We start from the raw sequence: 144,179 nt of genomic DNA on the forward strand, positions 1-144,179 counted from the left end.
ATTAGATTATTAATAGTGAAGCATCAGTGTGTCTGCAGCTTGTTACTGTTGGAGCTGCTGCAGGTTTGAACTACTATATGTGTAGAAAAGGCCCCAAAGTTCATACATGTTCACACTATGTTACGTTTATTTCACATATTCTGTGTCATTGGGGTCTTTAAGGGGCAGGGCATTGCCCATGTGAAACGAGCATGATGAGTGATGTCATATGATGGTATGCTGCGTGATAGAGGAGTGAGTGATGCATGAGAGAGCAGTTAGGAGAGTCAGCTCGTCAGACGTGGTTGTGCGTGCATGTAAAGTAAGTATTGTTTGAGTGATATATGTGATGTTGTGTCTAGTTAATGTTAGTGTCAGGTTCATTTTCTGTGTTTATTTCTTGATTCGAACGCTGTGCCTTCGTTAAGTTCTGGTTGTAACTGGAAGAAGTGTATTTTCGCCGTCTGATGTTGTAGCGTCAAGTTGCTGCTGCGCTGAGCGCATCCGCGGTACTTCCGGTTACACAATAGAGTCTGTCTATGTATATATATTGAGGATATATTATTTTGAAGGCCAAAGAGGAAGTAGTTTGTTAATATATGCCGAATACGGCAGTATGTGTGTTCGAAGATGATTGTGGATAAGTTTATAGATATAGAGCTTTAGTTCACATTTCTGTTTCTATTGTTTGTGTATTTAGGTATAAACCATTAAGATGTGCTTATTATTATTATTTCTTGTAGAAAAACCACAACCACAACTAAAGTTCCAGTGAGTAAAGTCAACGGCGTCTCTGCGCTTTTTATTCATTACTCTGAAGAAACCAGGCCTTAAGCGGTGTTCTGGCCGACACTCCCTGTGTGAATCCGGTGATAACACAGAACCAGTGCAGAATCCAAGTCGGTTTAGGAAACCTCCCTTACATTAATGGTCCTTCGAGCCGGATACTGGATTGACAGCAGTGATGGAATCACATCCAGAGTATGAGGCTTTAGGTGCGCGCCCTAGACGACGCATACAACCTCCTACACGGTATGCAGATTATGAGGTGGATTATCCAGGCTTATGGCAACCAGAGACATAGGATGGAAGTAGAGGCTACATACGAAGAGGAACAGGCCAAGAAGACCTCCCTCACCCCTCCTTATGATTCTCTGATGAGAAGTGGCCTCCTGTGGCGGGATGCTTCCTCCCGAAGCTATGGTGCTGAGGGTCAGGAGTTCAGACAGGAGAACCAGCTAGCCTCCCCGTGGCCTACACAGAGAGAATCCAAGGTACAGTTCCAGGAGCACTCTACTCCTCTACCTGAAGCGCTGCACCACCAACCTTATTATGCAGAGAATAAGGTAGAATTGGATGACATACATCATGAGCGGCAACTCCTTCAGCAGACACAGCGTCGCATGTCATCGGACCTGGTTGAGCTTAGAGCTCTGCGAGAGGATATGAGGCAACTGGTGGATGCTGTCAGGAACATGCAGAGCCCTGCTTCTATTCCTGCTACCAAGCCAGAGCCACAAGCGATGCAGTCACCATCATCCACCCAAACTCAGCTGACAGCGACGATGATGATGACTGGCCGGCTCCACCCCCATGGCCACACCCACCAGAGGGAGTACGGCAACCAGATGACCCACCTGTGTTGTATCATCCTGGTCGGCTTAAATACGAGCTCCTATGTACCGAAGGAGGCAAGCCACAGGTGAGCCAGCCATGGGTTCAATATCCATGGCCAGAGCCTCCGCCTGCTATGAGACCATCAGTTGAGACTCCTCACCCATCGACTCCATGGTTTTAGACCTGTTCAGTCTTCGCTGCCACTGCACAGATTTCCTACCTCCATGCCAAAGGGTTATGACGTAGTGGTGGCCACAGGAACGAGCCTGTGGGCAACCCAGTGCCCCCACCACAGGCTAGTAGAACCTTTCAGGGCAACACTTCACTCAGCTTGGACTCAAGTTACCATGGACCGCGACCTACCATCTGTACTTTCTCCCACCGTGACCCAAGTGAGTTGCCCGCTGAAGATCTCATTGGAGAATCTTTTACCTCGAGAGGCAAATGAGTTATTTAAGTATCAAGTGCTGGTTGATCACTTGCAGCTGAGGAAGCCAGGCTGATAGCAGACGCCTACCTGAATTCCCCAACACCCTACTCAGACACTATGGCTGCCCTCAATGATAAGTTTGGTCAACCACACCCAGATAGCACTGAAGCGGATTGGCAGCTGTGATGGATGCTCAAGATGTTAGGAGAGGAGACATCGCTGCGTTCGAGAGATTTTCACTCCAGATACAATCACTGGTGGGATGCTGAGACTTTAGGTCCGAAGGAGAAGTGGAGTTGCAATGTGGCTCCCATGTTGCTCGCCTTCTGAGCAAGTTACCCCCAGAGCAGAGAGCAGAGTTCCGCCGTTCCATGTTCTATCGGGGCACACGCAATTACACCCTGCTGACCTGTCGGAATGGTTACAATACGAATTCCTGGTGTCAGGACTCGGAGGGACAGTTAGCCATGAGAGGAATGAAAGAGAGGTCGGTATCCAGACCCGATGGCGACCACCCAAGGTCCAAAGCGCCATAATCCTCCATTGGTGCTAAGGATTGAGGTCAAGAAGCCGGAGGTTCCTGTCTCACCAGCCTATAAAGGGTCTAAGAGCCACACCATTCTGTGCATTCTGTAGCAGTGCAGAGCACCACCTCAGCCAGTGCACAGCAATATCCAGGTTAACAAAGGATCAGGTGTCAGAATGGATAAAGACTAACAAGCGGTGTTGGCGTTGTGCGAGGTCACACCAGGCTGCTCAGTGTAACTTAAGGAAAGACCTGTGCTCTTTGCCAAGGTAAACATCTCCGGGTGCTACATGATGTGAATGTGAGGCCTCTAAAGCAGTCACCGTCTACGGCGTTGCCAAGAAAGTCATGGCACAACCGAAGTACTGTACCTCGACCGACCGACCGAAGGTAGTCGTGTCCTCCTAAAGGTCGTCAAGGTGCGCCTTCATCATGGAGACCGAACAGTCAACACTTATGCTGTCCTGGATGATGGTCAGAAAGAACTATGCTCACTGCCAGATGCTGCACACCAGCTGGGGTGCAAGGGATCCCCGAAGACTTATCTCTGCGCACAATTAGACAGGACGTGCAGTCACTTCAGGGAGCCTCGGTGTCATCACTATAGCTGCACCTTCCAACCCAAAGACCAAGTTCAGGATCACTGGTGCATTTACCACTGCCCGCATTGGACTAGCAAGCCATGCATACTGTCGTTCAGTATAGCCTTCTTTAACCCTTGCCTCAGGTTAAATCAGGACCAGCTCTCCGTTTAAAGGTTAGATTCTATCTGCCTATTAGTATTCCACCTAACAGGTTTCAGCAGAATAATTAAGCTGGTGTCGAGGAATACTCGCCTAGGTCCTAACTGTCTTCTTCCAAACGTCTTACCCCTCTTACTCCAATAAATACTCCCTTACTAAGCAGCCCACCTAAGTAGTAGAATTGATTTATTGACCACGTTTGTTAACGACAGCTTCCCTTAAAACTGTGGCACTTGTGATATTCTAGGTTCGTTTTAGAGGTTTGGATAACTAACCTCAGGGGGTAATGTTTAAATAACTAGTTGGATTAAAGAACCTTTAAAGAACCATTAGATTTTAATGCACACAATCAACTTAACTTTTACCACTATGCAGAATAGGTGAATCATAATCATTTCATTAGACTTCTCTTTAAATGCAATATAGCGTTTTATTAAGCAATTATTAGCAGGGGCACAGCATTATTCATGATTAAACAATTTAATTATTTCTGATTATTTCTAACTTAACTAAATTAAACTAAGCTGAGCGTACCTGAGAATCTTCTCTAATTAGTAAATTTAGGAGAGAGAGCGGACAGCCAGGCCTTAGCTGCCACGCCCGGTCTTCACCTGCATCTAGTTGAACTCCTCTGTGGACCAGCAGACTCGGTACGAAGTCTTCTTTGTGGGCAGAGGGTGTTCTTCATAGGCAGGGGAGTGGAGAGGTCCCGATAGCCAATCGTTGGTCTGGCAGTTATCTTTAGTAGCAGCTGGAACACAAGTGCGGCGTCTCAGCTGTCTTCTCAGTCGGATGGTGGTGGTGGAAAGCCCCCGTCTCATCAGGCTGTGGTGGGTCACTGGGTCCTCCAGCCCCTGGAGTGGAGCAGCCCTCTGCTGCTGCCTCCTGCGCCTCTCTGGATGCTATGGGTGCTTGCCTCTCTTCATCTCTTTGGACAACTGCAGACCTCTCAGGACTCTCTGTCTGGCAGAGTGTGGTCTTCGCTTGTTGAACAAAGTCAGACAAAGACTTTGCCTCCAACGATGTTCTCAGCGAACTCTGGAGCCTAAGTCCCGCGTTGTCTTCACGTCTCTTGGGCAAAAGGGTCCGGTGTCGACTCTTCAGAACTTTGGCGATGCTCCCCGGCAGCTCCGGCGAGCAGCATCTCTCCCCTCCGGGGGAGAACTCCGAATTCAGTGTCTGTGTCTCTGGGTTTTATACCCTAGCTCGGCTTCAGCTCAGCACATACACATTTTCACACACAATTCTAACTAATAGGTACGCCCAGGTAATTAATTCATAGGTTTAAGACACAACCTTCTTCCTATCACGCATACATCATTCTTTCCATCTTTTCTGTTAACACATCCACTTGTTACACACACTTCAGTTGTCATGACAATGTAGGCCTGAGCCCATCCTGTCATCCTGTGGAAACTCCAAGTTCCTCATTTCTGAGGAGACTTCTGCTTTTCCCATCCTGTCTGCATACAGCTCAGAACAGCACAGATTACTTCCATTCAAAACTCACTTAGTTACACTGAATCACTTCTTTAAATCATTTTTCTTAGCATGATCAAATAACTTATTTTAAATCATTCTCTTCTATAGCAATCATCATTTCCAGAATATATATCAGCCTATTAAAATCATTCTTGCATCAAGCATAAGCATAATCATGTGGTTAACTTATATAGTTTCTCATTTTAACTTTTCATTGGTTTGCTTAAAGCTTTTATTTAGGTGGTGGTTGCTCCTGGGATCTCAAATAACTAGGCCCCACTTGACAATACCCCATGGAACAGCTCCGAAGGCATTACAAACACCTCATCGGCCTTCCCATACCGACCCTGACTAATGTGAAGCCCCTGCTTCTCATCGGGAGTGATCACCCCCACCTCATCACCCCCATAGAACCTGTCAGGTTAGGACCCCCAGGAGGACCAGCTGCGGTACACACCAGATTAGGCTGGACTCTGCAGGGACCAGAAGTGCAGTCGGCCATATCTCCCAACCATCGCAGTGCCTATTGACCACAGTAGCACCTCAAGTGAGTGAGCTCATGAAGCATGTGGAGAAACTGTGGTTAGTTGATACAGTTCCATTCCGCAGTGAGAAGCTAGTTACCCGCTCAAAGCAGGATACATACGCTATCAGGACTCTTGAGACCAAAACTGTCAGGGTAGAGGTTGACGGTGTTCACCGTTACACCACCCCTCTGCTCCGTCGTCAGGGAATGCCACTCCTTCAGGCTACACCAATGGCTGTCATGCCCAGCTTACGTAGTGTAGAAAGGCGACTGGCTAGAGACCCTGCACAAGCTGAAGCCTACAGATCGGAGATGGAGAAACTGATCGAGGCAGGTTCTGTAATCAAGTGTGGTCCAGAAATAACGGCTAAAGGAAATGATGAGGCATGGTACATCCCTCATCATATCGTGAGTCATAATGGCAAGCCGAGGATAGTATTCAACTGTTCCTTTCAGCATCAGGGCCACAACCTGAACGATTACCTACTGCCTGGGCCAAATTTGGGAGCCACACTTCTGGGAGTTCTGCTGCGTTTCAGGGAGCATGCTGTCGCAATCAGTGCAGACATCAAAGGCATGTTCCATCAAGTTCGTCTTCTCCCAGAGGACCGTGCACTGCTCAGATTTGTTTGGCGTGATGTCAGCAAAGAAGAGTTCCCTGCAGTGTATGAGTGGCAGGTGCTGCCATTTGGAACAACATGTAGCCCCTGTTGTGCTACCTTCGCTCTGCAGCGGCACGTTACTGAAAACAGTCAGCCAAATGAAGATGTGAGGATCTCAATCGAGAAATGCTTCTACGTTGACAATTGGCTTCAGAGTGTTCCCACCCGTGCTATGGCAAGACACCTTGTTGACAAATTAAGAGCCCTGTTAGCATCTGCAGGATTTGAACTACGCCAGTGGGCCAGCAGTGAGCCAGAGGTCATAAGCCACCTGCCTGAAGAGAGTCGATCTGCCAGTGTGGAGTTGTGGATGGCTCACAACAAGACAGATGTCCCAGAATCCACCCTGGGACTAAGCTGGCACTTCCATACGGATGTCCTTGGCTACAAGCATCGGCATGTGGATTACGGTGTCCCAACAATGCGGAACATCTATAAAGTACTGGCGAGTCAGTACGACCCTTTGGGATTCATCTTGCCCTACACCACTCGGGCCAAGGTGCTTGTCAGGCACCTTTGGGATGCACAGCGGGGCTGGGATGACCCCTCACTTCCCCAGGATCTCCTAGACCAATGGAGGATGTGGGAGGAAGAGCTACAGGTCCTTTCACAAGTCACACTGCCACGGCCATACCTGCCAAAGGAGGTAGACATTTCTGGCTCCGAAGAGAGGTGCATATCTTCTGTGATGCTTCTGAGGAGGCATATGGCTCGGTGGCATACCTTCGTTCCACTGACAGGCATGGTGTCGTGCACCTGTCATTCCTGATGGCTCGATCCAGAGTCTCTCCTAAGCGACTTCACTCCATGCCCAGATTAGAACTGTGTGCTGCACTTACGGGCGCACAGCTCGCCCAGGTCCTGGAGAAGGAACTCACCATCACCATTGACCAAATAATTCTGTGGTCTGATTCCACAACGGTGCTGACCTGGCTGAAGTCCGAATCCTGCCGCTTTAAAGTTTTTGTTGGCTCCCGTGTGTCAGAGATACGGGAGTTGACCGACAGACATACGTGGAGATATGTTGACTCTATGAGAAATCCCGCAGACGATGTGACGCGTGGGAAAAGGCTGAAAGAGCTTGCAGAGCCAAACAGGTGGAGTCAGGGACCACCATTTCTTCGGCTGAGTCCAGACCAGTGGCCTCAGACCGCTACTACGGAACAGCCTACAGACACATCAGAGATGCGCAAGTCCACCTTCTGTGGTGTTGCCGCTGGTGTTCCAACCCAGCCCCCCACTGACCTGAGCCAGTACAACTCCTGGAAGGAACTACTAGCAGCAACTGTGCAGGAGTTGCACGGGGCGGCTAACAGGAGCGACCACCCTACTGCTGAGGACTACCGTCAGGCAGAGAGGTTGGTCTTACATAGGTCTCAGATGGACAGTTTCCAGCAGGAGTACAACCTACTCAAGGCTGGTAAATCAGTCCCTAGAAGCAGTCGACTTCTGACCCTGTCTCCTGAGCTAGATGGAAGTGGAGACCTCATCCGAGTAGGAGGACGGCTTCGGCGTGCCACAGACCTGGAGGTCGCAGTGCTCCACCCCATCATTCTGGACCCAGGTCATCCAGTGACTAGGCTCCTAATCCAAGACTTCGACAGCCAGCTATGCCACCCTGGTCCAGAGCGTGTGTTTGCAGAGCTCCGGAGATCTTACTGGATTCTGAGGGGGCGTGAAGCTGTCCGGCGTTATCAAACCAGCTGTGCAGACTGTAAGCGTTGGAGAGCCAGACCTAAAGTACCAAAGATGGCAGACCTACCTGAGGCCCGTTTGCGCCTGTTCAAACCTGCCTTCTATTCTACAGGGATGGACTGCTTTGGGCCATTTGAGGTTAAGGTGGGAAGACGCTCGGAGAAAAGATGGGGAATCATATTCAAGTGCCTCACCACCAGAGCTGTACACCTAGACCTTCTTACCTCCATTGATTCCGATGCCTTTCTCATGGCTCTCCGCCGGTTCATCGCTCGTCGAGGAACACCTGCTGAATTGTTCTCTGACCAGGGGACAAATTTCATAGGAGGAGAGCGAGAACTCCGGGAGACCTTCCGAGGAATGTCGCCGGACCTTCAACAGCTCCTAACCAAACATAAGATCGCCTTCCACTTCAACCCCCAGCAGCCCCCACTTTGGAGGAGTGTGGGAGAGAGAGATCCGCTCTGCGAAGAGAGCCCTGTACGCCACAGTGGGTTCCCAACCTGTACCAGAAGAAGTGCTCTCCACTGTACTTACTGAAGTAGAAGGGATCCTCAACAGTAAACCCCTGGGTTATGTGTCTTCAGATGCCAGCGACCCCGATCCAGTTACCCCAAACATCCTTCTGATGGGGCGGCCTGATGGTTCACTCCCTCAGGTAGTCTACCCTGAGAGTGAGCTTCTTAGTCGCCGACGCTGGAAGCACTCCCGGGTTTTGGCTGATCACTTCTGGGCTCGTTTTATTCGGTTGTATGTACCAAGTCTACAAGCTCGCCAGAAGTGGCACGATACAGCTGCTGACATCAAAAAGGACTCTGTGGTGATGATCACTGACCCACACCTCCCCGAGGCCTTTGGCCCATTGGGAAGGTCGTCAATGTTCATCGCAGCGCTGATGGACACATTAGGTCAGCTGACGTGGAGGTTAAGTCAAGACTTTATACCCGACCAGTTGCTAGGCTGGTAGTCCTTCCTGCGCTCCCCTCTGGGGGATGAGGACAATTCTACACCTGTATCAGCTACTCAACCGTAGAACTTTGTGACCTACATTAATGTGCAAATGTATAAGATACATTCGGGGGCGGCTGTAGAAAAGGCCCCAAAGTTCATACATGTTCACACTATGTTACGTTTATTTCACATATTCTGTGTCATTGGGGTCTTTAAGGGGCAGGGCATTGCCCATGTGAAACGAGCATGATGAGTGATGTCATATGATGGTATGCTGCGTGATAGAGGAGTGAGTGATGCATGAGAGAGCAGTTAGGAGAGTCAGCTCGTCAGACGTGGTTGTGCGTGCATGTAAAGTAAGTATTGTTTGAGTGATATATGTGATGTTGTGTCTAGTTAATGTTAGTGTCAGGTTCATTTTCTGTGTTTATTTCTTGATTCGAACGCTGTGCCTTCGTTAAGTTCTGGTTGTAACTGGAAGAAGTGTATTTTCGCCGTCTGATGTTGTAGCGTCAAGTTGCTGCTGCGCTGAGCGCATCCGCGGTACTTCCGGTTACACAATAAGAGTCTGTCTATGTATATATATTGAGGATATATTATTTTGAAGGCCAAAGAGAAGTAGTGTGTTAATAATATATGGCCCGAATACCGGCAGCCTATTGTGTGTTGCGAAGAATGTGGACTAGCAAGTCCTTATAGACTTATGAAGGGAGCTTATGGTCACATTCTGTTTCTATTGGTTGTGTTGTATTTAGGGTATAGTAAACCATTTAAGATGTGCTTATTATCTATTATTTCTTGTAGGAAAAACCACAACCACAACCTAAATTCCAGTTGAGTAAAAGTCGAACGGCGTCTCTGGCGCTTTTACTCATACTCTGAAGAAGGAACCAGGCCTTAAGCGGTGGTATTCTGGCCGGGACACTCCCCCCTGTGTGATGAATCCGGGTCGAATAACCACAGAACCAGTGTGCAGAATCCAAGTCGGTTTAACGGAAACCACTCCTTACAATTATGTCTATTCTATATACTGGAGACTGGGCTACAAATGGACTAAGAGTTCTTGATATATTAATCTGTGTCCATTTTTACTTTAATCTTTGATTTTTGATGAAATATTCAATCATTTTTTATTGAACTTAACCACATGAGAAGCTTATAAAGTCAGCGCATTTGAAATGTGAGCCTGAATTCACAAGTTTTGTACTTTAAACAATTCTTTAACCGGTGTTGTATTTTGAAAGCTTGTATATTATCTATTGTGTAAAATCTTCACTCAGAAAGCTGCAAAATAAACACGGTGGAGTTGAAAGTAGAACATTACCTCAGAAATGTGATGAAGGAGAAGTATAAGCAGCATAAAATGGAAATACTCAAGTAGAATACACAGGAATTGTACACTTCTGTTTCAATAAAGCTCTACTTTGTAAGATTTTTGTTATAAGACAGTGTTGGAGGAATCAGTTTGGCAAAAGTTTGACTTTACTACATGTGCTGAGCACTGAAGTGCAAACTGCAAAGTGAAATGTAGCAGGAGAGCCGAGGGGTGAACAAAATACCTGCCTGACATGCACGAGGTATGTTTAAGTTCGGACATCTGAGGCTACACAGCCCTGAATTCTTCACGGAAAAGCACTAAAATACCTTTATTTTTTCTCTTTTTTTAACAAAACAAGAATAAGATTAACTAAGAATAATGAAAGGGAAGCACAATGTCAAATTTTCTATTAATTTATTCTGAAATACCTTGAAAAATGTACAATTATCAGGTTAAAATGTAAGATTTCTAGCCTAGATTTTCCAAGTTCCATAAAAGCCAGTAAGTTCTCCTGTCGAGATGAAGTGTTCATGTCAGTTGTGGAGGAGGAGGAAGAAGAACAATCCAAAAACTGCTGTGTGGATGAAACGGCTACCTGAGCATGCCGACAACAGATCCGTTTCCATGACAACAGAGCAACCTCCACCCACTGATGGGAGACTGTGTGATGCTGCTGGAGAGTCAGAAAAATGATGCTGCGAGTTTCAGGACATTCAGACAGAGAATTTGGCCTTGATTTGTGCAGGATAAAAGCGTATTGTTGTGATCTTGTGGTCAATTGTAACCTCTAGTTTGCCCCAAAAACAGGCCTCTAAATTTTGAAAATGCATTCCTGTTTTTGTCTTAACAGAAATATAGTACAGATATATTCAGGTTTTAAATTGTTCATAAAAAGTTAAATGTGAAAAAAAGCTTTTGGTTTTAGTCCAATTTCGCATTCAACTCTGGGTCCGAAAACAATCACAACAAACAAATACAAAACATTTAGTTGTAGAGGTGTATAAACAAAACACCTCATACGCCTCTCGATCACTATTTCATCTCAGGTTTACACCTTCATGAGAGATGCAACAGTTTGGGTAACAGAAAATTAATGCATGACTGTTTTCATCTTTGCTCTATAGGTTAAGCCATATTTTTAAATTAGTTGTAAGATCTGAAAATTGCATTGCTCCTAGTTGAAGCTGTATTACTCTTTATTGTCTTGACAGTCAATAACTGGAATATATTTGCATTTTGACTGTTCAATGCTAACAGTGTTGCTGAACCTGTATGAGCAAAAACATCTTTATGTGTGAGACAGAAGCAGATTTGTTATGATCTTGAGTCAAATATGCGCCCTCTGGTTTGCACAAAAGGTACTACATTTTTTAGGCGTATGCAGAATAAATCGCTTTTTCATTTCAGATTTTACAAATTCATCAGATTAGAACTGAAGTCATTATTCAATTTGGCCGATATAAAAATTAAAGTGCAACTATTCTGATGTGTGGTTTATAGTTGAAGTGAGTCTCCACGCTAGTTTAAGCAGCTGAAATTTCAACAATACCACCTTGTAGATACGTCCTGAAGAAATAAAACTATGAAGCAAGATGTGTGGAATTGTGCAGCAAACAAACAGTTGTGAAATAACTCTAATATGTTTTGTATTTAGATTCCTGAGTAGCCACCCTTTGCTGTGCAATCTCATGGCCGTCTCTCAGTGAGCTTCATGATCTAGTAACCTGAAAGTGTTCACTTCGTAGGTGTGCATCCATCTCTCAACATCTCTCTATCAGCATGTCCTCCACTGACGGCAGACCAGCTGGTTTCAGCACTTCTAGGTTGGGTTATCTGTCTTCCATGAGATGTTCATTATGGCTTGAAGGCGTCTCATCATGTATTGACCGCAACAGAAATAGTCATGAAGCTTAAAGAAAACCATTAAATGAGGGCGTCCAAACCTTTTTTGGAAAAAAACTTTTGGGTAAGTGAATGTGCATCAATGTGGCAACATTCAAACTTACATTTACTGGTTTTCAATTTACAATAATTGAACCATGTCACTTGTTTTTCCATAGGTTAATCTACTGCATTACTATTGAATATGTTTAGATTGCAACATCCCTACTGTAATTTTAAAATACAATACTTAAAAAATTGCAAATCTTGCTCAGAAATGCCTGGAAAAAAATTCAGATCCAATCGCACTAATGATCGTCAAAATGGACAGTGGGGTCATTTCAAATATCTGCTCGGATCATCTCTGATTTACTGGAATTTTTTATAGCATACAATGTGGATATTTCTAAAGATATTTGTAAAGTTTTAGCTTGATATGTGACACACTTCATACTAAACACTAACAGTTTTTTTTCTGTTGTTGGAGAATTTCATGACAGCTTCAAATTTCTCTCATATTTCAGAGAAAGTTTAATCTATTCGTCCAATATTACAGATTCAAAAATGATGAAATGATGAGAAATAACAGGGAAAGTTTCAGGCTTTTATCTTTAGTTCTTGAGATATTGTCATTCAAACACTTGAACTAGACTTAAACTTCAATGTGTGAAAATAAACCATGCTGAAAGTGGGTCAACGGGCAATTTTATAGAAGAATATCTCAGAAAGTACCATGTATGTGGAGCTAAGATGCCATTTTAAAATATCAATGCAATGACAATAAGGGAAATCTTCTATTCTTCGTCTGTTGCAGCTGTGTTTGGAGTGATGCATGGGAGTTTCAGTGTTTCAGTAACTACATTAAGCCTGGTTTATCTTCCTTGTGCTGCCTCCGTGTTGCAGCTCGCAGGCCTTGCAGCAGGATGTCTGCATTGTGAGTTTACTCCGGCCGTCAGAAGTCAGAAGGGGGAACATCCCGCCCTGCTCTCTGCACAGGCGTGTTCTCGGGCAGCCATGTGTTGCTCAACTTCCTGGAGGATGGAGGCGTGACGTCGCTGCAGCCCGCAGACAGGCCCGGACGGCGGCGAGAGGAGGCAGGAGGACGGACGCTGCCGCAGAGCCCACCGCCACCGCCGAGACGCACGCAGGCATCCAGCGGGGCAACGAGCACCGGCGGTCGGCCATAATGCGGCATCATCGCCCGCTGACCCCGGAGCTGATGTGACTGTTTCACCCCCTCCTTCACCCCCGGAGCAGGGAGGGAGCCAGCAGCGCCTCTTCCCCGCCGGTGTCGCCCCGTCCTCGGTGCCGTCTGGAGAGCGCAGGCCGGTGGAGGGAGGGTGGAGGCTGGCAGGGCGGGTGGACATGTCCTCGCTAACCGTGGAGGAGGACCAGAGATGGGTACCGACGCACGTCCAGGTGACGGTGCTGAGAGGAAGGGGCTTACGGGGCAAGGGCAAGCACGGCACCAGCGACGTGTACACCATCATCCAGCTGGGGAAGGAGAAATACTCGACCTGCGTGGCGGAGAAGACCACCGAGCCCGAGTGGAGGGAGGAGTGCTCCTTCGAGCTGCAGCCCGGCGTGCTGGAGAGGACGGCCGGCAGGAGCGCGTACCCGGCCGCCTGCAACGAGCTCGTCCTCACCGTGATGCACCGGGCGCTCATGGGCTGGACGTGTTCCTCGGACAGGCGGTGATCCAGCTGGACAAAGTGTTTCACGAGAGCAGATGCTTGAAAAACGAGTAAGTACGAGTGTGTGTGTGTTTTTCGGCATGCGGAGGGCGGAAAGCTGCGTGTGTTTTCTGTCTTCGTTTGTGCTCCAGACCTGCTCGTAGTTGCAGCACAGTTTTGTTGTGAGACATGAAGCCAGCTGTCAGATCCGTGCTGCTGCATCAGGGCCCTGCAGACACACCCTCCCTCCTCCAAACTAACTCTGGGCACATCTTCCACATCAACACCGAGGCCAAACAACTTCCAGAAAACCCGACAAGCTCTCCTGGAAGCACTCATGTGTCGTTAAAACCCAAATAATGTAAACAAATGCATGAAAAATGGGTTAAAACCAACAGAAACCTGCATTCAGCTCATCCAGCTGTGCAAAAACATACACAAAAAGCTTCATGTGCATGAGCAAACTTCTGAAACTAATGCAGTTCTGCAAAAAAGCAATATTTTTCCATGAAATGTATATAGTATTGAAAAAATACATTTTATTGTTTGTTAGTGCCATTGACATACAATATCTCTTCTTTTAGGGAATATTTGTTAAGATAAACAGCAAAATATGCTTAAAAAATAGGGGACATACATGGAAAAAGCTTCATCTGCATGTGCAAAGTTGTGAAACTTACGCTACTTTCCTCTATAATGCAGTGAAGCAGATATATAAAAAACATTTTTATTATTTATTTGACCTTTATTTTGCCACTAACATGCCACCGAGACACAATATCTCTTCTGTTAAAGAGTCCTGGTGAAGATACAAAGTAAAATATGCTAAAAAAAAATAGGAAGTATACATGTAAAAAGCTTCATGGGCATGTGCAAACTTGTGAAACTAATGCAGCTATGCAAAAGAACAACATTGTCCTATAAAATATAGTGAAGCAGAGATGTAGAATATTGGAAAAGTGCATTTTTATTGGTCATTTGTCCTTTATTTCGCCATGGAGATGCGATATCTCTTCTTTCAGGGAATCTTGGTCAATAAAATGTGATAACAAACAGGAACTTATGCTTAAAAAGCTTCATCTGTATCTGCAAACTTGTAAAACTAAAGTAATTATACAAAAAGAGCAACATTCTCCTCTTAAATTTAGTGAAGCAGAAGTGTAAAATATTGGAAAAAACACATTTTGTTGTTTATTTGTCCTTTATTTTGCTTTATTTTGCCACGAGTGTCCCATTAAGGTACAATATATCTTCTGTTGGGGAGTTCTGGTTAAGATAAACAGTAAAATATGATAAAATAGGGAACATACATGTAAAATGCTTCATCTACATCTTTATAATATCAGAAAACTTGTAGAAATGATGCATTTATGCAAATAGGACTTTCTTTATGAAATGTAGTGAAATCTGAGTCTAAAATATTGTAAAAATACAGTTTTATTAGTCATTTGACATTTATTTTGCCATGAAGGTAGAATATCTCTTCTGTAAGGGAGTCCTGGTTACGTAAAATATGCTAAAAAACAGGGAACTTAGATGTAAAAACTTCATCTGCATCTTTATAGCATCAACAAACTTGCAAAACTGATGCATTTATGCAGAAACAGCAATATTTTCCTATGAAATGTAGTGAAACAGAAGTGAAAAAATATGAAAAAAATCCTTTTTATTGTTGTTTTGTCCTTTATTTTGCCATAAATATTCCATTTGACATTCAGTATCCCTTCTAATAATGAGAAAATAGTAAACATACGTCAAAAGCTTCATGTGCATCTACAAACTTGTGAAACTAATGCAAATATGCAACAAGAGCGATACTTTCTGATGAAACACAGTCACACAGCAGTATAAAATGTTGAAAAGATGCATTTTTATTGTTTACTAGTCCTTTATTTTGTCCCACTGAGATGCAGTATCTCTTCTTTTAGAGAGTCCTGGTGAAGATTAACAGCAAAATATGCTAAAAACCAGGAAATATAGCACCACAAAACACATATATACAGCCACAAACCTTCACCTCGTCGTCTGTTTACATCAGGTGCTACTAAAATGTTGTCTGACCACAGCCGAGGCCTGACGTAGAGCAGGAGGAGGGGGATTAATGGCTGTCCCAAATCCAGGGATTAACCAGCAGCTTCACGATCCCCCAAAAGCTTCAAGGTATTTTTAGCATAACATGTTGTTTTACTAAACCCACCCACTGGAATACAGAAGTTTGGTGGTAAACAAGTCTCCAGAGGAAATTCCACCCTCCTCATCGTGATCATATGTGGTGTTTGTCTGTCTGGACTTTTCTTATCCAAAAGATGTTAATGAACTGAGGAAGCTAAAAAAAAATCAGAGAACAGTCCAGAAGTTTCTAGGATCATAAAATAAAGAATCTGGCCTGTTTAAAAATAAGAACAATTTGAATTTGAACTTATAAAAATAAGAAAAATGTAGAATTTGACCTGTTAATAAAAGAAAGAAATATATAGAATTTATCACTTTCAAAAAAAGAAGAAAAATAATAAAAACTGACTTGTTAAAATGAGATTTTTTTTAAAAATCTGATATGTTAAAAGTAGGAAAAATGTATAGAATTTAACCTGTTAAAAATAAGAAAAATATGTAGAATTTAACCTATAAGAATTATTAAAAATATGTAGAATTTAACCTGTTAAAAATAAGAAAAATATGTAGAATTTAACCTACTGTATAAGAATTATTAAAAATATGTAGAATTTAACCTGTTAAAAATCAGAAAATATGTAGAATTTAACCTATAAGAATTATTAAAAAATATGTAGAATTTAACCTGTTAAAAATAAGAAAATATGAAGAATTTAACCTATAAGAATTATTAAAAAATATGTAGAATTTAACCTGTTAAAAATCAGAAAAATATGTAGAATTTAACCTATAAGAATTATTAAAAAATATGTAGAATTTAACCTGTTAAAAATAAGAAAAATATGTAGAATTTAACCTATAAGAATTATTAAAAATATGTAGAATTTAACCTGTTAAAAATCAGAAAAATATGTAGAATTTAACCTATAAGAATTATTAAAAATATGTAGAATTTAACCTGTTAAAAATCAGAAAAATATGTAGAATTTAACCTATAAGAATTATTAAAAATATGTAGAATTTAACCTGTTAAAAATAAGAAAATATGTAGAATTTAACCTATAAGAATTATTAAAAAATATGTAGAATTTAACCTGTTAAAAATCAGAAAAAAATGTAGAATTTAACCTATAAGAATTATTAAAAAATATGTAGAATTTAACCTGTTAAAAATAAGAAAAATATGTAGAATTTAACCTATAAGAATTATTAAAAATATGTAGAATTTAACCTGTTAAAAATCAGAAAAATATGTAGAATTTAACCTATAAGAATTATTAAAAATATGTAGAATTTAACCTGTTAAAAAATCAGAAAAATATGTAGAATTTAACCTATAAAATTATCAAAAATATGTAGAATTTAACCTGTTAAAAAAAAGAAGAAGAAATATGAATATAAAAACCCTTCTGAAAGTGGGTCAACAGGCACTTTTTTTTTTAGAAGAAAGTGCTTTATATATGGAGCTAAAATGTCACAGATACCATTTTAAATATGCTTGTTCTGATAACAAGCCAATCCAAGGTGGTCAAACAGAAGGATCCTGATGATTTGAGGTGGAATAACGGACTAAAATCTGTCCAGCATTTATCAGAACTGGAAGCAGTTTAACAGAAGCGACCATCATCCGATTTAACCACGTCTCTGCCCAGACAGACCCGTAAACATGAGACGAAAGGGGAACCAGCCTCCTCCTCCCGTCGGCCCGGTTGGTCACTTGAAGGTTAGAGGCGGCTGTGATGTGTCAGCAGTTTGGCTGCTGTGGTACATTCAGTGTCTCCATGTGGTATTCGGTGAATCTGGGCTGGTCAATAGCAACACTTAGAACGCTCAACAACCTCTAAATAACGCACAGAAAGCATCCCGAGCTGCACGAAGAACATTCTGGAGAACTCTAGCCAGGAGAATCTACTGCTTTGGAGGAGTCTTGGTGCAAAATTAATGCTGATATTTACTTTTTTTTCCGTCTCTCAGTGCTTCTCTGCTGTAGTCTTGTCATTCCCAGTACGGATATAAATCTCTAAAATATCGACTGAAATACAGCCGGGTCACAGATTAAAGGAAAATCCTGAGCTTTGACCCTCCATGAGGAGACCTGCTCCTCTCTTATGCTGTCGGAGGCATTTTTCTGGCCCGGTTTGGGTCCACTTGTCCCCCTAAGAGGGAAAAGTTACTGCAGATCAATACAAAGTGGTTCTGAGCGATCACCTCTATCCTCCGATGGAACATTTATATCCTGATGTGAGGGGCTCTTCCTGGATGAAAATATCTCCATCCACAGGGCGTGAGGGGTCACTGAATGGTTTGATAACAATGAACATTATATAAATTAAACGCTGTAGCTTTCACAGCTATTAGATCTCAACCCAACTGAACAGCTGAGGGAGGTTTTCTACCAACATGTTACACATAAATAATCATTAAAACACCAAATTAGGGAATATATTTTACAAGAACTGAGTTTGTCCATCCAGGAGAGTTCCAGAAACTCGGGAAAAGCTAAATTAAAGCTGTTCTGGTGTCACACAGTGACTCATTAACCTACTAAGACACTTTATATTGGTTTTTCCTTTAATATGTCACCTGTCTGTGCATATTTTAATTTCATTTGGTGAATACTATTTTTGCTTGGGACTGTTTACAATGGAGGAATTTTTTGAAAGTACAAAAAATGTAGAATTTGACCTAGAAAAAAAAACAAAAAACATGTATAATTTTATCTATCAAAGATAGGGGACAAATGTAGAATTGGACTTTTTTAAAAATATGAAAAATATGCTCTTGACATGTTAAAAATGAGAAAAAATTCTTAAAAAAATAAGAGGAATTCATCAAATTTGGCCTGTTAAATAAAAGAATAGTATAGGATTCGAGCTGTTAAATGTAAGAAAAATGCAGAATTTGACCTATTAACAAAACAAGAAAAATGTCAAATTTGACATGTTAAATATAAGAAAAATCTATAGAATTGGACCTGTTAAAAATGAGGAACATATATAGAATGTGACCTTTTTTGAAAATAGAAAAAACTTATACAATTTTACCTATTAAAAGTAAGAAAATCTATAGAATTGGACCTGTTAAAAATAAGAAGAATATAGGATTTGAGTTGTTTAACTTAAGAAAAAAAATTAATTTAATCTGTTGACAAAATGAGGAAAATGTAAAATGTGACATGCTAAGAATAAGAAAAATCTATAGAAACGGAGATGTTAAAAATCAGAAAAACATATAGAATTTCTCCTTTTTAAAGTAGAAAAAAATATAGAATTTGACCTATTAAAAGAAAAAAGTTCATAGAATTTGACCTGTTTTAAGAAAAAGTAATATATTTAAATTTTGACATCTTAAAATTAGGAAAAATTTATAGAATTGGGCATACCAAAAAATGTAGAATTTGACTTTTTGGGGGGAAAAAAGAAATATAAAGGATCAGACTGAAAACCTCAGATTCTCTAGAATCTGACCAAAGCAGAAATGCTTTCCTCACCAACATATTCACGGTTAAATTCATCAATAAAGTTTTAAACAGTTTTAAAATAAAATTAACTGTAATATGAACAGAATATCACGAGAAGCAGTGCAGTCATGATGCAGTCAAAATGTTTCCAGTAGCCTCAGTAAGTTTCATTTTCTTAACAGTAAACTGATCAAACACTCCAGACAGTGCGTTTTGGTCTCAGTATTAACCAATAAACTCCTAATACCTTATAATTTAACTTAGCTAACTGAGTATTAGCTGGCAAAGCTCTGATTTGTAGTGCAAGCTGAGAAGAGTCAGAAAGTTTGGGAAGTGGATTTTTCCAAAGCCAAAATTTCCATTTAAAATGTGCTGCAACAGATCATCTGAGTCTGTTGCACCAAAGCCATCTGGTATATTGACTTTCACTTTTTAAGATAATTTCTATTCTGTTTGTCCATTTCGACGTTAAATAGTGTTGCTTTAATGCATTAGTTTGCTGCATATTTATGCCTTTTACCCCAAATTTCTACTAAACTACAAATGCATCAGTGTTTAGAGTTGACTTTTAAGCAACACGCTTAACTTTCTTTAATATAGTATAAAATTAACTGTTAATTGGGGCGTCTAGTGGGTGGGACTGCTAGCTGCAAGTCATTCTTCTGCTCTCTTTCCCCACATTTCTTGTCTCTCTGCACTGCTACTATATAATAAAGACTTAAAAAAATGAACTACTAGCTAACTAATTAAAGACTCATTTAAAATATGCCAAACAATATGACTAATACGAAACTATTTAAGCAGATTATTTTTAATCCAAACTTGTTATATCATGTTGCTGACATGCAAAATTCTGCTATCCATAGCACTGACTGAATTTGAACTCAAGTTAGAAGCAAAAAACAGATTTACAGTCTAAGAAACTGAATTTTGATTGATTTTAATTTGAAAGTTCTTCCTTAACCATTGACAAAACATTTGGACTCCACTACAAATAGGTTATTGGGCCTGGAATTGAATTTGTTTTCATAATTTTATCATTCATGTTGCAAATTTGCACATATTTTCCATGTGATGATAATGATGCATGGCATGCATTTGACAAGTAATCATTATTAAATGTATTGATGTGACTTTCAGCCATTTTGCACAGCTGTAAAGTCAAATGTTGAGGCAACACAGCACTTATTTGGCTTTTTCATATGTGAAAAATGGACGATTATGTCACATTTTTACATGAAACATGACCAGAAAGTCTTTTAGTTTGACAGTATGACTTCTCTTTCGTGTGATGTGTGGGTGTGGGGCTTTCCCCAGCAGCCTCCTTTAAACTAAACCTGTGTGACTTGTGATTCCTTGCGGGCATTGTGATGCAGTAATAATGGGTTCTTGGGGTTCGTCTTTTGTTTAAGTTGAGCTTCATTTGCATTGTGATAAAAACGTAGAAGAAGAGATGAATGGTGGCGGTAAAATCTGATAATAAAGACAAAGAATAAATGCAATCATTAAGCTACTCAGGTGGAAAGAAGCTCAGTAACTCAACAAAACAAAGTTAAATTCAGTGTATACGCAGATTAATGTGTAATATTTCATGTCAAAACACACAAAAAATGTTGTCAATGTGCTTTTTCTGGATGATAAAAATGTTAGAATTCTTTCTGCAGAGGTTAAGGACTGAGGTGTGTGGGCCACAGCTCTGCCAAGACTCCTTCACTTTCCTAATTCTAATATTTATAAAGGCCTTTAGAGGAGCTGCAGGCTTCACAGTGATCTACAGCTCCAGGTTCACATGCTTCATTCCCCCTTTCTTCTGCACTTCAGGCTCGTTTTATTCTCTCCGGGATTCATCATTTTTCCACACAGTGTACTTCTGAATCAGCATGTTCCAGTCACAGCCGCTGGAAATGAGGAATGAGTTTTAAATTTGGATGTCGTTACTTCGGAGTTAATTCTGCACACGAGTCGGATCTGACCTCTTTTTTTTTTTACAGAGAAGGTCTTTTATTAGCCTTTTCATAACCAAAAACATGAGCAAAAGTGTCGGGAATTAATTAAACCGTTTGTTAATCTGCAACCTTTGGCACGTCTGATATAATACTTTAGCTGCAGAGGTCATGTTCAAAAGCTGCTCTGTTCGCTTCTCTATAGTTTTAGATTCCAAAAACACCAGTGTCATTACCTGAGTTTAGTTATTTTTTTGCCAAACACACTTGTTAGTCCTCATCCTGAAACAATTTTCTGAGACAACCATAAGCAGAAACACACTGAAAACAAAATAACAACAAAAAATCTTTACTTCTACTAATGAACCTTACTTTCTCAGTAATAATACCAGAAATAATTATCTATGATTGTGCTTTACAAGGCCGTTCTTCCTCCAAGTGCTTGCTCAAAGGGAATTTTTGCATTTGTTTGGTTTCTCTCTATAATATTGTACGGCCTTAACTAGGGCAGAACAATTAATCACTTTCAAATGCAATTAGCAAATCAAAAAAGCTGCAATTTGGGAGGTATATTTATACAGTGTACAGTTTGATACAGACATTTCAGTGTGACTTAAGGCTTCTTTATTATTATTATTATTTCATTATTTACATTGAATGCAGGCTGACCATTGACCATTGCTACTATATTTCTAACTTAAAGGTTCTGTAGTATTTTACTCTCTTTTGATATCACTTAAAAAATGAAAAAAATAATGAATATGTATTAGAAGCAATTTATATCTTTAAGTCTTTGGCTTTCCAAATAGAATGGTTAATATTTTGATAGTGTTACATTTTAAATCTATTACACAATCAATATTATAAATTATAAATATTTCATATCAGTGCAATAGTTTAAACTCTTTTAAAACATATAATCTATGAACCAGATGGGGGGATATGCGAAAATCAGAATTTCCCCTCGTGGGATTAATAAGGGATAAAAAAAAAAAAACATTACAAAGTCAGCTGGTGACACTGTTTTCAACCAAGTCATGAATGTTAGCTTAAGTAGCTAGCTAGCTGCATCTGCTCATATCTGCTAGTGATAGCTAATATCTTATTTTTCGATAGGGAAACAATTACGGTCAGTGTTTGTTGTTTTAATTGGACTATATTAAAAAAAACAATGACTTTCCTTCACATTGCTGTGCCATGTTACCACATTATTCGTACTATTATTAGCTGGTGAGACTGCTGAATTGTAACCTGTTGTTAGCTTTAGCCTCCTGTTTTATAGCTTGTTATCATGTATGTAGTGATCAAGCACAGATATTTATTTGTTATTTTTTTAATAAATCAGCTAGAAACATTAAAAAGTCAGCTGATTTCAATCAACTCATGAAGGTTAGCTACAGTAGCTAGCTAGCTGCACCCAGTACTATCTGCTAGCAACAGCTAATTGGTGTGAAAGTACTGTATTTCTCTACTGGAAAACCACATTGTCTGAATTATCATCAGCAGGTGAGGATGTTGACTTTTAGTCTGTTGTTAGCTTTAACCTTCTGGGTTTTTTTTTTAGCTCATTATCAAGTATGCAGCCACCAAGTGCATTCATTTGTTTGAAATTATTTTCAAGAAAATTAGCTGGAAATATTAAAAAGTGAGATGGTTTGAACCAACTTATGAAGCTTAGGTACGGGGGGGTTGCTAGCCTGTTGTTAGCTTTAGCCTCTTGTCTTGTTGCTCGTTATAATGTTTGTAGACACCAAGGGCATACATTTGTTTGAATTTTTTTTCAAACAAATCGGCTACGACCATTTTCAGGTCATGTAGCTAGCTAGCGACAGCTACTATTATCTGCTAACCATAGCTAACTGTCTTCAAAGTAGATCAAAATTGAGCGGTGGGTAACTTTATTTTAATAACAGTTCAGATGTATAAAATGGCCTTAAATTTGCGAGAGGGTACACAATTTTATGACTGTAAATGACTTGATACTGGGACATTTAGATTTCCTGTTACACATTGTGATGTTTGTAGTGGCTTGACTTTAGCTTGTTCTTAGCTTTAGCCTTTTGTCTTATAGCTTATTGTCATGTTTGTAGTCATAAAATGCACAAGTTTGTTTACATTTTTTTTCATAAAACTACCTAGCTGGAAACAATAAAAATAACAACAAACATTAACATATGTCACCTGTTTTCAACCAGCATAGGGTTAGCTTAGGTATCTAGCTAGCTGCGGCAACTAAAATCTTCTAGAAGTAGCTGACTTGCATCACAGTAGTTAGTTAGCTGACAAAACTGAATGGTTGTCATGGCTAAATGTATTATACTAACTGTTAAAATATTTAAAATGGCATTAAATAAGTTGAAAGGTTCAAAATGATGAGTTTGGAACTTGAAATGACTTGATATTGCGATATTTTGACTCTCTACGATACATATTGTGATGTTTTTGGTGGCTTTGTGGTGCTGATTTAAAGTTTGTTAGAGGCAAGTTGATGTGTAGCTTCATGTTTTTGGTCCATGTCATTCTTTCTGAAGCTGAAATATTTCCACAAAATGGATACTGCATTTGTTTTTGAAACCAAATCATACTTTTCAGTGTTTTTCTCCTGTGCTTAACTAGTTTTGCTGTGCACATGTGAAGTCTTTACAAACTCCACATCTTTGGAATAGAGTTAAAAAGGGAATCAAAAATACTTCAATTATCCTTAAATGATGTTCTCTCGGACAGTAGATTACTTAAAACACAGAGGTTAGCACTTAGACTTAACTTAGGACTCTTCTGATCATGGTTCATAGCTAAGACTTGAGCCCTCAGTATAATCCTAAAGTTCTTGGATTACGAACAATATTGATAATTGGCTAATCATTAAGTAGGATTTGTTGCTTTTGTGTCTTTTTATACTCCTGTAAATTGAAAAAAAGAGTGGCTTTTGGACCAAATTAGTTGTGTGGATTGTCTTATATACCCAAAAATACTGTCTCTGACTGTTATTCTTGAATATTCTAGGGCACATTTTAGCTTCACAAATTAGCATTAAGGGAAGTAACACAGCCATAAACACGGCCAATTATATCTTATCTTATTCAACAATTTTATCATTACGCGAGGCACAGCTGCAATTAAAGTGATGTATTTGCATGCTGGTGTAGGGCAGATTACTGGAAAGGTGGGCGTTTGGTGAATTCCCCAGCCCGGTTTTGTGAGGAGGAAGCTTCTGCAACACCTCCAGTCCAGCCTACGCAGCGGGCAGCCCATGTTGATAACACAAAATTAACTTTGCTTTTATTGCTGAATGTCGAATGTGTCTTGCACGTTTCTTCCCTAGAGGATAATATTAAATTTCAGCAGTTTTCTTGGTGCAGATACGGGAGTCTTTACTGTACAGGTCCGGCTGTAGATTAGATATATTCGTTTTGTTATTTTTCTCATCCCTCGTCGTGTTTTGTTTATGTAGGAAGCAAACCTGTGATGTTGTTTCAGGCCTGAGAACTGAACCTCCATCTGCTGAGTGAAGCAGAAAGACTGTGTGTGTGTGTGTGTGTGTGTGTGTGTGTGTGTGTGTGTGTGTGTGTGTGTGTGTGTGTGTGTGTGTGTGTGTGTGTGTGTGTGTGTGTGATGTACATCCAGAAAAATCCTCTGCTAAGAGCCGGCAGACTCTCAGAAGCTGCAGCTTGGAGAAGGAGAGAATATACTCTAATGGACATTATAGTTTACGTAACAGAGTGACCTGACAAGCCATCCTGGATGACATAAAGGCAGCTTGGCTTTTTGAAAACGTCCTCTGTGGAGATGCATCAGATTAAGCATCACATAGGAAGCAGGATATGCAGCAGCAGCTGCAGCAGGCCGTATTTAACTCGTGGTTGTGTTCCCGAGTCATGCAGAGGCTGAGTTGTTGCATCACAAATCTCTCATCGTCCATCTGGCTTTATTGTAGAAATCCAGAGAGGTAGATTTGTTTGTGAAACTAGGTCACTGTGACACAGGAGCATAAACTGTCTTGTTTTTTGCTCTTTTTGCACTCCGAGCAGCATATTTAAGTGCATGTGAAAGTAGCAAGAGTGTGCCTGCAAACTACTTAAAACCTAAAATATCCTGTTTTTAATTCTTAATTTATCCCCAAAGCCTCTTAAAACTGTCATTATCAAATGAGTTATCAATAGAAGCTGGGGATATGTTGTGCGGCTGCATTCATCTCTTAGTTTTTAATGTTTATTTTTAATCTCCAGGCCCCTTATTTGTCACTTTCATGCAAAATGAAACTCAGTGGGACTTCTTATTGATTTATTTGACATTAAATCACATTAACAACTCACTTATAAGCCTATAAATTATGCTGACAACAAATCCCTTCCGTTTTTCGTGTGTCTACATATCAGCTCATGAAATATCCGAAAGTTTGCTGCACATTTGGGCTTTTATATTAATGGAAATTGTAAATATTGTGAGTTTTGGACTCATCGTTTGGCTCAAAAAGGTACTCCAAGAAGTCACCTGTAGGAATCTGGGAAATTGTTAAATGATTAAGAAATATTTTGTAACATTCTTCATCTGTTAATTTTTTTTGTTTGCTTTTAGCCACAAAATTATTATTCATTTTGAAAACTCTTATTTCTCAGTTTGCTATACAGCTGAGAAAACACAAAAATATAGGACCTTTCATTACTGACTTTAAATTACAACAATAACCGCTTTTATAAGCAGGTAAATTATGCTCACAACAAATGCATTCAGTTTTTTGTGCATCTGCACACCAGCTCACAAATTATTTGAACATTTTCTGCTTATTTGGGCTTTTATATCGCTGTAAATACTAAATATTGTGAGTTTTGGACTCAAAAAAAGTATTTTTAGAGGTAACGTAGAAGAGTCTGAGAACTGATTAAATGATTAATGAAGAATGAAATAGTTGTTACCCTCCTGTAAACATTGCATTTATTACTTATTTTTAATACTATCTTTTATTCACAGAATTAAACAAACTCCTTATTTCTAAGTTTCAAACATAATGAAACATTCACAGCCTACATATAAGCCTGTAGCTTATTTAGGTTTTTATTTTCTTATAAATTGTAAATATTGGGAGTTTTGGGCTTGTCTTATGGGATAATAAATCAGAATTGTGAAATAATTAATCAGTATTGACAGTTACAAAATTAGAATTTATAATCGTCTCCACAATTTCTTACCTTCAAACATGTTGAAACTTAGTGAGAAATAGACGTCCTTGTTGTCTTTGTCGATACAGAGGAAAAATAAATGACCTTTAATTAATACAAGTGACTTTAAATCACATTAACAACACATATATAACCTTAAAAATCAGCTTCTGCATCCACATATGAACCTCCAATCCTTTAGATTTTTCATGAGGTGAATAAATCCTAAAGTGAAACTGGTAGAATAATATCACTGGTTCTGCTGTGAGTCTAATGAATAATAATTTTAAATGTTGGGTTGTTCGCTCTCTTAAGTCAATATCGGCACAGAAACTAAGCGTACCGTGTTATCTTATTTGTGCAGAGATGTACTTAAGTAAAAGGCCACAGCTTTCAAATCTCTCCACGTGCATTCCAGTCCTGACTTTTGTCTCATTTAATCTTATTTGCTATGATTCATTCATTAAATATTTGATCTAGCTTCCTGCAGGAATCCCACTTATTTAGCGCTGCTTGTTGTACGTTCATCTCCAACAGGCGGAACGCTCGACCTTGGGAGCTTTTCTGCTCATTTAGACACGCCAAGTTAGCAGGAATTTGTAATGCAGAAATTGTCCTTGAACTTCTCATAAGATGGCCTTGCTTATGTAACAGCAGCTCAGTCCATTTGGAAGCTGATTACTCTGTATTATTTGTTGCCGCCTCTGGAAGCGAACGGAAGAAAGTTGCCTTGTCCACCTGCGTTTGTGCACTGTAATCTCTTTTTTGTTTTTGTTTTTTTTTTACTGCTTTTTAACCACTTTTAGCTGCATATTCTTACTCCGCAGTCTGAATTACAACTACAGGTATTTGTGTCGTTCTTCTTCAAATTAGAAGCTCGTCTTAGCTTTTATTTGTCACTCTGTTGTCTTACATGGCATTAGCACGTCTTCATGTGTGTTTTAGACCTTTTTAAAGCTAATAAAAACTCGATTAACTAGCTTTTTACGTACAAGAGCTGTAGTATCTGTCATCTATTTATCTCTGATCCCTTAAATGCGGATTTAAAACACAATGCTCGGCCGTGAGAAAGTGTGACGAGGGAAGTCGGTGGTGGGCTTCGAGCTCATCGCATCCAGATGTGGAATGTGGTCTCGGTCTCGCGGCCTTGTCTTCTTCTGCTTCTGCTGATGAGGCAGGAATCTAGGCCACATTACCACCGTTACCCACAATGCTCCTGGAGGGTCTGCCGGCCTTGAAAAGGCTGTTATGGGAAACGTCCACTCGGTTACTCAAACCAAGCAGCATCATTCGCTTCTGTCTGCACGTCAGTGAGAAAGTCTGCTGTCACTGTTGAGGAAGTCTTTGCTGATCATCGTCCACTGTTTAAAGGCATTATGGAGGATGTTTTTTTGTTTAATTTGTCTGATTCACATAAAATGAATATACTGACCTTTAGTGGACTTGTATGTATGGTCTCTAAAAGAATAAAAAATAGAAAAAAATAACTGTGGACATGGCAGGACCTGAAAAACATCAGCCAATCAACGCGCTCGGACCGAGGCGTTTGGTTTGCTCCCTTTCCTGTCAATCAAACATCTTCCGGCTCAGGCCTAGTTACGTAGATTACGTATGCCTTGGACTTACGTGTTTTCTGTATGTGTTGCTTTGGTATAGCTTCGTAGTTAGCTGGTGACTTGTTTTGCTCATCGTTTTTTACATAATGGCAGATAAAGATCCAGGGGGACCCAGCCGTAAAAGACAACTTCACGAGTGCTACGCAAGTTTCTGGAGGGGGGCGTTTCTTCGTAAATGTTACGAGGGGGGTGAGGGAGAGGTTGTATGTGCGCTTTCTATGCTGGTTTGTGAATGGAGGTGTCATCTTAATGCATAGATACAAATGTGAACAATGATATAGTGATTATTATGACAGTTATTTTGATTTTACCACCATTTATGATGATTTCAGTGTGAATTTTTTTTTAAATTTCTTTTCCACTAAAAAAAAAAAAAAAACTACATGCAACTGTAAAAATCTGAATCAGAAGTACTTTATTGGTCCCTGAGGGGAAATTACTCATGTTACAGTTGCTTCTGTTGAAAGTTGTAAAAATACAAACAGTACAAAATAAGTAAACTACTCTTGTTTAGAAGAGAATTAGTGATTTGCTGTTGTGTTTCTCCTAAATAGTTCCACCAGTATTAAAACTAACACCAGAACCAACCATTCCTAGATAAGTAGGGCTGCAACTAATGACTATTTTCTTTTGGTTACTAATCTTTCCACTATTTTCTCCATTGATTTCATCAGAAAATGGTACAAAAATGGCAATTAAATGTTCTTAGATTTGTTGTTTTTGTCTACAACCCCAAAAATATTTATATATCCTTGGGTTCACTGTCATAAAGGAGTGAAGAAAGCAGTAAATATAAAGATTTGAGAGGCGGGAATCGGAGAAATTTCACTTTATTCTTAAAAATATACTTCAGCTGGTTTAAAAAAATTATGAAATGTTGTCTGGTGCATTATGTGTTAATGCATAGTTAGTACATTTTATCCAGTGCTTGCAATACAATTCCTGCAAATTCCCCATTCGCCTCAGCTGCTCCTTGTGTTTGATAGCAGGTGTTAGCATACTAGCATGCTAAACTAACATAACAAATGCAGAAAACATTTTATTTCCTGAAACTGTAGCATGAGCACAGCCTCCCGAAGTTGCTAGCTTGCTGTTAGCCCTGTTCCCAAATGACATATATTGGTAGGTAGTGATAAAGTTCTCTTCCGGTGCTTTTGTTGTCTGAAGTTTCAGTGCAAGAAGCTCTCTCAGCCCCTGGAGACTCCGAGTCTGATGTAGTGGTGTAAGCTGAAATGCCAACATATTTGCTGAATAAAGTGTGCTGCTATATGCACACAGCTCCCGCGCCCTTGGCACTGGTTTCATTTCACTCTTCTGTCTGGCCCTGATACCGCCGAGGCTCTCAAAACCCCACAGAGAATGACGACACGCAGGATAAAATAGACCGATAGCCTACTTGTGTCATAATTTCAGCTCTGTTCTGCCTGGCAGGGTGGTTTCTGGGGACTGACGTATGCTTTTTGGGCTGAAGTCTGCAGTAAGACGGCAGCTTCAGGAGGAGAAAACCTGCTCTTCGGTGGATCAGGCTGAGGAGGAGATGAGGTGATGGTGTCACGCTGGGATGGGTGGAGTGTTGTGATTTCCTGTTTTGGCGAGATGGGGAAGCAGATATGCAGTTATGCTCTGCAGCTCTGGAATGGGATTGTTTATGGCAATAAAAGTGAGCGCAGACTCCCACAGATTCCAATAAACAGGCAGGACGTTTGGGTTTACTGCTCGCTCTGGTGCATCGGATGCTTCGAAACCAAAAAAATGCTTCACCGGATCAGCGTGGCCTTGCTGAACTGTTCAGTTTGTGTGTGGGATGATGCTTTTGGGAAACTGGGTCCTCTTCGGTAACAAGCTGTGCTCTGCCTGAGTACGTGGGCTCCCAAATGTGGGCTGCTGCTTTTGTCGGTGTTGCAGTTTCTGTATTTAGGCCTCTTGTCTGTTTACTTACGTTCTCATCTGTTATTGTCAGACTTGGTCATGCGTCACATGACCCACCAGCACAGGTGCATGTACAGAGATAGGACTTTAACTTCTTTGCATCTTCTTTTGAAAGCAGAAGATGCTTTGCGTATTGTAAGAATAGCTTTTGTAAATACTTTTAGTCAGCAGAAGCCATTTTTTTCTAGCTCGGTATTTTTGTATGCACGGCTGCATCATAAATCCAGTCAGCCTCAGTCAGATAAATGCCAAAATCTGACAATATAAATGCAGATAAATCATAATTTTGCAATGTTTTTTTTCCCTTGAGCTGCTCAAAAATGATTTTTAAATAGTGGTAGTAGCAATTAAGATGTAATTTTTAACAAAATTGTGTTGTACTGATATAATTTTATAATTTAATCTGAATTATTGCTTGTCAAAGCGACATAACAGCAGCATATATGTATGCTAACAACACTAGGGTGTCATATTTAGTTAATAAGCTGAATATCTGATGCCCACTGTGTAGTAAGGATTTTCGCTTGTAGGCCTCCTCCCTGCTCCGTGTTTGGAATGTGAACCCCACCTCGGCTACAGGGAGTTGGCTGACGTGTCAGGAGGAGGACTGATACTATTGTTGGAGCATCGATGTGAAACTCGAGTCCATACCTAGCAGGCACTTGAGGTAGCAGCGCTGCTTTACAATGTTAGTGGCAGCAGAAAGAAAAATCTGTGTTGCTTGGATGCCTCCGAAAAAGAAATGGAAGAAATAAAAGACAGGCTTGGAGCTGAGGAATTTACTCTGTTTATATGTAGCTTGATAATCCGCTAACAGGATTTGATTTAATTAAATGCTCCGATGTTTATACCAAATCTGGATTAGAATAATTCACCCTATGTCAAGTTGATTTTCATGCTAATCCAAAGACATAATACTACAGTTTTTAGACTGTATGCTCCTGCCTCAGGGGAGTGTCACTCCTTCCTACATGTCTTTTAATGCATGTCATAGATATCTGGATTAGTTGGTGAAAACAACATGCTCTTGTTTCTGTTGTTGCCTGTTTTTGTGAGATGTTTGTTGTCCCTCTCTTCAGGCTCCACCTGCTTGTTAGCTCTCAGAGTTGTACTGGAGTTTGTTTGGTAATCGTTTTCGTTCGTCTTGGGTGTTACCGTGTTTTCAGAGCCGGACTTGAGGTCAGCGGCAGGATGGTGATGATTGCATAAGAGGCTGCGCAGTGAATTATGTGACTTCTCCTCTGCAGCCTGCAATTACTCCAGTGTTTTTGCTGGAGCAGGGAACTTTCCTGTCTCTGTGCCTCTGTAATCAAACAGCGTGATAGTTTAAACCTAACGGGACCTGGAATAATGTCTGGGTTTGTGTGATTGGAACGCTGTTTTATTTTATCAGGCAGCCTGTCCTGTTCTCTAGTCGCCAGTAAATTAAACTTTTCTCTCAGGCCACAGTTAAAAAGATTGTTTCAGTGTTTTATTTCATTTACACATATTAAAGTTGGTTTGATATTTTATTCATGCTGGCAGCTGGGGCTGAACAATTAGTCTAAATATGATCAAAATCACAGTATGAGCAATTGCAATGTCAAATCCCACAATGCAATTTATTGATAAAGGTAAAACAAAAAAAAATATCATTATAAATTAACTATTGTGGTTATACAGTGATGCCCTGGCCCATAAATCATCTCCACACATCATTGTTTGGTACAGACTGCAGCAAAAATACCATATAATTTAAATACTTTTCTCAGCAGCTACTGGCACAGTATATCCAAAATGTCTCTTCCATTTTTCTAGGTTTATATCACACCAATCAACTTGCAGTTTCAGACTAAGGCTAACATGATGTAGCATGGCACTATCAAAATATTAGTATGTGTGTTATGATGTAATGTTTAGCGAATAGGCTATGTGTTTGATGCTTTGATGTGTTTTTGTGTCAACATTATAATATTAGCACATGTGTTTGCTAGCAAATGCTAATTTGCTTGTAATGTTTACATTTTAACATGCTAATGTTTAGCCTTGGCAGGAATTCATTTGTAAATTTTATTAAAATCATACTGTACTAACCTGATATTATAATGCTCTTGTTGTAAATGTGCATTTAAAAAAAACAAAAAGAACATTGCAGCATAGTGACATCAGAATGTTAGCATGCGTGTATGCTAACAGTTGCTGATCTGGAACATGAATATGTAACGTTGAGCTCGTAGTAAATTTCAACAAAATAATGATCATTTTAGTTTTACATTCTTATCATGTTATCAATCAAAATTTTTGCTTTCACAATGAAAAAAAGGCCAGTATAATAAATTTGTGCTAATTTTAAGCATTAGCGAATTGCTAATTTTGCAACTTCAGCTTATACAGTTAGCTAATACGCTAACCATTCTTAACTTATGAAATACATTTTTGCAAAATCATGTAACAATCATGTAGAAATATAATATTAGCATGTTATTATTCTAAATTTGGCAAATTTTTATGGCCGATGCAAATATACAACTCATACTTTAAACATCAATATGCTTATTTGATGTGGATTTTGAATACATTCACAATATTATAATATACTAAATATTGGTCTAAAAAATATGTCTATTTTGATATCATTACAAAATAGGATGCTAGCATGCTAACTGCTAACATATAACATTCACATTAGCAGGCTTTTTTGTTCAGATTTTAATCCCTGCTGTTCTTGCAAACGTTTACACCCCAAAACCGTATTATTTTGTTTTTAAAAATATAGGTAGTGTTATACACAATATTAATTTCCTGCATCAGTTTTTTAAAAGACAGCCCCACACAACATACGAGCTAAACGCTTTCATTTGAACCTTGGCATGTGTGATTTTCCTGCCCTGTGGCGTTTTTGCCTCGTCATACCGTAGGTTTATACAGTAAAAGGAAGAGATCTCGTGGGGGGGGAATAGAAAGCCGTCTGGTTTCTCAGATAGCTCAAGCGCGGGGTTCCTCTCCTCAGATCATATATGCATAAGTAGGTTTGCTCTAGTCTTTGTTTTCTTTCACGTAGCTTCTTTCGGAGCTTTCATGTCTCGGCTTTGATGTTTACACCTCCGTTCTTCTTTCCAGAGCGTGACATTTAGGTTTTCTAGTTGACTCGACACAAAACGACACTGTAGTCGTTGATGAAGAAGCATCTGGGTTTCCCTTCAGTGTTTATAGCATCCCGTTTTTATTTAGAGTTCTGCAGTAATGCTGAATTTCACAACCACACAGTGTGATTACATGTAATTTCACTTAATTTAGCTAAATGCAGTTCATTTTGTTTCTTCATTTTAATTTTCAGGAATGATTTGTGCGTGGATTTGCACATTTAGTGACAGTTACTGGGGTGTAATTGTGGTCGTTTAGGTCGTCTAGAGGATTTATGGAATCTGGTTTTTACTGCAAATGGAGGCAGCTCATTCTTACATGCAGAGTCTGGATATTTCACTTACAGTCATCTGAAACTCGCACTGCGTTCATATTAAATTTGGGCAGTGTCAGATGTGAACCATGCATTGTGGTCGAGGCGGTGTGAGGTGAAAATAACCCAGCAGCTCAGGAAGTGAAAAATCTAAAAGCGTATATTGGTTTCAAGTCTATTTCTTTGTCTTCCTCATTGCACTGAGGATCTTTCATTTGCAGCAGAAACACATGCTAAGCGGTGGAATTTTTCTCAGTCATATCTTCCTTTAAAAAAAAAAAACTCCCAGATGAGACTTTCCCATGAGTCACGGTGCGGTGGGTTTCTAAGAACTGCACCTCTCTGCCTGTCAGTGGGGCAGATTTCCTTTCTGCCACATGCATGTAGGGCACTTGCAGATAAATCAGACATGAACATTGTTTCTCTGCATTGTTCTTGCTTACCGGGGTCTGGTGGTAAAAACAAGGGGCCTCCCAAAGGCATTGTGGGACGTCTGGCCACACACAGCTGTGAGGTCTTATAGTAGGACACTGAAGCACACTGTCACCCCTGTGTGAGGACAGATTAGCCCCATTCATCACAACAATGCCGTCATTCACAATACTGCATGAGCGCACGTGTTGCTGCACGAATTTATGATTTATTATGAAATTATTATCATGTGTCAGAGCGCATTTGAGATGCTTTTTTATTGTAGTTGAGGGGAAAATGCTGCACCATAGTTGTTAAATTGATCTAAAAGTGACAAGACTTTAATTTATTGTGTTTTGTTGGCACTTGTAAGAGCGCAGTGATTGGAGATTTCTTGACAAAATGCAACTTGGAAATTTTAATTGACCTCTAGTTAAATGGTTTTATTTCTTTAGACTATTTTTGATCAAAGAATGAGACATTTTCTTATGTATTTGGTGATCTTTGATGGGATTTTTGGTGATAATCAATGGAAAAGTATTGGACATGTATGAGACATTAAGGCTGCTGCAAGTTGAGTTTATTTTTCAGCAATATCTTCAAAGTTCTGCATCATTTGTAACAAACGGTTATTCTTTAATTGGATTTTGCATAAAGATCACAAAACTTTCTCATATTTTTTGTTTATCTTTAAATTCTTCTGTCTAGTGACAGTTTTTGGCATATAGAAAGCTATGGCTTATCAATATTTCTTCATTTATATTATAATTATGTGCTTTTGGGAACAGACTGAGTACAAGTTATTTAGGGTCTAATAAAATTCAACTAATGTTAATTTTAGTTCACAATCAAACTGTTGCTCTGTTATATTTGATTAAGTTAATAATAACTTATAAAAATGTCATCAAAGTAAGAGAAATGTGCATCACAGAGGCAAAACCTGCAACTTAAAAGTGCTTGATGTGTTTGAGCAAGAGTTAACGTCCATATATTTTTATTTATAATGATTTAAAACAGAGAAAAGCTGCAAATTCTCACTTTTGAGAAGCTGAAACTTACAACTGTTGAGCTTTTTGTTTGATATGGACTTAAATGACTGAGTTTTTTCATAATTGTCACAAACATAAGACAAGATAAGATCAACTTTATTCATCCCGGAGTACTCTTAACAAAGCTCAGTCAAATATATATTATATATACACAATTACAGAGAGGTTACTAATTAGATAGAAATCAAAAAACAAGAATACAAAGTACAAAACGCAAAATGTCTTAAGGTGTGAAGTGTCTAAGTGGATGCCAAGAAATAGTCTCTTTAATTAAAAAAACAGTACAAAATGTAAACTAAATAACAACAAACACACAGATACTAGAAAGTGAATTGAAAGTAAACTGAAGTATTGCTCTTGACATCATGATATTGATAGTGAGACTGTAGTACCTGATAAAATTATTGATTAGATGGCCAATAATTCACCCCTAAATGATGCTCCGTGTGTCTGTTACTCTTTTGTAAATGGAGTTTTGTGTGTTGCAGGTGGTACAGACTCAACTCTAAGACGGGGAAGAAGGAGAAGGAACGAGGAGACATCCAGGTCAGCGTCCAGTTCACCAGAAACAACCTGACGGCCAGCATGTACGACCTGGTCATGAAGGACAAGGGAGCCTCCACCTTCAGCAAGCTAAAGGAGCGCATGAGGGGCAAGAGGAGGTCCAGCGATGAGGACTCCTCGTCGGCCATCCTGCCCGGAGGGTACGGGTCTCTGTACCGGATGCGCCAAAGACTGCCGAGCGACGGAGGCGGCGAGGAGGATTACGAGGACGACGAGGGCGGAGAGGCCCGGCGCAGCAAGATGAGGACCTTCTTCCTGAGGGGGAAGTTGAGGAAATCGTCCGACACTCGCTCCAGCACGTCTTTAGGCTCGGAGAGCAGCGAGTCTTCGTCCAGAGGAGGAAGCCTCAGTCCCACAGCTGGTATCAGTGTGGTGGTCTCTGACCTGTCCAACTCCCCCAGTAACAGCAGCAACCTGACTGCAGATAACAGCCCAGGTGAGAGTCAGGGACTGTATGGGTTTTATAGGGCCGATACTGATTATTGGTGCTCAAGAAAGGCTAATAACCGATATTTGGAGCTGATAAAATGTAATGTTTTAACAGCATGTGACAGCAGAGAACCTGTCATTCATAACTGGCTTCTTCATTAGTAAGTAACTGAATATGTAAAATAGAAATAGCAGTTATTAAATTTGGACTTCCTCGACTGAGATTGGTCAGTTTGTCTCCTGCTGTTCGTCTCTATTTTCTTAATATTTCAGTGTTTTATCATTATTATTGTCCACCAAGGGTCAGATCTTTATTAATTAGTATTTTCCAGGCTCTGTTTCAGTTTAATATGTGGCTGCCTACTAACTTAGCCGCTAGCTGTTAGAATTAAGGATTGACTGATATGTTTTTTTTTAGGGTCGATACTCATACCAATTACTGATTATCAAGAAAGGCCGATAATCGATATCTGGAACCGATATACATTAAATGCAATGTTTTAACAGCATGTGATAGCTGATAACCTATCATTTATAACTAGGTTTCTCCATTAAGTGTGACTATAAATGAATATGAAAAATAGAAATAGGAGAGATTAAATTAGGACTCTTTCGACTGAGATTGATTAGTTTGTTTTCTAGTGTTCTTCTCTGTTTTCTTCGTCTTTCACTGTTTTGTCACTTTTATTTCCCACTAAGGTTCAGATCTTAAAGCTTCATGAATTATTGTTCTCCAGATTCTGTTTCAGTTTAATCTGGGGCTGCCTTCTAACTTAGCTGCTAGCTGTTAGCATAGCTTTAGCCGCTGTGAGAGAAGCTAACTTCCTGGCTTGTGTTTCTTGTTCAGTTTTTGCAGTGTCTGACATTTCTAATATCAGAGAGTGATGACAGACAGAGAGAGGAGGCTGCATTACACATAATCAGTTAATAAAAATACCAGTACTGATAATCGGAAAAATGCCAAATATCGGCCATGATAATCAGCCAGGCCGATAGTCGGTCTTTCCCTGTGAGAGTGACTCAAACACCTACACTTGTTCTCAGTTTCACAGCTCTCTGTTATCTTTATCTTCACAGTGGAAACTCACAGGTTCAGGTTTCCCTCTTGTGGGACAAACCTGCAATCTCTTAAATAGGGAAATTCCTGTCAAAAACAGTCAATCTGCCGATGTTTTCTTGATTTATTAATTAATAATTGGTCTACACAATGTAAAAAATCATGCCATATGCCACCTCCTAGAGTTCAAGGTGAGGCGTTAATTTATGCTCCTGTCACTTTTTTAGTCACTTTGAGCTCATTTTTCTCTGTAATATAAAATTCTGCATCTCTGTGGTAACAGAACAATCATGACAAGAAGTAGAGAGAACTATCACAGATCTACTGTGAAGTGTAGCGCAGTAATGATGCCAAAAATGACTAAACAACAAAAATTTTAATTAAATTCTACAAATATTTATTACCCAAAAATTGAAAGAAACCTGGAATCGACATGTACAACATCTTTCAAAGTTCCCTCAGCTCTTGCTAACACTGGAAAAATGATGGTGGGTCTACATAGTAAAGATATTTTACATTTTCAATTTATTTCCATGCTTATCTCCACTCTGTTCTGTGTAAACACTGCCTGCAGTTCAGCCAAGAAGTTCCTGATTTTTTGTTAAGTGAGTGTTGGTCACAGCTGAGTTACTAAAGGCTTCATGGTTGCTTTAAAAGGAGCAGAATGTTTATTTTTTAAATTTTTTACCAAATCTGGCGAGTGCAAATGGTGTATTTTTTTGTCAGTATCATGATTTTAAGCTTAGATTTAATTTTCTGACAGAAAGGCAAGATTGAAAAGTAGTTTAAGGACCACTGTAAGCTTTAAAGTCTGTCGATTCTGTCTGGTTTTGCTGCTACTGGCTTCAATAAATGGTTTAATTTAGCTAATTTCTTAAAAAATAAAAAGCCTTTAAACCCCACTGGCAGGTATGTGGGTTCAGAGAGTTGAAGATTATTGAAGATTTAGTTTGTTAGCAGAGCTTAGACACGGAAATATAGTGTGTACTAACACTTTATCCAACAGTTCTGTGAGGAAAACCTAATTTCACCCTTAAAGGAATAGTTGAAGATTTGTGGAAACATCCTTAATGGGTTATTTTTTCTGTCATTAATTAATTGAAGTTGACATGTTAAAGTCCCAGCCCTACTTTTAATACAAAATGTAGCTATAATCAGCACAAATGATGCAGATTTTCTGTGTTTTATAGTAAACTCATTAAATCTCCTGGTAAAAAAGACGCTGATAAAGCGCCTGTGAAGAATGAACGAACTGTTAGTGAGAATCGTACTCATGGATGGTTCCACAGCTTCACATTCGTACAGACTTCATGGAGACATTTGCTCCCCTGAGAGCCATCTGCAGTGTTAAATCACCTGACTGGAGAGCAGGATTAAAGAGAGAAGCATCGAGCAACAGTTCTCATTATCCTAGAACAGATTCAGCAGTCAGAGAGCTAAATTACTCCATTTCCATTCATTCCTACACCCGTGTCTGCAGCAGACGCCCATCAGTCACAACATTGTCAGTCGAAGCCATTACCGGCTTTTATCACCTGATTCAGCTGCCTGCAAATTTAATTTAGTCAAGTTAGGTTTTTTTTCTGTTTTTTCATTTTCTGTTCTGCCTCTTGTTTTTTCAGAGCACACAGCCAACACGTCGCCCAAGTCGTCGTCTCTCAAATGTGAGTTCGGTGATGAGGCCGGTGAGATCACCATCGCAGTGCCTCTGCCCACTGTTTGCGTTAACGGAAGCCATGCTTACGACGTCCAGCCACTGGACCCGGGCTCAGGAAAACCCTCGAGTTCTTTAGGCTTGGGACTGTTGCAGAAGTCTTTGCCTCTGTCCATGTCTCTGCAGAACCTCAACCCCCGGACCTCCTCGGACCTCCACGGAGGCCCGGCAGGAGACGGCCGCCGCTGGTCCTTCGACAAACCCGGCGAGGAGGAGAAAGCTGCCATAGCGGCGGCGCTGGAGAAAAGCGGGCCGATGGTGGTGGAAGAAGACGGCGGGGAAGCGGCTCCGACCGAAGCCGCCTCGTCCTCGTCTGCTTCGTCGGAGCCGGAGGTTCAGGGGAAAAAGCAGAGGAGGAACTTGTTCTCCCACGGCAGGAACGACTCCGCCGGGAAAGCTCAGCCCAAGGATGAGTCTGAACAGGCCTCCTCAGCCACCGAGGAGAAACACAAGGGATGGTTCGGATCAAAAGACTCGCACGGCAAACTCAGGTGAGGAGACCAATCACACATCGTTTGAATCCAATTTGAATGGAGAAGGTCAAACATGAGCGGGAGCCTGCTGAGAGTTTGTGTGTTTGGATTCCCCGCATCATCAGTCACACACTGAGGCGTCTAATTGCATCCGACCCGCACACTTTTGTTTTGTTTTGGCACAAATAATGGCGTGAAAGAATGCTTTTGAAGTGCAGGTTATGACTGCATGGTGTTGGAAACAAAAGGCCAATTGTGATGTTTAGTTTAGAGTTTATCTTTTCTACCCTTTAATTTGAATGTTTAGTTGATATTAAGACACATCAATGGAGACAAAACACAACAAAAAGTCTTATAATTTGACTTAAAAGTAAAATAACTGAGGAGCAAAAAGCGATACAGTTTTGATATTTAGTTTGGATGTCATCTTTTCCACCCATGTGATTTGGGGAGATAAATGTAGACAAAATACTGCAAGAATTACTACAAGTTTACTTTGTCCATTGTTATCTACCTTCAACATAAAAAATGGAATGATAATCTGTGAAAATTATGCAGACTTACTATTCAGATTTGTGATTCAGATAACTTGATAAACTTTGTTTGGAAATAAATAATCATTCTAGAATGATTGTGGAGATTTTAAGGGAGTGAATCTGTATAGAAAATGAAAAAAAAAAGTTTAAAAGGGCTGAAAAAGGCATTTGAAACCATTCTCATATTGCATAATAAAGACAAAGGCACTCAGAATAGTGCTTTGCTTGGATGGAGGTCAGATTTGGCTTTGCGGTGCTGATTTAAATGGACAAACAAATGAGCTGTGTTGCCTTGTGTGGCGGCAACAATCGCAAAACACTGTCAACAAACCGTTTCTGTAGCTGAAATATTTCCACACGGCTCATTTTGGAACCAAATCGCTTATTTTACTGTAAACATGTGGATCCTGCATGTTGACAAACTCCATGTCTCATGTAAAAAGTAAAGAAAAAAACTCCAAGAACCACTGCGGGCCGCATGTTTGACACCTCTGCTTTAGAGGGCAGCATCTTCATTACATAACACCAGGATTCTCCAATAAAACTGAAATCGTAGCAGCTTTAAATCAGGAGTAAACGCTTTAAACTCACCTGTTTACCAGAGGGTTAAATTCCAGCGTGGTTGTTTAGCTCCTGTCTACCAGCATCTCATCCAGAAGTTGCCTCCAGCTCTGCTCTCGTCCCTCCTGGTCTCAGTCTCTGGTTACAGCAGGTATCTGCAATGCAGATGGAGGAGGGGAGCCGCTGGTGTGAGATCAGCTCCATCAAACCTGAAGCCTCGTGCACGTTGTAATACGCTACGACTTTAACGTCGAGCTGTTCTCTTCCAGGTTGTGTGTTTGTCACTGTTTGTGTGTGTGAGAGAGAAGAAAGCTCTGTCTAATTTTATTTCCACTTCTAACACGAGCACACGGTTAAGTAGGTAATTTATTTTGGAGGTGTCACCTGCTGCACTTTACTTCCTCCTGCACTGCTCCCTGTGGTGAATTTATATTAACCCTACTGTTGTCTTCATTTACGGGCACCAAAAAATATTGTTTCCTTGTCTGAAAAAAATCTAAAAATTCAGCAAAAAATTGCCCAAACTTAACCTTCGGGAAGAAAATTCCAATAATTCCTTAAAAGTTTCTCTTGAAAGTTGTATTTTAAAAAAATCCCTCAAATTTGGCAAGAAAATTCTTGTAAATATTTTCAAAAAATGAGTAAAAATCTTCCAAAAAAATCAACACAGTCAACACTATGGAAATTATGTTCTGTACTTTCTAAGCTTTTCTGAAATCGATCAACTCCTTCTATGGGTTCATCTGATCCTTGATTGATTCTGATTCTTGTCTGAAAAAATTTTTAAAAAATCTGCGAAAAAATTGCCCAAATTTATAAAAAAAAAATTTGCAAAATCTTCAGGAAGAAAATTCCCAAAATTCCTTCAAAGTTTCCCTTCCCCTATTTAAAAAAATCTCCAAATTTGGCGAGAAATAAAAATTAAAACAATCTAAAAATTGCAAATATTTTCAATAAATGACTAAAAATCTCCCCAAAAATTCCTAAAAATATCTAAAGTGATTCCATATATATCAGTAAAACGTGTAATATTTTCTTTAAGACCGTTCACAAAAAAATCAACCAAAATCCAGCGAAATTTGCTGGATTTTGGTTGATTTTTTTTGTGTGAATGTTCTTAAACATTTTTAAAATGTATTTTTTTCCCCATCAAAAAATGTACAAATATTTCCCAAAAATGTTGAAAATGTGGACATCGGAAGTTTCACTGTGAAACATTTTTTCCACATTTTCAAACTTTAAAACGGATCAATTTTGATCCACAGGACGACACGAGGGTTAAACTCACGTCTCCGAAAAAATCCCTTAAACAACAACTTTTAATTTTTATTTTTTAAGCAATTTACTGAATCATTGCTGAAATAAAAACAGAAGTCAGGGTCATTATATTTTCATCCACGGAGCGTAAACAAAGTATTGTCCTGATAAGCAGCTGCTGATTGAAGCGAGGTCAGCTGTTCTGTTCCATAGTACAAACAATGCCTTTGTGCCAGCGCTGTAACTGTACATTTCCACGGCCCACACGCTCCCACATGTGCCAAGTTGGCAGCGGTAGCACCAAGTAATCACTACAACCAGCTGCATCAACTTTTCTCGCAAAATATTACACTGTGGGCCAGCGAAAACGCACAGTGGAGTTCTAGATGCACAGGATGACGAACGTGAGGATGTTCCATGCTCTGTTTTCAGTCAGTTCAAGGCCTTGTCTACACTGATATAAAATGAATTCCTCTACGTTTGGGCGTCTAATCCTCATACAAATGGAGTGCAGATTTTTCAAAACTTTAGGTTATGTTTATTTATGTGGAGGAGTAAAATGGAGCGTTAAAATGCCTTTGTTTATTTATGTTTTATTAAAAGACTGTTAATACAGGTAATATCTGGTAAAATCACAGAAAAAAATAGACCAAAACTGTGAATAATCCACATGTTTTCACAAATAGTAATTTTACAATATGTGACTGTAAAATACCTCATTAAACTCAGCTTAAAATGTAATTATGTTACAGATATTTGCAGTTATTTGTCACAGGAATGTTAGGCTTTGAAAGTGTTTTCTTTGGGGATTTTTATTATTTACAATGCACAAGTGACCAAAAATTCTGTCACGACAACTTTTTGAGTGTTTAGGTACAATGAAAGAGCATTAATAAGAATATGAATCAGCTATGCTAACCAACAAGTCAGGGTTAAAGAAAATAGCATTGCAAGAAATAAAAGAAACCTATTTTATAGAAGCATTCTGTATGTTTCTGCACAGTGGATAGGTGGTTAGCACTTTCGCCTTGCAGTTAGAAGATCCACGGTTCACGCCCTGGCCTTCCTGGGGTCTTTCTGTAAGGAGTTTGCATGTTCTCCCGATACATGTGTGGGTTTTCTGCAGGTACTCAGGCTTCCTCCCACAGTTCAAAAACACACTGAGGTTAATTGTTACTCTAAATTGTCCATAAGTGTGAATGCGAGTGTGATTGTGTGTCTCAATGTGGAGCCCTGTGATCGACTCCAGCCCCCTAATGAGGATTAAGTGGTGTATAGATGATGGATGGGATTTTGTGTGTTTGAGTTGTGATTTAAGACTGAAAACCCTTCTGCAGGCTTTGATAACGTGTGTGAACAATCCTAATCGTGAGGACTGTGTCCTTCCTTTCACAGCCCGGTGGTGTCACCTTCACTAGAGCCCAGCACTGACCCCCACCCACCTCCACCTCCACCCAGTCACCTCCCCTCGGGTTCCTCCTCTCTGCACCACACTAACCCCTTCTGCCCCTCACAGACCTCTCCGCCTCCCATCTCCCCCTGCAACCCTTTCTTCTCTCTCCTGCAGCACAACCCTTTCTTTGAAGACACGCTAACCACTCAGCAGCTAAACCCTCCGCTGCCTCCTCTGCCCTTTCTTTCCAGTTCCCGGCCCCCCATAGCTCGGCTCTTTCCCGCAGAGGACTCTATCGCTGACTCAAACAGCCAAGCCATGGCCAAAGTTTGGGAGCGACCCCTTCCTCCAGCTCCCATGGAGGCCAAGAAACCTCTAGTCAAGAAGTCTTCCAACCCTTTTATGTCTGTGGAAGTGAATTCAGAGTGGGACGAGTCCTTTGAAGCGTTTGCAGCTGGCAGGCTGCAGTCTCCCGAGGATCTCACCACAGACTGCAAAACAGAGCAGAACACAGCCAGTGACCATCGGCTGGAACGCTGCAATAATAAAGGAGCATTTCTACCCAGAACGGATCAAAACGCCAATGTGAATGGGGCGCTACATCACCAGGACTGGATGAGGGATTTCTTCGAAGCGCATAAAACCACCAGCCAGATGAAGAACGCACATCACTTCGACGCTTTCCCACAATTCCTCGAAACAATCCCAGAGCACAGAAGCTTTGAGACGACTTCAGATACTTCCACGAACTCTTTAGCTTGCACTGAAACTAAACAAGACTCTACTAATGATTGCACTAACACGCATCAAACTCAGCCGTCCGTACAACCAAACAGCACCTCTCCGGATCCCAGCTCCTCGGGTCTCGGCAGCTCGGCGGAAGAAGATTTCCTCTCCTGTGTTTCGTCTCATTCTGACAAATTCTCTGCATCCTCTTCCTCTGAGGAAGCTGAAAGCAACATCCTGGGCTTTGAGAAATCCTGTGAGTCAGCCGCGAGGAGAAATGAAAGGCCCTGGGAGTGTGAGGACGACACTGCTGACAGGTCGAATGATCTGACTTTAGTTGATGACGCTCAGAAAACTGCCGATCTGAGCGGTTCGGAGGGAGCTTTGGCACCACGATCCACAGAGATTTCACATCCACCGCCTGATGAGACGAGAACTGAAGCTGCAGATACTCAGACACTAAACATTTCAAGCGTTTTGCACCCCGATCTCTCGCCAGAACTCCCAGAAACTCAACCAAATTCCGATGAAAGCAGAGAAAAAAGCCTGAACGATCAATTTCCTTCTACACCACCACCATCATTACACATCACAGCCTCCTCCCCTGGTGTCAAGCAGCAGCTGGATTCACCACTTTCCAACAATTTCCTCAACATCAGTCTAATCCTGAACACTTCTGGCCTAGACGGCACTCTGATTTCCGACCAGAGCTCCAGCAGCTTCCTCCAAAGCCTGTACGTCAGCGCCGACTCTCAAGGTTACCAAACCTGCCAGTCTCGACCGGCCTCCGCAGAACCCAACGAGACGCTTCACACCACGAACTCGACGCTCTGTGGCGAGTTGAGCGTGATCAGAGCAGCTAGCGGTGTCGCTTCGGGCCTTTTAGATTCCACAGATGCGGCATGTAGTGGAGAAAACAACCAAAGTGAGACCCATGTGGGTGAAGGAGGTGCAACAAACCAACATGGGGTCTTATCTGAAGCGAAATCCCCTCAGGAGCTAAACGCTACGCGACATCGGTCCCACTCTGAAGGCTCGCTCGCACCTGCTTTCAGTGAACTCCTAACATCTTTTGGTAGCGATCCAGGTGCAATACAAGAGCCGTCCTCCTCCGACTTCCCCTCTCTGACCTCCTCTGCTCCTTCTTTAACTCCTCAAAGCTCCCCTGTAGCGCTTTCTGTCCTCCCTCCCTTTGCTTCAGCGAGGTCGCCGCCGCTTCCTCAAGCCGCCGAGCCAATGCCGCAGGAGGCCGAGCAGCAGGCAGCCAATCAGCAGCACAGGTGAGGTTGCTCGGTGGGAAAAAGGTTGGAAAAAGGAAAGCGCAGAACAGTTTCTATCCTGTCGCCTCTTCGGTCTTCCTCCTGCTGCTCCAGCTTCCGCCTGCTTCTGTTTTTGGGGGGTTTTCTGTGAAAACACGATGCTAGCCGGCGCTAACAGGACTCTGCTGCAGGTGTCTTGTCGTTGTCCTGGCTGTGGGAAACTAAACCTCCGGCCAATTAGCAGTTATTATTTTGCCCCTGATTCCTACCACACACACCCACACACACATATATATACACACACACACACACACACACACACACACACCCTCCTCCCACCCTACAAACACCCCCCCCCCCCCCCCCCCCCCCACACACACAACCGTTTGCCAAGAATCTCAACCAGAAATGTGGTTTTTCTACGAGACAGGAAAGGTGTTGTTTTGTCACTGAGGGCATTTCCTTTTCACCTCGGGGTATTAACACATTTTAAACATGTTTGATCGCACCAATGCATGCAATTAGGTCTCTTACGGGGGTTTAAGATCACTTCAATTTTCACCAGTGTTTCTTCTAATGAGGGTTCTTACACCTGCATAACCTCCTCTGGTCTTAAAGGGAAGACATGTTTCATGTCTGGTGTCGTGCTGGAGGTCCACAGGACAGTTTCTTACTGTGAACCTAAGACACGGATACGAGCGACTGCAGTGAGTCTTATGAGATTTCCTTGTAAATGTAGGTCACTGACACAGGAAATTCTGTTTCCTGTGTAATGTCGAGCCGTCGTCTCAGATGAAACTTCAATTATTAGCTAACTGACTCGCTAATTTGATTAAATAGATAAACAGTGGCACCATTCAGCCCAGCTCTGTGAAAAACATATCTTTTTTAGATGTTGCATCTCTAATCAAACCAAACTACAGTTGTGTTGTTTATGATTTTCAGAATAAAAGTTCAATTGTAGCTTTTTTGACTCTTTCATTTCAGGAATGTTTAGGCCAGGAGGGAAATAATCCACTTCTTCCACCTGGAAAATGCTTCAGTTCCAGGTGGTCATATATGCAGGGATAGCACCTGGTGACACCTGAGCAGGTTCAGGGACCATTAAATATGGTCAAAAACTCATAAAACCCCTGTCTAAGTCACAAATCAAATACCTAAAATCTTAGGATTTTAGGTATTTGATGTATGTATTCACATTAACTACAATAAGTTCTTAGTGTCACCTACAACCACCAGCTGTGTTTGACTGCCCCTACTTTTCTTGTGCTACTTTTTAAATAAAAATTTTTAATTTTATATGAAACCCAGACAGAATTGACCAAAATGTACTTTCCTGAAATATGATTGGCTGTTATATGGCCTCAAATGTCCAAAAAACTGACGGACCTCCAGTTTGGCAACCAGACTTTTCACCTTTTACGACTTTAAACTCTTCTGTGTGAACCCTAACAGCTGAACAGGTGTTGTATGAAGTGTAATAACTGACTGTGTGTGCTGTGTGTACCTGTTGTTGTCGTCCGTCCAGCCCCCACCTAGTGAAGCCCCTGACCACTGCCATGCCGGCTGAGGAGAAGCGGTCAGTGCTGGCCACCGGCCTGGAGAAGCTCAAATCCACCATCAATCCTGGGAGGAGCAGCCAGATCAGCGAGCATGAGACAGAGAGGAAGAAGGTATGTTTTAATAGTACCATGTAGTACTGCAAATACTGGTAGAGCTCCTGTTAGCTTGTTTCAAGTCATGAATACACCTTAAAGACAAAGAAAATGAGATAAATGTTCTTCATTAATTCCAGAATCATCTTCCTGAAATCAAATCTGACTCAAATCTATTCACATAAAATACCACATTATGAGGTTTTTTTTTTAAATAAAGATCTGAAACATACAATTGGTTGCTGCTTTTATTACCTGCTATAAGTAATTTGAATTTACTTTTTAAATACCTTTTCACTTATTCCCTCATTGCTCCCCATTTATTGTAACTTAGATATATTATTTACTGATGGCACACAATAATGATGATAGCTTTAGTCATGAGTTTAGATGAGATATGATACACCTTTATTAATCCCGAAGGAAAATCTTGTGCCAGGAATTGATAAAGTCTCATCTCTTCTCATCTTCTCTCACGCCATCTTCTCTTTTCTCATCTCAGCTTCTCTCATCTCGTCATCTCATCTTCTTTCAACATCTATCATCTCACCTTCTTTCAGCTTCTCTCATCTCATCATCTCATCTTCTCTCATTTCATATTCTCTCATCTTCTCTAATCTCATCTTCTCTCTTCTCATTTTCTCTCATCTTCTCTCATCTCATAGAATCTTCTCTCATCCAATCTCATCTTCTCTCATGTCATTTTCTCCCATCTTCTCTCATCTGATCTTCTCAGATCTCATGTCATGTGATCTCATCTTTCGTTGTTTATCATCTCATCTGTTCTCATGTCATCTTCTGTCATCTCATCACAGCAATGAGGGAATAACTAAAAATGTAATTAAAAGTAAATTATAATTACTAATAATAGCAGATATGAACAGCAGTTCATTGTATTTTTCTGATCTTTAGAAAGCATGCCTTCATAATGTGTTGCTTTTAATTTGTGTTAATATATTGTAGTTGGGTTTGATTTCAGGCAAATGATTCTGGAATTGCTGCACGTAATTAAAAAGTGATGAGATGAATTTGTTGACTAAATGACTTTAATTGATTATGAAACTAATAATTAGCTGCAGCCTTACGGAGCATTCACTCCACTTCTGCCCAGTTCATGTGTATTTACTGTCTTTTGCATTAAATTTAAATGCATTGAAAGGAGTTGTTGTTGTTTTTTTTAAATGTATTTTTTGCTTTTGTTTGTTTGTTTCCCTTCAGTCCCTGACAGAAGGAGCGGGTTCGTACTACCACCTGACCCACAGCGAGCTGGTGGCCTTGCTGGTGCAGCGCGAGGCCGAGCTGGAGAGGCAGAAGGCCGAGTTTGAGCGTCAGAAACTGTTGCTGGCCAAGCGTGAGGTGGAGCTGAAGAGGCTGAAGCCGCAGGTCAAAGATCTGGAGGACTACATTGACACGCTGCTGGTGCGCATCATGGAGCAGAAGCCCACCCTCCTGCAAGTCCGCTCCAAGTTCAAGTGACGACGTCGGGGGGTTCCAAGGGTTTGCAGTTCAGTCCGCATCTGTTCACTCTTAACCTCCACAACAGCTCTTTAGTCTTTTCACTGCTATGCTGTCCTTTTTGATACAAATATTTAGGCACTGAGAGATGTCGAGGCGACGTTTTTTCTGGCCGGCATGCTTTACTGTACTGAAACACGTCGAGAAAAAAAAAAAAAAAAAAAGGTTCGGTCAAAGTGGGTTTTGAATGTAGCGCGTCCTCAGGTTGTTTTCAGGTTCACAAAGCCAGGTGGCGTCTTCACGGCCCGGATGCTTCCATTTTTTGGGATCCTGGTTGTAGAAACATTGGTTCCTCCTTTTCACCTCACCTGTCACTTCTTCCACCGTCTCACAAAAGAGAGGAAACTGTAGAGCTTCAATCCAGAATGCCGTATGTCCAACAACACTTCTGCAAAAGTGTTGAGGAAAGCTGATAGTCTGAGGAGCCACTCTGGTGATTATGCATGTTTAAGTCCATGAGCTAAAACTGTCAGATCAATTTTGGGTCATTTTCACAGCATACAGACAGGTTTTAGATTGATTTCACTCTTTCAAGGCGACCATAGGTTCTGCTCAAGACAAAAATCTTCCACAGTGACCGTTTTGTTGCCTTTTTTATGTCACTTTATTACTTTAAGATTAATAGATTAATCATAGACTGGAAACCTGTCCTGGATGTACTGCGCTTTTCACCTAATGTCAGCTGGGATGTTCTCCAGCTGCCCACAACCCTCTACAGAATGAGGCTGCTGATGGACAGAGATGAATCGCAAGTCTATAAAATGTCAGAAAGTAGTGATAAAAGTCGCAGTTTTCTTTAGTGACATCCTCAAGCTTCCCATTTGTCTAATTACCAGTTCAAACCCCAAAGGATATAGAATCTTACATACATGACAAAGAAAGGAAAGCAGCAAATCCTTATATTTGAGAAGCTGCAAATGTCAAATGTTTGGCATTTGTGCTTGAAAACAACAGATTTTCAATCCTTTTAATTTCCTGCCAGTTGCCTAATTGATAAGCTGACCAATTTTTGGCTGTACTATGTTGCCTTTGGCATTTAAAGCACAGAAGATCCTTGAAAATAGGCTTGCATAATTGGATCTATTACAAAAATGGTTTGTATTTCTCTAAACCAGTAAAAGTTGTCTTGGGTGGTGCCCCTGGAAAACAGTCATATAGAGGAACTCTTTTGGTGAAACATTTGAATTCAGTGGTGTGATTAATGCGATTAAAATTGTTAATTTGTTGGGGAAAAAAACAAGCAAATTATGTGATGATCCAAATCTTCAAAGTTACCATTTTCAATCTGTTGGTCGCTGCTTGGAGGTTTCAAAAATACTCACTAATTTACAATCATTTTATGTGATCCTAAGCCCAGGATGCAGTGATGGTGCCCCTCCCTGCACAATAAGGACTGAGGGAATTGTTTTGGTTGAACATTGGCATGCAGGGAGACAAGTACTCTCATTAAAATAGCTAATTCGCTGAAAAAGCCAAGCTGTCTTGCATTACTTGATGATCCAAATCTTCTATAAAGCTTGTCATTTTAAGCATGCAGGCTGGTACATGGGTTTTAAAAACGCTGATCAATCCCAGATGTCTTGGGTGAAGCTAAGCCCAGGATGCGGTGATGGTACCTCTGCAAAATGACGGCTAAAACTGCTAAGTTGCTGAAAAACCCAAGCGCTCGTGCATTATTTGATGATCCAAATCATTTTTGCTGCTCAGAGGTTTTTGAGAGGGATTTTGAAAACTGTGGCATGCTAACAACAGAATACGAGCAGAAAAATGTGTAAATGGGCAACAGAAAGTGTAAATCTGGTGAGTCAGACTGCCCTCAAAATGAAGTCCGCTGTATTACACAATAGTAACACATCACTGCTATCATAACAAGGGCAACAAAACGTGTCCTGCAAAAGATTTAAAGGCTTGACTGAGGTGATCCACAAACTAGAATTTAAAGTAAAATCTTTGAACGTGTTTCGGAAAATTCATATCAAGCAAATACAAATGTGCTAATTCACTGGTGTGCTTCTGTAACTTTTTCCACATGATATACACGTTGCATTTTGGATTGACGCCCTACAGATGTTCCCTGATGATAAAAACCGAGTGCTCTGACTAGTTTTCGAACCTACAAAACCAAAATGAGCTGTGTGAGAGTCCAGCTTGGTCACATGCACAACACTGGGAACCGATCGTAGCTTCCGAATGTTCAAAAGTGTTCTTAGCCAGCAAGTGAATGGTTTTTACTTTTTCGAACGCACGATGAGTGCTGTTTAACCTTTCGCTCGTTCCTTCCTTCTTTCCTTTCTTTCCGTTCGACGGGGCATGTCTTGAAACTTACCCATGATGCTCAGCCACATAAGCTAACTCGGTTGTCGTCGGGGTCACGGTGTTATCAGGTGAAGACAGTATCACTCAGTATCCAGTCAGTATCAAGATCAGCCATCGCAGCTCCTCTGATCTCATGCTTCTTGCCTTCCCACATGTGCGTTATCGTTGAGAAGATGCCTGCGACATGCTGGTACTCGACTTCCCTCCTTTCGGTGTCACATCTCGCTTCTACACGAGCACGCATATCGCTTCTACTTCTACCGCTTTCAGGTGTTACAAAGGGATATATACCGCGTTTTACAGCATATATGCCGTGTTGAAATGCCAAACGCTGCCTTATTTTTGTTCCGTTCATCGAGAATCTCGCACTTCATTTTACTTGTTGGGGCAGGTTTTGAAAAAAAAAAAAAAGAAGAAAAGCCATCTGTTCACCGAAGGTTTTTCCCTTTTTTTGTTTTTTTTTATCTTCTAAAGCTTTGTTATGATATTGTTTAAGTCACTGCACAAAAATTAATTGTATGCATACCAATAGAAACTGAGTAGTTACAGTGATTTCCTGTGAAATGCCAAAAAAATAAAAAACTTACAAAAAAATGCAATAAAAATTTTAAAAAAAACACAAAGCCTTGAAACTTAATCTATGGAGCAGATCGATACACCATAAAGTATTCTGATATGATGCCACTTTTAACAGCATTTGTGGATGTTCTTGCACTACTTACTCGTCAGAAGAAAACTCTTACTGTACCCGTCTGTCTGATCTCGGTATAGTTAGATGTACTTTACACCGTACTGCACTTTCTAATCGCTCTGTGATTCAAGCACTCGGCCTACTTTTGACACCACAACGATGATTAGCCAGTGAGCTCAACGCATACAAAACGCATCTAAAAAGCATCTCGTCATCTCAGTTCTGCTGTGCGATCGCAATATCAAGTGCGTAGATGACTGTAGAGACATTTTTAAATGTGATTCGGCACTTCCCGGAGTGCAAGAAATAAACATCCTCGTTCATGTCTTCCATTTTACAAGGTTTCTTATTTAAGTTTCAACTGATTGTATTTTGTCCTCGACTGTGTAGCTGGTGGAATGTGCTTAAGGTAGTATGTGAGATTGGAAAGTTTACAATCCGTGATGCAATTCTGTTTCACAAATTTTGTATATTTAATAAAGAATATTTTGTGTTTCTTGCTCACCGTATGTTTGGTGGTGGTTCTTTCTTTGTTTGCAGCAAGATTCCATGTTTGCATTCAGAGTTGGATGGTTAAAGAATAACTTTGCTTTCTTATTTCTTGCACTAAACATTCAGGTTAAACCAAATTAGTTGATGGTTTTCTTCTGCTACTTTCTTATTCTGCTGCTTAAAGTTGTTTGCTGCATTTTTACAGTACACAAAGGGATGCAAAAGGATTAAATCAGCTACTTTTCAGCAGCTCTTTATTACTTTCTAAGCCAGATCCAGTTCTGCTGAAAATGTGAAATTACACAGAAATTTAAAAAATGCATTTGCACCAACATTCAAAAGTTTGTACTTCTGATTAATGTTATCTTCATTAAAAAATGATTTTCTTGACACAGACACACGTAGTTGGTGTTTATGTCCATTATAATCCGTTAACTGCAATGAATCTGATATTTTATCTGCTGTTTCTACTTTATTAATGTTAAAAACTGTCATTTATGCTGCTGTGTTGCTTATTTTTATTACAAACTACTCCTGACTTTAATTTAAATCCACCACTAGAGGGCTATGTTATCCTCTGTAAACTCAAACACCCTTCAATGCCGCCGGCAAAACCTTTATAATTTAGAAAATAGATTGAAATGATGTCAGTTGTTCTCCTATCTGAGGCATCTCTTTCACTTGAGCTTCCCTTTTAAAACAATAAAGTCAAAGCACGTCCTCATGGGAAATGTAGTCACCTTTTACGAGCCACTTCCTGTAAGAGAAAAAGCTGGCCGAGAAAACTACATTACCCATAATGCAATACGACCGGTGACAGCTGAATGTTGACCAGAAGGCTTTGTTGCTGCAGCAGATGTTTGTGAAAGCAGGAGTTCAGTGACCGCAGAGAAGGGGCAGACGAGTTTTAGTGAAACTTATCGGCCGCAGCATGTCTGAATACCCGAGTTTCCAGTCCGGCACGTCTCGGTTCGACCAGGTATTTTCATTTTTAACTCAAAACAAAGTCTGCAACATAAACTACAACTTCACGTGGGAACTTCAGACAGCTGTAGACACGCCAGATGGACGCCTTTCAGTATCTGCACATACATGTTTGCATTTTAGCCCCATTTAAGATAGCAAGAGGTGCTTTTTGGAGGCAGTTTGCCAGCTAAACAAGCAACTTCCCGCTAGCTTGTTAGCATATTAGTAACATATTAGCATTAGTGGTAAGTCGTAGTGACCCTTAGAAAAGCAAAGAAAAAACAATATACTCATTTTTAATAGGGCTGGCCCGAATAGTGGTTTCTGGCCTCCGAATGGCGGGGGGCGGGGCGGATATTCGGGTCCAGCTCTAATTTTTAAAGCTTTGCAAGTTTGATAAATGGCATTTTCTCCATTTTAAAATTTCCTGGTTAACAATATTATGATTTTAAAAATTAGAAGTTAATGCACGAAGTTTAAACGGAGCGCGTGAGGAAAAGTCTCCTAACGCTTGCTTTTTTAAAAACAAAATACAATAAAAACTATCTTTAAAAAATTAAATAGTACAGGTGATAAATGTTAGCAGCTCAAAAATAAAAAAGACGTCGATGTTATGACAAAATGACAAGTTGGCTGATCAATAGTATTGATTGGTTGGGCATTCCTCAGGCGTAGCTAGCTAACCCGATAGCTAATTTGGCTAGCAGCTAACAATTTGTAGCTAGGACCTTGCTATAGAGCTGAAAAATTTACAATAATAAGTAAAAATTTACAGTTAAATGTTCTATTTGGATACTTATATATTATTTTAATTGATCCGTTTCAATAAAGACTAGGACATAGAAGGTTTAATTTGAATTTAACCAGTTTTGCTCGTGTTTTGCGGTATACTGCTAATAGTTTTAGCACAACAATGAAAAACTCGCTGAAATAAATCAATCACATTAAGGCAAACTATTTTTATGTAGCCTATTTAGAAACAACCAGAGTTGACCAAAGTGTTCTCTACAAATATGCAGCAAAAAAATCTGTACATGAAGTCAAATATAAAAATATCATACATAACAGAATATAAATGTATAGACAATATAAAACTACTAAAATCAATTCGTAAAACAAAATAAAATTGTCTGAAATGCTCTAACAGACAAAAGAAGATAGCAGTTTGTAAGCTTAATTGCTGAAATAAAGCAAATATGAAATATTAGGACTATTAAGAGCAGCCAAAAGAGATTGAATACATGCACATCTGGAGATTTGTCTTTAAAATGTCAGTGGAGAAGGAACATTTGACTAAGACAGGAAGGCTATTCCAATAGATAAGTTGTAAATAATGATCTTGCCTATGTTTAATTTGTAATCCTGATCATGAATAGGATCCTCAAAGCATGTACTTGGGAATTTATTAGCAGAAATGATCTTATCTTCGATTTAAATTGCCTTTCTCAGAGTTTACTATACAGTATGCAATGCTAAACTGTTGGACCCATTTAATAAAGTAGCTAATGGTAAATACAGTAATAATAGATACGTTGCATGATTGAAATGTTGGAGACACATACCTTGTTATTGTGTAACATAAGCAGTGTTTACATGTATAGTTTCTGTTTCTTTTTCGAATTATCATGACTGAATTTATTCTTCTGAGTGGAATTTAGATGTATTCATAGCGTAGACATGGAAGCTCAAAATATATCCAGGAAGGATATGACCAGGAACGAAAGCACTAACATCAGACTGCAAATCTCATACTTAAGACGAAGTGAAGAAGCTTCCAGCACACGAGGCAGAGTGCTAAGGTTAGTCCCCGGTCTTCCACTGTTCACCAGGGTCACCTCACACTAGTCAAGTTGGTCTGGCACTCGTAAATAATTGAATTTAACAGATTTAAAAAGCTATTCCCTCTAACCATGTTTTTACCAACATTCCATATGCTCAGGAAGTCACAAGGTGCAGCACTGAGTCAGATACCAGATTTTCATCCAAATTAGCAGTTTGTGTAATTAAACTGGAGTTCTGGAGGCACGGGGAGCTTTCAAGGCTGCGTGGTGCGTTTCTGCATCTCCTAAATGATTCCTTATGCTCAGTTATGAATAAATGATCAAAAAGGTATTTCTAGCGCAGTAATTATTGGAATTAATTGCGGTGTGGTGCGAGTGGATTCGGGTCCCTAAAAGATGCAGATACGAAACAGTTTGTGAGAGGCATTAATGAGGAGCCTCCACCTGGTGTGTTAGAACAGCTGGCGAGCTGAAACGTTGCTGTTTACTGGGTGACAGCTGGAATCTCTCTTCTTGTCTGCTTAAAGAAGCAATCCAGAATCTGATTTGACTGCTTACATTTGAAGAAATGACATTTAGTTCACCTGTGGAGTTGGTGGAAAGTTTGATTTTTTTTCTAATTTGTTCAATACTCCAGTGATTACATGTTGAAAAGCATAGAAGAGCACAAGAAGCTTTTAAAGTTTAATTTCTAGATGTCGCTGTTAATGATGTTTTAATGTAAGATAATTCTTCTTTAGTACTGGAAGTGGTCATGTTAACAAAATTGTATGCAATTTTATTCAGTTAGTGAGGGTTTAATGTGTTTTTTCTTCTTTTAGAACACGTTTTTTGGTCGGTTCAGGCACTTCTTGGATGTGATTGACCCCAGAACACTCTTCGTGACAGAGGTACAGAAACTTTTCGATGTATTACATGGATGGTCTTATCATTTTTCTTAATAAGTGAGTGAATACAGTTACTTATTCACTAATACCATCCACATTAACTCTCCTGATCTTATACTACCAATACTACAGGACTTTATAATCTGTGTATCATTGAAGATATGCTGCCCTTTGACCCACAATGAGGAAAACAATAAAAAGAAAACAATGAGGGAAAGAAATGGGAGGAACTTCAGGATGGATGGCAGTCAGTTTTGGTGTCTTGTTAATAGAATGGACAGAAATAGCTATACAACCAACTACAGAATTACCTAAATCTATGCGTAAATCCCTGTTTTGTGCACGAATAAAATGTAGAATATCGCAGCTTTTAGTGTTGCAGAGCTACAGAGATGCAATTGCAGTGATAACAGGCTGAACAATTTGCAAAAAATAAGCCAAACTTAATGTTGTCATTATTTTGCCAGATAATGTGATAAGTTGCGATTTTAGTGGTAGTGATAATTTTTACATTTCTGCCCTACTTAAACAGATGCAAAGATGATGATGTAGAAGACTTCATATCATGTCTGAGGATATAATTTAGAGGGCGGAGCATCTCTGTAACACCACAGTGCTTCAATTCAAATGTTTTTTTTGTGTGTGACAAATTTAAATTTTATTTTTAAAAAAATCTGCAACTACTGTAATTTGGATGTTGTACTTGAACATATTGTGATTTCGGTAATAATAAAAGTGTATGAAGGAAAGAATTTGCATTACTGAAAAGAAGCTGAACAACCAGATCTCGATTGGAAAACCGATGAACTACACGTATAGACAGAGGAAGAGAGAATCAGTGCTACGAATGCTCGGTTCAAATCCAGCAAGCACTAGATCCAGATTAGTGTTTGTAGACCCAGGCCAGACTCACAGTAATAAAGCACTAGCATGAGCCGAAACCAACAGATAAAAAATTTGCAGAAAATTAAAAAAATTATAGATTTTGAGAGGCAATGACGGCTCCTGAGATAACTGCAAAGTTTTAAATGTTTACTTCCTTCACTAAGGTGGGAGCTGAAGATAAGGTATGTTTTCAGTGCTGTGATTTTTTTTTTTTTGGCCTAACTGCAAGACAGTGCAAAAACTACTTGGGCCAATTTTGCAAAGCTTGATGGAGAGCCGGAACTAAGAGAGGAGCCCATTAAATTTTGGTGCAGATGTCTAAAAATGCCAGATAAGGTACTGACCATGTGTTACGTTGATTTTTCTGTGACAGTGAGATTATAAACTATCGTTCAAAAGTTTAGGGTCACTTAAAAATGTCTTTGTTTTTACAAGGACATTTTTTTTTACCATTACATGAAGCAGACATCTAGTGTAGACATTGTTGATGTGGTAAATGACTATTCTAGCTGGAAACGGCTGATTTTTAATGGAATATCTCCATAGGGGTACAGAGGAACATTTCCAGCAACCATCACTCCTGTGTTCTAATGCTACATTGTGTTAGCTAATGGTGTTGAAAGACTCATTGATGATTAGAAAACCCTTGTAGCAATTATGTTAGCACATGAATAAAAGTGGGAGTTGCCTGAGTGACCGCAAACTTGTGAATGGTAGTGTACTCGCAGAGTTAAAGGGATCTAAATTCAACTTTCCTCTTGTTTTGCGCTTTGTAGTTAGAAATACTCCTCATGAAATTAGACTGCATTGATTGAGAAGCATGAAAAAGTAGAAATCTGACTCACTGTTGATGTCTGATGACACCAAGAACGTCTGCAGATGTCTGATTTTAATGACTCCGATGCAGGTTTCCAATCTTATTTGTATTTTTTAAAGTTTCATTTAAGCTTTAACTTTTTCTTTAACTAAAAGACTTTCTTAATGGGGCCAGAAATGGAAGCAAAATGTTGGTACATAAAACACCATTTAGGCAGCATTTAATTAGAAAAAGAAGAGAGAGAGAAAAGGAAGCAGAGATATAAGGCACTGAATCTGACAGTGATTTCTTCATTCTTAAAGCATCCAACCTTGTTTTTAATCATTTAATAAGACTATTTCATTACTGTACTTGTGGATTCACAGGTATTAAGAGCACAGGTGTGACTGTTGGGTTAACAGGCTGTTCTGTGAAAATGCTGCTCTGCTCACGGTGACACGGGTCTGGGTTGTGTTGTGGTAATTCTGTTCATGGAGCCATCAGTGCTCTGCTGCTGTGGGTAATGAAGCTGTTAGTGGGCTCTTTGGTGACAGTAATAGCGGCAGTAACTCCTGGGATGTGATGAGGTGTGGACATATGGGGCAGCTGCGAGGGGTGAGAAGTGTGTTTGCTCACACACACATATCTTGCACCTTGCTGGGCCCGGAGAAGCCTCAACTTGCCCCCCGATGATGAGAGCGGAACAAGGGCATTTGCATACGATGGCAGTAATAAGCACACACGAGTAGCTCACGTGCACATGCTCACACACGTGCACGGCAAGCTCATTAGAACAAATTGGTCCACATGACCTTGTATTTTGCTCAGCATTAGACAGTGATCACACCACAGAAAGCTTCTCATTACCTTTTAGGAAACTCATTTGTCAACTGAAAGTCAGCATGAAAGTTTCAGTGAAGCACAATTATCGCACGTTGAACCGTGCTGAGGAGAAAAAAATGCACTTCTAAGCTGCCTGAAAGTCTCCAGGGAGGACTGGCCAGACTTAGTTTCACATTTTGTTGACTTTCATCTCCTGTCACGTCAGAAACGGCTGCAGGAGAGCTTCGAGCTGCTTGAACGTTTCAAACGAGGAACTCTGCCTCCAGGAGTGACAGATGCTCAGGTAAAGCAAACTAAGGCTGAAAAAAACTCCTTTAGGATAAGGTGAGTCTTCATGGTGAACGAGCAAAATGTCTGTGTATGATTTTAACATGTATGACAAGACATTTTACCTTTTAATAGACTGGACGTGTGACTTTAATTAAAATCTTCCTTTTCAAAAACATTTAAAGTTCTTCCAAGGACAAATGACATCACTTTCACAATTCATATGTTGTTGTTTTTTTTTTGTTACACATATCTACAATTCAGCTGTTGATATCTACAACAATGATTGCAGAAATTTGCTGCTGAACAAAGTCTGAGTATATACAGTGGTTCCTCGTCTATTAAGAGGGTTACTTTCCAGAAAATCCGCAATGTAGGGACCATATTTGTTTTATCATTTATGTATATGCTTTAAGGCTTTATAAACTCTCCCCACACTCTTATAAACCTTTCCCATACTCATATAAACACTCCCTATCCTCTGAAACACTTTCTACGCTCTTAAACCTACGTAATTTTAACAACATATGAAATTCTACATGGGTGCATGTACTACAACTTAAATGATGATGAAGATGATGGTGAATTAGCTGTGCAGTGCCGATGACGATGAAATGAAAGTACTACACAATGAGATTGGACAAGGCCAGATGCTGAATTCATGCTATATTTAATGTTTTCTGTGTTGTTGGTCCTCTGACTACTTTTACTGAAAAGCCCAACCAGGGATGGGAGTTGAAAATTAGCTTAATGCTATGCTCTCTATATGTGCTCTATGCTAATTGCATGGTTCCTAATCATATAAGTAAATACATGGGAGACTGAGCCAATCAGCACCCAGCGCTAGGGGTGGGAATCACAGGGTACCTCACGATACGACACGATACGCGATACATGGCTCACGATACAGATATATCACGATATAGCGATACTGCGATATATCGCTGTATCGATATTTTGTCCCACCCCTTCCCAGCGCTGTATCCAACGCTTTTTAATTTGGTTTAATATTCTTGTAATATGTTTTAATTTTTTTAAAAACTTTTTTCAATTTTTAGGCAAGAACATGCTTATTTTACTGCAAAAATAATGAAAATAGTAAATACATAAAAATACCTACATGCTGCAAAATCCCACAATATAGCGAAAAATCCACGATACCAAATACAATTAAAAAATCCGAGATACGGTGAGACCGCGAAAAGTGCACCGTGATTTCAGGGTTCTTGTTTCTTTTGCGTTGTTGCTAAATTATTCTTATTTTGACTCGGAGTGACGTACAAGAATTCCAATGTACCTGTACTGTGATGTACCCGTGCAAATGGCAATCTGTTCTATTCTATTCTATTCTGATATGGTGAGGGGCCACTGTATAGCAGATTAAAAACACATCAATACAACTGAAGCATGAACTAACAACTGTTTAGTACTTACAAATGAAGTTTTTCCTTTTTTTGTTTTTACAGCTTTGGCAGGCCCAGAAAATAAAGCAGGTAAGACTCCACTCCTTTCATTTACTTTTCCTCTCAGTCAAACAAACTGTGATCGCCGTCTTTACCGTCTGATTGTTGTGACATGGTGTCGGTGAAATGACAAACACTGACACCACTCAGCTCAACACATCCCCCATTTACACAACAAACACACAGTGGAGTGGACAAAAACATGAAAATGCAACATTAGAAAGAGACTTTAATGGCCGCGTTAAAATTAGACGGTTAGGCAGACGAGTGGTTTTACCTCCAGTGATAATTAGCTGCTGGTGCCAGCTTTGAAAGACGACCGAACTGCAGGTGCAGTTGGTCAAAGAATCAGAAAATCGTTTAACAGTAATGTGAAACGGCTACAGTTTATAAATCTGGTATTTAGGACTCCTCTAAATAAAGCCTAATTATTGTAATGAATTGATTAATTATTTCAGTAATCAGTGTCTTTATGTGAAATGTCAACATTATGGAAATTATGTTCTGTACTTTCTAGGCTTTTATGAAATCTATCAACTCCTTCTATGGGTTCCTCTGATCCTCAGTTTGTTTATTAACCCTCCTGTTGTCCTCATTCACAGGCAATAAAAACATTGTTCTCTTGTCTGAAAAAAATAAAAATATTCAGCGAAACAATTCCCCAAATTTATAAAAAATTTGCAAAATCTTCAGGAAGAAAATTTCCAAAATTCCTTAAGTTTCCTGATCCCTATTTAAAAATAATCTCCAAATTTGGCAAGAAATATAGATTTTAAAAAAAAATCTAAAAATTGCAAATATTTTCAATAAATGACTAAAAATCTCCCCAAAAATTCCTGTAAAAACTGATTACATATATATCAGTAAAAATTCTAATATTTTCTTCAAGAACATTCAGGACAAAAATCAATCAAAATCCAGCGAATTTCATTCATTTTGGTTGATTTTTTTTTTTTCTCTGAATGTTCTTCAAGAAACATTTTTTTAACATTCTTTTTTTCCACCAAAAAATTTTCAAAAAATTTCCCAAAAATGTTGAAAATGTGGAAGATTTTACTGCGAAAATATTTTTTTCCCCACGTTTTCAAGCTTTAAAACGGGTCAGTTTGACCCACAGGACGACAGGAGGATTAAAATGTGGTTTTACATTTGAGGACATTTTCAGTGTTTTGTTAAAAATATTCAAATACAGACACAATACAAACATTAGTGCACTTGTCCAAACTGCAGTCAAGCTTGATCTGGAATATGGTGGACTATACTGGGAACATGAATATATCCTAGACCACAAAATAATAAAGTTTGGTGTTAAGTTTGGTGTGTGTGTACACTACCAGTATGAGAACTTTCTAAAACAAACAAAAAAATACGATTTAATAAGGAGTTCATAAATGTCACTAATTGACGAAATGCAAAAATATTTAATTCTTGTGCTTATTTTTTAAAAATTTCTTTGCTGCTAAATATGTTTGAGACACTTTTTGACACCAGGTGTGAAATGTAGTTTCATTATACAGATAAATACGCAATGCAGACATACTATATCTGGATACAGGAGGTTTAAATGAGGCTGTTGTCAGCTTCCACCTGTCTGGATACTAAAGCTGGTCTTTAGTATCATCAGCAGTTTGTCTGTAGTGTACAGGCCAGAGGTTCTCAACCTTGTTACTCAAAGATTTGCTTTTTTCTTCAAGGTCAGAGGTCTGGAACGAATGGTAATAACAGAAGAAGCATTTAATGAGCACAGTTGGTTTTAAGTTCAACACAGTCGGTACACCACAGATGTTACATCTGTTGTGATCGGACCAGCGTGAAACTGAGGCAGACACGACTCAGACAGTGGGTCCATGTTTATTTCTGACTCACACAGATTTCTACATTTAAACTAGATGCAGAAATTGTGTACTCAGACAATGAAACACATTCAGCAGTTTAAGTACTCGTGACATTATCTGGTTTAATGCTAATGCGTGAATTTGGCAGCAGCAGCACCTTACACTCCCTGAAGGAGTTAATGTCTCTGCATCGATGTTAATGATAAAGAAATCATCCTCATTAAAATCCAGGCGTAAACTAACCGTGACGTCACCCGTTGGTTTCAACGGCGAGAAAATGAAGCCCGGATTTTGCTACTTCCTGGTCGCCGTTTTGGATTTTTTGGAGCCAGTGACGTAAAAAGCATCATCAAACGGACTGGACCGGAGAGCAACTAGGGGCAGGATTGGCTGAGGACTCTCTTATCCCGCCCACGTTTTACCGCAGAGGCTTCTGTTGCTGTCTATCAAGTATAGCCACGCCCCCTGGCTCCGCCAACTTTAACGATTTATTTAAAATTCAGTACTGATTTATTTTAAGATCGACCACCTGATCTCTCATTTTGACCATGAAAACTAACAGGAAAAAATCCTGAGCTGTAGAAAATCAGTCTATCATATTTTATTTTTTCCAAAAATGAATTGGGGTCTATGGAGCAAAAGCTTTTTGGTGCCAACCCTAGCGGACGGCGGGATATTGCAAGTTTTTGACACTTCCGGGTGGACTTCAATTCTGGAGCCAGATGCTACGTCCACTATATATACAGTCTATGTTAAAATCACATGTTCTACCCTGTTACCCAACTGTACAACATGGGTCAGCAGATACCCATCTTCCATTGAATTTGGGTCACTTTTGACCCATGTTGTGCATCAAAGGGTTGAAGTGACCAACTGTAACTACTGCTAACTAATAACTCCTACACTGGATATTCTGTTTTGTCCCCTTTTAAAGGTCTCTTAATTGTGTTTGACTAAGTTTACTCATTGTAGAAGCTAAATATTGATCTTGCTGTAGCTTCAGTGCTTCTGTCTTTGGGGCTTTGTCTTGTTGACTAACCTTGGACTAGATGTTTGTTTCCTGTTGTGGATATTTTCTGCACCATCTTTGACTGGGAGAGTGTTTTTAACAGCCTGTTAGAGGATGTTTTATTTGTATTTCTCATGTTGTAGTTCTTTATTGATGCCCCCAGAGGCCAGAGAAATTAAACAAAGCAGGTACTCTTAGTTGCACATGTGGTGATTGCAATTAAAGTTACTTTGTCTGTTTTTTTTGTGCATCAACACTCTGAAGAAGGACCAAGCGGACACACATTTGTGTGTTTTTAGTCAAGCCCATATAGGTGTTTTGTTTTGCGAAACCACCTTGAGTGCCGAGACTAGATTTTTCTTCTATTTTTATTTGGTTGTAATTCTTCCACCCTCCTTTGTTACTAAGAATTTATTGGTCTACATAACTGAAGTACTCGTTTACAGAATTAGAGGTAGGTTCTGGGTCTGGATTGATGTGCAGTTCCCTGACTGATATTGCAGACTATTTTGTGTTGCCCAAAGGAAACAAACTGTTAAATAAATGCAATGAGAAGAAGAATTCTTCGATTTGTCTGTGTAGAATATTACACTGCATATAAAGAGTGAGAGCTGCTGATGTATGCATGTCTGTTTTGCTACAAGAGCATGCAACAGTTGGCGTGGCTGTCGACTGCCAGGACTCCAGGTGTTACTAAGTAATCCTCCTGCATGCTTTCTAGTGTTTTATTCAGTTGTAAGATTTATTCTCTTTGCTGACTGTTAAAGACTGGAAAAAAAACTGTGTCAAACACTCTTTGTAGCTTCAGCTTGTCTTTAGGTGTAGGAGTAGATATATGCCACAGGGCACTTATTTCAGACATTATAGTACCTATGAGCTCCACAAGCAGTGAGATGCTTTCCATTCTTCTCTAATCAGGAGTTCCCATCGCCACTGAAGCAGTACGGGAAACAGATTTCCATCTGTCTTATCTTAAGACGAGGAACAACCGCACTGACAGAGTGCTGTCTGTTGTCTTTGTGTGTCGTACAAGAACCCTTGACAGGCTTACTTACGCATGACAAAGAGCCTTAGCATGTTAAGTAGCAGAAATCAAAAATGTTTGAAGCTTCAATGCACCATGAAAAAAAATATCTGGTGAACAAAAATAAGGTTATGCATTTGTGAAAATGTAAAGTGAGGATGAAATGAAATGAGTGCACATTATTTTTGGTAAGTAATATTAAAAAAGCTTTTGAATTCTTTGGATTTTTGGAACACCGACTGATGGCTAAACTGGACTTTTACCTTCACAGTGTTTATGGGAAATGACTTAGTCTGTTGATAATCTCAGGGAAGTCCAGCAGTTTCAAAGGGAGGGACTCACTGGCACTAACATGCTGCCAAACTGTAGAATAGAGAATCATATCACAATGCTAGCTTAGGGGGGTCCTGCTTCATTCTTTGCTAAGAGCTCCATTTCTCCACAGTATCTTCATGGAGCAGATATTTGAATACTTGCGTTCAACATCCTGCACCTTTAAAGATGTTTGTGATTTTTGCTGCTTACCGTGTCTGTCTAGTGTATCGACTGCCTTGTTTTTCGTAGTTTCGCTGTATTTAAGGCGAAAGTCATTCCTATAACTCCACTTGTGTTAACTTTGCTTCAGTTTTAAATCTCACAGCACTACTCTCCTCCTGTGATCTGACCCAACCCAAACCATTCTGTACTCATTATCGTCTGATTCTCATCACTCTTTACTTGATTTTCATGATTTTTTTTCGCCCTTTACACTAAAATAAATCTTTGCAATTACAGTGATGTGGTATTGAAACATCAACACAAAAAAATCTGACTTGGGGCACTTTCTAAAATGCCTCAAGTTTTGGCCAAGTAATGTTTTACATTTGAGCAACAATAAAATAGTGGGATCATAATGGGCATTATTTCCACCAGCTGACCTCATATTTGCTCTGAATTAATAGAATCTCATATATATTGTGTTCTAGTGAGTTTTAAAACACATTTAAATACATTTATTGACACTGTAAATTGGATCTTAGAAGTTCAGGCTCAGGATTTTTTCTCACCTTAAGCCCTGCTCTTATTACAGGCCATCATCCACCCTGACACAGGGGAGAAGATCCTCATGCCCTTTCGGATGTCAGGTAGAGTGGCTCAGTGTGGAAACCTTGGGGGGGAGGAAAGTGGGATCTGGGGGCTTGTTATGTGGTCCAACATGGAGGCGTCGTTCACCCTGGGAACTGTCACGACTCAACGGGACTCTTCAGGTTGTCTCAGTCCTCGAAAAGGTCACACTCAGCTGGGCGCTGATTAAAACCTCTCTCCTAGGGTGACGGAGAAGTTCTCGGGGGTTTCTGAAGAAGCAAACTCTAGTGTTTTGGTCTAGTTTCAAAGCACCTTTTTTGACTTTGAAGTGGAACCGAAAAAGAGGAGAAGACCGCAGCGATTAGCCTGTTAGGACCAACATGTTTTAGATTTGTCAGAGAAATGGGGGAAAAGCTGCAAAGTCTATCTTCTGTCCAACCTACACATACTAGCACAGAAACAGAACAATGAGTTGTTGAAGAAATGCACAGGGATTTAGAAGAAATTTACTATGAAAGATTAGAAATATTACAATTGAACGCTCAGAAAGTAAAACATTAGAAATAAATCTGTCAGCAAATTGCCTTTCCAAGTAAACCTATATGAGCAAAAGATGCCAAAGTGTTGATATAGTTTTATTTTTTTTTACAGGTTTTATCCCGTTTGGCACACCAGTGGTAAGATTTTTTTATGTACATTTTAGAGAAAAGCTAAAGCTGTCAATCTTAAATGCAAGCCAAGACTATAAAGAAGTGTATCTATATTTGTTGTAAAAGTTTTTATTAATCTATCTGTGCAGGTTGTTGGTCTCCTTCTCCCAAATCAAACACTGGTGTCAACTGTCTTCTGGCAGGTATTTCTTCACCTCCGTAACTCAGTCTGACCTGATATTGTCATTTAGGATCATAAAAGTTTCAGTTATTTTAATTTAAAATCTAAACATATAACACATAAGTGACAACAATAGCCACTGAAGAACATCTTATATTTACCTCGGGATTAATAAAGTATCTATTTAGACAATATAATGGCCTCAATTTTACATTTTTATGTTTACATTTTGTTGATAAATGCATTTTTGCTTCATATATTGACATATTAGCAATCAGTTTTCAAGCATTGGGATTCATGAAACATCTAAAAGTAGTAGAGGTACTGCTGATGTGAGGCAAAGATTGTTTAAATCATTGATGCATTTCTATGACAAACATTAAACAAAACTAAACTCGAGGTTTAAAAAAAAAAGATATGTGATGCTGGTCAGTGAAGCTTGAGTTTAAAAGGTTTTATCTTAAGATTTGTTTGTTTCAAGAGACAAGAATACACTTCTGTGGTCTCATTTGTTGGTACAAAGACATAATGCTAGATTGAGCACCTGTAACTAAAGACGAGTGTAGCAGCACGTTTACAATCGGGCTCCTCTGCTGTTCACTTTCTCTTGTTTCCCTTGCAGTGGTTAAACCAGAGTCACAATGCCTGCGTTAACTACTCCAACCGCAACGCCTCCAAGGTACTGTGTGTGATCCTGTGAGTATTTACAGCTGCTTGTTGTTACTTAACAGAACTGTTTCTTAATGCCTTCTTTTACTTTTAGCCCGCTCCGGTTTCCAAATTTGTCCAGGGATACCTCGGAGCGGTGACCAGTGCAGTGTCCATTGCTGTGAGTTCCTATAATTCTTCTATTATAGTTATCCAGGGCCTGATAATTTGATATATAAATTAAGAATAGTTAAGTCACAAACTACTTTTGTCTGCCGCAAATACAACTATAAATTTCTTCATTTTTGTAATGTCAGGAAAATGTGGATTCAAAATTAACTGATAAACCCTATAGAAAGTATCAGTAATCTGAGGTTTTAGTGCAGAGTTGAAGGGAAATCCTGTGAAAATCTATCAGTTTGACCTTGTTAACTTGTGTTTTTTTTGTGCTACAAGACACTTAAGTGGAATGAGAAGTAAAAGTTGAACATAACTCTGAATGCCAGCAGTGAAATTTCAGCTTTAAAAGTTGCACTGCACTAGCCTAGCCGCACTAGACAACCCACGGCAACGAATTTAATTCTCTGCCAGGGTGGGTCTAGTTACCCTCCATAAGGCTCGAGGCTGGATGCTCCTAAAACTGGCCGGACCAATCACCATGAAGTGTAGAGTCAGAAGGCGGGCGTAACTAAGTGACGACAGAGGCGCAACGATTCTGACAGAAACAACCGGCGCACAATAAACAGTTATCTTTCGACTCAGCTTTGGCCACAGCCCTTAAAGATTTGAAGCTAAAATTCAACTCGAAAGATAAACAAAGGACGGCACTGAAGTGTTTCATTGAGAAGAAAGACGTGTTTGGACTTATGCCGACGGGATATGGCAAATCCTTCATATACCAGTTGACTCCGCAGGTTGGGAAGCTAATGCGACTTAGCCACAATCCGCCGGCGATCTCGGAACTACGTCAGCCTATTCGTTGCACTGATTGGTTGTATACCTACCCAATTGCTGCAGAGTGATTTGAAAGACAGCCTTTTAGCCCGCCTCCCTCCCTGTCGAGCGGCCCTAGACCCTTGTGCCTTCAGAAACATGGGTCTAGCGTGGCTAGGCTAGCATTGCACTGTTTTGATGAAACTTTATTAGACTTATCACTAGAGAAAAAGCAACCACGGTGCTTATGTTCAGTGTGAGCTCAACATGATGGCCGCTTTAGTGACCCGATAGTGCATGTACAGGGCAGAGAAGTCACTGATTCTGGTGATACAAGAAGACTTGGTAAACCATGTAGTATGACTTTACACACTGTACATGTTGAATTAAACTGACAAAGTGTCTGCCTAGCTGTGAAGGCTAACCCCATTAGTCTGCTATAGCTGCTGGACAACAGCTGATGCACTACCAAAATATTCCACGTGGAGGATTTTTATGTTGGCGCAACTATGTCAATATAAATGGACTTGTGCGAATCAAGTAAAATCATGTCAAATTGAGCGTGTTTAGGACAAACACACCCACTGTTATACCTCAATTTTTTCATGGTTTTCACAGGAAAATGGCTAAATGTAAAGAAGCTTAGTATCAGCATAAACCAGTTAATAGCAGACTTCAAAATACCCTTATTAGTCAAACCTTTTTTTAATCAAAGACTCAAATGTCAAAAGAGTATAATACACGTTCACACACCTGCCTGACACAACCCTTAGCGTGGACAAGCAGCTCAAACCGAGCCAATTACTGGTCCTGCTGGGCGCTCATCCGGCTGATACCCTCGGGCTTGACAATGGCAGCAAAGCACAGAAGAAGAAAAAATCGCGGGGTGTCTGGAGGGCGTAACGACAGGCCAGGAGGGGGGCATGAGCTCTCCAATTAAACGCTGGCTCTGGTGGCGACCCCCTGCCGGGCTTGAGGGAGCTGGAAGCTGGAGTGGCGTGGTGGTGTGTTATCAGAGCCTTTTGACTACAAGCTCTCTAGTATGCTCAAGCACAGCAAAGTTACATTTATCAACTGTTTATCCTCACGAGTGTCAGAAACTGTTGTCAGAAATGGGATCATTGGGTAAAAAGTGACAAATTCACGAGTTTTTGGTGCAGTTTTTGAGCTTTTCTGTCCTGAAAACATGTCTTGCGGCACTTTAAAAGACCTAAAAAGCTGCTGTGAATTCTAAATATTCAGTGCTGTGTGCTATCAGCTTAGTGTCTGATAGTGTCCTGTGCATCTTGTGGTTTTCCTTCAGGTTGGGCTGAATGTTTTAATCCAGAAAGCAAACCGCTTCAACCCAACCACCAGGCTTTTGGTGCAGAGGTTCATCCCCTTCCCAGCAGTGGGTAAGCTCAGCGAAATCATTCTTCATGGGACGGACAGGGATTAGGCCCAGATCTCCATTATGATCATCCTTTAAGCTAAATTACTTTCAATTTGGGTTTAAACTGTAGACTTAACCTCATTATTTAGCTTTGATATTGTCAATTTTGTTTTATTTTTTTTAACCCTCGTGTCGTCCTGTGGGTCAAATTGATCCGTTTTAAAGTTTGAAAATGTGGGGGGGAAAAAAGTGTTTTCACAGTGAAACTTCTGATGTCCACATTTTCAAGATTTTTTGGAAATTTTTGAACACTTTTTGGTGGAAAGAAGGAATAGGAATTCACACAGAAAATCAACCAAAATCCATCGAATTTTGCTGGATTTTGGTTGATTTTTAAAAAAAATTTTCTTGCTGAAGGTTTTGCACATTTTCAAAAATTTGGGCATTTTTTTTGCAGAATTTTTGGATTTTTTTAGACAAGGAAATGATATTTTTGGTGCCCATAAATGAAGACCACAGGACGGTTAAATTTGATTGAAAAGCATCTTGAAAAACTTTGCATTTTTCGACTGCTGTGATTACAATATTTCAAAACAAACAGCACAGATTGCGTTTTTCCCTTTCTTTGATTCTGATAAACGTATTGTTTCCCTTTTTATTATATTCTTCCATGATCATAATAAGCCAAGCACAGCAGAGCGATTTGGCTTCATCCTGCTCCTCGCGGTCCGTTTCCCTCTCTGCAGGGTTAGAGACGTGTCGAGAGCTCGCTTTTTCAGACGTGCCACAAAGCTGATTTTCATGCCACTCTCCCCCCTCCAAACACAATCACACCCAGGGGTATAGACCCGTGTCCCAGAATGCCTCGGGCTGCTGGCTCATAATTAAATTGTTTGCCTCCTCCCCCGTCCTTACCATAGCGGCTCTTCTAATTAAATCAACAGGTTTCTACAGCGCAGCCTTTGCCTGGTAATTGGCTGCTCGTTAGAACTCTGCTGCGGCAAACAAATTGGATAATTACCCCTAAAGTGGCGTCTATGTCAAGGCCTCATTTACCTGATTTCTGTTTGTTCCATTGTTGTTGTTGTTTTTGGAAGGCCCATATAAAAGGTAATTAAAATGGCTAATTGAAGCGAGCGAAAGCAAACTGCTGTTTGAATTTTCGCCCGTTTGATTTTGCTCGCTTACTTAAGGCTAGATTTATTTGTAATAACCTAATCAAGCGGCGGCCTGTCATTCAATTAGATTATGAAGACCTTCACCGGAGGGAAAGCCACGCTGGCAGAAATTTGTGGGTGTAATTAATTTGTTGTCTTTTGAAAATATTTATCGTTATTTGTCATATTTAGGACGTAATTATGCGGGAAAAATTCTTGGATGCATTTCCGCGCGTTATTAGAGGACAATTAAAATGTACACAAATGTAATTGTTTTAAATAATTGCAAATTATGGACTGATATTTCAGCATTTAGCTGCGCAGATTTTGCAATTATCAATTATATTTCATAATTACCTTGATGCCTTTTATTCATGTAATTACAAGCAGGTTTTTGAGAATTTGATCTGTTTGCTGTAGTTTTTGTTATTCCCCGCCAAAGCGCTGCTATCTGTCCCCTTTTATTAATTGGTCTGCATTTTAAAAAATCCCTTGTAGGTAAAAAGAGCTATTTGCTCAGTCAATTGAATTCCCCTCACAAAGCGACCTGCAGCCCCGCGGCCCTCAGCAGAGATAACTCGGAACGCTGTTGTCTTAAATTAAAAAGGCTCGGGGCGCCAACACTAAACTCTCTAAAATGAGTTTTTCTTATTCCTATTAGAGTCAAGAAGAAAGGTTCATCTACATTAACATGCATTTGTGTTCATTTTGGCTTTCGTGAATAAATCGCAGGGGAACAACTCTGCTTTTCATCAACGTGTCGCCCGCCTTGGCTTTGTTGTGTGTTGCTGTTTGTGTCGAAGTCATACACACAGGTCTGGCTTTCAGTTTTGTAAATTATGACACGAATGACACAGCAGTGATGAGTAAAGCAAGCCGAGGCTAAGAAGGTTTCAGAAGGACACTCAGTGGTAGTTATAGGCGACAAATCTGTGATATTTTCATCATAGAATCAATTCTATGTCTTGTTTATTTTTGTAAATAGATAATTTACAGGAGAACATTTTACCAATATAGAAATATGCCACAGAGTCATTCCATCTCAGATCATCAGATTTTTAGAGAAATTTCTGCTTCACCATTTCTGATTTTCCTAGAATCAAATATAGATATTTATGAAGAGATTTGTGCAGTTTTTGCTTGATGTATCAAATATTTTCAGAAATAACACACATTTCCAGTTGTTCTTGGTCATATTTGTGTAACTCTTTTGTATGTAGCAATATTTTCTTCAACTTCTTGTACCTGCTCAATTATTAATTACAGTTCAATAAAAAAGCATTTTTGTGCAAAATATTTCAGATTCCTAAATATTCTAGATGTTTTATTTTGTATTTTTGTGAAATTCAACTTGATATGGTTCAGAAGATATCACTAGTTCACTTTGCCATTATCCCTTTATTTGTTAATGTGCGCTCAAAGATGAGATTTTCCTTGACAGCTTCATTTTTTTTTTTCAGATTTTGAACCCACTCATAATCCAAGAGCATTTGATCCACATGCCCAATGTTGCAGTATTATGAATGTGAAAATTTCAGGCTTTTGTCTTTAATGTACTGTCATTCAAACAGCCTCTAATTTCAATGTGCGAGAAAACCTGCTGAACGTGGGTCGACGGGCAAATAGAAAACACAAACATGAATGCAATGAATTATTGCAAAACTGTAACTTTCCATTTGTGTAGCGTAGGTTTACATTGATAGAGCAGAGTCGAAAGGGAGTACATTCATGGAAAAGACTTCTAAATATGTAATTTAATGCATTTATACAAAGAAATAAATTTTTTAGGGTTAAATCTAAAGCACCAGAGAGGAAATTTAAAGGCTTGCCATGCCTACAGTGTTCTTGAGCAAAGGACTCGGCTTCTTCCTGCTCCAACAGCACTGTGCTGCTGCCTGATCTTTCACCTAATCTACTGATTTGTGAAATAATAGCATGCATTATATTCCAAGCAGTGATCTTTACAAATATTCTCGCCTCTTCACAGCGAGTGCAAATGTCTGCAACGTGGTGCTCATGAGACGCACCGAGCTTTCAGAGGGCATCAGTGTGCTCGACGACAACGGGAACGTGGTGGGAACATCGAAAGTGGCTGCCAGGCATGTACGTACCTCTGAAAATAGATTATCTGATGTGAATTTATCACGCTGTTTAGTTACTGATGATGATTAACTGGGTTGGGAGCAACTGGCTATGATAAGGCAATGAGTCTGTCGTCTTATTTGACAGAAATCTGTGCAGTTTTCATGTCATTTGATGAGCATAAATGTCTTGTGTTTAAGTAAATGAAACTCCAAACGACAAAACTGGTTAATAAAATGACCTTAGTGCTGCTAAGTTGTCTTTAATGTTGGCAAAATGTTCTGTATGCATTGCAATCTCTGTACATGTAACATAGTATGAGGTGTCAGTTATAAGGCCTAAAGGTCATACAGAAGTATTCACACAATGCTTAAATGCTTTTTTTTCTTTATGTCTTTATGTTGTCATTTCTGATTTATTTGGCAGGCGCTTTTGGAGACAGCCCTGACCAGAGTGGTGCTGCCCATGCCCATCCTGGTGCTTCCTCCCATGATCATGGCTGTACTGGAAAAGTAAGAAACTCTTCTTCACTTAATTTTAGCTTGGAGCCAATATTAGACATCAACCAGTCGATCTTACAAGGTTAGATTATCACTTTATTTGTGTGCATGTGTCAGCTCACAACAGAAAGAAAAGCTGAAAATCCATAGAAATGATGTGTTATAGAAGTTTAGTTTGGTTAATTTGGTGTCACCTTTATGGAAACGTGCTCATCGCTGCGGAGTTTCACATCCTTTGCAGTTTATAAGACGAGATGAGACAGAGAAGTGCTAATAAAATCCAAACAAGAAGAAGAAAACAGCCATATCAGCTTCCCAGGAACAGTTCTTCCTAAAAATAAAGAAGAGTGCCGTCTAATTTCAGCTCAGAGACAGTTTTCTTCCTCGCTCTGGAGAGTTTCTGCTAATGGAGTTTGGGTTTCTGTAGGAGGCACTCTTTCTTTGTTCCTCTCTCCTGAAGTTAACCTTCTGCTTCAAACGCTGATGCTACCGAGCACATTAAATGCTTCTTTTGAAAGCTCCAAATAGATTTTTTTTTTGTAGAAAAAAAGCCCAAACAACTCGTGTTTGCAACAGAAAATGCTCTCATTATCACAGTTTGTATCAATCTAATTATTGGTGGGATGGCATTAATTGAAGAGGTGGAAGTTTTTGGTGAGAAAAAGATTAGAATGATTAAAAACTGAAGCCGTCTCTTTATTAAATGAGAATGAATTGTATAACTACTGAAAATTTCAGCAAAAATATGATTGTCAGAGTCACTCCTGATGAGCAGAGCTACTGTTTAATCGGCCCCCACAGTCCAATGAACCGTCTCCACCGCTCGCATTCTGTGTTGTGTGATACGATTGTAATGATGCCTTAATGATGCAACGTGTTTGTGCGGACGTCCTGTGATCAACGGCGTGACTGCGCCTTGCGGTGTACCGAGGAATGCAGCCGTCTTCGTAAAAACCCTTGACAGCACTTGTCCCGACCGCTGCCCAGGTGTGTTTGGGATTCCTGGCGGCTGGATGACTGAGCACAGAGGAAGAGGGAGTGAGTGAGTGAGTGAGTGAGTGAGTGAGTGAGTGAAGGCCAGCAGGGAGCTGTGCAGTTGGCTGAGGTTGCAGGTGAGTAGCGCTCAGCTATCCTCCATGTCAGCTCGCCTTCATTGGCTCTCAATGGAGCGAGAACAAGGGGAGAGAGACGGGTCCCTGGACGGCCCCTCAGTGATGGATGACACTGCTGAGAGCCGATTTAAGGCGCTGACAGCAGCTTCTGTCCTTCATGCGCTTTGGTAGCTGTGAGTGTGTTTTGGAGATTTAGTTTATTTTGTTGTGTTTTTTTAAAGTACGGCTGCGCATTTTCTGGGTTTGAGAGTCACATCACAAAAAGTGCGACGTGAAGTCAGGCAAATGAAGAAGAACACTTCATGCTACGGCTTTGTTTGCTGCTTTGTACTAAAAGAAAACTCACATCGTCCTCATTTTGCGTGACTAATCTTCAAGAAAATCAAATCAAATGCTTTCAAATGCTTTTTTTGTCATTTGACATATGTACAACGAAATTTTGAGTGCATCTCCTTCATAGGATAAAACGATAACAACAGATAAAGACAAAATATCTAAATGAAAAAAATACAATATGGAAAATATATATATATGTATGAATATAGATAGATAAATAAATATTGCACAAACCCACCCAAAAGTCGTTCTGATAGACGATCATCTTCTCAAATTTCAGGGTTTGAACAGAATAGAATATCTTTATTATTCTGCCAAGGAACGCGGTGGAGTTCTGTGATGATCGGCATACGTTTGTCCTTTTGTCTGTCTGTTCGCAACATTACTCACAAAAGGAATTAACGGATTTGGATTAAATTTCTAGGGAAGGTCAGAAATGAAACAAGGACCAAGTGATCAGATTTTGGCAGTGATGCGGCTTATAGTCTGGATCCATGGATTTGTTAATCATTTCTGTGTCATTACGAGATAGCGGCACTGTAACCATGACAACACATGAACACTATATCACTGCCTGCTGACGATCACGATTGTGATCCTACTACAAATCGATCGCCACAGGCCTTATGTGTGACCCCCCCCCTGGTCTACCTGAAGATTCTTGGATACACTTAGTTTCTTTTTAATGTTATTTAACAGAAACACACAGGATCCAGCCACATGTCCAGCAAATTAAATAGAAACAGGAGAAAAACACTGATGGTGGCAAAAAGAAACATTTCAGCTACAGAAAGAACCATGTTGACCTGAAACAGCTCCTCTGTCCGCAGAGTTTTGTAATTGTTGCCACCACAGCTAATTTATCTGACCATTTAAATCTACAATACTCAGCTTTATATGATGAGTGCGAATGCAGTTTTAATTACCATCCGAAGCACTAAAACTATTTTGGATGCCTTTGCCAGTGTTAAAAGCATTAGATGAGATTTAACTTCCTACGACTCTGAACGTAGCATGTGCACATACAACCTCTCCCTCACCTCCCTCTAACCTCCCCCCTCTTAACATTTACAAAGAAACGCCCCCCTCCAGAAACTTGCGTAGGACTCGTGAAGTTGTCATTTACGGCTGGGTCCCCCTGGATCTTTATCTGCCATTATGTAAAAAAAGATGAGCAAAACAAGTCGCCAGCTAACTACGAAGCTATACCAAAGCAACACATACACAAAACACGTAAGTCCAAGGCGTACGTAATCTACGTAACTAGGCCTGAGCCGGAAGATTTTTGATTGACAGGAAAGGGAGCAAACCAAACACCTCGGTCTGAGCGCATTGATTGGCTGATGTTTTTCAGGTCCTGCCATGTCCACAGTTATTTTTTTTTAGTGTTTTATTTTTTAGAAACCATACATACAAGTCCACTAAAGGTCAGTATATTCATTTTATGTGAATCAGACAAATTAAACAAAAAAAACATCCTCCATAATGCCTTTAAACCATGTTGCAAATTTACCAAATGGCTTTTTTTCAGCTTTCAAAAAATATTTTCAATTCACTTGCACAATATCCACTCAATGATTTTAGATTTATTTGGTCTTTCCAATTGTTAGTCATTCTCATATTAAAATATGCTGTTTATTGCAGAAAAATAAAATCTTGCAGTGTAATTTTTTTCTCCAAAGTCAGGCAGCGCCAGTCTTAATCTACATTTATTTGCACTGAGAATGTCCATTTTGGCCCAAATAATCCAATTCTGGAACAATCTTGGGCCGTAGTGAAGCAGCTGCAGGTAGAGGAATAGTATCTCTGCTTTCCTTTAGCTTTTGTCTCAGTCTTAGCATACCTGTCTGACAGGATTTTGATAAGTGGCAAGACTAATTGAATCAAGCTCCGGTTTCAAGGGCAGTTTTTCATCTTGTACAGTCAGACTCCCAAAAGCATTTTACATGTCTGACCTTAATGTTCCCTAAGTCAGTAAGATATGCAGTGAAAATGCTTTCTAACAATCAGCGAACTGTTTAGTACTGACAGAAAGTGTGTCTCTAAAACATCCACTGCACACAAACAACAGCCTCTCCACTTGTGACAAAGACACGCCACCTGTTTTTAGAAACCAAATCAGTTTCATTTTTCTGTTCCTAATTGCCACCCTCACCTTCACAAGCTGTTCTGTGTCTTCCACTTCCACTGGTCCCTTTCACATGCCGCTGTATTTACAGTAATGCAAGTTTCACACCAAATACTTGAACAAAGAGCAAAAAGCTATACTATATTTAATGACGTTATTTTCCAAACGTGCATGTAAACACAGACGATACTGTGGCAAGAACAACCACTGCTACTGTTGAATTCTCATGGTGGGTTTCCATTAACATCCAGTGGCATAAAACAGTTCAGGAGGTTTATTCTATAACCAGTTTGTTCAAGAGACACAAGTTCATGTAAACAGTTGAAGCTGAATTAGAGCATCTGAATGCAGCCAGCGCGACACAAAATAGTGTCATTAATTTTGAATAATGTCGAGTTTTTCCACCCGATTCGAAGGTTTTTAAAATTCCCCAAACCCACATTCCCTTGCCGCTCGCTTCTCACACGCCCCGCAACTTTTTCCTCCCATTGACTTTCCTCTTTGTGGTGCTGTTCTCCAGATCTGCACGTTTTGTGTGCGTGTCGCCTAATTAAACCACGGCAGCCATATGTGTTAATGAGCTCCCTCATTAGGCATTAGCTCTCCTCGTTAGGGGGAGAGGCGTCGCTGGTGGAGGAGAGACGGAGCGGCTCTTTCTCAAGCTCCTGCTGAGTTCGCTGTCCCACACACTGAAGAGGGGATTATCCTACAGAGGGCAGCGAGACCGGGAAATGTATTTCTGGAGATGAATCTATGAAATGTCCTCAAGAAGTTTGGTCTATTTAGAGCGAGAGCAGCTTCTGATGTTGAGGGCGGCATGTTTGTGAAACTCTTACAGGAGATTTATGAAGGAAAACAAGCGTAAGAGTTTTTTAATTTGACAGAAAATGTGAAAATATTAAGTAATAAAAACAAAGATTTAACTGGAAGCTGGAATTAAATGAATCTGAGTAGTTTTAAGTGGTTATAATTTATTCAACTACTGAACAGTAAATTTGGTATTAACGCTTTTTATTAAAAGTCTGTAGTTCTGTTTTTGTTATTTAACCTAAATCTGAGTAATAACTTTAAATCTCAAAATACTTTCTCATAGAAACTTTGACCTTTTCACCCACTAAGTGGAGATTAACCAATTATAGGCCTGGCCTATTGTCGGATCCAGCATTTAGCATTTGTCCCAATTATCTATGCCTCTATTTTTGTTGGCTTTTGTTTTTAAATTTCAGAAAACAAAAGTTAATTTAAAATGTACTGCTTCAGTTCTGCTGCAGCCACATCTTTCTATCTGTAGCTGCCGCTCTGATCCCAGCAATGTCACAATGTCACACTTTTCTGATTGTAAGGTTTGATTTGGTTGTATTTCCTCACATGAAGGTCATCATCTCACCTGGTCTGAATTCTCATGTTTTAAAGAAGTCTTTAACACTTGAAACCTGACTTTAGTTCAGTGTTTGTCTACTGTTTATATGTACTGAACTGGCTTTGTGTAAAAAGCCTGTTCTGCTGACATGCATCTCCTAATGAACACCAACTCTAACTGTATTTACTGTTTGGTAAAAGATGTGACTGTTTTCTTGTCTGTGTCCCACCAGGCTTCCTCTGCTGCAGAAGCATCGCCGGCTCGTCCTTCCGGTCCACAGTCTGGTTTGTCTCGCTGCCTTCAGCTTGGCTCTGCCGCTCGCCATCAGCCTTTTTCCACAGATGTCACAGGTACTTTACCCCTAAAACATTCTTCATCTGTTGCCCCCTATTTAATCCAATTAAACAGAATTTCATTAGTTCATTAAACTGTAACTTGACCAGCAAGATGCTGCAGTGGTCGCCGAATGTTTTTTCCGAATGCTTTGGCTTCTTCCCACAGACTCACAGCAGACTCCTGCTAGATAAAATGAGTAATTGACAGATACTGATGGTGAGATTGATTGAACTGGGATTTTAAAAACACATTTCCCCGTTTTGCTCATGTCTGATATTGTAGCAGGGTCATTCTATCCTAAATCATCAAATTTTTAGAACAGTTTCTGCCCGACGTCTCTGAAATGTTTTTATCCTAAACTCTGGCTATGTGTAGAGATATCTGTGGACTTCTAGCTTCATATAACAAACACTTCACTAGCTTTATATTTTTAAAATCTGCCTATCTACTTTCTTCATGTTTTTTGGGCATTGAATTTTAAGGGTGTTTGAACGACAATATCTTAAGAACTATTTAAGATGAATGCCATTTCTCATCATGTAATTTGCTTATTTTTGCTCAAAAGTTGCATTTTTGGAACATATTTGTAAAAATTGGAAAATCTTCTTTTCCTTTCGGCTTTTCCCTTCAGGGGTCGCCACAGCGAATCAATTGCCTCCATCTAACCCTGTCTGCTGCATCCTCTTCTCTCACACCAACTACCTTCATGTCCTCTTTAACCACATCCATAAACCTCCTCTTTGGTTTTCCTCTAGGCCTCCTGCCTGGCAGTGGGAAACTCAACATCCTTCTACCAATATATTCACTCTCTCCTCTGGACATGTCTGAACCATCTCAGTCTGGCCTCTCTGACTTTATCTCCAAAGCCTCTAACATGTGCTGTCCCTCTGATGGACTCATTCCTGATCCTATCCATCCTGGTCACCCCCAAAGAGAACCTCAGCATCTTCAGTTCTGCTACCTCCAGCTCTGCCTCCTGTCTTTTCCTCAGGGACACTGTCTCCAGACCAAACAACATGGCTGGTCTCACCACAGTTTTGTAAACCTTTCCTTTCATTTTAGCTGAAACTCTTCTATCACACATCACACCTGACACTTTTCTCCAGCCGTTCCAGCCTGCCTGTACACGCTTCTTCACCTCTTTTCCACACTCTCCATTGCTCTGGACTGTTGACCCTAAGTACTTAAAATCCTCCACCTTCATGATCTCTTCTCCCTGTAACCTCACTCTTCCACTTGGGAAGAGATACAGATACTCCGTCTTGCTGCGGCTAACCTTCATTCCTCTCCTTTCCAGTTCAAACCTCCACGCCTCTAGCTTCTCCTCCACCTGTTTCCTGCTCTCACTACAGATCACAATGAAATTGCAAACATCATAGTCCATGGAGACTCCTGTCTAACCTCGTCTGTCATCCTGTCCATCACCATAGCAAACAAGAAGGGGCTCAGAGCTGATCCCTGATGTACTCCCACCTCCACCTTGAACTCCTCTGTTACTCCTACAGCACACCTCACCACTGTCTTACAGTCCTCATAGATGTCCTGCACCACTCTAACATACTTCTCTGCCACTCTAGACTTCCTCATACAAAACCACAGTTCCTCTCTGGGCACCCTGTCATAAGCTTTCTCCAGATCTACAAAGACACAATGCAGCTCCTTCTGACCTTCTCTGTACTTCTTTATAAAACATCCTCAAAGCAAATATTGCATCTGTTGTACTCTTTCTTGGCATGAAACCATACTGCTGCTCACAGATGTTCACCTCTGCCCTTAGTCTAGCTTCAACTACTCTTTCCCATAGCTTCATCTTGTGGCTCATCAGCTTTATTCCTCTGTAGTTGCCACAACTCTGCACATCTCCCTTGTTCTTAAAAATGGGCACCAGCACACTTCTCCTCCATTCCTCGGGCATCTTCTCACTATCTAAGATCCTGTTGAACAACCCAGTCAGAAACTCTACTGCTACCTCTCTGAGACACTTCCATACCTCCACAGGTCATCAGGACTAAGTGCCTTTCCACTCTTCATCCTCTTCAATGCCCTCCTCACTTCATCCTTACTAATCTTTGCTACTTCCTGGTCCACAACAGTCACCTCTTCTACCCTTCATTCTCTCTCATTTTCCTCATTCATCAACTCTTCAAAGTATGGTTGATTTGGCCAAAGTTTTACGTCGGATGCCCTTCCTGACACAACCCTCTGTATTTATCTTGGGACCGGCACAATAAGACACTGGCTTGTGTCCCCTTGCGGCTACATTTGTAAAAATTGGAAAATAAAAACCTACATTTTCTCCCAAAATAATAAATATAGCAAGCTTTAGTTTCACAGATGCCATTTTAAATGTCCATAGTTTATGATGATGAAATTTTAAACGAATCAAAGTTGGTCAAGTTGATGATAGCAGATGGAACAACCCGACAGTGTTTTCTTGTATTTTTGTGTTGAAGTTCAAGTTTCCGTGGTGGCACTTTGGTTTTCTGGTACTTTCTTCCACTGCCAATTCTAAATCTTGAGATTTTGTTGGCCGCAAACAAACATGCTGCTGTTATTTTTTCTTTAAATGAGCTGCCAGATACTAAAGAAAGAGTTAAGCTGTTTGTATGCAGATTCTAAGTTATGCTAGTAAACAGACATGATATCAGACGTCTTGTTTTACCTCCATTAATGTTTCAGATCTCATTTAGTTTATGGTGGTGATGCTCTGAGAAAAAATAATTTGATAATAATAATCATTATCATAAATTACAGTGATGCCAAGTGTGTTATTTTTTTTTACGTCTGCCTGTATTGAATTATCTGCTCAGCTCAGGTCTGCAGGGCTCAGTTTCAGTGACTGATGTTTTTGACCGAAGCCTCCTGACCTCCTCAGTGTTTCCCATTGAGCTGAAGCTGAAGCTCTCTCCTAATGAGGCGTAGCCCTCCGAGACTTAACCTGCTCTGTTGTGATCCGCCTCCGTTGCTTTTATTCACCGCCGCCGCTGCCATCCAGGCCAGCAGGCTGAGATCTAACTTTAGCCTCGTAGCCCTCGCGTTTGTCACGTTAATGAGACGACTGTGATTTTGTTTTTCACCGTCTCTCTCTCTCTCTCCCTCTCTCTCTCTTTGTCTTCTCTCTGCCAAGTGACTTGCTGACACAAGGCAAGCAGCTCTGGCTTTGAAATATTTAGGATTTAATTACCACTGGAAATAGCTCAGACAGCCATATGGCAGAAAACTTCAGACATATGTGCCGCCAACAGCCCTGTGAAAAGCTGCCTCCCATTCCAAGGAGGGACCTGTTTTTCTCTCGCAAGTCCTTTTTGCACTTTCGCGAGGATAGCAGATGAAAAAGGGAAGGAAAAAAATAAAAGATCTCCCCAAAAAGCAACATGAATGCCCCGCTCCCCTGGACCCCCCCGCCTACTCGATTTGTCCTACTTCCCCATTTCACACCTACCAAGATGTCTGATTAGGATTCTGCCTCCAACTCCAGCAGCCATCTGTCTCCGGTTCAAATATTAGGAGATGCGAGCCTCAAATTAGACTTTAATCTGCCAAATTGGCTCTTTTTGCACATTAGCCGTAAATACAGAACCTTTAAAAGCTTTAAGAAATTACTTAGTTACAAATAAAACCGCAAATCTTTAAGGATGCACGTACAAAATGCAACATGTAAACTTGTTATATTGTGCCCCGATATTTGCGCCATCGACCTTCTTGTCCTCCTTCGGTTCCCACAGATCGGCGTGGATCAGCTGGAGCCGGAGATCGCCATGGCAACAGATTGCAAGCTCGTGACGTACAATAAAGGGCTGTGAGCGATCCTGACCCGGACGCGTGAAGATCCAACCCGCTGCTCGTCACGGTTCGAAGCTGCCAGAGAAGGGATTGTGGTAAATTTGGCCGCGGCAGTGAGTGAGGAGTGAACATACGTTTACATACGTGTTGTTAACGCACACGTCATGGTTAAGAAAAAAAAAAAGCAGCAACAGTGATCAAAATGTACATCACAGCACTTCTAAAGGTGTTGCAGTGTGGACAAATACCAAAGAGATGATGCCAAGTAACTGAGGGAATCAGCAGAGAGACGATGACTTACAGACTTTTGTCTTTTCCTCCCTTTTTTGACAATTAAGATGCAATTAATTAGAGATTTATGTCAATGAACAGGGGGTATAATAGATGGTAGCTGATTGTAGTTGTTGTCTAGATTGTACATGTGAAATACTGTGAATGAAACCATCATGCCTTTTTTAATTCTTTATAAATGAATGCAAGTAATCCTGGCATTTTTAGCTTTTGAGCTCTTATTGTGAAAATCCTTACAACCTAAATCCAAAGGTTGCACATTTTAAATATAAAATAACAGATTTTTTTAGAGGTCGTATTGAATACAACAACAGTATTGCTTTAGAGAGGAGCAAAGATGAGAGAAAATCAGACATTTTGTAGCTGATTGTAGTTGTTTTCTAGACTTTACGTGTAAAATACTGTGAATGCAATGAACTAACATTTTTTGTAAATGCAAGAACTCCCAACTCTTTTTGCATTTGAGCCGTTATTGTGAAACTAAATCTCCCCTCAACCCAAGTCCATAAGCTGCACATTGACTTATCTGTGAGCCGTTTAATCAAAGAAAAAGTTGGATTTTCCAGGTTTAATGTGATAAAACTGCACTATTGCTTTAAAGAAAAGCAAAGATGAGAAAAAAACAGACATTTTGTAGCTAATTGTAGTCGTTTTCTGCGCTCTGTGTATAAAACACTGTGATTTCAAAATACATTTTTTATTGTTTATAATTTCGTGCAAGGGGCTGTCTAGAAGAACTCTTTTTCTGCATTTGAGCCTTTATTGTGAAACTATACCTGCTCTCAACCCAAGTCGAATAAGTTGCACATTTCCATTCTGTGACCAGTTCAATCAAAAAATAACAGATTTTTTTTTTTCCCTAGGACATATGGGATAAAACAACACCATTTCTTTAGAGAGAAACAAAGACATTTTGTGTGTCTGAATTCTTATTTTTCTCAGTGAATTATCCTCATAAACCAAAAATAGAAGTCCGATGACTTCTACTGAAGCTTTTGGAACCATTTAATTGATTTTAAAGCATGTCTAAATTCAAGCTGAATAGAAAAAAATGTTTGTTTACAATGTATTTTTGCTAGTTTTCATAAGACATACCGTTTAATTCTGCTTTACTGCCTGTTGCACCGTTAGAATTATAAAATCAAGCCTGAAATTTTGAATAGATTAACAGAACGTCTGCCTTAATTTTGTTAGCATGACCTTGAATAAGAAAAAAAATTCCCTTTGAGTTTCTCTTTATGTTATAAAACTGTACGGTCTTAATTTTACTATATGATGTACCCTGAGATGACTTTGTAAAATATCTGCTTTAATGTCTTTCAGTTCACATGTTTAAGTCATGTCAAATCCCATTCATTTGTTTTACTCTTTAACTGCAATCAGAGTCTTTAAATAGTCAAAAATGCACAAAACAGATGAATTATATAATAGAAATCCATTTTTAAGGAACATTTTTAAGTCTGAACTTCAACTTTGTTTTATTTTTTTTATTGATTATCCTTATTAATGTTTGTTTTCTTTTTTAAATTCTGTCTCTGCTGTCTCTGTGCGTGTGCTGTCCACTTGATTTATATAAACCCTCTGCCTCAGAGCTTTATCTTTTGTCTCGATCTGCGTGATTAGTGTGTTTGCACGGTTGCCGAGGGAACGCGGCACAGTAGGGTTGCGACGCGGCGCAATTCGACAAGACGCCGCATGCAGGATGAGCGGAGGAGACGCGGGGTGTGAGATGTGGAGCGCAGGAAGGGTGAGACAAATAAAAACAAAGCACCATTCACAAAACCCACTGTAGCTCAGTTTTATCTCACTCTGTGATACTGGAATCATATCAGGTTGAAGAATTTCACCAGAAATGATGGTATCTTGTGTCATATTTGAGCTGAAATTTATATATAAATCCACAGTGAATTAGATTTTACGAATAAATAGCAGTTTTGTGTTGACGATTTTAACATTTTAGCTCATTTGTATCACTTTTTTAGGTATATAAATGCTCTTCAATTATGTGAAGTTTTAGAAATGTCTGCTAGTATGAGTAACAGAGCATATTGAGTGTTGGTTTTGGTGTTTAATGTGTGATTTGTAATTCAGGCCTATTTACTACACTGCATGATTTATCGCTCAACGTGGAATTTTTATAGCCAAACATGTCATTTGTACTCGCTGGCTGTGAAAATGGAAGGTTTCAGCCGCCTGGTAGTCAAATAACACTGATTAAAGCAGCGACTCGGTGGAGTTTTCTAACACCTTTGCAGCAGCGGGGCTCTGTCGGCTCCCCCCCCCCCCGCCTTTTGCCTCTCTGTTCCTCCGCAGAGACTCTTGTTTTTCACGACGGATTCCTCCCGTCTGCTGACTCAGGCGGCAGGAGACGAGCGTGATTTTCCCTTTCTAATTGTTTCCCTAACAGACACCTTAAGAGCTCTTATTAAATCGCGCTGACCTTTTACCTCACCGGGATGTGCTCGGCCTTAACGGAGCGGCTAATGGGGACGACTTGCTGCGCCGCCCAAAATGCACATTTGATGGTGTTTATTTGGACGATGAGGAGTCCCTTTTGCACCTGCAGTGAGTATAGGATGTCCTGGGAACTCAAAACAACACATGTGGCCCCTCTGTTTGCACCTCCAGATGTATTGTGCACCTTTTGTGAAAAGGTGAGACTATTGCAGCGTGTTTCTCCCCTCTTTTCCCCCCCTTCTTAGCTTACAAAACAAGACATCGGGGTCAGACGTCAGGGCTTCACCTCCAAAGCCCTCAGGGTCATTAGACGGAGATTCCTTCCGTTTCCTTTGACAGGTGATTACTGAGGTGGTTGGTGAAAGGACTGCGGCACAATACTAACTACTTTCCCTCTTTTTTTTTTCCAGAGCTTGCAGCCTCTGGATGGGAATTATTTCTGCTGGAATTCCGAGGAAGTGCCAGCCGATAGGTAACACACCTGACACCTGTGCAGCTGTCCTCACACATCAGTCTTCAGTCAGCAGTTTCCAACCTGAGAAAACCCTCCTAACTAGCTGCTAGATATTCTTCCTGTCATATTTATATTGTTAGAATGCTCTTTTTTTTTTTTTTTTTGCTCTAGTTTTAAACATAACACCACCTGAAAATGGGAAAACAATCCTCCTTGCATCAGGTTAACCCTCATGTTGTCCTGCGGGTCAAAATTGACCCGTTATAAAATTTGAAAATGTGGAAACACTTCTGATGTCCACATTTTCAACATTTTTGGGAAATCTTTGGTGGAAAAAAGAAATGTTAGAAATGTTTCTTTAAGATCATTCACAAAAAATCAACCAAAATCCAGCGAAATTCGCTGGATTTTGGTTGATTTTTTGTGAATGATCTTAAAGAAAATATTAGAAGTTTTACTTATATATGTAATCATTTTTAGGATTTTTAGGATTTTTTTTTGGAAGATTTTTACTCATTTTTGAAAATATTTACAAGAATTTTCTTGCCACATTTGGAGGATTTTTGTTTTCTTTTCAAATAAAACTTTTAAGGGAAATTTTTTAAGGAATTATTGGGATTTTCTTCCTGAAGGTTTTGCAAATTTTCAGAAATTTGGGGAATTTTTTTTTTTTTTGCTGAATTTTTAATATTTTTTTCAGACAAGGAAACAGTATTTTTCAGTGCCTGTAAATGAGGACAACAGGAGGGTTAAATCCTGTGCCACTGATGCCTGAGAAACTGCAGCTTTTCCTTCCAATCGAGCACTAATTTACACATCTACCTCCAGTTCAGGAAGTAATGAGCGAAACCTGCAGCTGCAATAGCACCTGAATCACACAAAACATTCCACTTCCCACGCCAGGAATAGTTTTCTGCGTTTATTTCTAAAACATCCTCTTGTACTTTTACACGTTCTGCTCGAGAAGTACACGCGTTTTATACTACACACAGCGCTGTAATGAAATCTGCAGACATTCAAACAAACGGAGATGTCATCCATCACCCCACGCCGACAGAAACGTGGAACAAAGCTGCGTTGGGGCTTTTATTATGCAACTCAACTTGCCCCTGACGTTAGAGGTCTCTGCAGCTTCTCGCCTGTCCCGGAGTCATGCACAGCTGGCCGTGAATCGCCTTTTTTCTCTGCGAGGAATCTTCATTGGGAACAAAGTGCTGGTGGGGACGGGCTCCAGAGTGACAAAGGCGGGACTAAAATCGAGCCGTTCTTCATCTCCCGTGTTGTTCTTCGGGCTCGGGTGGGTTAAAAGTGTGCGTCGACGGGTTTAAATTAACGTGGTGCGCAGGTGGCACGGTGGGAGGGGTGAGCGGTGAGGTGTTAATGACCTAAGCAAGTGATAAAAAAAACAGCTTTAATGAAACAAATAGCCTCTTTTCAAAAACAGCCTTTATCAGCGGCCCTATGTACAATGTTAAAACGCTACGGTTAGAGGCCGTTTCTCCTCTTCTTCGGCTTGAAATGATCCCTTCATCCGGACACATTCAGGATGGATGTCATTAAATAAGATGTGTTTTTAATTCATTTCCGGCGTCACTGATTGTAGCACCTCAGTGATGAGCAGTGATCACAGACTGAGTCCTTCCTCTAATGTGTCTAATTACACTCAGTAATATTACATAATAAATAGTGTTGGTCCTCTGATGCGTCAGAAGGTTGACGCAGGGTTCAGGGCAGCATTGTCGGAGGTCGGACGGCGGTTTTATCTCTCTTTTTTGTTTAGTCCTCTGAGGTCACGTCAATGTCCTCGGAGCTGGCCTGCTTGGTGGCGATGCGCCATCTGTTGATGTGGTGGTTCCCCTTCTTCTTCTGCTGGCTCTCTGGTCCCTCCTCCTCCAGCTTCTGACGCTTGTACTTGGTCCTCCTGTTCTGGAACCACACCTTCACCTGGAAACAAGAAGACAATCAGTACGTAACCTCAGGATAAACAACGGCAACTTAAAGCACCAGTAGGAGGATGCTTTGACTTGTCAACCAGAGGTTAACACCCGCGCAGAAAGGAGCATTAATGGACGTTAACGATGCAGCTGTGATTCATAACAAACCTGGAATGGCATTAATGCTCCACACTACACTGTAAAAATGCAATCAAAGAAAAGCATACACTACCCTTTAAAAGTATGGGGTCAACCAGGCAATTTTATGTACACTCACACTTTTATTCATGTGCTAATGTGATTGCAAAAGGGTTTTCTAATCCTCTATTAGCCAGTGTTTACAACAGGATGGAGGTTGTAGGTAGCTAGCTAACAAAATGACCTTTTGAGACACAAAATTAAACAAACTTCTGAACAAATTATGTTTTTTCCAAAGCAAAACCAGCACAGAAATGAGCCACGTGTTTTTAAAGCAGCTGGAAGGTGTGTTTGGACAAAAAAAACATCAGATTTTGTCACTAAAAATGATGTAGACCAACAAAATAATCGTTTTTTCTGACAGTCCTTTCCTGCAAAAGACCAAAAATCAATCAGTAAAGATCTGTCAGTAAATCTGAATAGGCACTACCGCTCAAAAGTTTGGGGTCATCCAGACAATTTCATGTTTTCCATGAAAACTCACACTTTTATCCATGTGCTAACATAACTGCACAAGGGTTTTCTAATCATCAATGAGCCTTTCAGCACCATTAGCTAACACAATGTAGCATTAGAACACAGGAGTGATGGTTGCTGGAAATGTTCCTCTGTACCCCGATGGAGATATTCCGTTAAACATTTCCAGCTAGAATAGTCATTTAGCACATTAACAATGTCTACACTGGATTTATGATTTGTTTAATGCCATCTTCATTGGGGAAAAAATGCATTTTTCTTTCAAAAATAAGGATATTTCTGAGTGACCCCAAATTTTTGAACGGTAGTGGATGTTAAAAAAGAACAATGGATGAACTTAAAAAACGTAAAGTCAGTGATAACAACAGCAAATGTCTGCTAAATAATTAGATTTTATCTGACTTAAATACAGTAATAATGTGCTAGTTTGTGGTTAAACATTGCAAAAGAATTGCAACGATATAGATTTTAAATGTGACTGTTTTCTTTACAGCCAACATGTAACTTTTATGATTTTATTAGATTATCTGTAATTTAACAAAACAGGGAAAACCTGTAAAATAACAGTTCAGGCCTTAATATGTATATATATTTTTAATGTAATGAAAAAAATCTGTTATAATGTGGCTAATAAAATATGTTTTTAATTCATTTACTAGTGCTAATGATTTACCATTGTTCAGTCCCTAATACATGTAATTTTTTGTCAAATACTTGCAGATATCTGTAAAATAATATTTTTGTGTGATTTGTATTGATTTTACAGTCAAATGTCAAAATGATTTGTAGAAATACAGATATATTTTTTTACAAGTCTAGCCTGTTTTTTTTTAAGGATTATCATGTAAATCAATGACTTTTCTCTGTGATTTTACTGTTTATTGTCTGAAATTTAACAAGATGAGCAACAATCTGGAAAAATAATCCTTAAATACAGTTAAAATCTGTTTGTAAAAACATTATAGGCTCAATCCATGTCACTGAAATGAACCATAATCAGTGAATCTGTCAATTTGAAAGTTAATCTGCATTTATTTTATTATAATGAAGTTATTATTTAGGCCATCTGACAAGCAAAAGTACCGAACACAGTCGAGCTGTAGCTTCTTGGGTGTGAATATTTTTATTATCACTGTAAATTAACTATGTTTACATTTATATCCAGCTCCTTTAGGCTTTAGTACACTATATTTCTGACATTTATATTTTCAAATAAGTGGAAAAAAAACATCAGTAGAGTCAATCATTTTTGAGAATTCTTATCAGTTGCAGACAGGTTTCTACTGTTTGACAGTTTTTGATCAGTCTCGTTGTGTTTACTACGTTAAATTCCTCTTTGAGTTTGGTATCAATGCTGGGAAAGATCAAGAGGCTGACTGACTGCTGCAAATCTGACCTTGGAACGTGAGCCTGGCTGACGAACCTATATGAGGCAGGTTGCATTTTTTAAATAGCATCGCTCAGATTAGCTTCCTCCTTACGTTCCGACGCTTCAGGCCGATTCTGCATCACAGAAACCCCAAACACTCTTAAGGTTGAATCTATCTGCAGCAGAGGGCGTGAAGAAAAAAGAGAGTGGGCTCATTTCCAGCCGCAGAAAAGGTGCAGCGGTGTTAATTTAGCGTTTTACTTTGACATCTTTAGTCCCGGTTTGATGTCTAGTTCGCCTGCTGAGGAGGTTAAGTTTAAATAATGGTGCCATTTCTGCAGGAATCGATGCCTCTCTGCGATATCAACCCTGTCACGGAGCCGATTCAGGCTATTATAATAAACTTCACCGTCATTAACATTCACTTCACAGTCTTTAGAATTTGCGTAATTCAGTTGCTGCTTAATTGCAAGCTTCTTTTATTGACCGGAACCAAACTTGCAAGCAGCAGTTTTTCATATCACTGACCCAGGAAATGTGTCTTTATGTTGCCTGTTAGGCCTAATTGACAGCAGACTGATGTGGACTCATTAAACTTGAGCATCAATAATATTTACTCCTCGTTGTTATGGAGCGAGTGTGAATTAAAACGCCTCAGAGCAATATTCAATTCATACATTCACACCGTCATTAAGATGATATTTACATTAGAAATGTGCATAAATAACCTATAATTTCAGTTTAATTTCAAAACATGCAGCAAAATAAAAATATCATTTCCAATGTTATTTTTCTTGATTTAATGCAGTTTATGATGTTTTTTGTTTTTATTGCAGCAGTTTGTCTCTTTATTTTAGAGCCACAAATTATTTTTATACAGTCATTGAAACTAGCAAATATCTGCAACTTAACTGTAATTTCTTGATTTAATATAGTTTCTAATTATGTTTTTTTGTTGTTATTTCCATTATTGACACTGCAGTAGCTGTTTCTCTTTATTTTGGACTTCCAACTCTGCATTATTATTATTATTATTATTATTATAAAATCACAAAAACCAGCAAATAACCACGACTTCTGCTGTGATTTCTTGTTTCAAGACAGCTTTTAAATGTGGTAACTGTTATTTTTATAATTACTGGCATCGTTGTTGGTGTTTATTTCTTCATTTAGGAGCCTAAAACTCTGCATTGTTGTTAAAAAAATCACTAAATCCAGCGAATATCCACGACTTCCCTTTGATTTCTTGAGTTAATATAGTTACTAATCATGTTTTTTGTTATTATTTCCATTATTGTCACTGCAGTAGCTGTTTGTCTCTTTATTTTGGAGCCTCAAGTTCTCCATTATTATTATAAAATCACTAAAACCAGCAAATATCAACTCCTCGCATGTGATTTCTTGACTTAATATAGTTTATAATGATGTTTTTGTATTATTTTCATGATTGGCACTGCCCCAAACTGTGCATTATTGTTATGAAATCACTAAAATCAGGAAATATCCATGACTTTTCTGAAGATTTCTTGTTTTACGACAGCATGTGAATGTGTTAACTGTTACTATAATAATAATTAGCATTGCTGTTGCTGTTTATGTCTTTATTTAGGAGCCCAAACTCTGCATTAGTATTATAAAATCATACCAAATATTTCCTGATTTAATATGGTTTATCATTGTTATTGAGGTTCGTATTATTATTAGCATTCCTGTAGCTGTTTCTCTCTTTATATAGAATCCCCAAACTATTAAATTGTCAAAACCAGAGCAGAGCTGTAAGTTTTCTGTGATTTAATGTAATTTATGGCTCTGTTTGTTCTTATTCTAATGCATGGCCTTGCTGTCGGTGTTTCTCTCTTTGTTTAGGAGCCACAAACTGTGCGTTATTATTATAAAATGACTGAAACCAGAGAATATCCACAACTTATGCTATTTCTCGATTTAATGTAGGTAATTACTGTGTTCGTTTTGTTATTATTGTAATTATTAGCCTTGCTGTGGCTGTTTATGCCTTTATTTAAGAGCCTCACACTGTGCGTAATTCTCATTCAATCACTGGAAGCGGTAAATCTCCGCCACTTGCCTGTGTTTCAGATAAACTCAGGCTGTTTGCCAGCTGCTTCCTCTCGGCTCCCACCACGTAGTGATTCTTCTCGAAGGCTCGTTCCAGACGCAGCAGCTGCGACGGAGAGAAGGCCGTCCGGATGCGTTTGGGTTTCCTGGCGAAGGGTCCGTGGAGCAGCAGGCTGTCCTGGGACACGTCGTTACCTGGAGCCACACAAGCAGCCAGGTAGCGTTAATACTGCACGTTACAATGGAGGGAAATCACTGGAGCGCTTTTTAATGGTTATTGTTACGATAAAAGTCAATAAAACAGAGCTGCAGGCCGCTTAAAACAACACCAGAAATCATAGATGTAATGTGCAGGGGCATGTGTTTTAATTTTCATTTAATTTTACGTGTTTTTTAGGCATTAAGCTACAAATCTTGGGACTTTAGGAGCGCAAATGCACGTATTTTTTTTTTTTTTTTGTGCAGGCGGCTTTATTAAATTTAGTTCCTTTAAATTCAGGATGATCAGAATCACGCTTTTATTTTTATTTATCTTTTTTTTAATTGAACATGGCGCTAGACTAAAAACCACACCTAATAACTAAGTATATTCTGAGGTATAGGTTGACATTTTAACCACTTTTGAATGAGTTTTGCCAAATAATTAACCAAACAATAACGGCTCATGCCTAAAACTTAACCAAATGGACACCAGGTATTTATGGTTACGAAGATATGACAAACTTTCTGTATTATATATTACATTATATTATGATAGTCGGATAAACAATCAGATCAGAACAGATGAATGCAGCGAAGTTTTGGTTCTGTTTTGTGCGTAAAATCATAGATCTGCAGTGAAGTAATCGATTTTTGATCTCATTAGTTTTGCAATATTTGGTTTAAAATGTTTACAGGATGAAGCCAGAAAGGTATTGTGGAAATTCACATTTTTTTTGTCGTTTTTTTTCTAAAATAAATTTACATTTTTGTTGAAATATATGTATATATTTGGGGGGGAAACATATTAAACTGTGCACATTCCTGCTAATTCCAGCACTGCAGTTTTATAGTAGCACGATTTGGTTTTCTCTCTCTGTGTGTTTTTCTTTTAGTCTAATAATATGCAAATTATTTAAACGTTTCCTTTCATTTTTGCCCCATTAACTGATTAGGCTTTTGTAATTAAGATGACAAGTATTTAATTTTGGAGCATGGATTCGCGTCATTCCTTCATTATGAAATTAGAAATTCTGTCCATATGTTTAGAAATGCGACGAGCAATTCTATAAAACTAAACCTACTTTGTTGGTTTTAGAAATGCATTTATTTGTTGTTTATTTATTGGAGTAAAAGCAGAGATTTATCAGGTAAATAAATCACTGCAGGGCTGTGTTCAGATCCTCTAAATATTGATTTCATTCTGCTTTCTGTTCTCATCACTGTCGCTGATTTGATCTTCTGTTTTCTCCCTGTCGTGCAAGATTTTTTTTAAATTGAATGAAAACACATCGCCTAACCTAAGGCCAGAGAGAGAAAAAATCTGCTTCAGTGCTTATCTTCTCCTGCTGAGGTTTTTTTTAAAACCCTGAGAGTAGCTGCAGGGCGAATGGAGGTGGAAATATGAGAACAGCCTGCTGGAAATAATCTGCGACTTTATTCTGTTTTAGCTGCAGTTTCTTGCTCAGCTAAGAAATGTGGCAAATCTTGAGAGTCACGTATTGTTTTAAAGTCACGTAGAAGTAACAGAAACTCTCCAAAGCAAACATTGAGCCACATAAATGCGCTTTTTTGTGCGCAGAAGGCATCTTTATTTCCTCTAATTTCAGCCTGAGCATCCAGGTTTGTGTTAACCTCAAAGTTGCCCGTGAGTTTCCTTACTTTGCGCCTTTACGCACCTTGAAATCTGTGTCCAAAAAACCTGTTCCGTAGCACCCAGGGGTAGAAGTTGAGCGGGTCTCTGTGCTGCGTCCCGAAGAAGTGCGGATGCTGTAGGTGGGAACCTCCGAGCTGGTGAGGAGCCACGGTGAGGGACGGATGGTTCACCGTCTCCGGGAACACCAGGTCCGGGCTCTGGTAAAGGGAGCGGGCCGGTGGAGGCTGGTAGCTGTTCATTAAGGCATCTGTCGTCGGGTTGGAGTAACTTAAAGCCGTCGGGCGGATGGGTTCCTCGGCTGTTAGCGGGTTCTCTTTGGCCACCAGAGACTCTATCGTGAAGCAGCGTTTGCCCGCAGACGAAAACATCATCTCTTGATCGGAAAAGAGCCCCCCAAAATGAAAAATCTTCGGAGTGTTTTCTCGCTGGAAACCTCCTCTCAGAGATGCATCATGGCCAAAAACAGAAAAGATGGTGGAGGGCGGGGGGTCGGTTTGCCTGCAACGAGCTGAAGATGCTGCTAGAAAACTCAACAGCGCCTGCAAATTGCCCCTGAAACTGTGCGCACTCGGAGGGTTTCTGTGCACAAGTGCGCACCGAGCCAAGCCCCCCTTCAGTCTTTTCCACGGCGGCTTGACGCTGCGCACCCAGAGAGCGCTGATTGGACCGGAGCACCTGCCAATAGGTCCTCCTCAAGTACCTGCTTCACAGATCACACGTAGACCGAGGCGGCTTGGTTACACAGGCACGCTGAGAAAACATGTGTGCTCCAATTAATGGGTCATTGTGTGTCGCATTCAGCCCTAATATCTGCTTTTTCTTTGGGGGAAAACAGGCTGCAGGCGGGGGGTGAGAAAGTTCCACTTGTTCCACTTGTTCCACTTGTTCCACGGCACATTCAGGCCGCTCAGGAATTCTCAGTGTCACTATTTGAAGCTCGAATGTCAAGAAATTAACGAAGGTGACTCGTGGAGGCCGTTTTTATAAATTATTTTAATAGCATTAGGCCCCCTTTGAGGCTCATTATACGTCCATAAAACGCTGCAAAGAGCATCTACAGCCACCAGACATTCTTTTAAATATGCGCATGATAAAGCTGTGCGTAAAGGTCAAACAATTTCTCTTTTACGCACGATTCTTTCTTGTTATTCCACCTTATATTTCACAGCTAATTAAAGGTTTTTGATTGCTAAACGCACCATGTAATTGAGAATTATTCCGGAATTATTTTGCCTCTGCTGAATCATATTTACATCTTAGCGTAACCATTTTATGCGTTTAAAATATCCTATTTGGTGCATTATTACATACTCCACTGAGCAGTTTTTAGTTCACTGTAAATAAATAACACGTCAAAATTGGATAATTTTTCTTACATTTTCGATAATTATAACCTGTACTTCAAATATTAGATTATTCAGAGTTTGTCATTGTAAATATGAGTGGAAGTAGCGTTATGATGATGTGTTTTTAATGTGGAAAAGTAGGTTTAATAAGGACATTTTGCTGTTAGATTACACCCAAGAAACCAACAGTTTTAGTTCAGTTTAATCGCCACAAATTGAGCTAAAACATTTATTCTAACAGATATAACTTGATTATTTTTTGAAGGAATAGTTTCGAGGTTTAGGCACACATCATTTTGGAATTTAAACTGTGTAATACATGGAAATGATTCGATTTTAGAGAACATTACGCACGGTTTGTCCTCTCTACAGTCAGTTAACAGCAGCAGCAGAAAGAGGGATTCTGTTGGTTCTTTGGAGCTGAACGGTCCCTCGGCGCTCCGCTTCCTTTGCGCGCTAACCAAGTTAATAATCAAACCGTTAACGCGCTGGTTTGCGTGCAGGTTGCATTAGAAAATCATTACCGATGGGAATTATGAGCTAAAACAAGTTGTTGATTAGGCGTTTAGAGCTAAAGGCTCCTAAAGACGGAGGCAGCAGGCTCTGTGGAAAAAGTCCATGTCCAAAAAAAAACCAATCATAATTTTAATTTTTTTTCCAACTCAGTAGGATTGTGCGCACAGATTGGCATTTATAGTTATTTTCTGTGTGGCTCCAATTCCAGAATTCCTTTATTTAGTTTGCTTTGTTGCAGGAATCGCAACTGTTCTGCACCTTTTATTAAACGTTTCGTTGCCAAATTGAAAGAAATAACTGCTGCGTGTTGCTTATTTTATTCACATTCGTTTTAAAGTATTATTGTATTATTAAACTGCATCATAATTCAGTTACTTTACAGCTACAATGACAAGAAATATGAAATAATATCACAGAATTTATGAAACAGAATCTGCTGCATCTGCGCGTAAAATATTTTGGGTCACAGCAGCCGTTTTGCGCATAAAGTGGCGTCGTGCTATTTGTGCGCAATCCCGCAATCCCCGGTTAGTCGCACGGATCCTAAAGGACGGATTTTAAATGTAAACTGTCCTTTTTGCAGCAGCAGGAAGTTGGCGGCTGAGCGAGCCGGTGGAGTTTAATGATGAAACCCCGCGGGCCTTTTTACGCGCTGACCCTGATCGCTGCTGGTTAATAGATGATCAAATCGCTCCGCTTCCACAAAAACAAAGCCAAGCAGCCTCCTCCTTGTTCCGAGCCTGCTGGTGGTATTTCACCCCCCGAGGCTCCGCAGGAGAGTTTCTCAGAGTCAAAGTGATCTTCAGCTGAAAGCAGCGAGTCCTCTGCTGGCATTTTTGCGGACTTTTAATTCATGCGCAACTAGTGGAGAGCAGAATGTTTGTATTTACTGCCTTCAACTGTCCGTTTAAGCACACAAATTCAGCAACAATTGACAATCAGTGTGGACTGTGAAAACTGGCACAAGCTCAGATTACAAATTTGGAGTTAACTGACCTTGTCAAAGCAGGACAAAACAGTTTATCGACAATAAAATAATTGAAAGCTGATTTTAAATCAACCCAGCACCAGTAAAAACAATTAAAGAAAACAAATCCAGCATTTATTTTTTGCTTCTATTTGATAAAATAAGAGAAATAGTCTTGTTTTTGCTCACGTTTGTGTTCTAAAAATGTGGAAATACACAGAAAAATGATTACAAAGACATAATCTTAACAAATCCACTAGCTAATGTACATTTATTAATGGATAAAAATGAACAAATTTCAGAACAAGCATGTTTAAAGTCTGATCAAATCAGACTGAACTCTTTAATTATACTCTACTGTTGAACAAAGATGTGTTAAAATTAATGACAATATACCAGTAGACTTCAAATGAGTCTTTATTTCAGGATTTTTCAGGAAACTGATCCAAGATGGAGACCACACTGAGGACAGATGGCGCATTTTAATATAAGTGCTGCCCTCCAGTGGCCTCTGGTTGAAAGAAAACCTTGAAAATTGTAATTTGTCACACTTCCTGATCTTATTTAAGGAAATTATGATGGTGTTGTGACCTGCAGTGTCTGTAGTATTAAATTAAATCTAAATTATTTATAAAGAACGTTGACCAAAGTGCTGTAGATGTCCACAGATAGGCAGCAAAATATGTGTTCAGACTGATAATATAAAAATAGAACTGTTTGGACAATATGAAGCCAGTAAAATGAATTAGTAAAGCTAAATAAAATAGTATAATATACTAAGAGAACTACTTGTAAGATCAATTTAATACAAACAAATATGAAAGTAGCATTTACAATTAATGTTACTATAAGACTAATTTAATCCCTTATTGACTGTTCTTAAAGATTAAAAGGGAATAGGAGCCTTTAATTTATTATAAGTGTGTATAAAAAGGGCTTACTGACATTAAAAAGTGCAAAATGTCACTTTGTTTTTATACCTCCAATTGCAAAACTTAGCCTTGATATGTGGAGATTTTTCAGGGAGGATATTTAGAAGACATGCATTTGTTCCCCCAATAAAAACTTCAATAAATGATGTTGCAAAGCCATTGTAATGATTACTTATAGGTCCAGTAACACCTTCAACATGGGCAGGTCTCTTTCTTCAGCACATCAAGCACAGAAATATGTGACATCTCTTGAATGTGGAGCAGAAATCTTGCTGAAGAAGTGCAAAAAACTACAACTTGATGCAGAAAAAGCAGAATTGTGTGCCTAAAAACTCACAGTAATGCATTAAATTAAGTGTACGACAGCCCTCAGTCTTTAAATAATAATATTTCCAATCGCAGAAGCCTGAAAGCTTGATATTCTGGATAATAAATCATCTCAGAACACGGTGAATCCACTCTGAAAAATGCTTTATTCTATGCCAATGCTGCCCTCTAGTGGTTAGTGCGAGGCAGAGCTTTAAGTTTCCTGCAGAGGTCAAAGGGAAGCTGCTCCAGATTTAGGAATTAAAGTCATTTTAAATCATATAAAACAGCAAACTCGTCCTATTTTCAAATGGTTCCACATTATGTTGATATAAACCAGATTATTGTAATGAATTTTCATTTATCGCGCCATTTTTCATGGAATATGCGTCAATAAAACCAATAATTATAGTAGATTTACGAGTTTAATGTAATCTAATGGCTAGTTTTTCTATTTATAATGAGATATGTGACAAAAATGAACAAATATGAGCCTTAAATGCTGGTTTTGTCCGTTTATCTATCAGCTTTAGCTGTAATTCTGCCATCTTTACCTTCCACGATGTTGATTAAAGCCATGAGAGTAAATCAGACTGCAGAGCGGCGCTGAATCCCCTCTTCCTCCTCTCACCTTTAGTGTTCATTTATAAACTAATTGGCCATTTTGTTTCGCATTAGCGTTGTGTGCTCAGCTAATCTGTTCCACTTAAATACTTGGAAAATTTCACCCCATTATAACGAGACGGCAAAAGTAGCACGTCGCTGCGTTTGTGCCACCTGCATGACAAGTGGGGTCGTTTAGCCACCTGTAGGGGGGGCTCCGCTCCTCCGCCGGCTCCCCTGCTCTGCTTAAACAAACACCCCACTTTTAGCGGGGGCCTGGAGAAAAAATACATGGGTTTATAGTCATAAAAAGTATAAATATGGAGGTTTGATTGTTTAAAATCCGCCAAATGTGAAATGCGTAAATCGGTTATTGTGGTTGATGAGCGATGTTTTCAAAGCCTGGAATTAAATTTAAAGTCATTTTTACGACACAGAATAACTGAAAAATCACCAGGTTGAATATTTAAAGACATATGATGCAGCCTTTATATGGATCTAATCAGTTTTTCCATGTTTGAAGCCGTGCGTAAAAGTCGCACATTGGATAAATTACGCGGTTTTTCTTTGGAACCATCCGTTTCCAGGTTTCTATTTGTCCTCTGTGGTGTTCTTTCTCCCCGTATACGATGCAAACAGGAACCAGCAGGCCATTTCCTGAGACAGAAAAAAGAGCTTTAGGATAACCACTTCACTGGAGAGCAGCTCCTCTCCTCTGTCAGTGCCCGTGTCAGAAGCCATTGTGCATCACAAATGCGCCCCTTTCACTGCCGCACAAAGAGCACCTCCGACTTCAAACGCTTGTAATGAAAGCTAATGACTATTAGATGGAGTAGAGTGGCCCTCAACTCTACAAATAAAATGCAAAGTAGGATTTTTCCTTTTTACAATAGACTGCCCTATAAACGCGCCGTGGTCAAATGAAGCTTACTCTCGCTGTAGGAGCTGGAGGTTATTAGTCTCCATGAGAACTTTCACACCTTCTCTGAGCTGCATCATAATCTGGCGGTTAAAAAGAGTCATATGACCAAACGTGATGAAAAAAAATAGGATGGAAAAACACAAACTAGAGAGACTTTTATGCTGCAGATTCACTTAAAGATAAATTTTCTGAACCCTCAAAGGAAAAATAGGAATAAAGTTCAACCACAAGCTAAATAGTCTTTCAAAAACCATTAGAAAGTTGGATCAACATAGAAGATTTAAGGTAATAATTATTAATAGTAGTGTTATGGTCTGAAAGTGTTAAATATCAAATACTGACGGTGAATAAATAAGCATCCAGCTTTTGAAAAAGTCTATTTTTAATTTTAAAAAGGCACAAATTTTACTGTGAAGTACACTTTAGTGAAGAGTTTAAACAATGTCAGTTAAGTCACAGAAAAGTGATTATTTATTATAGATAAATAGTTTAGTTTTGCTGCTTTTCTCTGTTTCATGCTAGTAAGTTAGATATTTTTATGCTTTTTGGCTTTTGGTTTGTTGTTCAGGTAAAAAGAAAAAGGTCACTTGAAAACATCATTTGTGGCTTTGTTTGCTTGTTTTGTGTCCAAATACACCATAAATGACGATCTAGCTGAGAGTAATCGTATAGAATGAAGCAAACATATTAATGCACTGTTTAAAAAAACAAACATTTTTTTCTTTTTAAAATCAGGTTTTAACTGTAATTCTTTGAGCAATTTACTGTTCATTAACATTTTGTTGAGATTTTGTTAAATTACGAAAAATAACAGGTGAAATCACAGAAAAAATTAAATAAATTAATTTACATGTTAACACTGCTTGTTAAAAACGCCCACTAATGTGTTATCAGTGTAAAATTACACAATATTTACTGTATTTGAGTAAAAACCGCAGAAAAAAACTTTGATAATAATTGTGATATTTTTATTTAAATACAGTAAAATGATGTCATTTTTCAATCAATCAAAGTTTATTTCTATAGCACTTCTCATACATAAAGTAACACAAAGTGCTTAACAAGTTAACAAGTTTTAACAAGTTTTGGACAAATATTATAAAAATCATTCATTTGTCCATTACTAAAAAAAAAATTTAAAAATGGTGTAAATGTTACAGTTGGCCTGTTTTTTTCAGTACAATTAATATTTTTTCTGTAATTTTACTAGTCATTATCTGTAATTTAACAAAACTGAGAAAATCTGTAAATTTACAATTAATTTTTTTCTTAACATCCATATTTTTTTTCTGAAAAACGATTATCCATTTCTGTAAAATATTGATTTCCTTGCTGAATTAAATACAGTAAAAAATGTATAATATTGTTGTCAAACATTTCCAGTGAATGATTCTGAGGAAATACAGTTTTTAATGTGGACGTTATTTATAATTTGGGCCTTTTTTCACTTTTTTTTCCTGTGATTTTTATCAGGTTTTTATCTCTAATTACCAAAACAGGGAAAACATATTAATTTAAAAAACGGAAGTACCTAGAGCGTCCTTTTTTTGTTACAATGTAGCCTCATAAAATAGTCAAAATCCAAACAAAGATTGATTTTATTCTCCTTAATTCTTTACTAATCTGACCAAGAACTTCAGACAGTTTGATTAAAAAACCTAATTCCACTTTAAATCACTGCAGAATTTAAAAAACAGGTCCAAATCCTCACATTTGAGAGCCTGAAAGCAGCAGATCTTTGTCTCTCCTCTTAACTGCGTCATCAGGACAGTTGCTGTTTAATCTGAGACTAACTGACAGAAGTAGTTTCAGCTCCGGAGAGCAAAGACGCAACATTATGAATGAACTAAAAAACAAAAACAAATCCCCACTGTGTCTGCCAGCGAGACAAATTGTTTAACGTGCCAAAAACGTAAACCTCCTGAGAGACAAATGGAGACGTGGCTTTGATAAGAAGCTTCTGTCCGAGTCCTGCAGAGCGTCTTAAGGAGGCCGTCCAGCGTCGGCGTGTTTCCAGCCGTTCAGGTGCCCTCTGCTAATTGAGACGAGGAGTCCGGAGACCCCCAGCTCCTCTTTTCCCAGGACTCCGGCTGCTTCTTTCTGCCCCTCAATGGGATTACGTGGAGCTGTGGAGAAGGCAGAGGAGGGGGAGGAAGCACATCAGAAAGCCAGAGTCTGTCCAGAGCAGGCGGGGGGGCGTCGGACAGAGATCAGCTCTGTTACCGTTTATTAAACTCCTCTCTTTGATACTGTGGCCAGATGCCTTCTCCCTGATCCTCAACCCGCTCACAGAGCTGCACTTTTCTGGGGATTTTACTCCAATTTGTGGAGTTAAATCCGTCGGCAGTGAGAGAAAACAGTCAGAACAGGACTGTAAATGTTCCAGAATACCCCAGCAGCTAGAACTACGTCCACTGAAGCTTTCCTGTCATTTTTCTGCCCAATTTCTTCTTAGATTTTATTAGTTTGTAAAGGAACTCATCTGGAATACATCTCTCATGTGAAATACTTCCCTGGAAATGCAGGAAAACAATAGAAAGTGGAGGAGATGGATTGTCACGGTGCTGCTCAGCTGCTGTACATTTAAACAGGCTGAATATCAAAGCATCAGCATGTTAGACACAGTGGAGCTGGAACGATTTGTCGATTACTTTTAGTAGTTTTTGCAGCAAATACGCAAAATATGATCAGATTCCAACTTCTAGAATACAAAAACTTCACGTTTTTGCCTCCTGCATGACAATAAATTAAGCATATTTGGTGTTTTCTTACATTTTATTGACCCAAGTGAGAAAATAGTTTGTTGACTAATGTAACTCAACTCTGTAGATTAAAATAGACTAAATATCGAGGCTTCATCATGTAAGTTATTTAATAAAAAGCGCTTTTTTTATTAGTTTTTTCTCATTTTTTACAGCATTTTTGCAAAATATCATCAGGTTCCAGCTTCTAAAATACAAAAAACTTCATGTTTTGTGCCATAAGTGACTGTAAATTAAACATATTTGGAGTTTTCTTACATTTTATTGACCCAGCAATTGAGAAAATAATCTGGTGACTAACAACAACCGTACATTTAAACAGGCTAAATGTCAAGTTATCAGCATCATGCACACAGTGGAGCTGGAATGATTTGTAAATTAGTTATTAAAAAGCACCTTTTTGTTAATTTTTTCTCATGTTTTACAGTGTGCATGCAAAATATCATCGAGTTCCACCTTCTAAAATACAAAAGCTTCCTGTTTTTGTGTCTTACATGACTGTGAACTTCTTATATGTGGAGTTTTCTTACATTTTATTGACCCAACAATTAAGAAAATATTCTAATGTAGCTCAACAAGTGTAAATGTAAACAGGCTAAATATGAATCATGTCATACAGCAGACCTGCAAAAACAAGTCAGCTGGTCGTCAGTCAGCAGCTTTATTTGGAAAACAGTCTCAGGTTCCAGGCTTCTGAAATGCAACAACTTCATGTTTTTGTGTCTTACATGAAAGATTTTCGTTTTTTTTAACTGACCTTTCTTTGTTTTTTCTTTTCTTTTTATTATTTATTAAAAAATTTTACAGTGAATTTCTAAAGGCTTGAATTTAGAAAGAAGCATAAACATGACACGAACATATATCTTTAAATGTTCTTTTTTTAAACTTTTTTTTAGCCACAGAAGGCCAGTTTTGCACCATTATTTACCTCTTGATCACAGCTCTTGTGTTGTAAAAGAAGCAGTTTGATGGAGGCTAAAAGTGACAAACATTTACAGTCACTCTGTCTCATGTCTTTAGGATGAAGGCGATGGAAGCTGTTTGCTGTCTGTGTTTAAAATGACGACTTTTCTGCAGGACTTTGAGGGTGACGGCTCCTTTAGCTGCTCTGATGGACTCCTGTCTGACTGTCTTCTCTCCCGTTTCATCCTCTTGTCTGCCAGTCGAGCTTCAGCGGTCGGCGTGAGTCCGTTCACGCCTCGATGGACGGACGGACGGACGGACGGACGTGGAGCTGCAGTCGTCCGGAGGCTGGACACCTGCCGGCGGTGGGAGGTGCAGGATGGAGAAGCAGTGAGAACATTCGTATTGCCCATTTAAACAGATTAAACAGTGAGAGGCAGCTCTGAGACAGATTGACCCCACCGCCCCGGGTTACAGATATCCCCACTAATCCCAGAGCTGCTTATTTATTTGCTTAGCTTAAATCAGAGGGGAGCCGAGGACTTTACGTTAGATCAAACCTAGGAGGAAACGTCTCCGTCGTCCTCGGACCGAGCACAGAGAACAATAAGGAAAGGTCAGGAGGCCACAGTGATGATGGGACACTTTAAAGAGGTTTTATTCTCTTTTTGAGCAAACTAAAGCTCTTCAAATAATGGAATTAGGCACATATCTGCTGCTGGGAGTTAAATTAGGGTTGGAGACGTTTTGTGATTTCAGATTCCTCTGTTCAACTGTCAGGCAGCTCAAATGACAAAATGATAAATATTCATGCTTCAGTAGAAGGCAGCTGGACTTAGTTTGGTTCTAGAAGAAGTTTCACAGTTCTGAGGTAAAGAAAAGAGGTGAAAATGTCCTCAAAAACTCAGCATTTAGGATTACCGTTATCCTGGATGACTGAGAAAAGTCCTTCTGTTGAGTGAGAGGATTGTTTGAAAGAAGCAAAAATAACATTTAGAGTTATAGTTTAAACCATGTTCATTAGAAATTAATAATAAGTGAACAGTTGGCAGCAGAAGTGCCAGAAAAATATGATCAAAAGCTATAAAAGATGTTAAAATAACAGCAAATATCTGGAAAAAGTCTGTTTTTTTTGCAAATGAAAATAATTTTAAAAATCTTAAAATAATATATTAATAAAATAGATTAAAAAATATTAAATTATATATATATATATATATATATATATATATATAAAACATAAAATGGAAAAAATGGAAAATAAAGATGAAGTTTGAAATACAATCTTGTTTTTTGCTGTCAAAATTAAATGCTAATGCAAATTTTAAAAAAAGGGAAATCCTTTTTTAAAAAACAGTAAATTGTTCAAATAATACAGTTACAAAACATTTTTTGTAGTGTACACAGCTACGTCTCCAACATTTAGTCCTGTTTCTCTGTTTTTGGTCTCAAATTTAGCTTTTTATTGTTAAAGATTTCACTTTACTGTTTTATAAAGAAGCAGACTTGAAGGTAAAGTTTCAGAAAATCCCTTTTCATATATATTTAACCCTTTAATGCCCAGTGTGGGTCATAAGATACTCATTTTCTGTTGGATTTGGGTCACTTTTGACTCATGCTGTGCATCAAAGAGTTAATAAGAATTTAAGGCCCAAAAGCCAAACTAATTAGCTTTAATCAGGAGTGTAGAGTTCATTGAAAGAAAAATAAACCCCTAAAATAAACCTCTGTTACATTTTCTTTCAAGTTCTCATGTTAAAAATCCTGTTTGGTGGGAAAAAGTGCAAAATGTGACGTGTTTCTGTCTGAGCCCAGCGTTTAAAGCCACTGAGACTAACGCCAATAAAACATCAGAATCATTCTAAGTTTGGAAGAAAAACGTGTTAATCTGAAGACTAAATTATACAGGAAAGAAACAGGACAAGGTTTCCATTATTGTCATAAAATATATTTCTGAATAATTCATTCAAATGTGCAAAAACAACACATGAAGTGAACTCATCAAAGAGCAATAAATGTAGAAAATTTAAATATATAGCTATAGCTCTATTAAATATTCGTAGTAGGAGACGTGGAGCCTCCTTTCTCAGCTTTATGTACAGCAAACAGTCTTTGTTTTAACCGGAAGTCCAGGTGTGTTTGGTTAACAGTGGTCAGTGGAGTCATCGGGCACGTCCATGTCCATGTCTGAGTCGGAGAACTCCTCATCCTCATCGCCTTCATCCTCGTGGCCCTGAGATCCGGGGCTCTTTGGAGGAGCAGCCAGACCCAGTTTGGCCAGTTTGGCCTGCTGCTGCTCCAGACTCTGTTTGCGCCACTTGATGCGTCGGTTTTGGAACCAGACTTTGACCTGGAGAGAGGAAATTGAGACACATATTAGACTGTTGAAGCATGTTTAGAAGTTTGAGGAGGTTTTAGTTGAGTTTCTTACCTGAGCTTCTGTGAGCTGCAAGGAGGAGGCCAGCAGGAACCTCTCCGATCCCACCATGTACTGCTGCCGAGCGAACTCCTTCTCCAGGCGGGACAGCTGCTCGCTGGTGAAGCTGGTGCGCATCCGTTTCGACTTCCCTCCTTTGGTTTTGAACGAATGCAGCCCTGCGTTGACTTTGGACACGGAAGCTGCAAAAGAAATGAGACGGTTAGTCACGCTGCTGCGTAAATGTGATTTCAGGGTTTGGTTTAAGTTGGTATGGCTCTGATTGTCCGTTTACCTTGTGCGTAAAATGCGCCGCGGCACGAAGCCTGGTAGCTGAAAGGCGGGCAGCAGTAGACGGAATATCCAGGCTGCGTGTGGATCCCGGAGTGCAGCATGTTTGGGGAGTAGACGTACGGTGCCAGCGGTAACCCTGCGTGTCCGGTGAGCGGCAGAACTGGAGCCGCCATTTGGTATTTCACTCCGCCACTCGTCCTGTCGCAGGATGTGTCCTCCGGTTTGGCGAGCAAAGCCTCGATAGTGAAAGATTTCCCGCTGGGGGGCTTCGTTGTGGACGCGCACTGGCCTCCCTGGAACTGCAGCGGTGCCGCCAGTGCGTAATTACGCACGGAGTATCCATACGTCGGTCTGACCTGCATTCTGACAGATGTTTAAAGTGAAAACCTCGTCGGTCTCTGGTAGAAATAAGTCGTGACTCCGAGTGCGGCCGGTGGATGAATGCTGCTCCTCAGCTCGGACTCCTCTTTTATAGCGGAGGCGCGCACAGAGGTGTCAACAACCCCCCATCGATTCTTTGTCTTTCTAAGTAGCAGATGAGAGAGACGAACATCCCGACAACGTATCCAATTAATTGGTGGAGTAGTACAAGCTGGGATTGTCAAACATCCTAACCCTTTGAATGACAAGGCTTTTGAAGAGGTCCTGGGGGAGGGAGATTTACTGGCCTACAAATTCTTGCATGGATCTTAAGTCCAAATGTAATCATTACCGCTGGGAAAGCCTTGATGTAGCTAAATCATCTTATTTGGAGCCTTTTAAGTCCTGGCTGACCCACAGATGCTCTATAAGCAGCGTAACAAGCCACTCCACAATTGGAGATGAGATTTAGCTGCGCAATTTAGAGAGAATCTGCTGTTGTTCCTTTATTCTCCTTCTGTTTTTGGATTTTTACGCGCATATCCAAACGGTTAAGTTTTTTCCATGTGTTTCTCTCAAGCGGCTGTAAATCAAGAACGGCTCCTGCATGCAAACAGTGCGTTGATGTTTTTTTCCCTCTATAAAACCAACGAACTCCGTTTCCCAAAGTATGTCTTTTAGCAGCACTGGTGTCGCTCTTAAAATTGAATAACTGCTCCGCGTAATTGAGGCGTCAAATTCAGCGGCTCGGGTGTGGTTGGAGTGCTACTGAGGGGTTTCTCTCTTTTTCCTTTTTGTTTTTGGACCAAATTACAACTCCAGCTAATCTCAATCACTGCGTTTAATCCACAGCTTGATCCACCGGGGCTTCATGGAGCCCTAAAACAATCCATAGTTGCTCGAAAAGTTTATTTTTCGTCTGAAAAGTCTCGTTTTGCCGCTCACAAATCTGGAAATCCAGTTTGCTGAGAAAATCCAGTTTCCTCAGAGGTCAGTGCGGCTTCTTTAAAGGAGGTGATTTGCTTTCTTACACTGGCCCAAGACAACCACATCCTCCCTTTCAACTGGGATTATTGCCAGCTCTGCAAACTCTCCGGGCTCATTTCCATCATTTGGAAGTGGCAGAGAGCGTCTCCAGAGCCTTAAGTAACTGTTAAAACACATTTAAACACCGAAGCGAAGCGCTGGCTCCCTTTGACCTGGCCCGGTTTTATTTATTCTCCTTCTCTGACACTAGAATGGCTAATGAAGAGCGCAAACACAGACTTTCTCGACCGCGCCCGAACAATGAGGAGGTTTCTTGTGATGCCTCTATGAGCGGACCACCCACCCCAGATCTGCCCCGAAAGTCACGTTTAGCCATGAAACAGAAAAAGCTTGGAGTTCAGAGGCGAATTTGACTCGTTTCTGAGTTAATCCAGCTTTAAAGTAATTATTTAAAAGATGCTTAATTTGTTGAGAGGAAAGAAATGTTGTCAAAACCAGTGAAAGTGGTGAAATTATCTGATTAACTTTTCTTTTTTTCTTCTTCTTAGATTGATAACACCATTAAATGGATAAAAAAAAAAGATGCATTTACAGAAATTTTATTAGTCACTCTGTGAAGGCACAGAAGAAAATAATTAATTTACAGGAGTAGTGTTTAAAAAACAATCAGAACTTGAAATAATGTTCAAATAAAACGTCTGCATGTATTTATTTATTTTTTGCAAATGTTAATTTATACTTTAACAACATTAGAACATAAGATTATATTTTACTCTATTTGAATCTGCTAAAAAGTTTAGAATTTCACAGATATTTTACTGACAGATTATGCCTAATAATGACATATTTTTTATTGTACAGATGTTTTGTTAAATACAGATGATGTCAAGTAAAATCACAAGGAAAAAAAAAGATTATTTGACATGTTAACTGTGAAAATAACAAAAACCAAAACAAAACTGCAGGTGACGTCTGTGTTTTTACTTCTAGTAATCACTTATTTTATGATATTTGTTCACAAAATTATTTAAATCCACTAAAAGATAATTATTTTACAGATATTTGCTGTTACTTTACTATTTTCCTAAGAGTTTTGAACATTGCAGTACAATTTTGTGTGTTTATAGCATTCTTGCTACCAGATTTTACCTTTCTTTTTTTTTTTTACAGTGTGCTGTTAAATTTAAACAATCAGCATCAAAAACAGTTTCAGTTTGTCAAATCTCAACATGTGCTGGTTTTCTTGTTTCTTTGGCTGAATATCTTTGGGTTTTGTTCAGATAAAACAAACATTTTACCAGAATCCCGCTGAGCTCTAAGGGCTGGTGGTTGGTATTTTTCACATGTTTTGGACATTTTAGAAGCTGATTAATCAATGATGAGAACATTTCTGAGTGGAATCTCTGATTTTCACACTAAATATAAAGTTCCATCTTGTTGTAAGTTGCAGCTCGGCTCTCTGTCGGAGCTCCACTGACATGATGTGACACTTTTTTCCCTGGTTTTGTGAGTTAAACTTGAATAAATCTCTAATGACGGAGCTGCTGCCTCTGGTTGTGTATTGGAGCCAGACAAGGAATACACGGACCTTTGTCCTGGAGATTCCTCTTTTCATAGTCATGTCCTGAGAGGAGAAAGAGCTGAAAGCTGCTCTGACGGCTCTGCAGGTCGTCCTTCCTAAATGAGGCTCTCAGAAAAAAAGCCTGAAACTCATCAGCAGCACTTATTCAGGATCTGCAGGGCGGCTCATTTCTAGAGGCTTGTTGGGAATGTTTGACCTTCTGGAATCCTTTGTAACCCTAAAAATACTCACAATTATACAATCTATGTATGTATTTATGTCCGACATCATTTTGTTTACCGCAGTAAAACTAAATTTAATCTGTTTAATGTCCTGGTAATGCAGCTGTCAAACATTAAAGCAGTTTCCTGTTAATCATTAAAGCTCTCAGTACTCCTTTGAGTCTCTTTAGATTCTTATTAGACCTCCAAGTCTGTCAGTTTTTCATCGTTTATTCAAGTAAAAGTAGCTAAACTGGAATATAAAAATGCAGATTTATAACGAGGGAAATGTGCTTCAAGTGTCAAAAAAATAATTTTGTAGAATAGTTCCTGTGTTTTTCAGTTTGTTCCAGTTGGTTGTAAGGATATTACCAAACTGCACTATACTGACATTAATGTGAAAATAATGACAATTGTTTTTTTTTTCAAAAATAACAGGTTTGTGATGTTATTAAAGGTGTAAATTCAGAGTTTGGTTTTGTCTTGCAAAAATGCAGGAAAAAATTTGTAAAATGAAACTCAAAATTCTGTAAATAAAAAAGAATTCTGCATTTATTTTCTTTTTAAGTACATTATTTGGTTATGCACAGTTACAAAAATAAAAAATGTATAATAAATGATATTAAATAAATGTATTTTTATTCTCTGCAAAATCTACATAAATTATTTTTTAAAAAAGGAAACAAATTGTAAAATGAAACTCTAAATTCTGTAAATAAAATTGAATTAGCTCTGCATTTATTTTCTTTTTAAGTCCATTATTTGGTTATGCGCAGTTACAAAAATTAAAAAGAATCTTTAATAAATGATATTAAATAAATGTATTTTTATTCTCTGCAAATCTCCATAAATTATTTTTAAAAAGGAAACAAATTGTAAAATGAAACTCTAAATTCTGTAAAAAAAAAAAGAAAAAAAGAAAGAAATCTGCATATATTTTCCTTGTTTTAAAAAGTACTCTTTTTTTTTTAATTGTGTGTAGTTGCAGAAAAGAAAAAAAAATGTAAAAATATATTTTTTCCAGTGTTGTCTATAGCATTCTCAGCAGGATTAAACTTGAACGATTTCATTCAAGAAAATATAAAATGAAGATGGCAAAAATATTTAAACTGTATTTTACGTTAAAACATTTTAAAAGGATATTATTTGGTTCTTCACATTTGCTCTTTTTTCAAATTTACAATAAACATGTAAATCTGCAGTAGACCTTTATAATTTTATTAATATTTTGTGTATCTAAAAAATTACCAAAAGATCTGTGTGATGGGGGGAAAAATGTGCAAAAATGGATTTATTATAAATATATTATCTTTTTCTTTTTAAAGGAGATAATTTAGTTATGCACAGTTACAAAAATCCAGAAGAAAAACGTTAAAGAAAACAAAAAAAATCAGTAAACATTTCCTTTTTTCCAGTGTTGTCTATAATATTCTCTGTAGTATTAGATTTGCTCCATAAAAGAAAAAAAAAAGTAAAATTAAGATGACTTCAACTACATTTTTATGTAAAAAAAATATTTAAAATTACATTTTTTGATTCTTCACGTTTGCTGTTTTCAGTGTGATTTTACAATAAACATGTAAATTCAAAATACATGTTTTTTTATTTATATTTTCTGTATTGTACAACACAAAAACCCTGGAAAAAAATCAGCAAAATGAGCCTGGCAAACTCCTGAAAAAGCTCTGTGTGGTCTCTCATCTGTGGCCTTTAACTGCTCTGTAATATAAAAGTCATTAGGAGGAACTGTAAAGATCAAAGTCCTCATTTCCAAACAGTGCAGCCACAAATCCTCAGAAGTGAAAACTGCAGAAATGAGGCGGCGGCAGCGAATAGAAACCGATTTGTGTGTCCACGAAACTTCACACGTGATTGAATGAGACAAAAGCCAGGAGAAACACTGTCATCATTATTATTCCTGAGCTGAAAGAGGGTCTGCTTCTCACCTGGCCGACACGTTTAACGGCCGCTAATGACTTTATGGAGCTGTTTGCAGGACCATCCAGGAGAGGAGAGGGCAGTCTTTACCGGCAGCTTCAGCCTCACCTGGACCATGAAAGGAGTCCAGCAGCAGCAGACAGGTAAACATCGTCTGCTTCCAATACACGTCCAGGTGATGCTGTGGATTAAAAAACAGACTTTATCCAGCAGCAGGAGGAGCCTGAAGATGAGATAAACTGTAAACGCCTGCTCTGAGGCTAGTTTTAGAAAAGGTTTCTTTCTCCACGTTTTTTTCCCCTTTTCTGCCCACGAAGGTCCAATCCAACCCACAGGACGACTTTTCAAAGAGCAAAAATTGGAGAAGACATCAGCTGTAATTCTGTATTTGTAGATCTTGAAAAGTTGTTTTGATCATAAACCACAAATCCAGGGCCGGCCCTAGGACTTTGGTGGCCCTAAGCAAGATTTTTTTTTGTGGCCCCAAAACATGCACAGGGCAACTACCAAGTCACGTGCAGAGCTTGTAATTGGGTTAAAATGCACATGATTAACAGCATTAACAGATTTGTTTTATTGGAATAAAGACAGGGACAAAATGCGAATCACACACTTATTGTGGTGTGGCCCCCCTCGAGTGGATGTGGCTATAAACAGCGGCATAGATTGTTTATGCCAGCGGCCGGCCCTGCACAAATCCTGTATTGTTGAGTTCCAGATACACTCTGTAAGCTGTAATGTGTGAGCAACTCATTTTAAATCCATTCAGTTCTGCTTTTAATTCCCCAAATAACTCATGATCCTCTTGTTGTCGCTCAACATGTTCATTAATGTCAGGCAAAGAAAATGAGCTAAAAACATTTCTGAACATGAAATCCTGTCTGCAAACGCCCAAATCTGAACACTCAGCTGTTCTTTTATGTCAATGTCTGTTTAAAACGGCTGTTTGTGACATTAGTTTGAAATGACGACATCTTATTGATGCATAAATTATGTTTAAAATCAGATTCTGTTCAGACGTGTGCCTGTCGGGTCAAAGCAAGTCTCAGGTCGATGAGGACGAGTCCAAGAGGAGTCGAAGGTCTTGAGAAGCTTCTTGCAGGTCAGTTGAAGTCACTGACTGCTGATGAATTCAGTGAAAACACTTGAATGTTTTCTTTTTAAAGCTCTGTTAACAGATTTACCTGAAAAATGGTGAAAATCTGACAGCAAGGGTCCCTTAAAGACCGTGAAAACAGTCGATTAATAGTGTTCAAAGGTTCCAGAAACGGTGAAACTAATGTCAGATTTTTTTAAATAAATGTTTTATTTATTTCATAATTTTATAGTCACATATTGTAAGAGAAAGAAGTGTGATGATGCAGGTTTTTTGACTTTTGACCTTTTATGGGGTTTGTTTGTTTTGTTTTTTGTCTTTTTTTTTTCAGTCAGATTTTACTGGACATGAGCTGTAATTGGAAAAAAAATCTGTGAAGTCTCAGTTTAAAATGGTTATTTACTGAATTTCAGACCTTAATGCACATATTTCTTTCAAAAAACTGCAAATATCTCTAAAATAACCACATATTTACTGATTTAAATGTAGTGAAATAACAGTGCAGTTTTATGATGAAACAAATTACAGTTTTCTTTCTCCGTTTTTTACAGCTTTGGATTGTTTTGTTTTGGGAGCTTTTGGCGTGTTTTTTTCATCATGTCTGCAGGATTTTACTAAACATGATCTGCAATTTAACCAAATGGAGAAAATCTGTAAAATCAAAGTAAAAATTATTATTTATTATATTTCAGAAGTTAATGCACGCCATTTTCTTTTCTTTTTTTTTAAAAAAAGGCAAATATATTTAAAATAACGGCATGTTTGCTGATTTAAATCTGCTAAATTAATGTAATTTTATTGTAAAACAGCAAATTACTGACTTTATTTACAGCTTTGGACTCTTTTACCAGATTTAACATTTAATTTTTTAATGTAATTTAGCAAATCATGAAAAATCAGTAAAATAACAGTTTCAATTATTATTTACTATATTTCAGACATTAATGTACGTCATTTTCTTTCCAATAAAAGAGCAAAAATCTGTGAAATAGCTGCACTTTTGCTGATTTAAATATAATAAACTAATAGTGTTATCTTATGATAAAACAACAAATTATTGTTTTGTTACACTTAACATTTTTCTTTTTTTCTGTAATTTCATAAGCATGAAAAATCTGTAAAATAGTATTAGATTGTTCTCTAAAAATACAGTCAAAAAAGACAATAATAAGTTTTAACAGTGGAGACTAAACTTGCCTGGCTTCATTTCTGACTTTTCTGGGATTTTTCTGGAAGAAAACTTGAATTTATTTTAGCTTCTTGTGTTTAATTTTCGTGTTTAGACGCCATCTTGAAACTATGGGAGCTGTGGAGGGACAGAAACGGAACTAAATGCTTCCACGGTGACGAAACCCTGCAATGAAAAGAGCTTCTCCTGCAGGTCGTGTGTGTTTTCCATTTCCATGCGTGTCTGAGGGGTGTTCTGGGCTAGCATTAGCATCGACACCAGAGAGGAGCTGCTCTCTCGCACAAAGACTCGTCCATTCACATGAACGCTCGTCCATATCGCTGCCCGCCTAATGAGGGATTAACTTTGTGCTCCATGAAGGAATGGAGCAGGAGTGTATTCAGGCTGTCTGACGCTGCAGACAGAAAGAGGGTTTAATTGAGAATTCAACAAAACCAGACAGTTAAAAGCATCAGAGCAGCTTCTGTTTGGCTTTTACTGTTGATTTGGGAGTTTTATTGGTCAGAAAAGTTTCAGTAAAATGCAGGAAGGTAGAAGGAACACACTGAACAGTCAGCAGTATTACACTAAAAAAAGGGGAAATGTCTGCGTCATGTTTTAGACGTTCATCAAGAAAGCAGCAATTTTTTTTTGCAAAATTACAATTTTTTTGCAAAAATATTGTAACCGTACTATAAAAAAAAGAGAAACACATATTTAGATATTATATATATTAATTTTATTTTGTTTCAGGGTGACAAATGCATTACGAAGCCAATTTATTTATTTAGTTTTACAACTTTTATTTAAATTTCCTGTATAAAAAAAGCAGTTTCCAGGGGATGTGTTTACTTTGCCCATGACTACAACAATATTAATAAAAATAGATGCATAAACACGTATTAGCCTACATACCAACATGTTTAAAGTTTGATAAGATTTTCACAGATTTTTATTTTTATTTTTTTTGGTTTATTTTTTCATTTTTTTGAACAAAAGAAAAACAAACTGTTACGATTCTCCACAGTTTTTTTTCTTGTGCTGTCGCTGCCAGATTTTTACTGTTTTTTTTTTTTACAGAATTTTATTTTATTTGTTTTTAATTTTATTTTATTCCAAGGTGACCTAGTGCATTACTAAGCTTTTTTTATTTTTTAAACTTATATTTTAATTTCCTCTATGTTAAAAAAAGCCAACTTTTTTTCGTTGTTTGTTTATTTCAGTTTTTGAATGTTACAGTTTTTTTTTTAACACATTTTTTCTTGTGCTGTCGCTGCCAGATTTTTACTGTTTTTTTTTTTTTTTTTTTTACGGAATTGTTTTTTTTTTTTTGTTATTTTATTTTATTCCATGGTGGCCCGGTGCATTACTAAGCCTTTATTTTTACTTTTTTAAACTTCTATTTTAATTTCCTCTATGTTAAAAAAGCCAACTCTTTTTCGTTGTTTTTTTTTTTTTTTTTTGTTATTTTATTTTATTCCATGGTGGCCTGGTGCATTACTAAGCCTTTTTTATTATTTTTTTAACTTCTATTTTAATTTCCTCTATGTTTAAAAAAAGCCAATTCTTTTTCGTTGTTTTTTTTTTTTTTCAGTTTTTGAATGTTACATTTTTCAGCAACACATTTTTTCTTGTGCTGTTGCTGCTGGATTTTCACTGTATTTTGTGACAAACTTTTTTTATTTCATTTTATTTTATTCCAGGGTGGCCAAAGGCATTACTTAACCATTTTACTTTTTTCTAACTTTTATTTAAATTTTGGAGTATATCAAAAAAAAGCCAACAGTTTCCAAGGGATGTGCTTATTTTGTCCATCACTGTACATAATATTAATAAAAAAATAGATGCATAATCACATATTAGCCTACATACCAACATGTTTTGTTGGAGCCAGATTTTCACCGTTTTTTTTTTTTTCTTCAAGTTTTTGGATGTTACAGTTTGGCTCTTTCTGCCTGATTTTCACAGTTTTATAACATGTTTTCTAATCTTTTTTTTCCTTGTGGTTGACATCTAATTGTGTAGTTTATATTTCCCCCTGCAGTCCAGCCTCTATGACCTCCAGTTTCTTGATAAATGTCTGAAAGGATCTCCGTCTCTGCTGATCTGTGAAGCTTCCCTGTGGAACCTGCAGCGGTTTTAAATGGGGCTTTCTTCCCAGGTGCTGTGTGGAGCCCCCCCGGTCTTTAATGGAGGTGAGAATTGGCGGGTTGGACTTTAACACTTGACCTCTGTTTACACTTCCTGGGCTTGTCCATAAACGCTGCTGCTGCATTGAAGCGGCGGCGCTGCGAGCTGAATGCTCCGCTGCTCCTCGCCCATTTCCTCCCTTCACATTCTCTGTTTGCTTATATTACTGCCACACTTCCTCGACCCCCCACACTCAGCTCCTCGGCCCTTTTATAGGAAAATCATCACAAACCCGCAGATCCAGCCTCAACCCTGTTTGTTGGCTGCTGTCTGGTTTCTAATGCAGGTTTACTGGAGGTTAGAGGACAGAAAACGGACAGAAATGGAGTTTCTGTGACAGATTCTAACACATATAAACTGAAAAACATGTTTTCAGAAACAAATATGTTTTATTTTATGTATTTATTTACGTTTTTCAAACAGACAGTGGATTTTCCTCTGTACTCTGTAAAAATGTTGTTTATAACTATGTTTTTTTTTAAAAAAAAACTGTTTACTCCTGTTTTACAGATTGATGTGTTTTGTTAAATCATAAATAACTTGTAAAATCACAGAATAAAAGCAAGAATTTCTGTGTTAAACCTCAAAAAACAGATTAAAACTATCACAGATGTCCACATAAAAAAGCTGTATTTTTCCCAAATACTAATTTGTTGTTTTACAGTAAAGTTATTAGAAGTTACTAAATTACAGATTTTTAAAATTATTTAAAAAAATAGTATTAATAATTAATTAGTATTTAAATTAGCAAAATTATTTTACAGACATTTTTTTAAAAATTGGAAATATTTTATTTAACAGTTATTTTACAAAAAATCAAACAACTGTAACTGTTACGTGTAAAATATATTTGTTTTGATGTAGATTTAATGTCACATTTTAAACCAGACTGTAGACCTGCCAGTGTTTTCTGTCTGTCTGTATTATAAATAATAAATCTATAAAAATTTCCACCATTTAGCTCGCTTTCAGCTTCGTAAAGGTGTTGATAAAAGAGGCAATTTTCAGATGGATTAACAGCTCAGCTGGTATAAAAGTCGTCTAAAACGCCAATTAATCCTTCAGTTGATCTAAAAAATACATAAATCACCAAAGCAAGTGTCACATTTATGATAACAAAAATGTTGAAGTTCTTTCAATGGCACCAAATACCCTTAAAGTGTCTGATATATTTGAAACATTTTAGAGTAATGGCAGTAAATGTAAATCTAAGCCTTGTTTCAGTGCTCTGTATTCATTTCCAGTGGATGGTGCCTGTACATTAATTCAAATTTTAAAAATAAGGAGTCACTATATTGGGTTTTTGCTGATATCCAACATATTTTTTTCCACCTAATTACAGAAAACACTGGAATTGGAAGAGTGGAATTACCATATTATTAGGATTTCTTCATGATAAACCAAGAAAGCGGCTTTAATGTGCACGTAGAACATATTTATTTCTATTCAGATTGTAAACTTTTAGCCTGACAGTGTTTTCTGTGTGTCAGATATGTCCTTTTAAAGCCAATGTTGACACTAATGATGCAGATATCATCATTTAGCATCTCAGTTTATGTGGATTTCCATCTTGTGTCCAGCTGATATTTAATTAAATGCTGCTTTTTTCCTTCTTCACATATACATTCTGGTGTTTTATCCTCCTGACTGTCCTGCTGCAGCTTCAATTGCCAGAAGTTTACAGTCATCCCTCCTCAGTTGTCGTCTTTTGTGTCCATCCGTGTAAGTCTGCAGCAGATCAAAGCCTCCGTCTCCCTGGAGAATCCCCAGACAAAGACAGAAATGTGGACTTTGTGGACCAATGATGGACTGAGCGCCATAATTATCGACGCAGACGGCCCAGCTAAAGGCACATTACACCTCACTTCCACCTCACGGCTTTTAACTTATGCAAAGAGCCGAGAGGACACGGCGGCTAATTTAGTGTTTTTACAAGAGCAGACTGGACACTTCAAACGAGACCACACACAGAGCGACAGGTAGGAAGTGATCTGATGAACTTCTGCTGACATCTGGTGGAAGAACGGAGCAGAAACGACTGATAGAAACAAGAAGAGGCAGCAGATTTTTTTTTTTTTATTGACTCAACACACAGATTTGCTCATGTTTTCCAGTTGAACAATTAAACTTTTACGAGAAGAAATCATATAACGGTAAAAGAAACGGAGAATATTAGGAGTAAAATCGGTCAAATAAGAAGAAAACGAACTGACAAGAGTTTTGAAATGTTGGACTCTCAAACTTCTTGAAACTGAACTTCCTACTTTTTATTAGTTTTTATAATTTCTTGGATTTGCTACTTACACTTGATTCCATTTTTTTTGCATCCTTTAAAATAGTTTCTATATTTTCATGTTTATTGTTGAACCAAAACAATTTCAGATTTCTGACATGTGGATATCTGCTATTGTGATTCTGATTTCTGTTCTCAAAATATCACATTCATGTCATAATATTCATATAATATCCGAGTGAATTTCTGCATAATTTGTGGAAACACTCAGAGTTGGGCCTTTAGCTCTTAAGAGAGAGAAGTACTGAAACTTCTTCAGACATCTTTGTAGTCCAGAACCAGTTGAAGTCTCATTTTTGGTGTCTGTAGTCCCGCAGACTGCCAGCAGGTGGCGTCATATTATAAATAAATAATGAAGTCTGTCTGTAGCCGCTGCTGTGACGCCAGGAATCACTAGAGGATTTATATATAGTCTGTGATATGAATTAATGCAAATTTACCAGCATTTTTTGCAACTTTATGGAGATTTTTTTAGTTTTCTGTAGATAAATTTGAGGAAATTAACAAACTATTAAAGATGCAGCGTGAAGATTTACTGGCAGTCCACCTTTAAGATTTACAAAGATACTAAACAGCTGATATGTTACTGAAATTATGGCATTAAACTGAATGTAATGGTCAGTGGCGGCTGGTGGTAAAATTTGTTGGGTGGACTAATAAATGCATCACACCGATAAAATAGTTAACATCACACTATACTTTAGTGCTCTACAGCCACTCTTTCTCTCTCTTTCTCTTCCCCCCCTGCTCTCTCTCTCCCTCCCTCCCCCCTCTCTCCCCCCCCCCCCCCCTCTCAATTTCAATTCAATTCAAAGAGGCTTTATTGGCATGACAAACACACGTTCACATTGCCAAAGTGTTACATAAAATAAGCACACAATATAAACAGTTTAACACACTTCACTGGAATGCAAAACAATGCAAGACAGTAGTACAAGTACTATAAAATAAGAATAAAATTAAAAAGAATAAAAATATATCGTCTCTTTGTACTTTCTAAGTGCTGAAAGTACAAGTGTGCAGCAGAGCTGTAAAGTGTTCTCAGTGTTATTTTTATGTACAAACACAGGACCAGTTTCATGTGCTTGGACACAGCCTCATTCACAGAATGGAGATGGTCTTGGTTCTGGTCCTGGTCCCGGTCTGTCCTCCTGCTCGGGTTCATGGAGGTTTCAGTTTTTCAGTTCTTTTCCTGTACGAACCTGGCTGCTGTGTTTACACACTGCTGTACTTCCCCGAGCAGGTATGGCAGTTTGAGCATGTTAGGTAAGGTGTGTGTGTGTGTGTGTGTGTGTGTGTGTGTGTGTGTGTGTGTGTGTGTGTGTGTGTGTGTGTGTGTGTGTGTGTGTGTGTGTGTGTGTGTGTGTGTGTGTGTGTGTGTGTGTGTGTGTGTACTTGTTTCTGCTATACCGGTGGGGACTTTGACCTGACTATTTGCTATAAAGGTGGGGACCTAAAATGAGGTCCCCACGGGTGGCAACACCGTTTTCTTGGCCATATTGTTGTTAATAAAAAATGTAAAAGTGCAAAAACGTTTGTTTAGGGTTAGGCATTGATTTGGTGATGGTTAGGGTAAGGGTTAGGAGTTAGATATGAATGGGAGTCAATGGTAAGTCCCCACCGGTATAGAAAAACAAACGTGTGTGTGTGAATGCGCGAACTGATGACGTCAGTTTTTCGTCTCTGAGCACTGCGCTCCGCATCAGCTCGTGCTTCCAGTGTGTGTGTGTGTGTGTGTTCCTGTACTTGCTACATGGTGAGGACCATTTTCTGCATTTAACTATCAAAGTGAGGACATTTTGGCCGGTCCTCACTTTGAAACAGCCATGTTTGAGGGTGAAGACTTGTTTTTAGAGAACAGGTATGAATTGAGGTTTAGTTAGGGTTAGGGTAAGGATTAAGTTTAGGCAATCAGTTGTGATGGTTAAGGTTAGGGTAAGGCTCTAGGAAATGCATTATGCCTATGGATGTCCTCACTAAGATAGAAGTACAAACATGTGTGTGTGATAAGGGGGAAGTAGGTGTCCCTGAGGTCCTGGTACAGGGGGCAGTCTCTCCCTCCCTTCCCCCTCGCAACTCGTTTTGGCTAGTCTTGGACGTGTACTTTGCATCTTGTGTGTTTGACAGGTGATCTGCTAGCTGGCTGTCTAAAAAAGAAAACTGGTCAACCAGGTCCAGAAATACGCTGTGTTGGGTTGAAGTGGGTGATTCGTCAGACCCCCGTAAAGCTAGCTCGTGTGCTCCACAAAATTTAATACGGTCCACAATCCTTGATAGTGAATGTCTGTTTTTTAAAAACAATCTGTTTTAAGTTATTTAAAAAATAATTTTCTCATCTTTTTTGTGTTAGCTTGGGAGGGCTTAGCCCTGTTAGCCCATTTATACCAGCCGTCCCTGGTAATGATCCTTAGAGATGCTCAGACAGTGTTAATGTGTTCATTCAGTGAATCAGAATCATCTTGAAGCTCAGAAAAAAAACGTTCTGAACATGATGTTTGACTCCTGCACAGAGGAGTGACGTTAAACCCAATTAAAGCTGTATTAATAAGCAATCAATCACCGGGACTTTAGCTGCTCATTGCTGAGTTCATGAACATTTCATAGCGTTCCCTCTGATACTTGTTGAACTTATTAACTTTTAATCCCTGACCTCATCCATAAATAATCCGTTTCTGTCTGATCCTCTGACAGATGGACGACCCGAACTGCTGCCAACTGCTTCCCATATAATATTCAACACGCATGTTCATCGCAGCCAAACAAAGAGGCCACCGGGGCGGAGGATGATTCCTGGATGGATGTCGGTCTGTTCTATGAGCTCATCAACAAGGTTTGACCACAGACAGGATTTACATGAGAAAGGCAGGGAGGTGTTGGCTAATAGGGTGAAAACAATCCAGAGGTAGAGATATTTTAACTCCTTTCACTGTTTTTATCCTGTTTTTCTTTGTTTTTATGTTGTTTAAGTGCTTTCATTTCATACAATCTGTGTCTGCATGCCTGTGTTTGTGTGTGTTTGTTTGGTAAACATATGAACATGTGTGTTGGAGGAAAACAAACAAAAAAAATAACTTTATCACTGAGCAGGAAACATCAAAATATGAAATAAGCAGTTTGCTGTAGTTTCTGGACCAGAAGTGAATCCTGATCCAGCAGGACTGCTGTACATACTAATTATTTGAAAAGGTTGATGCTACAGGTACGGACCCGTTAAGGTCACTGAAGAGCTGGCGCCGGTTAACTACTATTTGCTGCACATTACAGGCAGTTTATATGAATGACTTTGACGGCGAACATTGTATAATTTAACCAAAAATACACCGCCTCCTCTCACACTTTAGACATTGCAGTTTTTACGCTTTTAGACGCCGTGTCTAAATTGTTTGAAGTCCAGTTCCTATTAATTAGTTTACCGCGTTCAGTGGTGGAAGCGGCTGACGAACTCCATTGCAAATGTTCCCATTTAATTTCGGACGCTAATTTACAAGATAAAGTTAAGGATGTCGAATATGAAACAAACACTCGTGAATGGTGAGGAGCAGCTCTTTAATTCGGCATGAATTAAAAAAACCACAAACTCGATTTACTGTGATATTGTGAGATTTGTTTGTGGTGATGTAAATTAGCCATTCAACAGAGTCCGCTAACATTAAAGTGACTGACGTGCAGTGTCTGTGTTGACAGACGTAGAAAATACGTCAGGGTTTTGTTTAGGTTGTTAATATGTAATAGTCTGTCGCTACTTTTGAAGGTAAAAAAATACTTGTAGTTTGCTGGCTGTTAGTTCCGCCATTTGTTTTGTTTGCTGTTTGTGCTTTATTAGAACAGGGTCACGTGAATAAAAGTTTTGCTATTTTTAATAGTAGTGCCGATTTCAACCCCCAAATCGCTGTCCGTGAAAAAGTCAGATAATGATATTTATAAGACATTATGCATGATAGAAAAGAGAACAGCAGATGACTGACACGACAGGCTCGGCACGCAGATTCACCTCGAATCACGGAAGCGCCTTCATCACTCGGATTACCAAGCCGGCTCATTAATATTTATGTACGTCGGATTACCAGCCAATCACAAAGCGCGTTCATCAGCTGGCTCATTAATATTCATGTACGTCTCATTAATATTTATAGGAAGGGAAAGAACCGTATCCGTAGGCCACAGGCTACGGATACGGGTCCGTATCTGTAGACACTACCATTTGGAAATAAATGAATAAATAAATACAATTTTTGTCACTATAAGATTCAAACAAGCTTACCAGGGCTTTTTTTTTATATCAAAACAAGAACGATTGTGACCAAAATAATTTGCCCTTGTCTTCACCAAAACATGTCAACCCTCTAAAATCAGATTTTATTCAACTTTACTATTAACAGCAGATTCCAGTTCAATAAAACTCGATTTGACACCAGAAACGACAGCCAAAGTGCATATAGAAGGTCAGAAAACTAAACATGAACAAAAGAGAGGATGTAAGTGTTCTACTTTATATATAGGATAAACGACTTACACAATGCAAAGGTGAGCTGGTGTGCTATGGGGATTATTTTTGTAGAAAAATGTGATGATCAAAATGAGCTTTTAGGGGAAATGATTGATCAGAGAGGAACTTTCCAAAAACTAAATGATAATAATGAATGTACATGAGATATGGTTGTTGCCTCGGGTTCTTGAAAAGATCAGTCAGTCTGCAACCTGCATTCTCTCTAACAGCCAGCAGGGGGCGACTCAGCGGGTTACAAAAAGACTTGAGATGTATAAAAGTCTGTGAGAAAATGACTTGACTTCTCAGTTGATCTACTACCTCAGGACACGTTTTATTGATAAATCCCTGGCCTAAATAGGTAGTTTCAAGATGTTTTTAATCCTGCTTGTTGTTCATTTAATAAATTGTTGTCCCAGGTAGAGTAAAACAGCTGACAAAGTTGGATATTCTTTAGGGTGGGGCTACATTATTCAAAATTTCAAACTTGAAGCTTCAAAACATTGATCCACAAATGAGTCTGTGAGGGTCAATATGTCAGTGTTTAATATACACGTACATATATATTATGTTTTACTATCATTTACATCAATTTGCACAATTCATGATGGCCTTTTTTGTTTTCATATTGCTGTGATTTGTACTTTTAATTATTATATAGACCCTCCAGAAAAACACGATTATGCGATCGCATGAATTTCCGCATTAATCACCAAAATGCCGCTGATTATGCGGGGGTCAATTATTTCCCAAAAGGCCACATAATCCCCGCAAAACAGCGCATAATTCCCGCAAGAATCTCACATTTCCACGAAAAAAACTGAGAAATATGCGGGTCTCGCTTGATTTCACAATTTCCGCATAAAATAAGAAAACTATAACCAATATAAATGGAGTTGTGAGTGAGTTTTTATGTGACGCCCGGCCTGACGTCATCAGTTCGCGCATTCACACACACACACACGCACACACACACACACACACACACACACATACACACACACACACACACACACACACACACACACACACACACACACACACACACACACACACACACACACTGGAAGCACGAGCTGATGCGGAGCGCAGTGCTCAGAGACGAAAAACAAGAATGGCGAATGCTCAAAGATCACATTTACCTACGAATATTTCAGCCAGAGACCGGACAAAACAGTACCCAGATTTACTGCACGAAAGTGGGGGGAAACTTTTTTGCACCCCGTGCAGCATCGTTCTGGAGCACTGAAGAAAATGAACCGTGTTGCAGCACTTCTCCACGACTTCTCCAAGGTGTGTGTGTGTGTGTGTGTGTGTGTGTGTGTGTGTGTGTGTGTGTGTGTGTGTGTGTGTGTGTGTGTGTGTGTGTGTGTGTGTGTGTGTGTGTGTGTGTGTGAAGGAGCGCACCGGGGTGTGTGGTTAAACCCCAATTACAATTTCTTAAAAAATGAATAGGAAAGTGTTTTAACCTCAGTAAGGGATGTGTGTGTCCTAGTAACAGGGTGTAGGAGAAGAATCACCTTTTTTCCCAATTCTTACATATTTCGCATCTTTTTGCATATTTCACAACTATTCGCATACTTTGCAACTTTCCGCAATTTCCCCGCATAAAATGGCATAAAAAGGCATAAAAATCCCGCATATTTATTCGCATAATCAAAGATTTTAGCCCGCGTTTTTCTGGAGGGTCTAATTATAGAAGAGTAACAACTATGACAGGGAGACTGTTGTTTAAGAATGTATCAGTGTAACACAAAAAAGTCATTTTTTTCATATTTTAAAAAGAACAGTGATTTTATTTATTTCACAGTTATGCATAAACTCAAGCTCAAAGTAATACTGATATTTTTAAAAAAAAAAACATTTCTTCTTTCTGCCTTCTTCAGCTTCACATTTTGTTTCTTCTCTGACTGTCTCATAGTATGTATACGTAGATATTTGGTAGATATATTTGTGGGACATAGTATAGTTATGATGTGATTTAAGATTATAATAAATACTGTATATTATCTTTTTTCATTCTCAAGTTTTTGATTTTTAATTTCTAACTTTTACCCTTCAATCTTATTCTTTAATTTTTAAACTGCCCACTTCCTTTGTTTGATATGCGTGCTAAACTAGCTAATTATTCATTTAATTTTTTTACATTTTTACTATTTATTTTTAATTCCGTTCGTTTGTATGTCCTTATGTTTTGCTTGATTGTGTGTGTGCACGTTTTAACTGTCAAAGCAGCTTGTGAACACTGTTCTTCAGAGTGCTATATAAATAAAATTCTTCTTGTTATTGTAGATTTTCTATATTTTGCACACTTTGTATTTTCTGTACTGCATTTTGTGCATATTACATATTAAATATTTATATTTAGAAATATTTTATTGCTTGTCCTGAACATGGTTTGTTCATTTAAGTGTGAATTTTTGGACTGTGATGAAGTAATTTCCGGCAAAGGATCATTAAAATGTCTATCCGTCATCTATCTTTCTACTAAAACAGACTGGGAGCCTTTTCAGGATGTGGCACTTCACTCTATCAGCCTCCTCCTCCTCATTAACCCACTAACTGCGGCTGCAGCCTCCATCGTCGTCGCCTCCTGGTCTTTTGTCTGGTGTTTCCCTCCAGAATTCCTGCCAGAGGCCGGAGCTCCCGTCCATCTGTCGGCCTCCTCCGGCGGCAGATGTTCGTCCTCCTTCCTTCTCCTCGACCTGCGCCTGGAGGTGAGCGTTCGGGGGTTGTGGACGGTCGGCTTGCTCCAAGAAGAAGAAGAAGCCTGCGTTGACACCAGTTAGGACAATGAGAGGGAACAATGGAGTGGACTGACACCAGGGAGGAGGAATGATGGGGGAAGCTGACTGAGCGTCTCCATGTTAACACACCCTTCATTCTTCTGCTGGGAGGACACAGTGAAGGGATTAAAGTAGGGAAAGGTCCCAAGAAATGCATCGGTTAATCAGCACATTCATCAGAAAAGTTAAAAATATGACCTAAGTGTATAAATCTCTCCATATAATGTGCAAATCCTCAAGCAAACTTTGCACGAATCAGCTCTAATGCTCACTTTAATGTGTCTGCATGCTTAATTTAACCACATTTCTTGAGATTGGAACCCCCAAAACACAATAAAACAAAAACTTTATAATGATGATGGAAAAAAAGTTATAAAATATTATTTTAATTATGGCAGGACATCCTCAGTTTGTCATTAATTCACCACATTAACCAAAAAAAATGTAGAAATATTACCCAAATTTAAGAAAATCTCCATGGAATCGTGCAAATCTGTATGTAAAAGTTAATTTAATAATCACTTTATTTTGTATGCATACTTATTTTAATCACATTTTTCAAGACTTGGAACACCCAAAATGCGATAAACCCACAGCTTTAGAATGACAATAAATTAAATAAAGGTCTAAAAAATGACTAATAATGCAGCTGGGAGGATGTAGCTCATCAGCTAATCATCACATAAGTCAGAAAACTTAAAAATATGACCTAAATTTAAAAGAAAATCTCCATCTTGAGTGCAAAACTCTATGCAAAATTTACAAGAATCAGCTCTAATATGAAGCTTAATTTAACCACATTTACTGAGACACAAACATGTGAACTCCCAAAACACAGTAAAAGAATCACCCTGCATGCTGTTTACAACCACATTTCTTCGGACTCGAACATGCTAAAACCTGAAACACAATAAATCCATAACTGTTAAATACCAAAAAAGCAAAATAAATTATAAAAGATGCCCAACAATGCTACAACAGAAACATTCCCATCCCAAATAATCCTGGCTGCACGTCTGCATCTGCTCAGTTTACAAATTCTTATCTTGACGGAGCTCTTATCTGCTGGAGGGAAACCACAAATCCTGTGATAAGAGATTTCTGAAGAGCAGTGAGGCTTTAAATGTATTTAAAGCTGTTTATTGTAGATTCAGGAACTGGTTGACATTTTTGGGAAATACACTTATTTGCTGAGAAGTTTATCTTTGTACAATAAATGTGAAGCTAAAGCTAGCAGCTAGTTAGCTTAGATTAGCTTAGCATAAAGACCAGCAAGCCTTCCATAGCGACAGAAAGACTTTTCCTGCACACAAATAGTAAAGTAAACCACATAAGTTGTGTTTTTTGTTGAAGAAATCTCCCAGAATGCACCTCTCTTGGAAATCTATGACTTGTTTTGTTTGTTTGCAGATAAAATGAACCAGATACAACATGCTAAATCAGTAAAATTTAGAGTTTTGAAGCTTCGGACAGCCTGTTTTCCTTCTGTTTTTTGCTCTTTTTAAGGCTGAACTAAACTAATCAGTCACCTGCTGGCTCGGCTTCAACTGTCTCTCAGCAAGAAAGCAAATATTTCCCAACAGGGAGTGCATTATAATTAAACTGTGAAGCGTCAAATGGCGAAGTAAAAGATATTAAAAGCGGTCAAACACACAGCAGCATTTGTAATCTTGATACAGATGGACAGTTTTCACATTATCTTGAAACTACTTAGAGTTTGATGTGTTTTTAATATCGAATTGTTATTGTTGGTTCTGTGAAGACACAGGGACAGAATTCTTTAATTAAAGCTACATTAATGGGAAAATGCAGGTTCTTTTGGTGCTTTTTGTTTTGAGACCAGCTCATATTGGGTCACAGTGGGGAAAAGACGGCTACGCGCAACCCAGGAAATGAGATTCTGGACCGAGTCGGGTCATGGATGAAATGTTTAATTCTCTGTAAATAGCTGCGATCACACCACAGAGAAAACCTATCATTAATGCTGCTGCAGTTTGTCTGAGACGTTAATTAGCTGAGCGTCAGTTCGAGGTGGTGAAGTGTTTCCTCCGTCCACATGACGTCTTTAGCCGCCGTGCTAATGACGCCGTTTGAACTGGTGTCAATGGTAATGTCGCCGCAGCAAACACGTTTCCAGATGAGACAAATGCAAATCTTATTGACCATTAACCTCCACTGAGGCCCACTGTCAGCCGCCAACTTCTGGAAGATCCACCAGTAGCTTCCCACAGACGTCCTGAGAAGGTCTTTTAGTTTCTAGAACGTTCTTCATTCTCAGAATGATTGTTGATAACATAGTTGGACCGTTATGCTCTTAAACTAAATGCTAAGCTAAGGATATTCTTTCTTTGGTGTCATGGAACACTGTGGAACAATCTGGGATCATTTTATAGATTCTATATGTTCCCTCAACATCTCCAGAGCATTGCAGCCAAAATGTGTTTGTTGATGTATCGAACGTCTTGTAAAGAACGTTCTGTCATCTGAGGTCTTGATAAAATCTTGAAAATGTTCTTTTAATGTTACATGGAGAACATCTTTTTCTTTTTTCACTGCTGAAACGTTTTCTACAGTAGAGAGCATCTTATGTGTTTCTGCAGCTGTGGTTTGAACAATGTGTGACAGTAAAATTATGCTGTTTTACTGTATTTAAATACATGATATTTGCCTGTATTTTCACCTGTTTTCATTGTATTTTCATATTACAGTATGTTTACCATTTTAAACATATTTTTCATGCAACTCTTGCTGTCAGAGTTTCACTTTTTTATGTGTTTTTACTGATTCTTCTTTTTCTTTTTACAGTCTATACTTTAGGTTTAACATCCAGGATGTACAGCTTGTAAAATATAATTTATTGTTTGAGATTAAACTGCCTAAAAGTGCATAAAGTAGTGAGATGAACTCTTTCTCCATCCAGTAATATAACAGTAAAACTCTTTTATGAACCAATTTAGTTTTGTTTGAGTTTGTTTCTGTGTCTCTTCCGTACTTTCACCTGAGTTGTATTTTACATTCAAGACTTGTAATTGGGTTTATTACACTCTACAATTCTGCTTCCACTGCTGCAGAAACTCCGTTAGGAAAACCTGAATTAAATCTTTTCTCTTTGGACTTCATAGTGTTTCATTCATTTTGATTTTCCAGCCTCAACAAGACAAAAACTAGAGCCAGAATCTGTATTTTTGCCTCTTCGTGCTGCAGTTTTGACTGAACTTTACCTTCTTTTATCAGATTCAGGAGTTATTTGCAAATGTCACCACCTGACAAACCGTCCTTCCCTTGTAGCTGTGTCGCTAATCACGGCTGTAAAACAGACAGTTTGAAAAAAAAAAAAGCGGGTAGAACTGTTGATAGAATAATTTATGAGCGTCTCAACTACAGGTTACCAAAGTCTAACAGAACAAACTGCTGCAGCCACATTAAGAAACAGTCGCTCACTGAATTAGACGGTAAACAGCTGACTTTAACCACACAAAACTAACAGAAAAACTCATGTTTAGCATCGCTCAAGTGTTTCTGGCCGCTTCTTCCGGTCTAATTCAGATCATCAGTGGTAATATAACATTTTAATCATCTCTGAACGCTGCTGTAAAAAGGTCTGCTCCATCCATAAAGGGTATTTACTGCAGTTTATTATTGTTAGACTCAGTTTTTATCTCGTTTTATTGCACAACGTGACTCACTTTAAACGAATGGCGTGTGGAAAATCGCGGGAAATTTGTTTGCTGACTCTGCAACACAACAGTAATTTAACCTGAACCGACTTGACTTTGAAGAGTTGCACAAGTTTCAGGGGACGGCTAATTTTTATTTTGCAATTTATGGTACAGAAATGCACAACGATATGCTTTACATAGTTCTGTATTCTACAAATAAATAAATGAAGCTGTAATTTCATCCGCTGTAACCTGAAACCTGCAGGGTTTGTGGTAAATTGGATAAAAAGTTGAGAATAACTGTGGTTAATTAAAGTTTAAAAGTTGAATTTACAGGAGGGAAAATGAAACGCATAAAGTTGAAGCAATAAAACACATTTCCTCAGTTCAGCATAGTCAGTTTGGTTCAGTTTATTCTCATTCAAACACGTTCAAAACATGAAATTTGTAACCTAGCATAAAGAATAAATAAAGTATGACAGCTAAGATAGGCCTATGATTGATAATTAAATGATGTAATAACCTAGAAGCCTGACAATAAATGCAACACATAGTTACAAATAACATTATAATAGTAACCACATGCAGATGTTCAGTGAGGAGTTTTGTTGCAGCTCGTGGAGGCTAATGTTAGCCACCTTTAGCTACATTTTTATATTATTTTGTAACCTTTTGTGAATTTTTTCATCAATTTTTTTACATTTATAACTTTTTGTGTGCGTTTATTCCACAAAATTGTGATATTTTTCTATTAATAAGCCCAATATATAGAACATAAGATGACAAACATCCCACTTGTGGATCTATACCTGCACAAACCACATAGATTGTCATTATCGTTGTCATTTCTGACCATTTAATGAACAAAAATGAACCTTATGTTTGGGTAAATAGGCTAAATTTAATATAATTAATAAAACTGGTTTATGTGACTAATCAAACATTCAACTCACCTATTTATTGTTACAAGTAGCACGGAAAAAGATGTCAGAACTGAACCTAAGTGTGAAGCTGCACTCATCGAAAACAGTCCGGGAAGAATGATGGATGTTTGTATTGAAGTGTAGCCATGTAATTTCTTGTTTTGAGCCTCATTTTTAATCAAATTCTCTTAAAAAGTGAGTCTAAATCTCATCATTTGTGTGTGTTTGTTGGTGTGACGTGCAGCTTGGTGGGACCAGAAGGTGTCGGCAGTCCTGAGGAGGTTTTATTTGGACTTCGTTCCTGCTTTTGTCTCGTCTTTTCAGATGTTTCTGTGGATCCTGCTGTCACAGACCTGGGCTTGTACCTCTGCAGGGGACGTTCATGAAAGCTGCATTTACATTTCCAATGACAATCACACAGATACTCCGGCTGAACAAAGACCGGCCCGGAGGATGGTGGTTATTCCACAAACCAAAGGTCGGCACAGCCTCCTTTGTTTACATTAATGGGTTTGTAAAAATGAAACTGAAAGACTTTCTCCTGTCAGATTCTGAATGAAATCTCAGTTTATTATAAATACAGTCAGAAAGTGATAAATGTGGACTTCTAGACTTGAAGAGAAGCAGCTGAAACGTCAACAAAAGCCTGACATGAACCTGAGGCAGAACAGCGACATGTTTTTACTGCTAGAATGAGTCTGTTTGAACTAGTTACAGGCGGCTGTTTGTTGTTTTGGTCTAAGAAATGATTGCCAGACACTCCCAGAGACACATATAGACAGACACGGTCCTTCTAGCGGGAGATCCTCCATTTATAACAGGATTTTGAGGCTTAAAATCCAAAAGAAACTGAAAAAGGAGCCTCAGATGAGGACAAAACCATATAAAATGTAGTGAAACAGTTGCTGTTATTTTAAAATAAATTTCTCTATAATGAGGATTAAAAACGGGTTCTTTTTCTGTGTTGTTAAATTTCATACCATATCTTGAAATATCTGATTGGCAAATAAATCTAACAAAAAAATGAATTGCATTTTTTAGCATAATTTTTGGGCACCCTTGCGTTAACATTTTCATCATTTTTATTTTATTCAATTTAATTTTATTTATGTATAGGGTGTTTTTTTTCAGATATGTGCCTGTATTTTCACTATTTTACAGTTATTGAACATTACAGTATTCTATCATTTTTAGCAAAATTTTATGAAGATTTTCACATTTATTTATTTTTAAAGTGTTTAGTTTAGATTGAGTCCACATTTCCAACAGGAATTTGCAGTTTAAAATCCAACAAAAGCTGAAAAAGGAGAATCAGATTAGGACAACCCCTTTAAAAATGTATTTCAATAAGAATTTTTTTTACTGATATTTGCTATTATTTCAAAATAAAATTAGCTACAATAAGGATTGAAAATTATAAATTGTAGTTTGTTAAATTATTTCTGATTTATTTTAAAACAACCAACATTTTTCAATAAAAGACTTCAAATGTCCACACTCGACATCTGTATTTTCTTTTAATGTTTTTGTTTTATTATGTAATTCATAAAATTATGTAGTTTTACTGTATTTAAGGCAGGTAAAAATACGTGGCTGTGTTGTCACTGAACATTGGAACATTAAAGTATTCTACCATTTTTAAACATTTTTTCTGAATATTTTCACGGTTTTTGTGTTGTTTTTAGAGAATTTTTAAAATCTTTTTTAGAGCGTATAGATTAAATTTTTCAGTCCGTGTACAGCTCATAAACTATAATATGTTGTTAGAGCCTCTATTTGCAGCAGGATTTTGAAATTTAAAAAGCAACAAAAGCTCAACAAGGAGAGTCAGATTACATAAAACCTTATAAAATATCAACGTTGACCAGACCAAGTGTATTAACCACAAATAAAGAGACACTAAAATCATGTTATTTATCATATTCCTTCTTTATAGAGTCACTATTTCAAGCTTCGCCTTTATATCCTGCTAAATTTCAGAATAGATGAATAAATCTGGACTATCTGAATACAATCAAGCACATGTGGATGGTTTCAGTTCTATTTTAACTCACTTCTGAAGCTCTGGTTGCAGTTTTAAGATGCAGGATGTGACACCCCATGTAGGAAAATGTAACTAAACCACTTTAAAACTCTCACATTTAGTCATGCACGCGAACTACAAACCACATCATCTTTACATATTCAGAGTCAGTGAGCAGCTTCAGTCGCCTTCTCTCCACATCCATGCTGCCTCTTACCTCCATGCCCTGACTTCAGAAAGCAGAGAGGAGAGTGTGTGAAGTGTGACGTTCACCCTGTTTGATCAGTGAGGGGCAGATTTCTTCAGTCTGAATCACTTTGTGTGGGAAGCAGATGAGCCTGGCAGCCATTAAAGCAAACATGTGATCAGGCTACCATGTGATTCACAGAAACTGAGCAGAAACAGACAGATACAGCATTTATTTCTGCCCCTGACCCTTAAATATCCGTTTTAATTGAGACATTTGCTCAAGCTCTACACTCAGCTCCAGGTTTAAGGCATTACTTGAGCATTTCAAAGGACCACATTGTACCTTTTCCTTATTTAACAGCTAACAGCTAAGCTAACCCTGCTACAGAGTGATATTTTACACAAATCGGAACCAAACAGCATCAAATAAAACACCGACTAAATAGTTAGAAATGGTTTCCACTACATCTGCTGCAACATTAAAGTGCTTTCTGAACAATTTCTGTACTTTTACTTTTGTTAACGCAGCACTTTTACATGTAATGGAGTATTTTTACCAAATGACTTAAAACCTTCTCTGCAACTGAATGCACTTTTGATACCTAAAGTTATTACTTCTGCTAGTTTTTTTGTATCTGTATTAGAGTCCTTTTCACAGTATCTGACTTCTCGTACTTTAGTGAATCATGCAATAAGATGATACAGTAATCTTCCTCTAATATCTTAATCTTGTTCTGCTTGAGTTTGGATTATCTAACGGTGCCTTTATTTGTACAGGCCTGCATGCATGAGACATTTTACCTGCCATACTTTGACAATTTTTGCACAGATTTTCCTTTTATTTATGCGGGAGAAGTATTATTTAGGCTGCCATTAAGCAACCAAACAAGAAATCCTCTGACAGCACAAAGCTGTGATTCATCTGCAGGATTTGTGTAATGAATTTGTGTAGTTTGTCCCTGAATATAAGCTTTACTCAACCTAGTTTACTCACATGTTGTACTTAGTTTCAGATTTAAGGTACTTCATGTAAGTTACTTGGACATTTCAAAGCACAACATTGTACTTTTTCCTTATATGACAGCTTTCCCCACTGCCATCTAAAATGATATTTTTTTTAGTGTTTCTTCTTACATTTCTACATTAATACTTAGGTAAAACTTCCAATATAGGACTTTTACACACATGTAATGAAGTATTTTTACACTGTAGTACTAATACTTTTACTTATGAAGGATCTGAAGTGTTTCTTTATGACTGATTGTACTTTTTATACCAAAAGATCATCTTTCTGGTACTGCTTATGTACTCATTTTTACACAATGTTATACTACTATATTATCTGCATCCTTCACTATCATACAGTAAGATGCTGCAATAATCTTGTTTTAATGTCCATCCTGTTGTCCATGAGTTTAGGTTAATGATTTAGTTGTAGATCTGAACACAGGCTTGCATGCTCAGACATTTTGCTTGCAACACTTTGTTCATTTTTGCTCAAAATTTCCTGTTTTAAAACAAGTTCCTATCAAATGTATCGCTTGCATTAAGGTGAATTTTACTCCACAGATTTAAAATTAACTAAATGTCGTAAAGGCAGCTTTGTGAGACAGCGTAAAATGTGAAAAAAGCTCACATTTCGTAGCCTGAGAACAAAAGGCGATGAAACTTTTAAAGGATTGTGTCACATCCTCCTCCTTCTCTCCATCCACTGAGAGGACAACAGACTGGGGCTGTCCTGCGCTCTTATTGGTCTGATGGATGTAACAGCGGTTTTGATTGGTCCAAATATTGCCGCTCCTGAGCTGCTATTTTGAACATAAATACAAGCATCTCTAGTGTGTGTTTTCTCAGAAACCGGAGGCTGTCAGAGAGAGAGGATCGACTGCTGCGGCTCTCTGACACAAACAGCAGCTATGTGGCTTTAGCAGTTCACCAAGATCGCCTCAAAGCTTTCACTCCACGCGGAACCGCCGACCCCCTCTTCCAGTCGGTGTTTTGGCAGCGCCTCTTTGGAAATGTCATCTTAAAAGTTGCTGTTAGCTAACTTGTTAGCTTCCGGGTTAGCTTGGAATTTGGACCGTCTTGCTAATTTGGCGTAATTCAAACTAAATCCACCACAAAGCAGTACACCCTGCAGGATATTTCCACATTGGACAGCGACAAATTAAAGCATGGAAGCCTTTTATAGTCCCGTTAACACCACGTCGAAAAGCAGGCCCGAAGGCATCCCCGGACTTTCCTCGCTCACTCTGCCCGAGCTGAGCACAAGGGACCCGCACTGCAGGAACCTATTCTCCCCTGGACCCACTGCTGTCCTCTCCCCTGTCACCAATCTGGCTCTGGATATGAACAACTTGGCTGGACTTGGAAGGTACTTTTATTAATATTTTATCTGTTATTTCCAACTAAAGCTCGTATTTTTTGCAAGCCATGAACCAAACCTCGTATTAGCTGTTTTGAACTCCTTTTCTGTAACGCAGAGTATGAATGACTGTTTACATCATTGATCATTTTTCCCCGTTAATCTCTTTTCTGCACAGTCAGTGTGACACCCCGAAAAGGAGAAATCATCCACCCCTTGAGAAGATTCCCTCCTTTGCTTCTGACGTCTCATCTGATGCTGGTGAGCGCTCCTTAAAGCCATTGTTTGTGCTAATTGATGCTGTTCGGTTGGATGCCTGAGGGCCTCATATTCATGCATTGCAGCTGATTTCATAGTCAGGCCTTCAGCTTTAGATGTGGGCACAGGATAAGGTAACATTATCAATGATTAGTTTAAGTTATTCAGAGTTGCAGTTGCATCATTTAGCTGACGGAAAATCCACCAGAAGCTGCCACAGTCATCTTAGCTGTGTGGATTTGCTTGTTTTCTTTGTCTCGTATGGAATGTTTGAGTGTTCGTTGAACAAATAGTCCGTTCTTCAAGTTGAACTGGTTCACAGTGTCAAATTAATCACAAATTTACAGTTTCATCTTTGTTTGACTGATAATTCACCAGTCACAGTTCGGATACTCTGGTTTTTGGTGGCACATTGCCGTTGTGTGTCGTACTACCTGACGCTTGCGTACATTTCTGACCCAAATCTCTTCCCACAGGCCTCGGCATGGATCCCCCCAGCCCCATGGATGCTGTCGAAGTTGAGGACACGTAAGTTGCGCTGTCTCCCCCCCTCCTGTCTCTTCTAATCAGTCAGTTTGTGAGCGGCGCCCCCCCATCACCACCCTCCCTTCGCTTGGGTTTCAGCTGAGCCAAGCAGCATTTCTCATCTGTAGGATTATTGTTTCTACCGTTGGCTTTAAGATTCCGCCTTCACTCATCATTTTTTTTGTAATCAGATTAGCAGATAAGGCAACATGGGATTAACTTTCTTTGTATTTTTAAGTGAAAAAGGCACGATAGTCCCGGGTGTTGCAGAATCAGCTCACAGGTGTTGACTGACAGATGATTCACAGCACAAAAAACATTAAGACCTGCTCATATGATTTTCTGTTTCCACAAGGACAAGTTGAACTTTTGTTGAAACCTGCATGCAGTTCGCAACCAAACTTGTTGTGCTCCGCATTGTTATCTTGACCAGTTTGTCGGCATATCCTCCGCCGCCTAATCTTGGGTGGCCCCTCTTTTTTTTGTCTTCATTCTCAGTCGTCTCCGCAGACATCTGCCGCTGTCTGATGTGAGTTCCTTTACAGCAGCATTTGGTGCTCAGAGTCTCATTCACCTCCTTTTAACAGCTGTTTGGTTGCTAGGAGTCCTTCCAGGTTGTGGGGGGGAGGACATGCCCTGGTTTAATGATAGCCCACCCCCTCTGGTTTTTGGCACACTCTTCCTATGCAGTGTTATTTCAATGGGAGAAGCGGGGCTGGAGGTTTCTTCTGCGTCAGAGCTATTGAAATCAGGGCACCCCCGGAGAACAGCTGCCCTCCCCTCTGCTGGCCTGCTTTGAATGGGGCACGCTCCCCCCCTCCACAAACAAAGAGTCCTCGTAGAAAAGGGTTTGGCAGCGTTGGCTCCAGCAGGCATATGGTAGATTAGCTGATCTCTGCATCCCTTCCCCTCCTTCCCCCTCCCCTCTCCTCTTGAGCTCCACACCGAGCCCTCAGCTCCACTTGTTTAGCATACAGGTGGGCATTACTCCAATGCAAAGACTACCTCTGGCCGCTTTGCATTCACCCGACTTCCTCAAGTCCAACCGTTCCTGTCGGTTCCTCAATAGAGCTCCGGATTCTTTGTCTTTTGTAGTTTATGAGCGTGCATCGACTGGCAGTTAAGGCCGCTGTTCTTGGCAGATTTCATTACAAAGACGTTTCTTTTATGGGTTTTTTTTCCATCTTTAATTGCCGTTTTCTCCATTTTTCTGTTCCAGATTTGAAAAGGCCATTCAGCAATCCAGCAGAGTAGTTAACGAGTAAGTAGCTTTGCAGTCAGCAGCATAAAATCATTTTACCAACACTGCCGTCCTGAGAGCGGTTTATTCTTCAAGCTAAACCAGCCTGCCTGCCTGTTCATTTCACCTGTATTGACTGCAGTTCCTTCCTGTCCCCTCTTATTGATTATAGGAAGATGCCAATTCGACGAATCAACTCATTGCCAGTAAGCAGTTTTCTCGTGTTTCTTGTGGTTCCAGTCCTGCATGTCTGTAATTAATTTGCGGCTAAAGCTGTGAGAATGTGGCTTCATTTAGTTCTAGTTTGGCCATTTAGTGTCCATAATCACAGAATTTAACTACACAATTTTCTGCCAGAGTGTTTGCAGGTAAAAACAACTCCCACGAATGGAAGGAAAGCCTCAGAGTCATGTAAAAATTGTTGAGTTTTTAGTAACAAGGTTTCATCTCAAGGGCAGGTCTTCTTATCTAATGAGTTCAAACCATCCTCCAGTGAAAAATGCACCGCAGAGCAGTTTGTTTACTGAACGGATTCCCTCCTGTTGCCTCTTTCAGCTCCAGCTCCTGGCTTTCAGTCCATCCCTGAGAGGACAGGAAACGAATTCGAACCGCTACGGGATATTCGGCCAACAACCCTCCCAGATAACCGCTTCTGAACACGACAACAAGGAAAACATGCCAGAGGTCAGTGGGTCAGACTGTATTTTTGGTGCAAAGTGGCACCAAGAAAGTGTCTGACAAGCATGCAGCAGCTGCTTTAGAAGTGCAGTAATGCTCGGCAAAGGCATTGCATCGTTTGTGTTAAAATTCTGGTTAATTTTCCGTTTTATTATGTCTTTAAAAGTAGGTTAGCCCAGGAAAAATCTCACTTTCCTTCCGTAATTTTATGTTTTGTGACTATAATGAATGCCTACAGATGGATTGTGTGATTTAGAAACCTCTTGAACAGCCTTTGTTCACCTTTTAATCTGCTTTTCCATTTCAGGAGTGTTTTGAATTCAAGAAACCAACCAAGCCGGCGTCACGTTGTCGCGGTCGCTCCTTCAACGGCGGACAGGCGAAGGACGCTTTTGCCCGCCGTCCCAGCTCAGCACCAGCCCTCATGGTAGCTTTAACGTGAAGAATCTGTTTGCTGTTTGTAATCTGGTTCTAAAACATGCTAACCTGTATGGTCTCTCTCTCTCGTCCAGCTTTCTTCGCCTCCTCCAGGCCAGCAGCAGGACTTCTTTGACTCCAGCCCCATGTTCCTGAGACGCTCCTCCCCCACCTCGTCTCTAAATGACGATGACGAAGACGACGTTTTTTTGGAAGTACTAGACGACGACATGGAGGTGAGGCCAGAGTTTCACTAAACAAAAGAGATATTGTAAAGAAGAGATGTCACTTACAGAATCCTGAATAAAAACTCTCCCAAAAAAAGCCAATTGTCTGTTTCGTGGTGGCTGAAATGTTAGTGTAGTGTAATGAAACTCTGCAGATGTTTAGTAGGAAGATAGCCTGCAAGAAAACACTTCTTGAGCTTTATTTTTGAGAAAATTCCTCAAATTTTAAGCCTTTTTCCATCACATTTGATTGGTGATTCTCCACATGCAGTCGTGTTAGTTTTAAATAACTATCCAGGGGTCTTACCAAGATGCCTGCTGAGTGGCCAAAGTAGGCTAGAAGGACTCTTTCTGTTTCCGTGTCTTGTTTTCTGCACTATGATTTGAAAGTAGCACAACATTTTGTCTGAATATTTGTCTCGCGACGCCCCTTTGTCCTTCCAGAATGACTCTGGGATGCCGATGGGAATGGCCAGCTTGCTCACTGCCCCGCTGGTGTCCGACAGCTCAGCAGAAGACTCGGTAAGTTCGTCCACGGGAGAGCAAAAGCGATGTTTTAGCAGCATTAACAGACTTTATTATACAGCGTGCTAAAGCAGTGGAAATGTAGGAAGATGGAAGAAAATGTGCAGACAGAACATTTAATGCAAAAAAAAGAAAGTGGTTTTCTGCACATTTATTCTTGTTATCCCAGGACCTAGCTGCATCCCTGCGTGGCTCATTGAGATGTGAATCATTTTTGGTTAATTTTGCCAAATTATAACCAACAACTGCACGCACATTTTAATATTTTCATCGTGCTGTCGTATCCTCAGCCTGTGATTCGCTGCCGGCCACGCAACCTGTTCCGCTCGCCCTCCATGCCCAGTCCGGTGTCCCGTCACGCCGTGAAGCGCCCCGACTGCTCCGGAGATGAAAGCACGCCGATCAGGGTGAAGAGACGACGCAGCCTGGCAGGAAGTCAGGTCACCACCCTGGAGCAAAACCCCGAATCCCACAGAACGGTGAGATTTCGCCGTCTGGAGCAACACGTGTCACGTTTACCACCTGATTTTAGAGATTGACATATTGTCTGTCTAACCAATTATTGGATCTGAAATTTAGCATTTATTTGTGATTGTTGGCATCTGTAGTCACCACTGTGGTCTTGACCAGTGTCACTGTCTAATCTGATCTACTGTGAATGTGTAACAGTTTCAAACGTCTCGTTGATTAATGGTAATCGGTCTCAGCCCTGAGAAAACCTCAATCGAACTGATTATAATTAGTTCATTACATAGGATCACTGCTGACATGATGGTAACAAGCGTTAAAGGATGGTGTCTCCATATCCAGAGGAATTTGGATCTAAACTAAAACTTATGTAGATTTTTTTGTTTATTTCTTAAATATTTGCACATTTACCTGCTGTGGGATTAACCCTCCTGCTGTTTTCATTTACGGGCACCAAAAAATGTTGTTTCCTTGTCTGAAATAAAAAAACAAAAATTCCCAAAATTTGTGAAAATTTGCAAAATCTTCAGGAAGAAAATTCCAATAATTCCTTTAAAATTTCCCTTGAAAATTCTATTTAAAAAAAAAAATCCCCCAAATGTGGCAAGAAAATTCTTGTAAACATTTTCAAAAAAATGAGTAAAAATCTTCTAAAAAAAATCCTAAAAATACCTAAATTGATTACATGTATATCAGTAAAACTTCTAGTATTTTCTTTAAGAACATTCCCCCAAAAAATCAACCAAAATCCAGCAAATTTCGCTGGATTTTGGTTGATTATTTTTTTTTTTTTTTTTTTTTTGTTCTTAAGAAACATATTTAACATTTCTTTACCTCCACCAGAAAGTTCGAAGATTTCTCAAAAATGTTGAAAATGTGGACATCAGAAGTTTCACTGTGAAGATATATTTTTCTTCCACATTTTCTAACTTTAAAGTGGGTCAGTTTTGACCCGCAGGACGACACGAGGGTTAATACAGGATTCTATGAGATCAGATCTGGTAGATGAAGCAGCATCGTCCTCTGTTAAATATGATCCGGTTTTACCTTTTATGTGCTCCTTTCACTACCCCCTCTACCTGAAAACTGTCCTCTTGCGCACCAAAATTCTACATTTAGGTTTAATGTTTGAGTGAAAAAGGTCGTTTTCAACCCATTCACAACTTCAAAATCTAAACTTGATTTTTTTTTTTTTGGCGCAACAAAACACCAGCCATCTGTCACCTGTTAGTGGAAGTGAAGAAATGAGCTCTGAAACATCCGCCCAGGCTTATTGGCTATTGTCACAGGCTTTACAGACTGTCTTAAATTACCTCATTTTCTCCATGACTGCCTCCTTAAGTCTCTCCCTCCTGCGTTTCCCAGGCCTGCTCGCTGCTGCAGAGGTCCAAATCCTTCTGTCAGACGGAGATTGAAAAGCTGCTGGACGGTGAGGACGGTTCTAATGAGCTAATAGGAGATTTCACCAAGGTGAGGAAGACGGATGACTCCTCTGCCGTGCCGCTTTTGCACACATGTTAAACAAGTGAGACGACTTTTCTAATCCGGTTTGCTCTGTTGTCTTTCAGCCCTTCGTGCTCCCAACAGTGGAGGGAAAACATCAAGACCTCAAGTACATTACCCCAGAAATAGTGAGTAGATGAGCTCTGCTGGTTTGCTCGGCCACTGTGGTACATTTTTGGCGTTTTGCCTGCTAAATGTTTTCAAATTAAAGAGCTAAATTGTGTTTTTCGTGGCTTTTCTAGATGGTGGCAGCTCTCACCGGACAGTTTGGTCATCTAGTCGAGCGAGTTATCATCATAGACTGCCGCTACCCCTACGAGTTTGACGGAGGACACATCAAGGTGAGTCTGACGGTGTGAAAATGAATCAAATGTGCCTGATTTAGTGGAGAAATATTATGTTAAAGGTCCAAAATCTAAAAGAATATGTGGTAATTGTGTCCCGTAATACTCTTTCCTGTTCGTTTGATTCTGGTTTTGCACATCTCAGTGTTTGGTTTCGTCTTTGTCGCCTCAGGGAGCTCTGAACCTGCACCAGGAAGACCAGGTGCAGGACTTCCTCCTGAAGGCCCCCATCGTCCCGGCCTGCCCCGACAAACGGGTCGTCATCATCTTCCACTGCGAGTTCTCGTCGGAGCGCGGCCCTCGGATGTGCCGCTTCGTCCGGGAGCGAGATCGCGCCGTGAACGACTACCCCAAACTCCACTACCCCGAGCTCTACATCCTCAAGGGCGGATACAAAGACTTCTTCCCACATTTTCAGGTGAGTTTTGAGTCATTCCAGCTGGTAGGTTGTCTTTGGTCCAATCAGAAGCTGCATAACCGAGTTAAATTCTGCAGACTTTGTAGGGATTGAAGTGGAAGCTGTTCCAGAAACGAACAAAATCCCTTTTTCACACAGAACATGCACCACTTTCTAAAGAAAACTGCCCAACGTTAGCCAAAATACTGTGAGAAAACGTCGTGACTCATTTATTATATCGAACAATCTGTGCAGGAAAGGTTGTGTCCTTGCAACTCTAGCATGAAGTGCTTTTATGCACATTTTGAAGTGTTATGTTAGTAAACAAAAAACCCCGCCAATATCAAAAAGACAAAAGTTTATGCATGCATCGTATCAACTGATATGAATATTTTCTACATAAAAACAATTCCTTCTTAATTCCTTTTGTAGCTCGTCACATTTTTGTTTCTTTCTTTCTCTTCTTTGAGTTTTCTTCTGTCACAATCAACCGGTTTTGTCTCTACACCCTGTTTTATTTGTTCCTAAACGGAAATTAACTTTCCTTTTTTATTTGCATTTCAAAAAAATTGCTCCAAATTTACAATTGGCAGTTATTTAAACAGCTATTGAATTACCGTATTTTCACGACCAAAAGGCGCAGTCTGTTATGTGTGCCATTACTGTATTTAAAACACACATAAGGCGCACCTGATTATATGGCGAGGGTTTTATATACAATCCACGCCCACACTTCCCCCTTTAACGTTCTCATGGTGTCCTCTACTACGTCGGCCTTACAACAACACACACACAAGCATACAAGTGTGCGTATTTAAAAATAGAGCCGGAGCAAAACTGAGTTTGGTTGTGCTTTATTTAAGTATTGATTACAAAGTACTAACATTTTTTTAATCATCAATAGGCGTGGGCATGGTAAAACACAGATAAAACAAGCACACAAGTGTGTGTATTTAAAAATAGAGCGGGAGCAAAACTGAGTTTGGTATTCACATTTTTTTTACCGGTAATCGTCATCAATCAAACCCATGGAAGTCCTCATCCTCTGTTTCTGAATTGAACAGCTGCGCTAAACCTCCATCAAACATGCCAGGTTCACTTTCTTCACTGTCAGTCACTTTCCGTGCCGTGCGGCGCCTCGGAAATGATGCCGGCTTTTGCGAAAGCTCGAACAACAGTGCGAGCAGACACGTTAGCCCAAGCATCTACAATCCATTGGCAAACTGTGGCGTAACTCGCCCGGCGCTGCCTTCCTCTCTTAGTGAAACTGTGGACTCCATCGGTCATCCATCGCTCCCACGCCGCTCGCAGCCTTACTTTGAACGGCCGGTTCACACCGATGGTCAGCAGTTGGACAGCAAGCTCAGAGTTCATTTGCTTCACTTGTTTTTTCACATCGGCTGTGAGATGGGCACGCATAGAGTCACAGATCAACAGCGATGGTGATGCGTGGAAAAAACCACCTGGTCTACGTCCGCCTTACAACAACACACACAGGACGCACTGCACCATAGGGCGCGCCGCACAATTTGAAGAAAATCTAAGACTTTTATGTGCGCCTTATAGTCGTGAAAATACGGTAACCTTTTCTGAGTTTTTTTTTTGGGTAATTAAATTAGGAAAACTCTATTTACTGAAACACCAGCTCAAGCTACACAAAGTTCTTTTTTTTCTTACTACATACTGACATGTTTTCTCAATCAAAAAGTCTTTAAAAAGAAGTTTTACGATGAAATAAATGGAGCATTGCATTTTTGTAAAAGAGGTCAATTTATGGAACAATCTAAAAACAAAAAGAATCTAAATCACATTCAGGATTTAAAAATGTATTTATTTTATTTTTATTTAACCAGGTTAGTCCCACTGAGATCAGAGATCTCCTTTATAAGGCAGACGTGGCCAAAAGGGCAGCAGCATAGTCGCATTAAAAACAGGAAACGACAAATAAAATGAACAACATTAAAAGTATGTCACACAGAGCAGGCAGACTGTAAGAAGCAGAACTTTAAGTTCATTCAGTGGAACAAGGGCTTGAAGTTAAAGTTCAGATAATTAAATAAATGAATCAATTAAGACCTGCATATTATTAAATTATGAAGAAATTGATTAAGAATTTCGTAGTGTTTGTCGAGAGGAAACTCACATTATGGTCATTTTATTTATCTGAATATTCGTTCGCTACGGCGGTATCCGGATATTAATTTTGGTATCTGAATATCCGCACCCCCACCCCCACCCCACCATCGGATGTTACCGGGCGGAAAGAGTATGTGGCCCACATTGGCTCATCCGTCATGTGATCACATAAACATATACACAGTGTTTCCCCTGCTTTGAAATGGCTGGGGGGGTGGTAGGGAGGAAGGAAGGAAGGAATTGTATATACTATCGGGCCGTCTCCGCCGCAGCCGCACACCCCCCCACGGACGGTCTCGTCGGTCCGGCGGGTTTTGCGCCATTTTTTTTTGTTTTTTTTTTTTGCCGTGGACCAGTGAGGCGGCAATGTCGGCAGAATTTTAATGAGGCGGTGGCCTATACCAGCAAGGCGGCCCGCCTCGTCCGTTATGTGGGAGGGGAAACACTGTATACACATATGTCTATGTGATCACCCCTTCCTCCCCCCCCAGACGAAAATATTTGGAGCTCATCATCCCGTTGTGTTCGGCTCATCTCGGCCATTCTCATCCATTCATGTCTCTTACCACCACCCGAATAGCCGGGTGGTGGTAAGAGACACCCCTCCCCCCGTCGGACGTCACCGGGCGGAACGAATATTCGGATATTTGTCTGTAATAGGGCCCGATTATTCGGAGGCCAGAAACCAGTATTCGGGCCAGCCCTAGTTTTTAATGCTCATTGTGAAGTGTTTGTTTTAAAGGGGCAGATCATGTAAATGTTTTCTTTCTGCTCCCTTTCATAGAATGGTGGAAATGTTTGTTTTTGTTTTGATTTGTTTTTTTTCTTTTGTCGGTGAATTAAATAAAAACAAACTAAAGTGACTGTAGCTTCGATCCACCGTTTAATGGAGCACAGAGACACTGAAGGAAATCATAATTTTTACGTCAAACCTCATCGTCCTGTTTAGTGATGAATTCTGTGTGACTGATAGACGAGACGACTGCATTTAGACTTTAATGCTTTCAACAAATTTCTAATGTTGCTTTGGTGAAGAATGAAGAAAACACTGAGGTTTTAGCATGAATATTGTTTCTAGACTGTACGATGAGTGTGCGGTGTCATAATTTCAGCTCCACTTTGCCTTTTTTATGAGCTCACAAGTTAAACCTTCACTTGTCTCAAACTCAGAGCTCCAGTTTGTGGACTTCAGATGTTTATCACACGCCATCAGGAGGTCTCATTGTCTTGATATCCGTTCAGAGCTCTAAACTCGTCTCGTTCTCTTCTTCTCCAGGCGCAATGTGAACCTCAGTCCTACCGGCCGATGCACCACGAGGACTTCAAGGAGGACCTGAGGAAGTTCCGCCTCAAAAGTCGCACCTGGGCTGGCGAGCGCAGCAAGAGAGACATGTACAGCCGTCTGAAGAAGCTGTGAGCGCCTCCTCGTCCTCCGAAAACACACCTGCCTCCCCGGAAACAAACTCCAAACGACCTCCGCACAGAGCCCCGAGGCCTCACCGAGCAGCCTTTCGGGATTTACAAAGTTCCATATAACTATAGCAAAGTTAGTTATTTATGCAAATGCACAGAGGGAAAGACGTGAAATGATGAACCCCTCGGCGTAAAGACGTCGCCGAGGTGCAGAGAGCAGATTTTATTCAGGTGATCTGAAGCGTTTTTAAAAACCACTTGGACCTACTGCCTGTTTTTATTATTTTCTACTTTTAATCTTGCGGCACAAATCGGTGCCAAACTGCAATAACACAACCGAACCACACTGCCAGGTCTGACGTTTGTCTTTCGGTCTCCTCACTGGATGTTTTTTCTTTTGGTTTTGTCAGCTCCCTCTTTTATTTAAGCACTTAATTTAAATCCCTTGTGCTTTTGTGATGCAGCTTTTGATATAATTTTGTCGTAATGAATTGTGTGCTAATAATTAGACAGTGAAGGTTTTAACTTTCTCCGGGCTTCCCAAAATGCAAATTGGATGTGTTCCAGCTCATAAAGTGCAGTTTTTTTCCCCTCTCCTTCCTGAACAGTTGCAGTACTTGGTCTTTTTTTTTGCTCAGTCAGAAGATACCAAAGCAAACAGAAGCTACCTGTTCACTTTGCAGTGAGATTTTTCTGATGCTGCAGGTCAGCGATTGTGACACGACTTTTCTTTTTTTTTTAATTTCCTTTTGACTCTGAGGAAAAACATCCTTTGTTTGGCTTTGACTCCGTCGTTTTCAGAGATCCAGCGTCTGACCCTCTGCAGAGCTAATGATGTCAGTTTGTAAGGAGTAGGCTGGTTTGAGTATTTTGGTGCAGGCTCGTGGGGGAGCTGCTGAAATAAAGATCCAATGCACATTCAGAAACGACTCTACAGAAGCATCTTCTTTCTGTGAATACTGTTGGTCTGCTGGGATTCATCTTCTGTATCTTTAGTGAGTAACGGAGTCTAGTTTTGCAGAATAAAACTGGAAAAAATGTCTTAAACCTGTGCTGTCTGGTAAACAATGTAACTGGTGAGGCATTTGGTGCTAGCTTTGACAATTTGAGGGTTTTTTTTTCGCAAGAGAATGGCAGAAACTGGATTTTCGGGGAGTAAAAAATTAAAATAGATCAACTTATTTTCTTTAAATATTGAAAATCTGCATGTGCACCACCATCTGTGCGGCTCTGCTACATGTGCTGCAGATATGCTCCAGGATGTGACAATTTGCTGGCATCATTTCTGAATTGCCTCAGCCTTATTTCTTGTATATTTTCTGTAAAATTTTCCTAGATAATGTGTGAACCGTTTGCCAGACTCCAATTTTTATTTTTGCAGCAGAAATTAGTTTTTTTTAAATCTCTATTTTCAGAACAAGAAGTACATTTAAGTTACTTTAATAACATTTGAGTTATTACCATTGCTGCCTTTTCAGTGTAAAATCTGAGTGTTGTGTGGCACAAAACCCCCCCAAAAACTGCAAAAATGTCTGTATCGTATGCAGACATTTGAAGGTAGCCCTCAACAGTGCTGTTTTCAGCTTTATTTTAGTCTACATGGTGTTATTCTTTTAAATACATGCTCGCAAACTAAACATTTCCATCTCTATTTCCATTTTGAAACTGCAGTAAACACAGACTTTTAGGGTTTTAAATGTAGCAAATCTGAAGAAACAACCCTGTCATCTTGCAGATGAAAGCTTTCTGTGCAGTTATTCTTCAGAATCGGTGTACAGTTTGAACATGCATGACTGAATAATTCCAATCTTAAAAACTGTGTAGTCTGTAGAAGTTTTACAGTGTTTGAGCAGAGTTGTTGGTGAGCTGGTGTGCTCGAGCTGCACCGTAACAGCAAAGGCGTATCTAAGGGATTTTAAGGCGGGGATTAAGTATTTTCTTTTAAAAAAAATTATAAATTTATAACTTTAATACACAAAAATGAGTTTTAGGGATTAAATCAGTGACTCAAGAGCTACTTTAGTCAACTTACAACCCTTTTATTTTTAATCTTTACTGGGAACAAGAACGTTTAGGTGAACTTGGAGACTAAAATC

The 144,179-nt window shown here is 39.2% G+C and overlaps 5 protein-coding genes and 2 long non-coding RNA genes across 9 annotated transcripts; 5 read left to right on the forward strand and 2 right to left on the reverse strand.

The window, feature by feature from the left end:
- Positions 1-12,745: 12,745 nt before the first annotated feature.
- On the forward strand, positions 12,746-51,250 carry rab11fip5a (RAB11 family interacting protein 5a (class I)). Its single transcript, XM_022216706.2, is given in 7 exon segments — positions 12,746-13,473; positions 13,476-13,554; positions 35,084-35,595; positions 38,268-38,850; positions 42,582-44,585; positions 46,093-46,237; positions 47,438-51,250. Coding segments are annotated over 7 exon segments (3,879 nt in total). The 5' UTR covers positions 12,746-13,175; the 3' UTR covers positions 47,696-51,250.
- Positions 51,251-52,047: 797 nt separating this feature from the next.
- Positions 52,048-82,520, forward strand: sfxn5a (sideroflexin 5a). 3 transcript variants are annotated; one of them, XM_022216653.2, is made up of 14 exons: positions 52,048-52,212; positions 54,802-54,870; positions 57,597-57,674; positions 59,125-59,151; positions 64,059-64,113; positions 64,706-64,731; positions 64,854-64,907; positions 65,508-65,564; positions 65,649-65,714; positions 67,770-67,860; positions 70,983-71,098; positions 71,504-71,589; positions 76,746-76,863; positions 80,575-82,520. In XM_022216653.2, exons 1-14 carry the CDS (start codon positions 52,165-52,167, stop codon positions 80,650-80,652), a joined length of 969 nt encoding a protein of 322 aa, XP_022072345.1. In that variant the 5' UTR covers positions 52,048-52,164; the 3' UTR covers positions 80,653-82,520. The 3 variants fall into 3 exon arrangements, with proteins under 3 accessions (XP_022072345.1, XP_051814929.1, XP_051814922.1); XM_051958969.1 differs by lacking the exon at positions 52,048-52,212 and adding an exon at positions 53,790-53,998 and having other exon boundaries at positions 57,597-57,715; XM_051958962.1 differs by lacking the exon at positions 52,048-52,212 and adding an exon at positions 53,791-53,998.
- A 2,220-nt stretch (positions 82,521-84,740) lies between these two features.
- emx1 (empty spiracles homeobox 1) lies at positions 84,741-92,322 on the reverse strand. Its single transcript, XM_022216676.2, has 3 exons — positions 91,763-92,322; positions 89,896-90,080; positions 84,741-85,778 (listed from the first exon to the last, which is right to left on the reverse strand). Exons 1-3 carry the CDS (start codon positions 92,109-92,111, stop codon positions 85,611-85,613), a joined length of 702 nt encoding a protein of 233 aa, XP_022072368.1. The 5' UTR covers positions 92,112-92,322; the 3' UTR covers positions 84,741-85,610.
- A 9,991-nt stretch (positions 92,323-102,313) lies between these two features.
- noto (notochord homeobox) lies at positions 102,314-104,876 on the reverse strand. Its single transcript, XM_022216665.2, has 3 exons — positions 103,709-104,876; positions 103,429-103,616; positions 102,314-103,347 (listed from the first exon to the last, which is right to left on the reverse strand). The coding sequence occupies exons 1-3, from the start codon at positions 104,067-104,069 to the stop codon at positions 103,141-103,143; spliced, it is 756 nt and encodes a 251-aa protein (XP_022072357.2). The 5' UTR covers positions 104,070-104,876; the 3' UTR covers positions 102,314-103,140.
- Positions 104,877-107,834: 2,958 nt separating this feature from the next.
- On the forward strand, positions 107,835-116,142 carry LOC110967167 (uncharacterized). The gene is made up of 5 exons (XR_002596787.2): positions 107,835-108,917; positions 109,781-109,876; positions 111,154-111,251; positions 113,083-113,233; positions 114,890-116,142. It is a non-coding gene; the product is annotated as an uncharacterized LOC110967167 (long non-coding RNA).
- Positions 116,143-118,046: 1,904 nt separating this feature from the next.
- Positions 118,047-125,907, forward strand: LOC110967177 (uncharacterized). Its single transcript, XR_007946615.1, has 2 exons — positions 118,047-118,423; positions 122,504-125,907. It is a non-coding gene; the product is annotated as an uncharacterized LOC110967177 (long non-coding RNA).
- Positions 125,908-131,422: 5,515 nt separating this feature from the next.
- Positions 131,423-143,009, forward strand: cdc25b (cell division cycle 25B). Its single transcript, XM_022216642.2, has 15 exons — positions 131,423-131,961; positions 132,131-132,213; positions 132,687-132,738; positions 133,955-133,996; positions 134,148-134,181; positions 134,531-134,659; positions 134,961-135,080; positions 135,166-135,306; positions 135,742-135,819; positions 136,113-136,301; positions 137,656-137,760; positions 137,859-137,921; positions 138,036-138,134; positions 138,310-138,555; positions 141,947-143,009. Exons 1-15 carry the CDS (start codon positions 131,762-131,764, stop codon positions 142,085-142,087), a joined length of 1,722 nt encoding a protein of 573 aa, XP_022072334.2. The 5' UTR covers positions 131,423-131,761; the 3' UTR covers positions 142,088-143,009.
- Positions 143,010-144,179: the final 1,170 nt, after the last annotated feature.

Source organism: Acanthochromis polyacanthus, chromosome 1, assembly GCF_021347895.1.
Source record: "Acanthochromis polyacanthus isolate Apoly-LR-REF ecotype Palm Island chromosome 1, KAUST_Apoly_ChrSc, whole genome shotgun sequence".
Taxonomy (NCBI): Eukaryota; Metazoa; Chordata; class Actinopteri; family Pomacentridae; genus Acanthochromis; species Acanthochromis polyacanthus.

What these genes read in the sequence shown, in the direction of transcription:
- sfxn5a (XM_022216653.2), top strand. Translation starts at nt 52,165, where the DNA reads ATGTCTGAATACCCGAGTTTCCAGTCCGGCACGTCTCGGTTCGACCAG. An exon ending in GAACACTCTTCGTGACAGAG is followed by an intron (nt 54,871 to 57,596) that starts GTACAGAAACTT and finishes CTGTCACGTCAG; the next exon opens with AAACGGCTGCAGGAGAGCTT. An exon ending in TCCCGTTTGGCACACCAGTG is followed by an intron (nt 64,732 to 64,853) that starts GTAAGATTTTTT and finishes CTATCTGTGCAG; the next exon opens with GTTGTTGGTCTCCTTCTCCC.
- emx1 (XM_022216676.2), bottom strand. Translation starts at nt 92,111, where the DNA reads ATGATGTTTTCGTCTGCGGGCAAACGCTGCTTCACGATAGAGTCTCTG. An exon ending in TTTTGGACACAGATTTCAAG is followed by an intron (nt 90,081 to 91,762) that starts GTGCGTAAAGGC and finishes GTGTGGCTCCAG; the next exon opens with GTAACGACGTGTCCCAGGAC. An exon ending in TGAGTTTATCTGAAACACAG is followed by an intron (nt 85,779 to 89,895) that starts GCAAGTGGCGGA and finishes TCTTGTTTCCAG; the next exon opens with GTGAAGGTGTGGTTCCAGAA.
- noto (XM_022216665.2), bottom strand. Translation starts at nt 104,069, where the DNA reads ATGCAGGTCAGACCGACGTATGGATACTCCGTGCGTAATTACGCACTG. An exon ending in CGGCGCATTTTACGCACAAG is followed by an intron (nt 103,617 to 103,708) that starts GTAAACGGACAA and finishes TTTCTTTTGCAG; the next exon opens with CTTCCGTGTCCAAAGTCAAC. An exon ending in TGCAGCTCACAGAAGCTCAG is followed by an intron (nt 103,348 to 103,428) that starts GTAAGAAACTCA and finishes TCCTCTCTCCAG; the next exon opens with GTCAAAGTCTGGTTCCAAAA.
- cdc25b (XM_022216642.2), top strand. Translation starts at nt 131,762, where the DNA reads ATGGAAGCCTTTTATAGTCCCGTTAACACCACGTCGAAAAGCAGGCCC. An exon ending in AACTTGGCTGGACTTGGAAG is followed by an intron (nt 131,962 to 132,130) that starts GTACTTTTATTA and finishes TTTTCTGCACAG; the next exon opens with TCAGTGTGACACCCCGAAAA. An exon ending in TCCAGCAGAGTAGTTAACGA is followed by an intron (nt 133,997 to 134,147) that starts GTAAGTAGCTTT and finishes TATTGATTATAG; the next exon opens with GAAGATGCCAATTCGACGAA.